This window comes from Malaclemys terrapin, chromosome 23, assembly GCF_027887155.1.
Source record: "Malaclemys terrapin pileata isolate rMalTer1 chromosome 23, rMalTer1.hap1, whole genome shotgun sequence".
Lineage (NCBI taxonomy): Eukaryota > Metazoa > Chordata > Testudines > Emydidae > Malaclemys > Malaclemys terrapin.
This window is the reverse complement of record NC_071527.1, coordinates 3,896,539-4,015,608: the sequence shown is the minus strand read 5'-3', so window position 1 is coordinate 4,015,608 and position 119,070 is coordinate 3,896,539. Positions and strand designations below refer to the sequence as shown.

At 60.3% G+C, this 119,070-nt stretch overlaps 4 protein-coding genes across 8 annotated transcripts; 2 read left to right on the top strand and 2 right to left on the bottom strand.

The window, feature by feature from the left end:
- Positions 1-7,947: 7,947 nt before the first annotated feature.
- On the top strand, positions 7,948-16,273 carry LOC128828533 (uridylate-specific endoribonuclease D-like). The gene is made up of 7 exons (XM_054013274.1): positions 7,948-8,054; positions 10,855-11,038; positions 11,657-11,859; positions 13,458-13,574; positions 14,771-14,877; positions 15,373-15,515; positions 16,116-16,273. The coding sequence occupies exons 1-7, from the start codon at positions 7,985-7,987 to the stop codon at positions 16,228-16,230; spliced, it is 939 nt and encodes a 312-aa protein (XP_053869249.1). The 5' UTR covers positions 7,948-7,984; the 3' UTR covers positions 16,231-16,273.
- A 6,092-nt stretch (positions 16,274-22,365) lies between these two features.
- On the top strand, positions 22,366-80,507 carry AGAP2 (ArfGAP with GTPase domain, ankyrin repeat and PH domain 2). 4 transcript variants are annotated; one of them, XM_054013081.1, is made up of 19 exons: positions 22,366-22,573; positions 61,664-61,722; positions 63,341-63,428; positions 65,661-65,746; positions 65,995-66,136; positions 66,695-66,829; positions 68,973-69,094; positions 69,733-69,885; positions 70,177-70,263; positions 71,580-71,684; positions 71,952-72,114; positions 72,626-72,745; positions 73,102-73,254; positions 74,035-74,094; positions 74,723-74,874; positions 75,403-75,493; positions 75,615-75,837; positions 76,739-76,994; positions 77,424-80,507. In XM_054013081.1, exons 1-19 carry the CDS (start codon positions 22,414-22,416, stop codon positions 77,628-77,630), a joined length of 2,562 nt encoding a protein of 853 aa, XP_053869056.1. In that variant the 5' UTR covers positions 22,366-22,413; the 3' UTR covers positions 77,631-80,507. The 4 variants fall into 4 exon arrangements, with proteins under 4 accessions (XP_053869056.1, XP_053869057.1, XP_053869053.1 ...); XM_054013078.1 differs by lacking the exon at positions 22,366-22,573 and adding an exon at positions 40,872-43,390; XM_054013082.1 differs by lacking the exon at positions 74,035-74,094.
- On the bottom strand, positions 80,436-101,203 carry LOC128828411 (glycoprotein-N-acetylgalactosamine 3-beta-galactosyltransferase 1-A-like). Of its 2 annotated transcripts, none has more exons than XM_054013083.1 (4): positions 101,070-101,203; positions 99,050-99,220; positions 87,176-87,840; positions 80,436-81,826 (listed from the first exon to the last, which is right to left on the bottom strand). In XM_054013083.1, the coding sequence occupies exons 2-4, from the start codon at positions 99,198-99,200 to the stop codon at positions 81,662-81,664; spliced, it is 981 nt and encodes a 326-aa protein (XP_053869058.1). In that variant the 5' UTR covers positions 99,201-99,220; positions 101,070-101,203; the 3' UTR covers positions 80,436-81,661. The 2 variants fall into 2 exon arrangements, with proteins under 2 accessions (XP_053869058.1, XP_053869059.1); XM_054013084.1 differs by lacking the exon at positions 101,070-101,203 and adding an exon at positions 100,583-100,938.
- A 4,274-nt stretch (positions 101,204-105,477) lies between these two features.
- LOC128828421 (glycoprotein-N-acetylgalactosamine 3-beta-galactosyltransferase 1-A-like) lies at positions 105,478-118,818 on the bottom strand. The gene is made up of 4 exons (XM_054013097.1): positions 118,726-118,818; positions 114,024-114,253; positions 112,847-113,511; positions 105,478-111,985 (listed from the first exon to the last, which is right to left on the bottom strand). Exons 2-4 carry the CDS (start codon positions 114,217-114,219, stop codon positions 111,767-111,769), a joined length of 1,080 nt encoding a protein of 359 aa, XP_053869072.1. The 5' UTR covers positions 114,220-114,253; positions 118,726-118,818; the 3' UTR covers positions 105,478-111,766.
- Positions 118,819-119,070: the final 252 nt, after the last annotated feature.

The following is a 119,070-nucleotide window of genomic DNA, read 5'->3' as shown; positions in this document are numbered from 1 at the left end:
CTAAGCTCTTTTCCCCCTCAGAGCGCCTGCGCCGGGTAACGCGGGTTGATGATGCGCATGCGCGCACGCTCCAGGCCTGGCCTTAGCGTCGTCCCCCAAATACCCGGATGAGAGTGGCTCACGGGTGGACAAAGACCCGGATGGAGGGGACAACTTCCTCCTGGGGGCCCTGTTTTTTCGGGCCCCCGGCCATAGTGCTCCCTGCCCCAGTGCCTTAAAGTCCTCCAGGGCCATGTTCTGGTGCCCCCCCACCATGACTGTGCCCTGGGGTCCCCCGTGCCCTGGTGCCCCCCTCCCCCAGTGATGTCCCCACTATTGGATCTGTAACCCCTCCCCCAACCCTGCCTGCCACCCCACCCTCCTGGCCTTGTGCCTAGCTGCTCCCTTCTCCCTGTTTGTGACGAGCATCCCCAGTATGACAGCTGGCCTTACGGTGACCAGATGTCCCGATTTCATAGGGACAGTCCCAATTTGGGGGCTTTTTCTTATATAGGAACCTATTACCCCCCCCCCCGTCCCGATTTTTCACACTTGCTGCCTGGTCACCCTAGCTGGCCTTGTGCCTGGCGCCTGCCCACCCCCAGTGTGCTGCCCATAGGTGGCACGTGGTTACTGTTTACCTAGCGATGAATGAACCTTTCCCTTTCCAGAAGTCTTGGCAGCATTTCCTTTCCGGTGTTACAAGTGCAAAAGCAGAGGCAGGAGAAACTCCTAAATATTTCGTCTTGTGTTTTAACAGGCAAAGTCTCAAACAAGAAGTTGCGTCTATGATTTTGATCTCAGGTGTGCAATGCAGTGCACTCTTAGGGCAACACAAAAGGTGAACCTTTTTTTTCCCTCTTTTTTTTTTTTTTTTTTTGAGCAGTGTAGTCAGTTTTTGTTACAAGATTAGATTTCTTCAGGCTGAATTCTACCCCGAAAACAAAGTTTAATCAACAGTTATATTGCTCTGCAAAAGTTTGATTCACTGAGGACAGATCCATCAGTGGTGATTAGCCAAGATGGTCCAGGATGCAAACCCATGCTCTGGGTGTCCCTAAGCCCCTGCCTGCTAGATGCTGGGACTGGACAACAGGAGATGGATCACTTGATAATTGCCGTGTTCTGTTCATTCCCTCTGAAGCACCTGGCATTGGCCACCGTTGGAAGACAGGATACTGGGCTAGATGGATCATTGATCTGACTCAGTGTGGCCTTCTTATGTTCTAGCCTTCCCTTACTCATGTGACAAATCAGTGAAATAAAGGAGTCAAGGGACACCCTTTAAAATAAGGGATGGGGAGTCAACCTAAGGAGCAAATGAATGAAATAAGGAACTGTCCCTTGAAATAAGGGACAGGTGGTCACCCTATGTGCTGCCCTCCACCCTGGGCACTGAGGGTGCCAGTCAAAATAATACAAAATAATAACAAACGGCTGAGGGGTTTCCTGTTGAGGTGTGGGGCAAATGTGGCCAATGGAGCTGCCCTGAGGGACCAGTGTGTTAACAAAACGAAATCCTGCCCTCACGAAGTTCTTCTCTGGAGAGAGGAAGCATCCATTTGTTCCAAGGCCTTTGTGACTCCTTATTTTTCTGAAGGGCTTAGGCAGCAGGGTCAGAGATGTTAAACAGCACCTGGATAGATGGAGAGAGGAAATCAATGCAAAGCCTGAAATAGCAGTGAGGGAAGGGAGTTCAGAGAGAGAGCCTTGAAATGCAATGGCCACAGGTCGAAATGCAAATTCCACCTCTGACAATTCCCAGGTAAAGACGTCTTCCCATCGCCTCCCTCATCCCCATTGGCTTTGGAGGAAACAAGAAGGGACCACAAACCTGAATACGAATCGGCAAGAATGGAGTTTCCTTATGGCACAATTAGTTGCTATTGAGAGACCCTGGTGAGGAGTCATTGAGTGACTTTATCTATCTATCTATCTATCTATCTATCTATCTATCTATCTATCTATCCCCATATACCCTATCTATCTATCTATCTATCTATCTATCTATCTATCTATCTATCTATCTATCCCCATATACCCCCTCTATCTATCTATCTATCTATCTATCTATCTATCTATCTATCTATCCCCATATACCCCCTCTATCTATCTATCTATCTATCCCCATATACCCCCTCTATCTATCTATCTATCTATCTATCTATCCCCATATACCCCCTCTATCTATCTATCTATCTATCTATCTATCCCCATATACCCCCTCTATCTATCTATCTATCTATCTATCTATCCCCACACACCTCATCTATCTATCTATCTATCTATCTATCTCCATCAACTCTATCTATCTATCTATCTATCTATCTATCTATCTCCATCCACCCCGTCTATCTATCTATCACAATATTGCCAACTCCAAATGTTCAAGAATTGTGAATCTGGCACCAAAATAATTAATTCTTTTTACTTGCCTTCTGGTTTTTAAGCCTTTTGGGGGTTCACTGAGGTCACATTTTTGAGCTTTTCTTCACAGTCATGAAGGGCAGAAACTTATTTAAAAAAAAAAAACGGAGGCTGAGAGTCTCGTGTATTGGGATTCCCTCCAAGACCTGTTCCATTCAGCTTATCCCGAACAGCTTGTCCAGTTCTGGGAGGACACTTCATCCAGTTCTCTGGAACCCAAAACAGTCAGTCCGACTCGGTATTTTGTCACCCGGGTCCTTTATTTGGCATACAACAAAGCTATGCTGAATGATCGGACTTAGCCAGAGAGGGTGGTGGGTATAAGGCGTACCACACATCCAAAGTTACACAGACAACCTCTTCCTTTATATACATTTACACATTACATAGCAATTGTTATATATTACATCACACTATTTTTTTTTATTGGATTGGTCACTTTGCAGGAGCCAATCCCTGTACAGCATGGATATTAGGAAAAACTATTTCACTAGGAGGGTGGTGAAGCACTGGAGTGGGTTCCCTAGGGAGGTGGTGGAATCTACATCCTTAGAGGTTTTTAAGGTCAGGCTTGACAAAGCCCTGGCTGGGATGATTTAGTTGGTGCTGGTCCTACTTTGAGCAGGGGGTTGGACTAGATACCTCCTGAGGTCCCTTCCAACCCTGATAGTCTTCTATGTTTCTGTTTTCTGTCCATGTGCTGTTCACATGGAACCTGATCTTTACCTTCCAGGTTTATCTTGTCCATAGTTCCTAGCAGCAAGGTGTTGCTGCTTATCTTAAATAGCACAGACATCCTGACTCCAGCATGCTGTTTGTCAAGCCCCTATTTACAACTTAACCTTCCATTCACCTTCCCAATTATGCCCTCTAAGAAATGAGGCAAATTTCTTACGACAAGCCCGGCCTACATCATGCCATCGCCTGACTCCAGGAACTGGGGCTGTAAGTAAAAAAATCAGTTATTGGGAGACTCACAATAAAGCCATGAGAGATGGCAACGTTGTCAACATGGGAATCTGACACTGGATCTGTGAATGGGGGTACTGGTTCCCTGGGAACCCCACAGAGAGTTATTCCGTGACTGGTGCAACAGGAGAATGAGACATTCCCTGGTCAAAATACATTACTGAGCAGTTGGGAGGGGAACGGGGCAGAACTGCAGTATGTGTGTGCCCTGAACCTCTGCATGGGAAAAGGTCAGTCATGAGAAATGGGCACGCAGTGTTAAACCCTCTTCTCCCCGTGTAAGCTACTCTACACACAGGTACCGGTGGTCAGGCCAATCAGGTGCTGGGCAATGAAAATGAAGTGTGAGAGAGAGAAAGTTGCTGGATTCGTCTGGGCTCCCCATGAGCCCCTGTCAGACATCCTGTGCGGTGCCACTCTCCCATGTGGAGCACAAAGAGGCCTCTGGTGCTGCAGAAGGGCGGATTTTTTGGTGTGATCGACGCTTTCCCCTTGCTAATCGTCCTTGTGATGGAAGAGCCAGAAGAGTGATGAAACAGCCTCCTGACCGCACTGTTGCAATCCCTGCTCCAGCCTTCTAGCAACAACAAGAGACTGGCAGGTGTCCAGACAGACGAGGCGCTTTTTCAGTGTGCATGGATCACAGGGGCCTTGGCAGTCCAGAATCCTGTTAAACTGGACTCTCCAGTGTAGACTTGCTAGCACATAGCACATGCAAATTCTCCTTACCGACTCTGTGCCACAGTGCCATGTGCTAGGATCGTCCTATTGAAACAGCAGATGTCCTCTGGGAACCGGGACCAGTTGGATCCTAAGGCTGGCTGCTTGCTGGGGGTTACCGGAACTGTTCCCTGCCTCTCCCTCTCCACCCCGGGCAGGCCTGTGCCAAACAGCTAGTCGACATGGTGTTAAGGCACCATATGTTACCCTTGGGGCTGGAAGCTTTAGGAAATCACCAAAGCAAATGGCCTGTTTCTTAATATAAATGTGCAGGAACTCTAGCTGTTCCAACCACCCCGGGCCCCATGCTTTGGGGGGCCCTGTGCTTCAGGGGGACGTGGAGTCCAAGGCGGCCTGGAGGATTAGCAGGGGGTCTGGCGCCGGCAGCAGTGAGCGACCCGGCCCCAGCCCACCACACCCCGCTGGCTCCCGGCATTGCTCAGGGGGAGGGGGCTTGGGGGAAGAGGTGGAATGGGGGCAGGGAGGGGGCGCAGCAGGGGCGGGAAGAGGCGGGGTGGGCTGGGGCCAGGTCGCTCGCTGCTGCTGGCACCGGGCCCCCCACTAACCCTCCAGGCCACCCTGGACTCCGCATCCCCTTGAAGTGCAGGGCCCCCCAAAGCGTGGGGCCTGGGATGGTTGCCCCAGTCTGTCCTACAGATGGACAGCTTTGAAAATATAAGCCCAAATATTGGTGGAGCTCGGCCACCACGGACCCATATAACTTGCTGCCTATGGCCCTGAAGGAGAGGTAAGGAGAGACCAGGGTCCCCACTACTATCCCCCCCCCCCCTTACATTTCAGAGCATTCACCCAGCAAAATCCCTCTGAGACCTCAGTGGGAAAGTCTAACATAGGCAGCATTTGGTCACTTAAATATTAAACAAGCCCTTGGAGATAAAATTATCAGGTTGCGGCCTGCCTGTCGGACAGAAGGGTAATTTACCAGCTGAGTGGAATCTGCTTAATCCGGACGAGGGGCCTTGTTGGGTGTATTGGAAACCAAGAGCCTTCAAATGAGAGCGAACTACCCCAAAGGCAGAGGGGTCAGTCCTTGCACACACACAGTTCCTCTCAAGGCTGGCATGGGGTCTGAAGAGAGGCATAGCCTAGGAGTTGATTACATTAATGAATGACTCTCTAAGAATGCAGTGCACTTCCTTTCCTGGCTTCTAAGTCACACAGATTCACCCTTCCTGCATCCTTCACCTTTCCTGCATCTGGCGATCCTGCCATTCCTGTCCTGAGTGGGAACAAAACCGTCCCCTGTTTGTCCACAGCTTCTTGGCACAGCTTGCCTGCGTGCACCGGACCAGAGCGATCTGTCCTTTGGGAGGTGTGTATTGGGCTTACCCCAGCTTCCAGGGGGCGTAAGAAGTGAAGGGACCGTGTGCAGTTAAGATCGTTGGCATCTAAAGTAGTCACACACCTCATTGGAGGTGATTTCAGCTGCCCCTACCGTTAGTGCAGCAGTGGGGCGTGTAGAGGCCAACAGTGCTAGCATGCAACGTGCCATATTGATGGTGCAGGGACCGTGCTCACTGGGGCCTCCGGGACCCACTGCAATATACATATGGGATAACCTGACTTTCTGTAATGCAGGAATGCAGCATGGGCAGGCTCGGTCGAGACTGAGCCTGGTATGCTGAGATGTCTGGCACAGCCATTTGAAAGGTGAACGTGGTCAGCGCTACATTACAGAAGTCCCGGGGCTGGCTGTATTTGGACTCCGAGCCACGCTTCCTTCACCCGCGATCTGCCGGTACCGCAGAGAAGCGCCAATGAATCTCCAACTCCATCCTCAACCTCAAACAACCAAACAGTCCGTTTCTCTGTCAATAAAACACGTGCAGATGTCGTGGAACGATGAAAGTGAAAACCACGAGGGTCTGCATTCTGTATCTGAACGGCCACAGGGCTCCTCCACCTCCATGGGTTTTGGTTAAACCGCGCTTAGGCGTCTAAATACGCTTCCAACTGGAAATGTTAAATAAGTGTGTCTATCCAGCCTCCGCCTGCCAATTTGAGATGATTAACGGCTTTCAGGACTAATCCTAAAGGAGAACGGCATTAGCATATTCCGCTTGTGTCTGAGACCCCGGATATTTGATACTCCAATCCATCCCGGAAATAAAGCTGCGGTAGTTAGCTGCCGTGTAGATTTCATAGGAAGGGCATCCCTCCCCCAACCTCATGCCGTAGAGACCGTCCGGTTTCCCACCGGCCCGTTTATTCTTTTGAGGTTAGTACTTGGGAGATAATGCTGCCATTTATATAGAAATATAAAATCCAGGATAAGCGCATCTGCTCAGAGGTGGGAAATGAAGAGGAATCAAAAAAAGAATTAACTCGCGGTTTTGCCGGAGAGAGGCGATTTTATTTTTAATTTCTCTGACCCACGGGCGGTTGAGATGCTTTGACGTGTCATGTGTCCGTCCGTCCCCCCCCCCCGGCTAAGCAGCCGGATTTGGGAGCCTTGGAGCCTCCAGCCCCTAGGAGCTACCCTATCTAGCACCATGAGGGTGCTCCTCATGAGATCCGAGTGCCTGAGTGAGCCGTTCCCTGGGGAGCCTGATTCTTGCTACCAGGCAACACAACCAGTCCTAACGCACGTCCCAGTTACCCCGTGGGAAGCCGCTCCTTGAGCACGCTGGCTGGGGGTCGCCGTCACGAGTTTGAATCCCATCACTGCTTGTGTGTGGTTTGGCTGATTGTGCCCATCCCACTGCTGATTTGTGTGTAAATGTGGCTTGCGTTGTTTTCATTCCATACGGCTTCATTTACACAGGAGCCAGGCAGAGAGCTGCCTTCCCTTCTGTCTGGGAGAAAACCTGTTTCTCCCTTTGTTCGGTCACAGACTTTAAAGCATAATATCAGTGAGTATCCATGACTCCTCATATAGCGTTAACACATTTCACAATGATATTGTTAGAATAAAGGCCAAATACTTGCCTATTATCCCAGCTGTTTTTCCCATATATAAAGGTATAGCAAGACAATCAATCAAAGAGGCCCAACAGCAAGGAGGCCCAGCGGATGTATCCCATTACCCCTACCCCTGGACCCTGGAAAGGCAATCAATCAAGGGGACCCAGACAGATGTATCCTATTTACCCCTAGAAAGGAATTTAAGATTCCATAGGTCAGCAGAATGTATGCACGTTAAGTCATTTGTTACTGGGTATAAAAAGGCTTGCTCTACGCTTGTAAGGTGTGTTCCTCCCTCTGGCATGAGTCGAGGGGGACACCCGCTCAGCTGACTGATCAATAAAGAACTTGAAGCCGTCTTCTAGACTCCCGTGCCTCCTTGGGGTAATTGGGCAGCTCCAGGGGGAAACGAGCCCATTTGGCTAACAATTTTGATCACCAGCGTGTCACCGGCTTTCACAAAAGACCTTCCTCGATATACTTTTCTGCTGCAGTAATACCGTATACAGTCTCTTACTCTTTGGGGTTCAGACCCCCTGTTGTCGCCCTGGGGTGTCTAGACCTTGGCGGTCACACTGACTGCACAAGGGCCTTGTGTGTCCCACATCGCTCCATAGAACCAGTGGGGAAACTGACACCTAGTGGAGACTTCTCAGATCCTGAGAACTCCAGCAGCTGTTCTGCATTGGACTCCTGACTGTCTTTCAATACCTGAATTCTCTGGTCTTGCATATCACCCAACCTGCTCCCACCTATCCCTGGCTTATCTCTCTGTGCGACAGCTGTGTCTGACTTTGTCTAGTTCTGCTCACAAACTTAGCATGTGTTCATTATCCCTGGGCTTTGAGCTGCTGCTCCAAACTTAGCGCGGTTTAATATTTCTCTAGCGTTATCTAAGTGATACAGCAACTGATATAAACGCTCCGTGCTGCTCCGGTGTCAGGTAGGTTGCAGCCCATCCAAGATGAAGGGCATTCTTGTGCTGGTCTGCTTCCTGCCCTGTTTAACATCTGGGACCCAGCTCTCCTTTCCGGGTAAGAGCAGATTTTTAAAATATTTTTAAAACTAAAGTGTATCCCGTTTGGATTTATGTGACGATAACAAAAAGGTGATTCAGGGTGAGATTTCTCTCCTGCCCCATAGCCTGGCAAAAATGATGGGTTATAACGAGCCATTTTTGCGTGAACGCAGATGCCCAAAGCTCTGATTTTGCAAAAGCGAAATACAGCCCTGTTCAGGCCGGAGCAATGTCTAAGGCAGGGGTAGGCAACCTATGGCATGCGTGCCGAAGGCGGCATGCGAGCTGATTTTCAGTGGCACTCACACTGCCCAGGTCCTGGCCACCGGTCCGGGGGGCTCTGCATTTGAATTTAATTTTAAATGAAGCTTCTTAAACATTTTAAAAACCTTATTTACTTTCTATACAACAATAGTTTAGTTCTATATTATAGACTTATAGAAAGAGACCTTCTAAAAACATTAAAATGTATTACCGGCACGCAAAACCTTAAATGAGAGTGAATAAATGAAGACTCGGCACACCACTTCTGAAAGGTTGCCGACCCCTGGTCTAAGCATTGCTTACTTTTCACTTCTTAAGTGGTTCAGAAGGCCCCATGTTGGCCTCTTGCATAGGAGTGAATTTTACCCTTGTAGAATAATTTACCAACCAAGGGATGTGGTGCAGTCTCCATCCCTTGACAGCTTTAAATCAAGATTGGATGGCTTTCTAAAATACATGCGGTAGCTCGGCCACAAGGCATGGGCTGGATGCAGGACTCATTGAGTGATATTCCCGGGCTTGTGTTACGCAGGAAGTCAGACTGCTCCTAATGGTCGCTTCTGGGCTTCACATCCACGACTCTCTGAAAAAAATAGACAAAAATCTGTTCCGTGAAAAGCTGCCGTTGGCCATCATCGGGGACAAATTTGGGCAAAACCACCCACCTCTTTGCTCACACTTCAGGCCACCTTTTAAAAGTGCTCCGCACCCAGAATCGGCCCCCAGTTTTTAAACGGATTCTGCTGCCATTATACGTGCCACCGCCAGACTTCCCGAGTGTCTGTTCCCACTTCAGTGCTGGATGGTCTAGTTCTAAAGCGCGGCAGCAAAATCGACACTTGGGGCGCTTCTCCAGTTGGGTCTGTACTCTGTGTTCTGGGAGCGCTTTGTGTTTTGCTGCAGGAGTAGCTTGCAATCACTCTTTGCTTAACACGTTACTAGCCTGGGGTATGTTCACCATCGACGACAGCTGCTCTTCCCCCCTGCAGGTTACTTTGTGCAAATAATCACCGTGTCGCGTGCACTTGATCAAACCCGTGAAATCAAGTCGTAGCCACCTATGCACGAGCGCTTCAGAAATCCTACTTCAAGGAAGCCGACAGGCGGTTTCCCACTGATTTCAAGGGGGGCAGGATTTCACCCATGTTGTTTTCCATCTGGTTTCGTGGTCGGCTGCTTGCTTGTTTGTGCCGAGAACTTGTCCGTGGAGTTTCCGGCAAAGGCAGAAATAACGCTTCCCTGTTTCCCTTGTGTACTCGCGTAGAGCAAATGCGTAGCAAAGAGTGAAAGCCGGGATCCCAAGAACCTTCATGAATAATTAAGGTCAGATTTGTAGTTCTAACTTGAAAGGCGAAGGCTTGGCTGCCATATCTACAGACGGGAGCAGATTCTCCCCCGAGCTCCCAGAGATACGGGCATTTAGGGCTCATTAAAAATCCATGGATAGCGCTCTTGGCGGCAAAGCCTCCGATGGGATTTCAGCTCCGGCATGATTTGCTCTCAAGGCAGTTGAGTGTTGCTGTGCGCTGGGCAGGTGATATGGGGCAGTCAGGGCCAGCTGCCTCCAGGATGGGGAGCTGCTTCGGCGCATCTCTGCTTGCACGCACCCCAAGGACGGCGTTGGGGCGCGAAAGAGAGAGAAGCAACATCTCCTGCTTCCCAGCTATATTACATTAACAGTGTCATTTCCCCTTCTTGTCGCCAAGGGTCTGCCTTGGGTCAGTATCCACCTCACCATTGGATAGAGGAGCAAAGCTGAGGCACGTAGAAAAATGCTCTGCCCGAGGTCTTCTAGTGAGTCAGTGGCGGAGCTGGATAAAAGGACCCAGGAGTCCTGGTTCCCGATCCACTGTGTAAAGCAGGCCCCCGTCGATCAATCCTTCCGGAGAGGGAGTCCTGGGGCTGTTCTGTACAGCTGTGGAATCAAGCAGAGAGGGAAAGTTTAAGAAACCCCCAGAAAGGTGAAAGTGATTGGAAGCGGGTCTGTGTCGATGGGCTTCGTCCATATCTGGAATGGAAAATCGAGGAAACGCAGCTTCATCCTGCAATCAGCAGGTAGTGTGAAATAGCCGCAGTGGGAGAGGATAGCATAGAGGCCAAGCCGAGGTGTGAAAGGAAAAAGAGGGTAGACGGAGCTCATTCCAGATGGTCGGAGCTGGGTTCTCTCACACACATGAGAGGAAGTAGGCCCTACTCAGACACAGGGAGAATGGTGTGTATAGACAGTTGGGTATTAGGAATGGAGCACATGGAAGAGGGAAGCTGGAGTCTCCTCTTTGGCTATATTGCCTGCACAGCGTTCCTTGGGAGTAATTATTCCATAACAATGATGGCTTACTGACTATTCCAATCAGCACATTAGCTGGATGAACTGAATAAACCAGCCATCATGCCTTCAGTGAGCCAGCTACCCCTTTGAGCTGGGTAAGAGGGGAGTTGGGGACTTGTGCTGTACGTGCTCCTCTGTCCATGTTTCTAGCCCATGACCCTAGTATCTGGCCATGGGGGCGAGGCCATAGTGAACTCTGGTCCGTCTCTCTTTGCCATCCCAGGAGAAGGTGAGCCGCGGGAGGTCCCCTCGTTCTACTCTGTCTCCGACAGTGAGATCAAGAGTGTCTCTGAGACGCTGTACTCTGCCGACGTGAACAAGGCCACCAGCCACGAGATCGTCCTCAACCTGCAGCACAAGATCTCCTCTGACCAGACCGGGGCAGGCCAAGACTACGCCAGCCAGAAGTGAGGGCCTGGGGATGGGGTGCTGGGAAACCCACGTGTGTGGGATGTACAGATCAGGGGGGAGGGTGCATTGAGGTTACACCAGATCCTTGCATGGGCAGAACCTTCCACAGCCACGTAGACATTCCCGCAGGGCAGACAGAGAGGAGTGCTGCGAGGTAGCACGCACATGCGGCAAACGGGTCTGGTCAGGGTATGGGGGTGCACAAAGGGGGATGGAAGTGGTACCTAGGCCTCGTTCTAACTCTCTGGTAGGGGTGCCTCCTTCTGCAGATCCCATTTATAACTATCCGAGAGGGACTAGTTAGTCTCTGGTCAGAGAGGAAGGATGGTCCAGTGGTTAGGGTACCAGCCTGAGACTTGGGTGACTGGGGTTCTATCCCTTGCTCCGCCACAGACTTCTTGGTGTGACCTGGGGCAAGTCACTTAGTCTCTCTGCCTCAGTTTGCCCTAGAGGGGTGGTGAGGATAAATGCATTAAAGATTGTGAGGCCCTCTGATGCTCTGGTGATGAGGCCCAGATAAGTACCTAAGGCAGAGCTATCTGTCCTCCGATTCTCCGGCTGGGTCTGTGACCAGGAGCAGTATCCCTAAACCCCTCTCTCTGCTCTCCTGCCAGGCTCTTCAGCTACGTGGACGAGGATGCCCTCTTCTCCAAGCCCACCTTTGCCAGGCTCTTGGCTCTGCTGAATAACTACGAACGCATGACGGGCAAGGAGGAGGTGGTGACCACCTCCGAGAGCCAGGAGGTGGACGCTTTCCTGGATGAAATCTTCCAGACCCAGGTGATGGAGAAGCTGACCCAGTTCTTTCTTTCTAAAGGTAAAGCGACGACTGTGCAGGTGGTGCACAGCTGGGTGATGACATGGGTTGTGTCTGCCGCCAGGCGCTAGAGGGACCATAGAGGGGCCTAGGCTCAGTGCAGGATCCTGGAGCTCTGCCAGGTGCCATGGAGACAGGCTGAGCCGTCAGGAGTCCAAGCAAGGAATTGCCTCCCCTCGCTGAGCCGATTTGTACTGGGTTCTGCTCTGTGTGGAGGAGCTGACTGTCCACCCCAACGTGAGGCCGCTGGGCGGGAGTTTTGGCTCTCTGCAGAATGCCTGTCCCTCTAGCTCAGCTCCCACCCGAGCCGAACGCAGCTCCCGGCACCTGCTGGCCGCCAGCGCCGGCAAGCAGGACTGCCTGTTCTCACCACAGCCGGCGCTCGCCTGTGAAGCTCACTGAGCGCATCAGTTGGAGAAGGAACATGTGTTTCTTGGTGTATTTCCCAATGCACCGTCTGCTAAATACCAAGCACGGCGCTCAAAAGCGGACTGTGAGAGCCGGCATCCGCAGCGCTCCGGTTGTCCCTCCCCGCTCAGCTGCTCGCCGCGAGCAGTTGTCACAAATAGCACATTGCGTCCTGGTGCTTGGCTTCTGAGGCAGGAATGGGAAGATTCAGGCCACTAAAGACAAGGCTGCTGTTAAAACGAAGGCACACGGGGAACTCGCTGCTTGCCAGTGGGGGGCGTGTGTGACACAGAGTAGCTGGCACCTGCCCCCGACGGGAGTCTGCCAGCTGGGAGTGACAAAGGAGGAGGGAAATGTGCAGCCGAGGGGCAGTTTGCATGTTCAGAGAGGAGAGGGCGTGGGATTGGAGGGGAGGCAGCCTCCGTCTGGGGAGAAGGGCCTGTGTCCCGGCTACGAGGGTCTGATGTTCTCAATAGCAAGGAGGAACATCCGATCGCTCTGGGCCTCACCAGTTTTTACAAGTGAAGAGTAACAGGGGGTCCTGTGGCACCTTTGAGACTAACAGAAGTATTGGGAGCATAAGCTTTTGTGGGTAAGAACCTCACTTCTTCAGATGCAAGACCAGTCCCTGCACCCCCGGCTTCCTGCGATTCACCATGACTCTCAGCCAGCCAGTAAAACAAAAGGTTTATTTTGACGACAGGAACACAGTCCAAAACAGGTCTTGCCGATACAGACAACAGGACCCCCTTTAGTTAGGTCCATCTGGGGGCCCCAGGGAAGCCACAGCCCTGTTGGTCGGGGCACCCCTCTTTATTTCCCAGCCAGCTCCAAACCTGAAACTCCCTTCCGCAGTCTCCTTTCTGCCCTTTCCCCGGCTCCTCTCCCAGCCTTTGTCCTTTGTCCAGTTTCCCGGGGCAGAGGTGTCACCTGGCCTCCAACCCCCCTTCTGGGTTCTCATGTTACACGCTCAGGTATGCTCCCTTCCCCAATGCAGGCAGTCCCAGCAAAACTCCCCTGCAACCTTTCCAGGTTAATACTCCCCACTCAGCATTCAAATAACACATCAAGAACATTCCCACTTCGCACAGCTGGGCTATGGAAGAGCTCCCCAGCTCAGTCCCCGGGGAGCTAGCTGCATTGCCCTGCTGGAGACCCGCTCTGACACCCGCTCTCTCTCCCCGGGCCAGGTATCTATTTGTCGGAGAATGACTTCAAGGCAGACCTGAAGAAGATGTGGTTCGGGCTCTACTCGCGCTCGAAGGGAGCGGCCATGGACTCCTCTGGCTTCGAACACGTCTTCCACGGTACAGCGCTGCTCGCGGGGCGGCGAGGGGAGAGCTCCGATGAGGGCACAACACAAATCCACAGCTCCGGGGGCTGTCGGAAACATGAACAAACCCGAGGCTCTGGCACGCCCACTTGCAGAGCCCCTTCTGCTGGAGGGAACCCCCCTCCAAACACTAGAACCAGAAACGTCAAATGCGGGGGGGGGGCTAAAATCTGGCCCCTAATATTCGGGTTCCTGAGCAAGCAGCCTCATCTGCAGAGGGGCTGACCTGCTGAAAACCGGCCCCAGGTCAGCCTCTGTGAAAATCAGGCCACATGTTTAAGAAGAAGCAGCCCGAGCTCTGGGGACAGCCCTTTGGATCCACAGATCTCCAAGCGTGTTCCAAAGGAGGCTGGTATCATTAGCCCCCTTTTACAGATGGGAAACTGAGGCACAGACAGGGATGCGCCTGGCCCACGTTCGCCCACCAGGCCAGTGGCAGAGGTCGCTGGGAACAATCTTGGGGATGTAATTTCTGCCAATCATACAAGCGTGAAGGGGGATCGGGGGGAGGTCAATCATTGGGAATATGCCAAGGGGCCAGTTTGACGTGAAAGCTGAAATGGAACAGACTAGATGTGCCGGTCTGATAAGTGGTATAGCCAAGCCTAGGGTGGGATTTCCTGAGGATAACCCCCTTGTACTGAGTCCCGGGGTGGTGTTGGTGGCCTGCAATACACACATCACTCCGGATGATCTGGTGGACCCTCCTGGCCATAAGCTGCATGGCTCTGAGTTTAACGCTGGGTCTTTTCGGGCCGGCTTTTACCTTGGACAGCATTTCTCAGGTCAGGACACTTAGTTATTCTCAGCCACTCAACAGGATATTAATTCACCCCGACCCACATTAGCACGTAACCCACGGTGTCGAGACGACAGATGTTCTAGGTCCCTGCTGAACAGACAGATACAGCCCCGCGAGCGATTGTCCTAAAGTGCCTTGCGGTCAAGCAGTTGTACCGGAGAACTTCACGGATCCCCGCGTATGCTCAGAATCCCCGGGGGGATGGGGACTCAGGGGAAAGTGATGAGAGGCTGGAAGAAGCTGAGGGGCCCGTTGGGAAGGGCACAGGGACTGCGGGAAGCCGTCGGTGACGCTGCCTGCTCTGGGGCAGGATGGGAAATGAGCCAGAAACAGGCCGGGACTCCAGCTCTGCTTCCTCTCGCCTGCAGGTGAAATCAAGAGCGGGAAAATCTCAGGTTTTCACAACTGGGTCCATTACTACGAGCTGGAGAAGAACGGACAGATCAATTACCTGAGCTACAGCTACGATGGACCTGTGAGTGCTGGGGGGAGGGCGTCCACTGGGCCTACCTCGGCACGACTCCTACCTGCCCGATCCAGGGGGAGGCGGCTCCCAGCCCGGCCCAGCTCAGCATGGCTCCTAGACCGGAGGGAGGATCCCTTTCTGCTCACCTGCTCGACCTGCTGCCTCCTGGCCCCACGAGGGGTCTGGGATCAAGTCTCAGTCCCAGTGGCGAGGTGAGGGGGGCTTGGTGAGTCCCTTTGCAGGCCCAGCACAGACGGGGGGACAAAGTCTCCTCCCATGGAGTCCTGAGCCATCGCAGTCCAGCTGTCGGCTGGCGAGCGGGCTGCCCGGCGTCCCTGCCCGGCGTCCCTGCCCGGTGTCCCTGCCCGGCGCTGGCTCATTGGATAGCGAACCGGTGCCGTCCTTTATCCCATGCACCCTCTTGAGATAGTTTCCAACCGGAGACAGCCCAGAGTACCCCCTGCCAGGGGCACCCACCTCTTGCGTCCCCTTGTCTGGTTGCAGTGGACTGGCTACCCTGACATCATGGCCTTCCAGTACCGCTGGACGGGTTATCTGAAGAGCGTCGGCTCCTTCTTCATCGGCTCCAGCCCCGAGTTTGAGCTGGCCGTGTACACGCTGTGCTACAAAACCAGACCCAACAAGCTGTGAGTATCAGAGACAGTACCAGGTAGGCCGGGCCCCAGTGGGGGTGTTGTCCCCAAAGAGGCACCGGCTCAGGGGGACGGACTTTCAGGTCATTTCTGGTAGCAATTGTTGTACTTTTAAAAAACTCTTCGTTGTGCGTAAAACCCTTTGAGAAGCTTGCTAATGTCTCCTTCCCCACAGGCTTTTGTGGCAAAGGTGATCATAGAGCAGGGGGAGCCGGCAGTCCGGACTCCTGGGGAGTGGGGTGTAGTGGTTAGAGGGGCTGGAGTCAGGACTCCTGGGTTCTCTCCCAGCTCTGGGAGGGAAGTGGGGTCTAGTGGTTAGAGCAGGGGAGGATGGGAGTCAGGACTCCTGGGTTCTCTCCCAGTTCTGGGAGGGGAGTGGGGCCTAGTGGTTAGAGCAGGGGGTTTGGGATCAGGATTCCAGCCTTCTCAGCATTGCCAACCCCAAGTGTTCAAAACACAGGATTGGCTTAAACACTGTGAGGCTTCTAAGAGATACCACACGTGGGGACACGTTTGTATCGTCCTGCGGGGCGCACTCAGGGCGACGTGGTTCTGGACGGCCTCCCCAGCGGCCTCACGTCCATCTCCTTGCAGGTGCACGCTCAGCCTCAGCGGGAAATCGGCTCAGATTCAAACTTACTCCTGGACCAACTCGGAGTACGGCGCAGGCAAGCGGTACCTCGCCTCCTCGTACCCCAACTCCCCCTGACCCTCCCCCCCAGCACCTCGACAATAAACCTTTGCCTCGCTCAGCCACTCCCTCTTGCCTTTTGTTTTCAGGGTCCCAAGTGGGGGACTTCCCCCGCCTGCAAGCGTGGTGCCTGCTGCTAGTTTCTTGCAGCGCTTGTTGTTCGGGGAGGGTGCATACGTGGCCTGTTATGTGACACTAGGTAATAACTGTGTCCAGTTTTGGGCCCCACACTACAAGAAGGATGTGGAAAAATTGGAAGGAGTCCAGAGGAGGGCAACAAAAATGATTAGGGGCTGGAGCACATGACTTATGAGGAGAGGCTGAGGGAACTGGGATTGTTTAGTCTGCAGAAGAGAAGAGTGAGGAGGGATTTGATAGCAGCCTTCAACTACCTGAAAGGGGGCTCCAAAGAGGATGGAGCTCGGCTGTTCTCAGTGGTGGCAGATGACAGAACAAGGAGCGATGGTCTCAAGTTGCAGGGGGGGAGGTCTAGCTGGATATTAGGTGTAGCGGGGTGATCACCCACTCCTGCCCTGAGGGGCTTAAAACAGCCCTGGGAGAGGGCTGTGGCAGGGACAGCAGCTGCAGCCGGGCCACGCCCCAATCAGGCCTCAGCTGGCCCTATATAAGAGGCTGGGAGCCAGGCACTCAGCAGTCTCTCTCCAGCTGTAGAGGGCGAGGGACCTGAGCAGAGTACCCGAGTGGAGCAGGGCTGGGGAAAGGCAGAGGAGCTGGGGAGCTCCAGTCTGGAAAGCCCCAGGCTGCGGCCTAGCAGAAGCCCCGTGGGTTCTGGGGGTTGCGGAGGGCAGCCCAGGGGTAGGCAAAGACTGCAGGTCCAAACCCAACCTTGCCGGTGTTGAGTAGGCTGATCTGTGGTCTGCCCCAGGGCGTGGGGGCTCGACAATGACTGGCAGTGGCCTTAGACTGAGTAGAGGTGGGGATAGGAGGTGGGGGTTCCCCTGAGAGTGAGGGGTTACTGCCAGGGGGCAGCACTCCAGATAACGGGGCACCGGAGTCCAGGGAGGGACGCGGGGGCCCAGCGGCAGTGGGGCACCGGCCTGCAGGGGGCGCTCTGGAGGCTGGATGAGCTAATTCCCGAGGCGACCAGCGGGAGGCGCTGCAGCGGTGAATCTCACATCGCTACATTAGGAAACACTATTTCACTAGGAGGGTGGTGAAGCACTGGAATGGGTTCCCTAGGGAGGTGGTGGAATCTCCATCCTTAGAGGTTTTTAAGGCCCAGCTTGACAAAGCCCTGGCTGGGATGATTGAGTTGGGGTTGGTCCTGCTTTGAGCAGGGGGTTGGACTAGATACCTCCTGAGGTCCCTTCCAACCCTGATATTCTCTGATTCTATGAACCTCGGGCAAGTGCAGAGCTAATTTAGTCCCCAGCAGGCCCCAGGGTTAATGCGCCGTGCACGCATTGTCCGGCTCCATTTGGATCTTGGAACGGGGGTGGTGGTGGTGGTGGTCATGAGCGAGCTTCTGCCTTGTGGTTTGTGCTGCACTCCGAGCTGCCCTGGCTGGGATCCCCTGGAAGCAGCTGGCCACTGAGCTCTCCCTGGTAAAGCAGCCCGGCTAATGGCCTGCCCCATTGTCGCTGTCCATGGTGACGGCAGTGAGGTCTCCAGGTGGAGTTTAGCTGGGAAAACATCCCTTATTGCTGCACACGGGCCTGAGAGCTCCTGACTAGGCAGCAAACAGGCACAGATGCCCTAGAAAAGCCGGGCTTCCTCCCCGTCCTGCAGCTGTCCTAACCGTTCCCAGTCTCCAGGGGGCAGGCAGGTGTCAGGGAATCTGTCCGGCCATGGTAGCGCTCCTGAGAGATGCAGACCCCTCTCCGGCATACACACCCATCCCCTGCTCCCGAGAAGGGGCATTTTCCTCGCCCTCATCAAGCAGGCAGCCCCGGGGAGTGCAGGGCCTGGCCCTTCGGCTCCAGCGCCCCCCACAACCAGAGACTTCCCAAATCACTTCTTCTGTCTGGGCTCCAACGCCGTCTCTCTTTCCCCGCCTTGCTGTGCCGTGCCGCGACGTGCGGCCAGACCCTGCTGTGCTGCGTGGGATTTCCCTGGCAGTGCCTCCGAAAGACCCCTGCAAAGCGAGACGCTGCTGGGGATTTACGGCTTTCGAAGTCAATGCTGCCTGATATCTTCATGGCTCCCGGTCACTGGTGCTTGGTGAATGGGGAGGTTGTGGCTTGGCTTAGCAGCCTGCAAACTGGCACCGTTTGCTCACCGCCAGCTGCGTCTTCACGGGCCGTTTTAGACTCGTAATTCCCCCTGGCAATAGCCCCAGTGGGAAGTGCAGCGTAGCCTGGGTTCGGGCGTTAATATTGTCGCCCCTCTGCCAAGTGGGAGCCGATTTTGAGGCCTCCCCATGGGAAGAGAAGTCAGCGCGGTGGACTCTGGGTCTTTTCTTAGTGTCACTTGTAAGCATTGAACTAGTTAGAGCTGAAGGCAGAGAGCAAACTCGCCCGCTGCTTGCAACTGCTGGCCCCCGACGAACGTGCATCACAAAACGAACAACAATGCAGCGTTGCTTCAAAGACTGAACTCTGCTTGCATGCGACGCAAAAGGCAGCAGCTCCATTGGGTGTCTCCTGCTCTAACAGGGTACACAGGGCCGGACTTGAGTCCTGGCAGAGTCAGGAGACCAGAGGATCAGAGACTGTAATGCCATAACCAGCCCCACCCAAATTCACCGTCACTAGCGCGCTTCAAACCACGCCCCAGACTGCAAAGCTCACGTGATGAGAACCAGGGTGGGTCAGAGGGCCACCAGGTGGCGCTCGAAGGCGCCAGATTTGCAAAAGTGCTCAGCCCCCAGCAGCTCCCATAAGGTGGGAGAGGTGGTGATGGGGGGGGCAAATACGCCATTGTTCCCCGTGGGGAAAGGGATCCTCCATGGCTCTGGGAGGGAGCCGCTGGGTGCCAGATGCTTTTGAAAAGCTGGCGGCTTCCGCTCGCTGCTTAGCCGGGAGCTGAGTAAAACTGAAAACCCAGGTCCGCTTAGCAAGCTGCTGTGTGGATTGAAACGTCATCTCGTCAAGAGGAAGCCAGCGGAGGTAGGAGGCTGGCACTTCCTACCTCTCTGCGGTGCACTCTGACGACGGCCTGCACCTTTCCCCCGCCAGGGTTGTGCAACTGCCAAAATCCCCCCCCACGGGAGGAAAAGGCTGAGGGGGCGGGTTCCCAGAACGTGGATTCCTGGGACGGGAGAGACACCCATTCAGCATTTCCTGCACCACAGGTGAGAGCGTTGTGTTCACCAGCATCCAGTCGACTCATGGACTGCCTGTAAGCATGGCGGGCAGACAGCCTTCCTCCCCTTCGCTGGGACCAGCTCTGCATCACGGATGGGGACGGCACAGGAACGCTCAGCATCCCGGTGCTGTACAAAACACAAACGCTGCTCTGGAGACCCTCGCTGCTTCCTGCAAAGGGAGGTGAAATGCAAGCTCAACCCAGAGCTGGATCTAGACCCCTGGAGTCCTGACTCCCAGATCGCCGCTGAAGTCAGGGCCCCTTACGGTTGTGAATAAAACCTTCCGAACGTGGAAGTCTGCAGACAGCCTGAGATGACAGCCCAGAGAGGGGTGTAAAGGGTTGTTGTTCACCTCAATGGGTGTTTACTCTGAAACCTAACAATGGCAGTAATTTGAGCAGAAACATCCAGCTCACATGATTCTCCCACAATATCCCCCCTCCCCGCCCCCTCCCAATGTTAAAAACTCCAGCTCTGGATCCCTTACAACAGGGCCAGATGCACCCTGACACCCAGCCGCCAGCTCTAACCACTAGACCCCACTTCTGGCTTGAGAATTTATGATGCAGGGGTCACCGTGGATAAACAACTCAGCATGAGCGCCCAGTGCGATGCCATGGCAGAAAGGGCTAAACGGGAGTACTGAACGGGAAGTGGGAGGTGATTTTGCTCAGTCTATGGGGTTGGTGAAACCAGTCCTGGACTCCTGCATCCGGGTCTGGGGTCCCCATTTTAAAAAGGCTGTTGGGTAATTGTCACGGGGGCAGAAAAGAGCCACAAAACCGATTTGCAAGCCCGAGAAAATGCCAGACAGTGAGAGACTCAAAGAACTTGTCAAAAAGGAGATTGGGAGGGGACCGGATTACAGCATCTAAGTACTTTCACGGGGAGAAAACCCTGGGTCCCGCAGGCAGGGCCACCCAGAGGATTCAGGGGGCCTGGGGCAAAGCGGTGGAGCTTCGAGTCGGCAGCAGCATTTCAGCGGTGGGGGGCCCTTCATTCGCTCCCCATCTTCGGCAGCACTGAAGGGGGTCCCTCCACTGCCGAAGACCAGGAGCGACTGAAGGGCCCCCTGCCACCGAAATGCCGCCGAAGACCCTGACCGCCGCAGGGTGAGGAAAGGGATTCTCGGCCAGGGCTCACAGGGCCCCTGCGGGGCCTGGGGCAAATTGCCCCACTTGCCCCCCCTTCTGGGCGGCCCTGTCCGCAGGGCTCTTTGTCCTAGCAGAGAAAGGCAGGACGTGAACCATTGGCTGGAACTGAAGCCAGACACATTCCAGTTAGAAATAAGGCCCCAACTTTTAACAGTGTGGGCGATTAAGCGCTGGAACAAACCACCAAGGAAATCGGGAGAGTCGCGATCGCCTGTTGCCTTCAGCTCAAGCCTGGAGGCCTGGCAAGAAGAGAGACGTTCGGACCAGACAAAAGTTACCGAGTCCAATGCAGGCATAACTGGGTAAATGTACACGGAGTGTCAGCCGACAGGAACTGATGGTCCCTTCTGGCTTTTAAACTAGGAATCTAGGAATTAGCAAGGCCCTGCAATACTATAGTGATGGTCACCCTGGAAATAAGTGAGATAGATAGAGGGGGTGCATGGGGATAGATAGATAGATAGATCCTACGGCTGCCGAGAGCGGGTTCGGGCCCCGGTGAAAAAAAATTTTGGGGTCCCCCAGCAAGGCCAAACCGGCTAAACAGGGACGAGACAAGAGTGGGGGGAAGCCGGGCCCCCTTCCAGACCGCCGGGCCGTGGTAATTTGTATCAGCTTTCCCCCCGCCTCGTCAGCCCTGGGTAGAGGGGGAGCATGGGGATAGATAGATAACAGGGTGTATGGGCCTGGATAGATAGGTAGAGGGGGTACATAGGATCGATAGATTAGATGAGATGAGATGGATCTGAGTGGATGAGATATATGCGTATGGCTAGGGATGTACAATGTTTGTGCACATGGGTGGCTGCATATACGTGTGTGTGTGCGCGCGCGTGCATTGTTGGGCCTGTATGTGTGTTCATGGGTGGGTGCACGGTTACATTAGGGTGCCTGTGTACATGCAGGGGGCTGTTTATGGATCGCTAGCGAGGTGTGTGCGGATGAATGTGTGCACGTGGAATGTGCGAGCATGGATGACCATATGTGTTTGTGTGTGGATGGCTGATACCTGTGTGCAAGGACAGGTGTGTGTGGGTGTGTGTGTGGAATGCATGCCTGCAGGGTGCACAGAAAACGTGTTTGTGTGGTGGACATATTTGTGTGGATGGATGTGCACACTGGTATGTTCACGGACAGCTTGTCCGTCTAGATGGACGGGTGTTAGCGTGCGTGCATGGGCTGGTGCGTGCACCTGTGTGCACGGCGAGGCGTGTGCACGGATGGGTGCGAGTGTGCGGCTGGCACGTTTGGATGGATGTCTGCATGCATGTGGGGTGGGTGGGTGCATGCACACAGGTGTGCGCGGAGAGGGTGTGTGCAGGGATAGGTGTGTTCGGCTGGGTGTGTCCCTGCGTAGCCATATCTGGGTGCCGCCAAGATGAATGAAATAATTACACGTTGCGGGGAGCCAATGTTCCTAACACTGGCAATGAAGTAGCCCGACGAGCTGCTCCACCCGCTGTGGGAGTTCCCTGCTCCTCCTGGGAACCTGCGGGGTGTTTTCACAGGCCCCAGTCCTCGCCGAGCGACACCCTGTGCGTGCTGTCAGAATCAGGTAGAGCAACAGAGGCTGGTTTGGGTGACGCGCGACTCAGGAAGTGGAGCTGAGACAGAGATAGACAGAGCCACAGACCGAGCCGGATGGGCCGGGGCCCCTTTCGTTTTTAAGGAGGATCTGGGTACTTTTGGTCTCGGGGGGCCCTGGGGGCTGAGCCATGGGCAGAAGTTCCAGACGCAGCCCTGCCAGGAATTAGCAGACGGGGCGAAGGGCCTGGGACCATGAACGTGCAGAAGCAGTTGATGACTGCAGCCATCCGCCTGGAGGCAAAGAGGCACGAGGGGGTCAAACTGCATCTGAACAAAGTTTTCCGCCTGGTGGAACGGGTGAGCGACCAGCAACTGAAGAACAGCATCAAGGCCTCGCTGAGCGTCGTCCGAGGTAAGCAGCGGGCGCGCTCTGGGCTGGCTCCTCTGCCCCACGGAGGGGCTGGTGCGCGGGCGACCACAAGAGACTCTGCTTTCCCAGGGCAAAGGCACGCGGCGGCTGGGTCGCTGAGTCTGGGGAGGCGCTGGTGGGAAGCTGTCCAAATGGCTCATCCCAGCCCGGCGCTGAAATGCACAACGCTCGGCGGCTCGCAGAGAGCTGGGACGCGGGGCATAGAGCGCAGAGCGACCTGTTCTTCCCCAGACGTCCCTCGTCAGTGTCACGCAGCTGCAGGGCTCCTGCGTTCTCAGGGCAAGTCCCTGCAGCTCTCTTTAGGAGGTGGCATTTCGGCTTGGGTGGCAGGGGACGGGGAGGGTCCGGGCGGGCGAGGGCTGTGCAGGGGGATGCAGGGGGCAATCGGAGCAGGCCCAGGCAGTGGCTGGTGGCGGGGATGAGGTTAGGCTCGCGCTGGAGGAGACAGTAAGCGATTCGCTCTGCGCAGCGTCAGGTCCATGCTGTCGGGATCAGGCTGGCGCTGGCAGGGACACACTGGCTTTCCCTCCTCCCTTTCGTGCTTCTGGCTGCTGTATAAAGAGGCAGGCGATCCCGCAAACGGCTGGGGAGGTGGGGGAGAGGGGAGAGAGTGGTGGCGTAGAGACGCGTCGGTTAGGCTGTTTCCTGTGGGTTTCTGGAGCCTCCTGCGATCGGTGGGGGAGGGCAGCTGGGGTAGGCATCCGTCACGCGGGCCTCCTCTGCCCCAAACAACCTGCCCCAGGCTGGTGTCCCGGGCACGCAGGACGCTCCCTAGATGGGGATGGTCTCTAGATGCAGATGCCGGAGGGCTGGCCAGAGCAGGGCTCCCTCCAGAGCCCGCCTAGTTGGCTGGAGGGGACTCTGCCCCCCTGCCCACCCCGGCAGCAGCCATCAAACCCCAGCCCCTTCTGGCAATGCCCGAGGATACAGGGCTGGTAGCAGCAGCATCTAGGCCCTGGATCTCCCCCTGTGGCAAGAACTGCGCTAGGCCCCGGGGCTGGCGTTGGGAGCGGGGCCAGGGCCAGGAGCCTGTTGCCCCCCTGTTCTCGGTGGGTACAGTGCAGCAGCCCCGGGGCACTGCCCGCCAGCGGAACGGGGGAGGGAGGCAGGTGTCACGGACTCACAGGTCGTGCCCACTCTTGGCCCTGTGCGGGCTGTGTGTGTGTGTGGGGGTGCCCCTTTCAGGGAGACAGCCCTTCTCGGGGGTCCACTCTCTCCCGGGGTTAGGCCCCTCCACCTCTCTGAGCCTCAGGGAGTCCCCTCGCTCTGGACCCCCGGGGCCTCCACTCCCAGAGGGAATAATGCAACCCTGATCTCTAGCCCGGAGCGACTCTCGGCCAGCGTAACACAGGAGGGGTTATTGAGAGTTGAACACAGCACAGGAAACTCTCAGGGCCTCAGGCCTGGCCTCCCTCAGCACAGCACAGCACATCCAAGTCTCCCCTGCATCCAGGTGGGCTCTGCCTGCTCCCCCTCTCCAGCCCAGAGCCCCCTTGCTCCCAGCTGGGCCTCTCAGATCACCGGCTCCAGGCCCCGCCTCTGCCCATTGTCTTCTCTCCAGGTAACCAGGGTCGCCTGGGCCTCCTCTCCCGTCTTCTGTCCTCTGTCCCCCTCTGGCTGGAACTGGCTGGTCAGGTCACTCCCTGCAGCCCATTGTCCTCCCACTGGCCGGAACCGGCTGCGACTCCTGAGCTGGGCCTCCAGGTCGCCAGTCGCTGGGGTGTTCATTCTCCAGGCCATCGGCCGGGGTCCCAAGTTCCCTCTCCGGTCCTCTACAACAACAAACTCCCTCTCCCCTCACCTCGTTAAACCAGTAACACCCAGGGAAACTGAGTCCCACCCCCTCTGCATGCAAACCATTGGAAAAACCAAGAACCCCCCCCACTTCATCACATCTCTCCCCCCTTTGAGTCTGAACTGAGCGGGGTCACTTAGCCAGTGACCTGGGGAAGTTCAGGGTCCCCGCCCCGTGATAAAGCATCAGCTATAACATTGGCCCTCCCCCTCACATGGGCCACCTCCATGTCATACCCCTGGAGGAGCAGGGCCCACCTCAGCAGCTTGGCATTGGCCCCTTTCATTTGGTGCAGCCACGTCAGGGGCGAATGGTTGGTGTACCCGGTGAAGCGCCGCCCAAGTAGATACAGCTGCAGTTTTGAAAGGGCCCACTCCATGGCCAGGCGTTCCTTCTCTATGGCCGGCTCAGCAGGGGACACCAGCCACCCCGGGGACATCCCGCTCCCTGTGCCCCGGAGCCGCCAAGCGAAAGGCGCATCCCTTCCCAGGGAGAGCGTGCCGCGGCGTTTGACCCTCAGCAGCTTGCCAGCTCTCTCGCAAGCAGCCGCTGCGGCAGCTGGCTGACATGCTCAGCCCCTTCCCAAGGCTCCCGTCGTCAGCTCTGTCCCACTTGGCCATCCAGAGACGTTCCTTTCACGTTGGCAACAGCCGGTCCTGACAGCTGGAAAGTTCCCTCCGCCCCAGCCTCTGCACCGAGCTCCTTCCTGCAGGGAGTGGCTCCTCCCCTCTGCACACGCGTGTGCACACACATGTGCTTGTGTGCAGTCACGCCTGCCCTCGCTCACACCCACGTGCAGGCACGCGCTCCTACGTGTGTGCAGCCCCCTGTGTGTTAACGCAGACAGGCACACAACACTGGACACACGCCAGTGTTCAACCACACCTGCGTTCACACACATGGGCACACACACAGAGCTGCACCCTCGGATTAAACACCCACACGCATCCACACACGCCACACACATTTGCCTGCAGCCGCCCACCTCTTAACCGGCCCACAGCCGTGCATGCGCACACGTATGCACGCAGGCTGGCGCACACGTGTGTACACGCGCACACACACCAGTCGTGCCAGGGGCTGGCCACCCTGGGGATTCGGAAGCCCAGCCTCCACGTGGCTGGCTGCCCTCCCGCCCCACTAGCCGGCTCCTTGCTTGGCAGCATTAGTGCCGCCCCATTAAGCCATTAGCCGGCGATGACAGCCGCGCTCTCTGAGCAGCAGGGAGGTTTCTGTGGTAACAGGCCCCTGTGCGCCTTCCGGCGGGAGTTTGCCTCCGAGTTTCCTGGGGCGCCTGCTCCCCCTTGTGTGGGACTGGGAGGGGGGAGCTGAGGCTGTAGCAGAGGGGGTGCACCGTGCTGAGGGGGGCTGCACAGTGTGGGGGTGGGGGGCTGGGCTGATGCTGTAACAGAGGGGGTGCACCATGCTGGGGAGGGAGGGGAGGTGCACCATGCAGGGGGGTGGAGCTGCACCATGCGGGGGGGGATTGGCTGGGCTGATTCTGTAGCAAAAGGGAGTGCACCATGCTGGGGGGGAGGAGAGCTGCACTGTGCTGGGGGGAGGGGACTTGCACCATGTATGGGGGGCTCTGCACCATGCTGGGGAGGGGCGGGCTGATTGTGTAACGGAGGGGGGGTGTGCCATGCTGGGGGGGAGGGGAGTTGCACTGGGCTGGGGGGGAGCCGGGCTGATCCCCCGCCCCCCGGACGGTGCCTGGGCTGAGGGCAGGTGGCGGGGAGAACAGATCTGAGAACAACGGTGCCCAGTGCTCGCCTTGGCTGTTGGGGTCTGAGCCCCCTGTGGGCACCGAGCCCCCACGGGTACCATCGCTCCCGGCCTTGTGCGGAGGGAAGCCTGGGGTCACAGGCAGCAGCCATCTGGGGCTCATCAGTGGATGGTCCCACGCCAGGCCCTTTCCGGCCCCGCCACCGGCGTTTAGTGCTGCGGTTTTCCTGTGCAACAGGACACCTGACTCCTGTGGTCGGTGGCGCCGCCTCGTTCTCCGCTGCCGCCTGCCGGGAGCCTGGACGGGGCTGCCTCTCGCCGGCGCCAGAGCCCGGTTCGGTGCCAGCGCCCGGCTCTTTGGGTGGCTTCTGTTCGCCGGGCTCTGACGCAGAGGTGGATCCCGGGTGCCGGAGCTGTTGCCATGGCGAGAAAGGAGACGTGGGCGCCGGTGCTGTTTGGCACACGCAGCGCGGTGCCTTTATAGGGACCGAGGGGAGGGGGTGTTTGTGAAGGGCTGGGACCCACCCCGTCGCCGACTGGTTGCATCAGGGGCATCTATATTCAAGGGGCTGGCTGGGGTCAGGGGAGGGGGGCTATGGAATGAGCAGGGCCAGGCTGGGGGCCAGTGGAGTACTGGTTGTGGGGTGAGCAGAGGGCTGGCTATGGGGTGAGGGGGGCAGTGGAGCGACGTAGGGACTGGTCCTCATCTCCCTGCCCCACGTCGGTGGCTGCTGCTCCAGCGGGGTTATGGGCCGGGATGCTGGGGCTGAGGGAGGTCTCCACGAGATAGTCCAAAAGCCCTTGCTGTCCGTCCCCCCCAACCCGGGGCAGGGGCCCTGTCGCCCAAATCTTGCAGTGCGCAGTGCCCCTTGCCACTGGCATCTCGAAGGCGCCGCCCCCGGCTGTCTGCCCGGCTGGTGGCTGACACGCAGGCTGGCATTTCCGCCCGAGCCAAGAGCTCACTGGGCCGCTCTCGCCAGGTGGCATCTGGGGCCCAGGTGCGGTGCCAGTGGAGGCCCTGTGGAGCTGCTGTGCCGTCGGCTTTGCCCGTCCTGCGCCGGCACCGCCTGCTTCTCTCGTGCCTCCCCCTGCCCTCCCTGCCGCCGGCACCGGGCGCTTGCCGGCCCCATCGACCTGGCCTCTCCCACCCCCTTCCTTTCGACAATGGCTGCCCAATCCCACATAGCAACCCGCTGTGCTGCTGTCATGACAACGGGGAGGAGGTCCGGTTGCCACGGTGCAGCTGGCCACCTCTGGAAAGGCAGGTGGATGTGCCCTGGGCACAGGGCATCGAGCCGGAGAGCACCGGAGATGGAGAACGCTTCTCTCTTGGCGCTGCCCTGGTTTCCACCCCCTGCCCTCGGGCGCTGGCGGCATTGCTGACTCAGGCCAGCTGTGGGCAGGTGGTGAATTCCAGCAGCCAGGCGCCACCCCAGCAGGTAACTAAGGGAGAGAGACAACACGGCTTGTTTGGCTTCCCTCCGCCCAGCCTGCCAGGTCTGGGAGGTTTCCCAGGCATCACCGTGCCATGCGCTCAGCCCTCGGCTTTCTCTGCTGAGCCAGCAGCGCCGGCCCCGCTGTCTCGCCGCCCCGATCCTGTGCGGGGGGGGAGGCGGAGTGGGGAGAGATGACACAGTCAAGCCATCTGCCCCAGTGGGACGTGCCACTCACCACCCAGGGAGGCCCGTGCTGGGGACACAGTCCGGATGCCCACGGTTTGCGGGCAGGGGCTGTGGAGGGGAGCGTGTGCCCGAGGCCGCCCCCTAGAGGTGATGCGGGAGGGGGTCCGGAGAGGAACCAGCCCCGCCCACTGGCTGCAGTTGGGGCTCCGAGCGCAAGCGAGCAGCGGGCTCGGCTGGGGGCATCTTCCTGTCGCAGTCACGTGCGCTGGGCTGGCCAGATGGAGCGGCAGTGCTGGCTGCCTGGCTGCGTCCCGGGACCCGCTGTGTGGGCTGCCGCGATTCGTCTTCTGCTTCCCTGCAACAGGAAAGCAAAGCCCCCGCGCCAGCCAGCAGCGAGAAAAACCCGCAGCCGGGGCTATTAGCCAAGCTGGTCAGGGCTGCGACCCTGGGCGTCCCTAGCCTCTGACGGCCAGGAGCTGGGGCTGGACGAGAGGGGATGGATCACTCCGTTCGTTCCCTCCGAAGCACCCGGCATCGGTCACTGTCAGCAGCCAGATACGGGGCTAGATGGACCATTGTGCTGACCCTGGATGGCCGTTCTCATGCTGGTTCCAGGGAGCAGCAGCACCACCAGAGCCTGGGGTGTGTGTGTGTGTGTCAGGACCAGCAGGTGACCCCTCAATGATCCATCCTCTCTTTGGCATTCACCGTCAGGACCATCAAAGGAGGAGATCCTGTTGTGTATTACCATAGGGCCTAGTGAGAACAGACACAGCCCCTGCCTCAAGGAGCATATAGCCTACACAGACGAGGAGTAGGAGGGGCGGTGACTTGACCAAGGGCACCCAGGGAATCAGTGGCGGAGCTGAGATTAGACCCCAGGGCTCACGAGTGCTCTAGCCCGTCCGAGAGAGGATGGGGACAGGCCGATGCCCTGCCGAGGGGTTCCCTGTGCTGAGCTTTGCGGTAGCGAGACGTCTCTGAGGAGGGAAAGCAAACCTCGCCGGTAGGCAGGAGGTGCTGCTCAGAGTGGCGCCTCGGCGCTGTAGCAGCCTTCCCCAGAGTTGGGGAGATGATGGTCCCCGGGCTCAGTCCTGCTCTAAGTAAGCCGGGGAATGGTCCCGCTATTGTGGGGAACTTTCCTGGCTTATACACGACCCCGGTGAAATTGGTTAGTGAGAGGATCTGAGCTCCCACTCCCTTTACCCAGAAGCCTGCCTGACCTCGAGGGCTCCCCTTCTGCTCTCCAGTGTGGCTGAGTCCTCGTAACTGTGACAAGGCTGGGCCCAGGATTCCTGGGGGGCTCCACCCCCAACCTTGTCGTGCTCACTCCAGGCAGGGGCTAGGGTGTCCCCACTCTGGGGGGCTCTCTCTGCTCTGGACGCTTCCCTGACCCACTGATCATAACACACAGTTCAAAGCAAATACAATTTATTAAACAGCAACCAATTAAAAAAAAATGGGAAAGGTGAAAGGAAAACCCGTCACCCCGCTCTGTGGCACGGGGACATCACAAGCAGCGTCTCTGGGATGTCAGGGAAGTTCATTCTGTTACTCACATGTCCCAGGCCCCTGCCCCGGCCCTGGCTGTTCTGCAGGGATGCTGCGGGCCGGATACGTGCTCTGGCGGTGGCCACACGCCCTCAGGCTCTAGGTGGCAGGACCCTTCTTCCCAGCGTCGCCCCCGCCCCATCGGGGTTACGATCCCCCTCCAAGTCTGGCCTGCCAGGCCTCTTGGGTGGGGGCGTCTCCCAGCGCTGGGCCCGCTGCCCAGGGTCCCTCCTCGCTCTCCCCAGCGGCTCACCGCATCCGGCTCCGGACGGCCCCAGCCCCAGCTCCACTCTGCCTCAGCACGGCTGCTTCTCTAGCCCCTCGGGCTGGCCCGGCTCTGCTCCCCAGCTCAGCTCAGGCCCCTGCTCTCTCCTTAGCTCTGCCCCCCGCTGACTGCCCCAGGCAATTCCATCTCATATGGAGGAGAGGACATTTCCCGCCCCACACCCCCCACCTCTTGACTCCCTGATTAGCCCGCCCTGTCAATCAAGCTGACTCGGAGCATTGGCCTCTCCCCTTTGCCCCTGGGGACTGTCAGTGTCAGGGTCCTGATTTCCCGTCGACCCTCCCCTTTTTTCGGGATTGGGAGCTAGCCAACCAACCCCCCTGCCCCACTGAGATTTAGTAAGGGGACCAGAGTCCCCTTACATATAGATGGGCCCGAGCCCCCTGCCCGGACCCTAAACGTAACCATCCCACCAGCCCGGGCCAGAGGCAGCCGATGGCAGACAGAGGTCTGAGCTCCAGACCGGTCCATCCCCCAGACTCCGCTTCTGCCTCCATCCTGCCGACCGCCTGGCATGTGCTGGGTGACATCACGGCTGGTTGCCGCGACAACGGCGGTGATGTCCCGAGCAGAGGGGGCATCTCACATCAGTCGGGGAACCCGGCCCGTCGCTGAGCCGGCCCAGCCCTTCGTGGCATGTTCAGCCCTCCCGCTCCCGCCTCATTTCCTGCCGCCCCCCACCTCCGCGACGTGTCCCAGATCTCCGGCCCATGCCATGGCCCAAAGGATCCTGCCAGGTGGCCGTGCCGCTGTGTGCATTGACGCGGGGCGGGCTCTCAGCCTGTCTGCTTTCCAAGTGCCTGGGCGGCTGCCCGCTCTGCCTGGCCCAGGCCCGCCCCTCTCTGCCAAGCCGGGCCCTGAATCCCAGGCCAGGGGTTGAAACTGCCTCGACCCAGCCCAAGGGTGAGCCCCGGGAGGTCCTGCCAGCTGCTCCGCCCATGGCAGGGTCCGCTCTAGCTCGGCCGTGGGCTGGAGCGGGCAGAGGGCGCTTCTTGCCTCTGACGCTGTGGTGCTGCGGCGGGCCTGGCAGATGCCCAGTGCCATGGGGGGGGGCGTCTCCATGGGCAGCCCGGCCCCGGGATGCCTGGGTCACAGTCCCGGCTGCACTGGGGCATGCTGGAGACGGGGGGTGAACTCACCCACCCCCCCCCGAGCTGAGATTCAGCAGCAGCACATGCCGTGGGTGGGTCGCCATGGCGATGCGAGCAGCTCTGTCACGAGCCAGGGGGGGGGCTGCTCCTGGCTCCCCAGAGTCTCCTGGAGGTGGGGGGGGCACCCTGTGCTTTACCGCACATGGCCGGGCTGCCGCTGCGAGCCGGGGCGCTGGTCCGCCGCCCCCCCTTCCCCTCCGAGGCAGAGCCTGGCCTGTAGCACCCTGGCATAGTGGGGCCACGCCGGGCAGCTTTGGGGGGGCATACCCCAGTTTGCACCGGGACACACACACGCTTCCTGCACTTCAGCTGGGCAGGGCAGGGGTTCAGGGTGGGGGTAACTGCCCCCCGTCATGCCAGGACTCAGCGCAGTGGGGGGAGTGTGGAATCAGGGTGGGGGGGGTCATGCCCCACTCTTCCCCAGGCCTTGGATGCAGTGGGATGGGGGGATGGGTTTGGGGGGATCTGGGGGCACCATGCCCCATTCTCCCCCAGCCCTTGGTGCAGCGGGGAGGAGACTGGCGCAGCGGGGAGCAGGTGGGCCCGGTCGGGTCACCTCTGCTGCAAACACCCTGCTGGGAAGCCAATGTCTTGTCTCCGCTTCCCCCGTGTAACTGGCCCTGCCTCCCCGAAAGCTGCCTACAGCCGAGCTTATTATAGCCCTGCCGGGGCGGGGGGGGGGACCCCCCACTGCGGGAGCCGCAGCTCTGCTGCCTGGCTGGGTTAGCGGAGTACAAGGCATGGGGGGTGGGGGCTGGCAGACCGAATGGGGGGCAGGTGGGTGAGTGGGGCTAGCAGTGGGGGTGTTGACACTGTGGGGCTGAAGGAGGAAGTGGGGTGTTGGTGGGGCTAGTGGAGGTGGCAGCGGGACAGTGGATGAAGCTGCCCCCCCATTTTGCCCCCGTCACTCCCCACGACCCATTGGGATGAATGGAGAATCCCGGCTGATCTCACACCAGCGCGTGCTGAGCTTGTGCCCACCTGGTGCCGCCCTGGGGCGGGCGATGGGGTCCCATCGTCACAGCTGGGTGAACCCCATGAGAGTTGGCACCGCACGCTGCTGGCGGAGATCAGTGCCTCTAGGTTTCCCCCCCTAGACGCCCCCTCCCCAGGGTCCCGCCTGCTGCCTTTGCAGCTGGGAAGGGGCTTCGGGCCCAGCCCTGCCCAGGCAGCAGCTCTGGGTGACGTGCTGACCCAGCCGCTGCCACCTCCAGAGCCGCCCCATCAGCACCCGCACGTCAGTTCTGGAGCCTCCTCTGTGCTCGGCTCCAAGGTCAGGTTGAGTCACCATCGCCAGGCAGGCAGGGGCTGCGTCAGGGAGGGCTGGGAAGAGGCGGGCATGGGGGAAGGGGACCCCCACAGGGCTCACGATCCCCCAACCCCTCCCCTGCATGCCCGGCACCCCTGGCTGGTAACTGGGCGTTCTCTGCAACGGACCAAGCCCTGCGCAGTAGTAACGGCTCCTCGCCAGCGTTCGCGGCTCAGGCAGGAGGTGCCAGGCGGTTGCCTGTGCCAGGCTGGCACCGCTCCCTGGGGGCCCCTTGCTGCTCCAGGCGCTAGGTGTGAGTGGCGGAGTCGCGGTCCCAGTCGCTGGGAGGTGGCTCACGCCACAGCGGTCGCTGCGCGGACGTGTTGCAGGCATGACCGGGGCTTTGTGCTTTAATTAACAAAATGGGATAATGTCTAGTGTGTAACAGGGAGAGCTGCTGCATGTGCCCAGCCCGGCGGGAGGGGAGGGGGGCAAGTTGTTCCCCACGCTGCTCTGCCGATGCCCCTCACTCTGGACCCGCAGCCTCCGGCTGTCCCACGCATGGCTCCCCGTCCCCCAGCTCTGCCGATGCCCCTCACTCTGGACCCGCAGCCTCCGGCTGTCCCACGCATGGCTCCCCGTCCCCCAGCTCTGCCGATGCCCCTCAATCCGAACCCGCAGCCCCCGGCTGTCCCACGCATGGCTCCCCGCCCCCCAGCTCTGCTGATGCCCCTCAATCCCGACCTGCAGCCCCCGGCTGTCCCACGCATGGCTCTCCACCCCCCAGCTCTGCCGATGCCCCTCAATCCTGACCCGCTGTGCCATGCATGGCTCCCTGCCCCCCAGCTCTGCCAATGTCCCTCAATCCCGACCCGCAGCCCCTGACTGTCCCAGCCCTGAGCTCACCCCCCGCAGCCGGGAGCCCCCCAGCTATTGCTGGCCTAGGCCTGTCTACGGTGAATTGCCGGGCTACAGCTTTGATGAGGCCCCTCTGTCTCCAGACTGTGGGTTTAAGAACAAGCAGCCCCATGGTCGGCGGCTGGGCTCTCTCTGCCCAGGGCCTGCTCCATGCTGGCGGTTTGGTCCGGGCTGCTGGGGCAGGTGGGGCAGCTGAAACTCATTCAGATCCCGGGGCGACTCTTGCCCAGAGCTGTTCCCAGCCCCGGGTGGGTTGTGGGGTGCAGGGCTGGGCTCTCCCGCCGGCCTGCTGGCAGCAGAACCCTGGCCCTTTAAGGGGAGCCGGTGTCCTGCGAGATTGCGATGCCTCCCCGCAGGGCCTGGCTGCGCCAGCCGGGCACGGGAGGCTGCTGCTATAAATAGCGCCCCGAGAAGGAACAAACCGGCTCCTTAGGAGGGGGGGTCCGTGCAGAGTCAAAGGCAGAGCTGGGCCCTTCCCTGTAACAGGGACTCGGGTCATTCTCGTCTCCAGGGGTGGGCTAGCAGGGGCTGCGGGTCGGGGGTGAGGGGCACCGGCAGAGCTGGGGGTGGGGAGCCCATGGCTGGGCTAGCAGGGGCTGTGGGTCTCGGGAGTGAGGGGCACCGGCAGAGCTGGGGGGAGCCCAGGGCTGGGCTAACAGGGGCTGCGGGTCGGGAGTGAGGGGCACTGGCAGAGCTGGGTGGGGGGAGCCCAGGGCTGGGCTAGCAGGGGGCTGCGGGTCGGGAGTGAGGGGCACTGGCAGAGCTGGGGGGGAGCCCAGCTGCTCGTGGGACAGGCACCCGTGGCTGGCCCTGACTGGAGCCTTGTCAGCTGCCTTAGTGGGGTGTGGGCTGGGGGATGTTTTGAGGCCCCAGCCTGGGTGGGGTGGAAGAATGCTGCTGGGGGTGTGTGAGCGGCTAGCCGTGCACCTCCCGGGGCTGGGCCTGCTCTGGAGTTTCACAGCGGCCTCAGCTCCCGGGCCCTGACGCTGTCCCCGTCACCCCGGGACAAATTCACAGGCAGCGATTTGCAAAGGGGAAAAAAACCCTCTTCTGCCCCGCAGCAAACAGCTGACAGCAAACAGCACGGGCTGTATGTGGAGCCCCCTGCCCCCTCCCCCGCCAGGAGCCACAGGGACGTGCTGGCCACTTCTGGGAGCAGCGCGGGGCCAGGGCAGGGGAGCCTGCCTTAGCCCTGCTGCAGTGCCAACCAGGAGCCGCCGGAGGTAAGCGCCGTCTGGCTGGAGCCTGCACCCCGCCCCACCCTGCACCCAAATTCCCTCCCAGAGCTCGCACCCCTCACCCCAATCTCCTGCCCCAACCCCTCACCCCCTCCCGCACCCACGCTCCCTCCCAGAGCTTGCACCCCGCACCCCAACCCCCTGCCCCAGCCCAGTGAAAGTGAGTGAGGGTGGGGGAGAGCGTGTGACAGAGGGAGGGGGTGAGCAGGGGTGGGGCCTTGGAGAAGGGCTGGGGCGGGGCCTCAGGGAAGGGGGCAGGGCAAGGGTGTTTGGTTTTGTGCAATTCGACAGTTGGCAATCCTACTTGCCCCAGGGGCGAGTGCTCCCCCCCACCGCAAGGCACAGGGGAGCGTGCCCCAGGGGCCTAAGGGGGGTTTAAGTGCTAATGTGACAGAGAGGTACCACGCTGCGGGGCTCGGAGAGAATAACTCCCGCTTTGAGTGAGGAGCGGCTGTTTGCGTCCGGAGCAATGGTGATAGCAGAGCAGTGCGGGCGGGGACATGGGGGGATTGTGAAGTCACAGACGGGATTATATGACCTCAGATGTGGGGGGCAGGTGGGATGGGGCTTTGGGCCATCTTGGTACTCCCCGTGTTTCAGTGGCAATTACAGCCACCCCGAGGCTGCTCTGCGTTATGCTCTGCTCCCCGCGGGCTCCAGGAGGTGCGGCGCGCCCTCTGGGGAGGGCAGAAGGGGGGCGCAGAGTCTCCCAGGCAAAGCCGTGTGTGGAGGGGGCTGCGCAGGGCCAGAGCTCGGGGGTTGGCAACAGAGCTCGTGTCCTAAGGGTCCTCTGCTTGATCCCGCCTGGGCCGCTGCCCTGATCAGCTGTTTGCCCCTTAACACTCCCCGCCCCAGGGAAAGCAGGGGGGTGAGGCACTGTGAGATGGCCCTGCCCCCACCCACCCACCCAGTACGGAGCCCAGGGGGTCACACACCCAGCAAGTAAAATCCCTACCACTGGAGCAGTGTCTCTGAGGGAGTGGGTGCACATTGCAGCCTTGCCTGGGGGGGGGGGTAACCCCCTTGATTGGCTGTTTTCCCCATGGCTCCCCCTCCTGGGGTGTAAGCAGCCAATCAGAGCTCTCCCCCCCCACCAGGAGCCCTGTTCTCACAGGAGGGGAGGGGGAGCAGAAAGAGCCCAGCTGATCAGGGTGACTCCACCCCCTCTTCCCCCCTCCCCTCCTATGAGCAATGGGGCAGCTCTTGTGCTTCTCTCCCCCTCCCCACAATAACCTGCTGGGAAGGGGGAGAGGGGACCTGGCTGCAGCCCCCCCAGGCCTGGTTGAGGGGGTGATGAACTCCGGGAGCTAAAGCAGGAGCAGAGATGAGACTGGCGGGTGGGGGCAGAATTCATGGGGGGGGGGATTGATGGGGGCAGGGGCCCAGGCATAAAAGCAGGGACCCACCCCCCTCCATGCACTTTATCCAGTCCCCTTCCAGCACTGACCCCGTGCCCTGAGCTCCCGCTGGCCTGTTCCCCGGGGGGGGGGGCGGGGGGACACTGCACCCTGCATCTGCAGCTGATGCCAACTGTCCTGCCTTTGAGAGCGCAGCGGAGAGGGTCAGGCCAGGGTCCTTTCTGCAGCCCATCGGGCCTGGTGGAGGAAATGCCATGCGGGGGCCTGGCAGGCCAAGGAAGGAGGCTGGGGCAGGTGGAGGGGGTAGACGGAGCTCACCCCGTACCCTGCCAGACCGGGTGCCAGGCGGGGGCCACACGGCGGCCTGGAGAGAGCTGACGGAAGGGGTGTGAGCAGCAATGCTGCAGTTAAAGCAACGACCGCAGGCTCTTCGGGAAAGGGAGTGGCTCTTTGGCTTGCGTTTGTACAGCGCCTAGCGCCAGGCGGGCCGGCTCCACGACCGATAGCACGGCCCAACGGCGGGTGCCGATCGACACCAGGATCCTCCCCCTCCCCGGGCAGAAAGCTGGGCCAAGCGAAAGCCAAGAGCTAGAGAGAGGGATGTTGCGTCCAGCATCTCAGGCCCTGGGTTTGTCTCTGTGGCAGGATGTGGAGGGCCGGGGGCAGCGTGGCTACCGGGACCGGGCCGGGTGCAGCCAGCGGAGACTGCGTGCCCAATCCAGCCTCACTATGCCGCCTGGTTTTCCCTTTGCTTCCTGCTCCCCCCTCTCTCCGCCACACCCACTCGCTCATTTCCCTGCTCCCCCCCCCCCGAGATGTCTTTCTTGAGGGGCTTTTTAACCGTTCCCCTGATCGCTGATTTCCCCCCACTTAGGTTAATTACGCCTGCTGTTTTTGCTGCATTTTCAGGGCTTCCGTTGCCATAACAACCAAATGCAGATTTTTTTTTATATCTATATTTTTTTAAATCTAGGAAATTTTGTTGTCAGCTCTTCTGACTCAGAGAGGCAGACGGATTGGATTGGATCCTTTTATAGATCTATTCTTGTAGGCTCGGGGGGTGGGGGGGGAGGAAGCATCCAGAACCAAGCAGCGGTGGAGGGGATGTTATTTCCTAGCTAAAACTGGGCTTTTCAATAAGAATCGGGGTCTGTATTCGGCGGCTTTCTCTCCAGCCGTCTATTCTCTCTCTCCTGATCCGGCGGAGCAATGGAGCCATTGATTATACTCTCCGGCTGGGGCTAGGAACCGAGCTGGCAGTTGGTCTGTGCTAACAGAGCCGGGATTTCTCTTCGCCGGCCCATTTGTCTCATCCACCTGTTAGGCAGGGGAAGGGATAGCTCAGTGGTTCGACCATTGGCCTGCTAAACCCAGGGTTGTGAGTTCAATCCTTGAGGGGGTCACTTAGGGATCTAGGGCAAAATCAGTACTTGGTCCTGCTAGTGAAGGCAGGGGGCTGGACTCGATGACACTTCAGGGTCCCTTCCAGTTCTCTGAGAGAGGTATATCTCCATATATTATAGGCTTAACCCAGGGCACCAGGGGGCAACTCACAGAGTGGGAAATGAAGCCTGTAGGAACACAGAAATTAGTCCCTCTAGTCCAAGGTCCAGCACTAGATGCATCAGAGGAAGAGGGTCCCACCATGGGTGGGATAAGCTTTCCCTCCCCCACAAGTATTAGATCTCCCCCGATCTCTAATAGAGTGGCTTGAAGCGTGAGGATTAACATCCCTTCCAACCAGTGAGGAAGGACGGTCCAGTGTTTAGGGGGCTAGGACTTGGGAGACCGGCACTTAGCCTCTCTGTGCCTCGGTTCCCCCTTTGGCAAAATGGGGGTAAGGAATATCCCTACCTCGCAGGGGTGTTATGAGGAGAAACAGGGTTTCTCCAGGGTTTTGGCCGCCACAAACAAAAAAGCCGCAATCGTGATCTGCGGCGGCAATTCGGCGGGAGGTCCTTCGCTCCGAGCAGGAGCGAGAGACCGTCCGCCGAACAGCTGGACGTGCTGCCCCTCTCTGAAGTGGCTGCCCCAAGCACCTGCTGGTGCCTGGAGCCGGCCCTTAGGAGAAATACGGTAAAGGTGGCACAGCGCTTTGTGATCCACTGATGCAAAGTGGTGTGTAGAAGTTAGGTGTTTCCACTCTGGAGCTGTATAAATATCCAGGCTTTTTTTGACATCATGTGGCAGGAAGTTCCACGGGTTCATTACCCTGCTTGCAAAAGTGTTCCCTTGTGTTGGCTTGCCACCTTTCAATTTCATCCAACGTCCCCTTGCTCTTGTGCCACAAGGCCAGGAGAATGGAAGCGCCTGATCTCCCTTCTCTGGACCACTCAATATTTTATAGGTTTCTATCATGTCCCTGCTTATGCCTCTCCCAAGGGAAGCAACCCTGATCTTTTCAATCTCTCTCCACGGGAGAGTTTTTCCAGGCCCTGGACACAGCCCCATGCTCGGGACAACCCTAAATCTCTGAGTGCCGGAAGCCAGGAGGGGAAGACGGGTGGATTTCTCAATAAATGCAACAGAATGAAGACGGTGGCTCTTCTGGGAACCTCCCGAATCTTTAAAAATATGAACAGTGGTACCAGTCTCTCATCTGCAGGAGATAAGCGCAATGGGGGTGTGCGTGGGCGCTCGCTCTGCGTGAAGATCATACGGGAAGGAAGCTGGGGTTTTGTATTCAGCTCTGATCGTGCCAAGGCCTGAGGTCCCTTATCTCTTGTGGCAGAGAGTTCCACAGGTCTGGGTCCTCGGACAGCTCTGTCTCTCACTCGGGCCCCTCCCCCCCCCTCCGCTGTTGGCTGACAGTTTCAGCATCCAGATGAGATGGGAACATGGGGATAATTAAAAAGAATAATTAACTTGTCGTCAGTAGCTCTCCAAGCACTGTGCAAAGGAAGCCAGGATCCGTAGCCCCATTTGGCAGCTGGGGAAACCAAGGCATGAGGCATGAAAATGACTTGCCCAAAGTCATCCAGCAGGCCAATGGTAGAGCCCAGATCTCTTCAGTCCTGGTCGGGAGCTCTGGCCACTAGGCCGCACTGTCAGATTTCACAGTCACGAGGGGCTCAGCTGGCCTTTAGGCTCAGTGGAGAGCCAGTGCAGAGATCCAGGCACTGGGGTGGCATGTTCCCAGCGAGCCACATTCTGCCCCAGCTAGGACACCCTAGATACAATGAGATGCACTAGGTACACCGGGAAAGGGGCCACCGTGGCCAGGACTGTGTCCAACGGGGCTGGGGGGGACGTCTTCCAGCCAGCAGGAGGTGGGAGTGGGTGGGAGCCAGCAGGGCTGGAGAGGGAGTTAGCCAGTGACAGCATCGGTCCAGGGGATGCTAGGGGGTCCGTGAGCTCCCACTTCCTACTGACCAGGGCTCGGATCCCTGGGGGGTGCTGCAGCTGACATTGGAAGCCAAAAAGGGGCGAGTGGGGCATTGTCAGAAAGCCAGAAGCCATTTGTGAAACACGCTCTGAGCCTTGGCTGAACCCAGGGCTAGTCACTTCCCTGCTCTGTGCCTCGGTTTCCCCATCTGTAACACGGGGCTAACGATCGCTGGGTGGTGGTATTCTGTGACTGCAGAGTGTGTTGTTATTATCGGGAATACAAAAGACCTCATTCCGTCCCTGGATCCGCTAATAACAGGGCCTCGGCGATTGCTAGGCCCCTGCCCGGGTGCTTTCCCCAGTGACCGTGCGGGTGTGTGGGGGGAACACTGGTACCGCTCATATAAGGGCAGGGCAGGGTTAGATCTACCCCAGCCCCACCCCGTTAAGGATTGACAGTCACAGGGGGTGGCTCGGAGTGGGGGCGAGGCTGCCCGTTGGCAGGAGCCAGCGTTGGAAAGGAAGCGGGAGGTGGGTGATGGAGCTCGCTGGGGCTGAATGTGAATTGTTTTTAATGCCCCCCCCCCTCAGTGGGGATATTCAGGTGCAATTAGCATTAATTAGCCCCTGTCACCGGCAGTCTCTGTGGAGAAGGCTGTGGGGGCTGTGGGGACTGAAAAGGGTGTGTGGGTGGGTGTGTGGGTGCCTTTACCCCCTCCTGTTCTGTGCCTGTGCCCAGAATAGAGAGAGGCCCCCTCCCTGTGCTGTCAATCACCCCCCCCTTAGGCCGCTTAACTGTAGGGAGAGGTTTCCCCTCACTTAAAAATTGCAATTCCTCTGCTCCCCCAATTCCAAATCCTCTGCCCCCCCCCAATTCCAATTCCTCTGCCCCCCCAAAATCCCCTGTGATCTCAGGCTGGGTCAAGTCCCTGGTCCAGCTGATTTGGCGAAGGGATTTGAACCAGCCTTTCCACCCCCCGCATCTGGCTGCACAATCAGAATCTGTCCTGCCCCAGCGGTTCCATTGGGTATAAAGCGTTCAGTGGCCCTCAGGCCGGCGCTCTCGCCCCGGGAGGCGGGAGACCCAGCTGCACAGCCCTGAGCTAGGCTGGAAGCCAGGTCTCTTGCGCCACGTCTGGCAGAGTGGGGATTTGAACCTGGGTCTCCCAGCTGAACATTTCGGGTTTCCAAACTTCCTGCCCAGCTCTGATCTCAGGGGAGCCGCATGTGGGGGGAGTCAGGGAGCTGGGGCATCTGGGGCAGGGGCGGGTAGGCCCTACTCGAGGGTCACGCTGGAGATGAGGGCCGCGCAGGGCGGTGGAGAGAGGGAGGCAGGTGTATGGGGACAGACAGATCAGTGAGCGCTTTAGAGACTTAAAACAAGTCGGGTGTAAGGATTCATTAGGTTCTGTTCGTACAGCGCCTGGCACAATGGGAGCCATTACCGTAATACACCTAGTAGTGCACAGCGCCTGGCACAATAGGAGCCATTACCGTAATACACCTAGTAGTGCACAGCGCCCGGCAGAGTGGGGCCCTGGTCCCTGACTGGGGCTCCTGGGAGCTACTGTAATACACCTACTAAATGATGTACAGCCCCTAGCACAGCGGGGCCCTGGTCCATTGGCTACGGTAATCGAAATAAACCATAGCAATAAGAAGAGCTCGGCGGGCGGGATAGCCAGATCCAGAGATGGGTACGCAGAGGGACGGGTGGCTGTTCAACAGGCCGGCTTCCGATCGGCTATGGCCGCTCCCCTGGGTGCTACATCCTGCCCCAGAGGTTTCCCTTCAGCCCCCGCCCCCCATGGGGAGCCCCTCCACCTACTCCTCTGAGCTTGGCCCAGCGGTGTCAGCTAATGGGTCAGCACCCGGGGCCATCTGCCCCCCCACAGGGGTGCCCTTTTTGCCAGGGTATCACATAGGCGCCCCCCCCCCCCGCACTATCTCTTTGGGCGGGCGGGGAAGTGGGCCAGGGATTCCCGAGCCGGGGAATCCAGCCCAGGTTTTCCCCGCGCCTATGCAGCCAGCAGCCTCACGCCTTGGCTGTTGGATTTTCCAAGGTGCCAACTCTCAGATGCTCATTCGCTTCCCCCGGGCCCCCATCGGCGGCTGGCGGCTCCCTCGGCGGGGAGAGGGGGGGCTTGAGTCTCCGGACCGTCGACCAGCCAGGGGGCGACTGCCCCGCTCCGCCCGGGGGCCCCCTCCGATCGCCCTGCGGTTCTGCGGACACCCCGCGGCGCCCGCCCCCGCCGCCTGCTCCACGCCGCTGGGGACGCGGAATTGGCCCCGCTAAAGCGAGCCCCGCGGGCTGCGGCGGGAGGTGTCCCGGCTTCGGAGCCTGGCCGCCGGCATGGCCGGTTCCTGACGGGTGGCACCTGCCGGAGGAAGAGGACGCATGGGGGAGGCCGTGCGCCACGGGGCCCGGAGCTGTGCCAGAGCCAGGAGCCCCCCGCGGGGTCGGCCGCTCCGAGGCTGCCTGGGCGCCGCTCAGCGGGGGCTGCTCTGAGCCCTGCGCCCTGCGCTCTGCGCTGCGCGGCGAGCCGGGCCTCCAGTGGCGGCGGCCGGAGGGGGATGCCCGGACTTGCGCGCCTTTCCTGCGCTCGCCGCCTCCCAGCTGCCCGGGCTGCGCGGAGCGGCCGGGCCGGGGAATCGACGCCCCGCTAGGGGCTCTCGCCGCAGCCGGCCCGGTGGGCGCGAAGGGGAGGCGCGCCGGGCGCAGATGCGGGGCGCTGCGGCCGGCGCGGTCCGCTCCCCCGGGCACTCATGAGCAGAGGGGCCAGTCTGCAGCGGAGAACCACCTACCTGATCTCCCTGACCCTGGTCAAGCTCGAGTCCGTGCAGCCGCCGGAGGAGCAGGCCAAGGCGGGGGCGGAAGATGGAGCCCCCCAGCCCGGCTCCAGCCCGGCCACCCCCGGCCTCTCCGGGGTGAGGGCGCGCCGGGAGGGCGAGGGGTCCCGGGCGGAGGAAAGCGCCAAGAGCAAGCGCCAGGAGCGGAGCTTCCACCGGCAGGATGCGTTATGGATCAGCACCAGCAGCTCCGGCCCGGGGGACTATTTCCTGCAGCTGTCGCCCAGCAGCCCCCGGACCCCGGTGCCCTCGCCCTCCCCGTCCCCGGAGAGCGCCGGCCGGCTGCTCGCCCTCTGGGCCGGCCCGGGGCTGCCCTCGCCCAGTGCCAGCACCCCCGGCCCGGGGGCCCCGGCTGAAGACCCCAGAGCTCCGGATCCCAAAGCGGACGCTCCTCTGACCCTGACGCCGCCGGCGGTGCCCCCCAAGCCGGGCACTGCTCTGCACCCGGCAGCCCCAGCTGTGCCCCCCAAGCCGGACACTGCACTGCATCCAGCTGTGCCCCCCAAGCCGGACACTGCACTGCATCCAGCTGTGCCCCCCAAGCCGGACACTGCACTGCATCCAGCTGTGCCCCCCAAGCCAGGCATTGCACTGCATCCAGCTGTGCCCCCTAAACCGGACACTGCAGTGCATCCAGCTGTGCCCCCTAAACCGGACACTGCAGTGCATCCAGCTGTGCCCCCCAAGCCGGACACTGCACTGCACCCAGCAGTTCCCCCTAAGCCGGACACTGCACTGCACCCAGCGGTGCCCCCTAAGCCGGACACTGCACTGCACCCAGCTGTGCCCCCTAAGCCGGACACTGCACTGCACCCAGCGGTGCCCCCTAAGCTGGATGCCGCACTGCACCCAGCTGTGCCCCCCAAGCCGGACGCCGCACTGCTCCCAGCTCTGCCCCCCAAGCCGGACGCCGCACTGCTCCCAGCTGCCCCACTTGTGCCCCCAAAGCCAGAAGCCATTGTGGCCCCAGCGGCTCCGGGGGTGAATGAGACCCTGGAGGTGCCAGGCGAGCGGAGCCAGACCCCCAGGGAAGGTTTGCCGCCCCTCACCACCAGCTGCTCCTCCAGTGCGGCGGCTCCAGGCCGGAGGCTGCTGCTAAGCCATGCCAGCTGGGGCTGCCCCGACGTGCGGGAGCCCGGAGCACCGGAGGGCGGCGGTGCCGGCCGAGCCGGGGGCTCCTCGTTCTCCTCCCCTCTGGGCCCTGGCGCCTCCTCGCCTCACCCAGCGGCCGGGAGCCGGCGCCTCCGGCTGGCCAGCAACAAGCCTTTCAAAACAGTGACCACCAGCGGCGTCAAGATGGGCTCCGAGCCCAAGGCGGGCAAAGGCGCCCACAAGGGGGGCCCAGGCAACCGGCTGTCGTGGCCGGAAAGCGAGGTGAAGGGCCGCATGAAAGGGGGCCCCAAAGGCAGCGGGGAGGCGGCCCCCCGGGCCACCGCCAGGGCGAAGCTGTCGCCGCGCAAAGGCAAGAGCAAGACCCTGGACAACAGCGACCTGCTCCTGGACGCCGAGGGCCCGGCGGCCTCGGCCTTCTGCCCCTCGGAGGCCGGCGTGGGGCTGAAGCGGGGCCGCGAGGGCGGCCGGGCCTCCACCCGGGACCGCAAGATGCTCAAATTCATCAGCGGCATCTTCACGAAGAGCCCGGCCTCCACCCCCACCCACCCCGGGCCCGGGTGGGGCCTGGGCAACCGGGAGCTGCTGAGCCCCGAGCGAGCCAAGGGGTCCTCACCCAGTAAGTGCGGCGGCAGGCCTGGGGAGGGGGCTAGGGTGAGGAGTTTTGGGGGGGGATCCCTTAAAAGCCAAGGAGGGGGGAATGGATCGGGGGGGTTGGATTATTTCTGCAGTGATGGGGGCGGGGGTTGGAAGCCAGGACACCTGAATTCTATTCCTAGCTCTGGGAGTGGAGCGGGGGGTGTGTCCAGTGGTTAGAGCAGGTGGGGCTGGAAAGCCAGAGATGAGCGCGGGTGAGGCACATCCCTCCATGGTTCCTCAGTTTCCCTTTTGGTAAAATGGGGGTGACAGTCCCCACTTGGGGAAGTGCCACTGATGAGGGATCAGCGCTCGGAGGCCCGTGGCGAAAGAGGCTCTTGATGGGCAAAGTCAAACCACAGCTCCCCCGAGAATGACGCAGACCCGTCCCTGCCCCATCCCTTAGGCATGGGCGGGGGCTACTGGAAAATCTGCGTTACGGGTCCAGTCCCAAGTGTGAGCTTGGGCACGGATCCCCCAGCAGCTCCGCTCTGGGGTGTGACGGAGCCCAGAGCCTCCACTGCGTGTGTATGTCGGTCATGGAGATGGGGGTTTCTGGTTAAGGTTAGAAAGCCTGGTCCTCCGGGGGAATCTGCCTAGAAGCGGAGGACGCTTTGACCAGTACCATGCAGGCGGGTTTCTGAGACCGTGGAAATCCAAGAGGCGCTGCGTTAGGTGTCTCGGGGTCACCGAGCGGGGACATGAACTCAGAAACTGCCGCGCAGGGGGGCATTTGGTCTCAAGACACCGCTGCTAAAGGGTTAATAAAGGCCAATGGGAGGCGAGTCTTGCAGCGGCGAGACCAGGGCCCCGCTGTGCAGGGTGCTGCACAAACACATGGCAAAGAACCGGTCCCTACGTGGTTAGCGTGAGCAGCGCGGGTTAGGAGCGGATTCTCGGTGAGGCTTTGACCCAGTGGACTCTCCAACAATGGATTAGCCATTTATTGAAACGTCTGCTCAGCATTTATTAATCCTTGATTAATGGAACCATCCCAGACAGTGGGACCTACTGCTCTTTGGCGAATATGTGACACTCCTCCCCCCCCCCCGAGGGTTTTAGCCTGTGGTTGTGTTGTCCCCTGGTTGCATTGCTCTGGTGCTAGGATTGAGGGGTATGGAACAGCTTCCGTATGAGAAGAGATTAATAAGACTGGGACTTTTCAGCTTGGAAAAGAAACGACTCAGGGGGGATATGCTAGAGGTCTATAAAATCATGACTGGTGTGGAGAAGGCAAATAAGGACTCCTTCTCATAACACAAGAACAAGGGGCCACCCAATGAAATGAATAGGTAGCCGGTTTAAAACAAACACAAGAAAGTATTTTTTCACGCAACGCACTGTCAACCTGTGGAACTCCTTGCCAGAGGGTGTTGTGAAGGCCAAGACTATCACGGGTTCAAAAGGGAGTTAGCTAGATTCATGGAGGATAGGTCCATCAATGGCTATTAGCCAGGATGGGCAGGGATGGTGTCCCTAGCCTCTGTTTGTCAGAAGCTGGGAATGGGCGAGTGGGGATGGATCACTTGATGATTCCCTGTTCTGTTCATTCCCTCTGGGGCACCTGGCATTGGCCATTGTCAGAGGTCCGGATACTGGGCTTGATGGACCTTTGGTCTGACCCAGTCTGGCCGTTCTTATGATTTTGCAGCTTTGATTGCTTGGAGATGCTTCTCAAAGCCAGGAGCGTTCTCCCCTCATCCTCCACCCCCCTCCTTCCCGCCCCCGTCCGTGTTTGGCACTGAAAGTTTCCACGGTGAAATGACGAGGGATCACCTAGGAAACGCTCTGTCGGCAGGGAGGTGGGTACCGAGCATCGGTTCCCCCTGCTGGGCGTCTCCCGTGGGAAAGGGACGCAGAATCGGCTCCCAGGAGCAAGGTGGGAATTGCAAGGGGCAGCCTGGATTGACCCTCTGAACAACTGTGATGGGAGCCAAGCTGGTTCCTAGCCCGGCCTGTATTACACGGGAGCGGGTGCTCTGGGATATGGCCGGGGCCAGAGGGCAGGAAAAGGACTTCCCAGTGGCGAGACAGGGCTGCGCTTGTAACGATCCTTTTGCAACATGAAGGATGAATCAGCCCTAGAAGCTGATGGGTGGGTGCGTTTTAGCAACCAGGAATGATGGGCCGCCCCGTTGCTCTGCCGAGCGAGCCCAAGGCCACACCTGCTGCCTCGGGGTTAGAATGCTACAGAGCCGCAGGGCGTTGGGGTAGCACAAAGGGTTAATCAACACGCAACCGTTTCTCTGTCGTGGGGGCGCAAAGGATTAATACACACACACACGCAAAACCTTCCTCTGTTGTGCAGGTGCAATGGGTTAATACGCACACACACACACACGCAAAACCTTCCTCTGTTGTGCAGGTGCAAAGGGTTAATACGCACACACACACACACACACACAACCATTCCCTTGTTGTGGAGGTGCAAAGGGTTAATATACACACACACACACACACACAACCATTCCCTTGTTGTGGAGGTGCAAAGGGTTAATATACACACACACACACACACACAACCATTCCCTTGTTGTGGAGGTGCAAAGGGTTAATACATACACATTCCCTTATTGTGGAGGCACAAACGGTTAATACACACACACAAAACCATTCCCTTGTTGTGGAGGTGCAAAGGGTTCATACACACACACAACACACAACCATTCCCTTGTTATGGATGTGCAAAAGGGTTAATACACACACACACACACACACACACATCCTCCAGGCAACAACCCAGCTCGCTGCAGGTAGCTCCAGCGGCTCGGGGATGCGGCGTGTCCGTGTGGGCCTCCTTGCCAGACTTTAATTTCACAACCCAACCCTGCATCCGTAAAGGAAAATCCCCTCGTGCAATTCCAGCGCGGGGCAGCATTGATCCAGAGCTTGTGTTGTGCTTAGTTCCTTTCCTCTGATGATGCCGCTCCCCACCCCTGAATCTCTGACCACTAGGCCCCACTCCCCTCCCAGAGCTAGGGACAGAACCCAGGTGTCCTGACTCCCAGTCCCTTGGACAGCCTGCCTGAAACACTGAAAAAAAACCCCATAAAGCAGCTTTATAAAAAGTGTATTTGCAAATTTTATTTTTCAAATATTTCAAGAGCCTTTATTGGTGGGGTAGAGAGAGGGGCCTGGCTGGGAAGAACCGCGGAGTGGAAGGGGAAGGGAAAAGCCTGTTTTCCAGTACAGCGAGTTGGGATATAGAAGGGGGGGGCAGGATGCGAAGCAGAAATGTAATTGGATTAAAATATTCCCTGTGTCTGTGGTGCTGGTGCGATAAAGGAGGCCCCTTGTCAGACTCAGAGGCCAGAGTGATGGGCCTGGCGTACGAACCGAATAGAATGCTTTGCAATTATTATGAGCTTCTGAAGTGGAGCACTTACTCCAGATTCAAGCCACTTTCGAGGGTTCGGCCGGCAGAGTTAGAGTCACCAGTTGCTCCTGGTAGACAAGCCCTGAGTCTTTCTGGCTGAGATCCTGAAAGGTGGGAGAACTCCATGCCTTAGAGAGAGATCTAGAACTGATCCCCAGGCTCTGGTGTGTAACAGAAGGGCGCTCGGATAGGAAATGACCGAGCTGCTGGTGCCCGGGAGAAGGAGTTGCATGAACAGACGCTGGCAGGAGCGGGCCCCGGACATCTCCATTTTTCCCTCCGGCTGCAATGACTGAATCAGCCGGCTCAGCTGGGGCCAGATCCCTGCTCTGGGGAGCTGCCAGGAAGACATGTTCATCTTCTGGAATTGCAAAGCCGTTCCCAAAGGATTGGACATCTGGCAGTGGGCTGCCCAGAGCAGAGGATGCCCTCCCCTCTGAGGACTGGAGGGGCTGTGGTGCTCAGCCAAATGCCAAGTGCCATGTCAAGGCTGATGCATCCTGCCTCCTCCGTGCCATCGGGCAGGCTGGGAGGTGAGCCAGGCTGGGACGTGGGCCTGTTCTAGTCCGGCTGGAGAGCATATTCCGTGGATCGGGGTGTGTGCGGGAGGGTGTCCCCGAAGGCAGCAGCAGGCACCACGCTAGGTAGCTGCAAAGCTGTCTTGGCTGGCAGCCAGGCTCTGAGCAAATGTGCTCCGAGCCGGGACTAGGAGCCGTACAGTGGGATGCTGGTGTAACGCTGGTTTTTCCGCACGCGCCCCCCTGGCTGTACCGGGGTTCAGCACCTTCTCACTCCCTTTGTTCCCCGTTTCCCTGGATCCCCCAACATGGCCCCCTCCTTCGCCGCATCCGCTGGGCGATTAGCAGAAGTGGGAGGTGGGCACGGGGCCAGTGGAGCCATCTCGCAATTTGCTGAGCCCCTCGTGTGCCTCAGACCAGGGTTCGAATCCTAGCTGGGGGCAGCCGGACTGCTCCCTGCAGAGCATCCCAAGGGACCAGGGAAATACCAAAAGCTGAAATGGGCATAAGACGAGATAGTTTCTTCCTCCTCCCAAGGTGACACCGTGGAGAGGCGGCCGCGATCCGGCAGGTGGGTTGGGAATTTTCCAATGAAACGTCTTTCCAGCAGAAAATGCCCTTGTGGAGTCCCAGATTCTAAGGCCTCCTGGAAGCCACAGGCCACGGCCCATCCCTAGAAGAATTCCTAAAGCCAATATTATACTTGGTTCCTGTCCGCCGATGATACAGCTCCGCTACCCCTGGATCTCTGACCACTAGGCCCCACTCCCCTCCCAGAGCTGGGGACAGAACCCAGGCATCCTGACTCCCTGTCCCTTGGACAGTCTGCCCGAAACACTGAACACCCCCCCATAAAACAGCTTTATAAAAAGCGTATTTGCAAATTTGCAAAGACATCACGCATTGGTTTAAAAAATGGCCCCTGACGGCAAATCCACCAGGAGCGCCCTTTGGTGAATTGTTCCAACGGTTATTTACCCTCCCTCTTCGAAAGGGATGCGTTCCCGCCCACCTGAGTTTGGCTCGTGACGGCTTCCGAGCAGAACGGCCGGTGGCGAAACGTTGCACGGAAACGTGTCGATTTCGTTGGCGGGGGAGGAAAGGGCAAACCAGCAGTTTGACGAGCTCGGAACATTTTGTTTCGACGTTTTTCGGACGGGCGGGTTGGAATTTTCCCTTCCAAATGGTTGTGTGTCGTGGAGAGATTTCCTTGGCGCTGTAAACATTTGAGCAGGAAGTGTGTCCTTGATGATGTTGAAATGAAACATTTTGATTCGAGTGGAACGTTTTGCTCGGCCCAAAACACAGGTTTTTTGGGGGGGTTGGTGTTTTGGGATTGTCTTGCAGAGGGAATTTCTGAATGGTTTTGCTTTCCCAGAGTGGAATTCCCCCCCCCCCCAAGCCGTGGAATTTAATTCAACCCCTTGGCGATTTCTCCCTGCCCCCTGGGGCGGTGTCCACCGCTCTGGAGTGTCGAAGACAGCTGAGTTCTGTCCTGTGTCCCGGGCTCAGGCTGTTTGCAGCAACAGGAGCTGTGGGTGGCTGTAGCCCCCTCAGATGTGGGGACCCCCTCCTGGCCCTTAGCTGGGACCCGTAGCCGAGTTGTCGGACCAGAGACCAGGCTCTTTGGGGAAGCTTTGATGGCAGCCGGAAGAGCCGTGGCCTGCCTCAATCCAGCATCTCTGACAGCTGCCTTGCCTGGGCACCAGCTGAAGCCGGGGAACCCGCCGCTGAGCCGCTTATGTAACGTGCGACGTGCCCGGGGGCATTTTCCATGGGAGTCGCGGGCTCTTGAAGAGGCTGGCATGGCAGCTAACGGGAGCTGAGCCAAGCTCTTGGCCTGAAAGCTGGAACCAGACAAAACTGGGCACCGTTTGCGGGGGGACCCGGGGGGTGGCGCACCTCAATTGCAGGGGGAACCGGGGACAGCGTGCCCCGATGGCAGGGGAGAGCCCAAGGTGGCACACCACTATTGCAGGAGGAACCCGCCTTTTTGCAAGGGGGGATACAGGGTGCGACATGCCCTGATTGCGGGGTGTACCCAGGGGATGGCACACCCCAATTTTCAGGGGGAGCCTGGGGCCGGCACACCCCAATTTTCAGGGGGTGGGATCTGGCCTATTGACCTCAATGGTGTGATGTCGGTTTACCCCAGCCGGGATCTGGCCCGTAGAAGTCAGGTCTGGAAAGTCCCTGTAGTTCCCATTCACTCCGTCTCCTGGGACCCTCCCCAGATTGCCCCTACAGGGCGTTCCCCGGGGTTTGGCCTGGTTTGGGTCACTGCCCCTTCCCTGGCCTTTACCTCCCACCCGGAGATGGTTTGCTGCTAGGAAGCTTTGCCTGAAATTCAGTTTCCCCTCTCGCTGGCTACCCCCAGTATCTGTCCATGATGCCCAGCAGGGCTGGAGCAGCCTTGGGGCGGGGGGCAGTTGAGGGGCGGGCGTGGGCAGCAGCTGAGTGGGGCGGGTGGGGTCGGCCGGCCTAGGGGTGGGAACTCTGCTAGGGGAGTAACGTTCCCAGGCAGTGAAATGACCCGCGATTAACCTTGATCTCCCCCGGCCGTGCGTTCTGGGGCCGCAGGGACAGGCAGCGGGATGGGGGAGCCCAGGGAGGTGAAGGGGAAGACTTAGAACTGCCCCAGCCTCTGCAGTGAAATAACACCAAGGCCTGGGTTCTGGTGCTGTCCTGGGCACGTCCTTCCCAACCCCCCTCGTGCCTCAGTTTCCCCTCCCACCCCTTTGTGGTTGTTTTCCTTGTCGTGAGCAGCAGGCCAGACCCCCCCAGTGGCAGGGACGCCTGCTCCTGTTCCCAGAGCTGTCGTGGGCGTCCTCGGGCTCCGCTTCGATTTGTTCCTTCACAGTTTGGGGTTTGAGTCTAATTTAACGTGATGCCAGTTGGTTTCTTTCTCCCCGTCAGAAAGTATAATGGCTTGTGAAAGGCTCCACGCCTGGCTAGGGGGTGCTGCTGTCCTACCCGCTGCGCCCGGGCACCGGGCCAGTCGGCACCCCGCTGGTGACCCAGTGCGGGGAGTGGGGAGGCGGAGCAGGAAGGGTGTGGAGAGTGGAGGGGGAGCCGTGATCTGGGGGTGAGTCAGTGAGGACTCAAGGACGCGGGGGGGGGGCACCATTCACTCCCCTCGCTGGAGGATGATGGCTTTCCTTAGGGCTCCAAAGACCCAGCCACGTGATGGGAACAGGGGGTGGGGGGCGGCAGCCCAGATGCCACGGTGAAGGGCCGAAAGAACAAGCAGGCGGCATGCCCACAACCTCACCCCACCTAAGCTCGCTGTGGGGCAGCGTGGAATCCTGCTCCCTGTTGTTCAGCCCCTGAACCTCACCCCCACCCCCGAGGGGATCCCCCGGAGCCGCTGGCAACAGAGCCGGGCACGCCCTGGGCAGGGATGGCGGGGGCTGGGCTGCCACTGTCATGGAGTATTGGGGGACTCAGGGCCCTGCACCCCCGGCTTCCTGCGATTCACCATGACTCTCAGCCAGCCAGTAAAGCAGAAGGTTTATTTGGATGACAGGAATACAGTCCAAGACAGGTCTTGCAGGCACAGACAACAGGGCCCCCCTCAGTTAGGTCCAGGTTGGGGTCCCAGGGCATCCCAGCCCACCCCCCTTTGGGGGGTCAGAGCCATCTCTGCCTCCCAGCCATCTCTCCAGCCCGCTTCCAGCACTCTGCCTTCAGCGACCCCTCCCACAGCCTTTGTTCAGTTTCCCGGGCCAAGGTGTCCCCTGGCCTCCAACCCCTCCCTGGGCTCTCATGCCACACGCTCAGGTATGCGCCCTCGGGCAGACTCCCATCCCCCAATGCAGACTATCCCAGCCACACTCCCCTGTCAGCATTCACAGACCACAGTAAGAACAGGCCCAGTTCGTCACAGCCACCCTGCGCCCCGGCTCCCCTTTGTCGGAAGGAGGAGCGCTCGCTTCCCTGCTGCCGGGCCGTGTCAGGCGGCAGCTCCGTCCCCGGGCACCGTGCTCCGCCCCCAGCTGAGCTGAGTCTAGGGGCTGGGAGATTTTGGGGGCCAGTGGGTCTGAGTCATTACCAGGCCTGCGGGCACACGGACCCCCTCCTGGGCAAGCCCGGGCTGCAGTAGGCAACATGGAGGTGTGGCCGGACGAGGGAAAGGAGCGGGCAAAGCACCCTGCACCACAGCTCATCTGCAGCCATGCGCGGCCCCAGAGAGGCCACAAAAGCAAGGCAGGAGTTTTGATCTGTTTTGCCCTGTGCCAGGGGCCCCCCTGGTCTGCCATGCCCGCCGTCTCGCCACTAGCCAGGAATCAGCCTCAGCCCCTGCGAGGGGTGTCCATGGTGCCAGCCTGGCTTGAGTTGTCAGGGTCCCCCGTGATGGGAACCTTGGTGCTGGTGCCCGTCAGATAAACTCAGGGGGCGAGGGAAGGGAGTAGATTTGTGCCCCTTGGGGAGGGTGTTGCTTCCTTGGCCAGGTTCACACTCACTCTGGTAACGAGGCTGTAATTAGCGACGCCAGCCTTGGGTACAGGCGCCGTCGTTCCCGCCCACGCACCGCCCGACCTGGGGCCTCGCTGTGGGCTCGGATAACGCACGTGCCCCCTGCTGTGAGAGACAGTCCCAGCCCTAAAGTGCTCCTGGTCTGAATAGACAAGGTGTGGGAAGGGAAACTGAGGCACAAGGTGGGCTAGCGGGGGGCTGCGGGTCGGGATTGAGGGGCACTGGTAGAGCTGGGGCTGTGGGGAGCCCAGGAGTGATGCCCCTTGGCAGAGCTGTGGGTGGGAAGCTTGCAAGTTACCTGCCTATGCCAGCCCTGCTCTCAGCCTTCCCTCTCCTGAGACCTTTCTTCAAAGGCCCTGAATCGCCCAGGTCCTGTGCTGCTACCTGGTGCATTACGGTAGCCCTTAGATGCCCCAAACCAAGATTAGGGGCCCCATTGATCAGGGCTGCACAGACATAGGGTGAGAGGCAGCCCCTCCCCTGCAGAGCTCACAGTCTAAATAGATGAAGGGTGGGAGGGGAAACTGAGGCACTGAGCCAGGAAGGGACTTGCCCCAGGTCACCCAGGAAGGGCAAACTGGGACTTACAGAACCCAGGAGTCCTGAGTCCTTGCCCGGTGCTGTATTTACCGGACCAGGCTGTTTTTCCAGTTGCCTTTCTCGACAGCGTTCCTAGGGCCCAAGCACCCGTTTACGGGGTGTCTCCTTTTTCAATGAGTTCCTAACGCCCAGGGCCGGGAGCCAGTGCTGGGAACCACCTCCGACCTCAGTCAGCAATCGGGCGCGTTCGTGGGCTCTCCGCTTGGCAGATCCCGGCGTCTTCGTGAGCCGCCCGGCGGGTGATTCGGCTTGGGAAGCCGGTCGTTATTTCTCAGCTCTGAAATGAGCCAGCATCACCTGGCTTTGGGTCTCTGAAGCGCCTTTCTCCGCCCAGAGACAGGCAGTTTCTGCAGCCTGTTCACAAACATCCCCCTACACACACGCCTGAGCTGGATGGTGAAACCTCGCCCCACAATCCCATTGAGAAATTGGGGACTGGGGAGCCAGACTTTTACCCCATTTGCCCCTATAGAGCAGGGCCTTAGCCTACAAGCCGGGCCACTGAAATCCGCGAGGCTCCGAAGTGCTGATCTCTCTGGGCCCGGGGATCAGAGCCCAGCTGCGTGCTGCACCCCTGCCTTGCCTTTACAGCGCGTATGATGGTAGCACCCAAAGGTCCCACCCGAGAGCAGGGCCCCTCTCGTGACAATCCGAGCCCTGAAGAGCTCACAGTCTGAACAGACAAGAAACTGCGACAGGGAAGCGCCTGGCCCCAGGTCACCCAGCAGGGGAGTGGCAGGGCCGGGAATGGAACTTACTGTTGTGTTAGGACGGAGGTTGTGACGTTTCGCTGCCCAAAACCCAAGAGCTCTGGCTCAAGGCGTGGGGGAGGGTTAGAACGGGCTGCCCCCTGCAGCCAGCCACGCCATTGGTGCCCGGGCTGCCCACGTTGGAGGGTTTTCTATAAGGCCTGTCCCTGCCATACCCCAGTGCCAGCCCCCCCCGGGCATTGCCAGCAGCGCGTGCTCTGTCTGGGCATGGAGGTGCTGCAGAGCTAGTGATCCTGCCGCATGCCACCCCCGGGCCAGGGCTGCGCCAGCCCCCATCACGCGCTCTCTCCAGCGGGTGCTTGGCACAGCCGGCTCCTCTCATCCCTGGCGTGGCTCCGATGCCCCCAGCTGGTGGGGAGCGGGGGGGGCGAACTGAGCACCCTCCAAACTCGGCTCAGGTGTGGGGCCGAGTCCCGGCCTCACTGAGCTAACGGGACTCTTCCCTCTCCAGCCCCGTCTGCAGGGAGGCTGGTCCCTGAGCCGTGATCGGAGCAACTAATTAGTAATGACAGAGAACTCGTGGTGTTTATTAAACACCTTCCCATCAGCCCTCTGGCCATCCTGTGCTGCGCGGTCCCTGAATTCCTGACCATGGGGGTTATTGTCGGTGGCTTTCCGCAGTCCATTCTCCAGCACAGCAGCCTCCGTGGGGCGGGCTGCAAGGGGCTGTAGAGGCAGTGCGGGCTAGAGGCTAGAGCAGCGGACTGGGAGTTGGGGGCTCTGTCCCCCCACACCCTTCGTGAGACCTGGGATGAGGCAATTGGGCTCACCTGCGAAGCGGGACTAGCAGCATTAGCCCTTTGGCCTGAGCAGTGCAGTCGATTGCCAGGCCTGGCCGGGCGGGCTGGCCGATGCTCCGAGTCAGGACAGAGTCCCCTATCCCTGAACGCAGCGGGACAAACGACAGCAAGCCGTTTCCTTGCTCAGAAATCCCCAGGTCTGCCCTCTGGCAGGCTCTGTGCCCAAGGAGCGCCGTCCCTCTGCGACTTGCTCATGTTGTATTTAAAGTACTGCACATGATCTTTTCAGGGGGAATAAGGCAGAACGCCACATTTATTAGTAATACATGTATTCATTAACACTGTATTATATGCATATAATATATTACACTTACACACACACACACACAAACACACTCCGTCTTGTTGTTACCAATTAGTTGCTCCTCTTAACTTCACTGGCCAGGTGAGTTAGATGGGGGAGGGGGTGGAGCCGGGCTTCTGCCGATCCGGATCGATGCTCCCATGTTGACAAGACAAGACCCGGGGTCCTCTGCAAGACACCTCACTTTTATAGCAGCTTTCCTCTTATGCAAATCTAGACCAGATTCAAACTCTGTGTCTGTGTCCATTGGTTCTTTGTGCTGCTTTCTTTTGAGTGTTGTCCCAATGCTGCAAAGAGGGTGTTTCCAAAAGAAGGTGCTTGCTTCTAACCCCCGATCAGTATGTCTGCTTGTCTTTAATGAGCCCACTTGACACGTTTTATTGTCCTTGGGTCTGGCTCCCAGCCCCTCTCCAACAGTTGAGGCTGTCTGGAGGTGCTGCCTTCCATGCCTTGCTCATCCACACCTCATTCATTCAACAGGGCAATTGATTAAGGGGGGGGGGGAGCTCTTGTTCTACTGCTAGCAAAAAGAAATTTTTCTTGTATCTTATTCTATCCTTAGGGGCTATAATATTATACCAAGGGCAATGCAAAGTTTCTAAATGAGGCTTTGATACAAAGTCCCATGAAAACAGAGGTCACACGTGGGTAGACCCACCACAAGGTTATATGAAGAGGCACAATGTAGAGTCATGTGAAAATTATCAGAGATTTATCTACACTCACAACTCCTGCTCCTGGCTTCCTTTGCCTCCAGCGCTCACAGGCTGCTGTATCTCCCTTGCCCCACGGAGACCCTTCAGTCCACATGGCTCTGCTGTGACCTGCCATGTGGCTACAGCCTTGGCCATAACGGCTCCTTCTCAAGACCCTCAAGGAGAGCGCTTGGCCGCCCTTCGGCTTTAATGAGGCCTGTGATTGGCTTTAGATCTAAGGTGACTCACCCGAGGGCGGCTTCTAAGCGCGTCCCAGCACCACGGTGATAAACGGGGAGCACCTGGGCTGGAAGGATCCAAGGTGTGGTTTAGGGCTAAAGAAGGCCACCCTCCCCGCCCGTGACGAGCAAACGCAGGAAAAGTCGGGGGCAGCTCAGCTGGGCTTTTTGGTGAAAACGCCTGAACCTGGGAGTGCTCCTCTAGTGTTATTTAGATGTGTTACGGTAACAGCTAGTGTCGGGGTAGGGGTGGGGGCGAGCATTGTGCTAGGTGCTGTACAAACACAGAGTGAGAGACATTCCCTGCCCCCAAGAGCTCATGGCTTAGATGGCTAAGAGTGGGAGGGGAAACTGAGGCACAGAGAGGATTTTTTTGGGGGGGAGGATACAGCACTTTTCATCCATCGCTCTCAGAGCACTTTACAAAAGAGCTAAATAGCATTATCCCCATAGTACAGGCAGGTAAACTGAGGCACGGAGTGGCGTTGTGACTTGCCCAAGGGCAGCGGCAGGGCTGGGAACAGAACCCAGGTCTCCTTAGTCCCTGGGGAGATCCCCTACCCACTAGACCTCGCTGCCCCTTGGCTCCCTGCAGTGACGGGTTCATAAGACATACAGTGCCCCCGCCAGCCAAGACGGGTCGTGTCAGTAGCCGTCCGCCCGGCCCCGGGAACTGCTCCTGAGGCAGGGGAACGAGAGGTAACCAGAAGCACAGAAGCATGAGGCGGGTGAACTGGCTGGATGAACAAGGTGGCAGAGCAGTGCCAGGCCTCGGAAGGCTTCCTGCAGTGCAACCTACCTGCTGGCAGAGGGGGACAATGGCCTGTCTGGAAGGCAGGGAGCCAGGGAGTTCATGCCACGTCCCAGTGAGCACACAGCATGCGGCTACAGGGACCTGGCCATCCCTGCCCGGCAGATCCAGTGTATAGACACAAACACCCAGGCATCTGAGCGCCGGTCCCTTTGATGCCCTGCGTCTGCTCCCCCTCCGCACAGCGGGGGTGTTAATCAGGGGCGTCGTCCCCGTGGAGCGCCGGTTTTGTACCAGCCAGGCTTGCCTTTGATCTCCGCTGACTGGCATTTCAAACGCCGCAGCCTGGGAGAAGCCACCTGCGGGAGGCCTAGACAGATGGAGCGCCCGGCGGGAAGGGATTAAAAATGTGTTTTGTCTGGGCGCTGTGGCTGTCGGCACCGAGGGAGCTGTCGGCTTCCATCGCCCGCGGAGCCGCACGCCCATTGCGTGGCGGTGCCCCCTCCTCCGCCTGGCGCAGGGGTGTAACGGGGTGCTAGCTGCCTGCCCGTGGGGGCACAGGGGGGTGATGCATAACCGGTCAGGGGCTGCCGGGCTCATTTCCTTGTTTCGTCCGTCTCAGCACCGTGCGTCTGCTGGAACGTGGGCTCTGGGAGGGGCTAGGTAGAGCTGGGATTTTGGAAATCTCTGGCTGTTGGAGCCAAGGGGTGTCAGCAGGTGCCCGACCTGCTTTTGGAGCGTCTCAGCCTGGGTCGGAACATGTTCTAGCTCACCCACCGGATATGGGCTGGATGTAGGAATCCCAGGGGAAGAGCCTCTGGATGTTCACCCTGGTTTCTTCTGGTCTCAACTTGATGCCAGCCTGGCCACCGTGGAGAGCCAAAGCTCTCTCTGTATTGTGGTCGTGCCAGGAGACCCAGTCGGGGATTGGGGCCCTGTTACCCGGGGTGCAGTGCGGTCCCTTCCCCTAAGAGACGGCAGGCGGGCCCGACAGAAGGAGAGAGCCCAAGCCGGTACCGTTGGCACGGATCATCCTCCAGCCACAGCCAGCCAGGGCGGCGTCTCCCCAGCCCTGCCCGTGGTCGGTGGTTCTGTGCCCTCGTGCCAGTCCCCTGCTCTCCGTCCCAAGAGGGGTAGATTGCGAGCGGCTAAGACAGCGCTAACCTCCGCACCCATCCCTCGCTAGCCGGCACTTGTGTAGCCGGGGAGCTGCATTTCAAGGCTCTCTGAGCCGGCGTTGTTTATGGTCTCGTTTGGCTGTTTAATTGACAGGACCTGCCCTCGGCCGGGGGGATGGAAACCAGCAACTCCTCTCCTGTTGGCCGTCAGGGTCTCTGAGGCAGCTAGAGACATTTCCTTCCCTCCCGGCTATACCAGAGCAATAGAGATGAAGGCCTAAATCCTCAGTGGTAGGTAAGCGCCCAACTCCTATTGGTTTCAATGGGAGTTAGGTGCCTAAATTCCATGGCCGTATCTCAGGCTTTAGCATCCTCCGGAGAGCAAGAGCCCTGCTTTGCTCTCAGCCTTGTCGCTGCAGCAAAATCACCTCGACTCCCGCGACCACTGCTCTGAATCCCTCCTTAGGACTGTCACAGGGTTAGCTGGCCCTTTAAGGGGAGGCGGGCTCAGCCACACCTGGGCCAGGTGGCGCCTGATCCCTGCTGGCCCTATGGCCCTAAACGGACTGACTTGAGCCCCTCCCCTCACTTGGGAAGGGGACTAAACCCCGCTCCCCTTAAAGGGCCAGCTCGCCCTGTGATGAGGACCTGGAGCTGGGGGGAGGCTTTCAAAGCCAGCTCGCTAATTGGTTTCCTGCTAATCAGATTTGTCTTGCAGCCCTGACAGCTGGGGCTGGGGGCAGTCAGATCTCACGTTCCAGGGCCTAGCTGATCTCTCACCCCGGGGTCAGGAAGGAATCCCGGCCCCCAGCCCACTGGCCAGGTGCATTCTGGGCTTTTCTTCCCACCACGCAGCAGATATCGGCTGCTGCTGGGGGCAAGATGCCGAACCTGACGGGCCAATCACAGCGGCTGAGTTTGTCCCAATCTTGGTAGCTGATTTGCTGCTTGAGTGGTTCCGCACCAATCAGGCTGGGGGAGGGGTGATGTCATAGCCGGGAAGGGTTGTTACTGGTGCCGAGACAGGATTTGCCCAGCAATACAGTGGCCGAGTGTTGCACCAATAGGCCCACCGGGTGCTGGGGGGAAGCAGCAGCCCCATTGATCACCATTGTGGATAAAGGTGCACAGGCATCTGTGCACGACTTTGAAGTGCTGCACGGGCACTTTGCACGCCCCGTACGTGCACGCCCGGCTTCCAGAGGGGGACCCCGCTCGAGCATCCTTCAGGGCAAAGGGAGACCGAATCCACAGGGCAGAGATTTGCAGCGACCGGGTGCAAGGCCCGGGGCAAAGGAGAATTAGGTCCAGTCTGGCTGAAGCGGGTCCAGGCGGTGGCATGACACTGAGCCAAAGGGATCCATCAGGCTGTGACGTAGTTCTCCAGCACTTGATCTGGGGCCAGGCTGTCAAAAGAGCTCAGGTCCTTTTGAAGCACCTGAATAACCCGGGGTGACCCCCACAGCTGGATTATCGGAAGAGCTCGCAGGGGAAGCTGTGCTCTAGGACAAATGTTGGGTGCTGCTCTCTGGCCCTTCATCCCGGGGGTTGGGGAGGGGCGGTTGAGACAAGGGAGCAAGGGGACGGTGGCTGAAGTGGTGAAAAAGGAAGAGGGTTTTGTAGCTTTCCAACCCAAAGTGACGTACAGCCCCCGGCAGCCTGCCCGGCACTGGTTTCCTCCGGCCCCCAGTAAAGCTGCATGGCAGAAACCTCGAAGGACCTTCACTGGGCTGTGGCCCGTTGTCTTGCTCTAATTGGTGCTGGGATTCTCCTTCGTTAACACTAAAGTTGTGTCAGGGGAACGCTCGGTGACGCTCGTCAGGCGCCCAGCCAACCACGACCAAGCCAGTGGGTGCCTGCAGGTGCCAGACTGTGGCTTCTCCCAGCCTGCTTGATGCTGTCACCCGAGGGCCGTGTGCCAAGGTGGGGGGGGCTGCCAGGCTCCCCCCGCCCTTCCCCCCCACACACCTGCAAACCTGGCATTGTGTTTGCCATCTGGGCACGGCCGCGGGGCAGCATCCGAGGCTCGGTCCCGAGCTCCCTGCTCCTCCGAGGGTGACCCCTTCTGCTGCCGCGGCCCGGTCCTCATCGCAGGCCGCAATCCCTTGCATGTGACTGTGTCCCCAGCAGGGGGCAGCGTCTCCAAGGTGGCAGGGTGTAGTGGGACTTGTCGCACGTGGCAACGGGGTGTTTCGCCCGGCCCTCTCCGGGGCTGCTACGGCCGCTGGCGCAGAGCCGGCGCGACGTGCCCGTAGGGAGCAGCGTGGGTCTGAGTGGGGGGCATCAGGAACTACCCAAGAGCACGATTTCTTTGTGGATTGGCCTGGCCGTGTCCCAGGATCCAGGGCCCCCGTCCCGCCCCTGACCGAGAGGACGGGGCATCTGCCTCGTTCGGGGCTGGTGGCTCCCGAATACTCCGAACCCAGGGGTTCCCCACAGCTGTTCTGAACCCCAGTCGCTTCCCAGCTTCAGGGCAGGCCACGAACCATCCAGATTTTGCCTCCTTGCCAGCGTGGGGCGTGCAAGGGGGCCCACGCCGGTCGTGTCCGCTCCTCTCTGTCATGGGCTGGAGTCCTGTGATCGCCGAGGCCAGAGGGCCATGCCAAGTGACAGCAGAGCTTACATAACAACCCGAGATGACGGCGCCAGCCTGGGGCAGAGAGAGTCGAGCCTGTCGCTGCGACTCACAGCGCCGGGCAATCACTGAGTCAAGGCGGCCGCGGGGGAGGAGGAGGGTGGATTGCAGACACAGCCTCGCTGGATTCTTCGGCTAACCCGGCCCCTCGCCCCTGCTTTTTACTGTCTCCCGCCTGAGACTGAAGGGGGGGGCAGTTTACTGGTCTCCTGCCCCCCGCCTCATCTGTCCCTGTGTCCCTGCAGCACTGGGATAGTCAGAGGTGCCTAAGGGAGTTAGGCACACAACTGGCTTTCACTGGGGCTTGGGCTGCTCTTCCCACTGAGGGCCTTTGAAAAAGTCCTTCCTGGAGAAGACAGCCAGCCCTGTGGCGAGGGCACTTCGGAGAGACAGATTCGATGCCCTTTGCTTTACCACCTCGGACAAGTCACTTAGCTACTCTGTGCCTCAGTTTCCCCATCTTTCAAATGGGGATAACACGGGGGGGGGGGAGGTTGAAGAGCATGAGGTGCTCATAGGATGGTGCTGGGAACAATACGGGAACCCAAGGTAGCCACGGATGTGCCTGACCAGGATGTTAGGAAGGTCGGGTAGCATCCCCCGTCGGGGGCCAGGGCATGAGAGAGAGACGCCCCTAGGTGGGGGCGATGGAGCTATCAGCTGGCGGGAGTGGGGTGGCACCAGCTGGAAGCCGTCCACCGTGGGACCAGCGGCCAGGGTGGCTGCATGGAAGGTGGCACCGGCGGGTACCTGGCTGCCAGGAAACAACCTCAGCTCCAGGACTCCAGAGCCAATGGGGCTGTAGCCTGGGCCCTTGTCTCTCCAGGTCGCTCAGCAACGCGCCGGGCACTGTTGCTTAGCTACTGTTCCATGGTAACCCAGAGAGAAGGAATGAGTTCCGCTGTGCGGAGCCCAGCTGGACGAAGCCCATGGCAGGGCCTGTCCTGCCGGCGGCAGCCTGGGCCCAGAGTTGCCCCAGAGCCCAGACCCTGGGCCAGGGCAAACCAGCAGAGAAAGGACATTAACCAGCCCCCCCCCGGCTCTCTGCTTCGCGGGCGAGACCCCATCACTGGGAGCGAAATCCAGCCAGACGCAGCACCGGGTGGATGCTGCCCTCGCTTTCCACAGGGGCCAGTATATACCGTGTGGTGGACCCGCGGTATCCGTGCCAGTCTATATGGGAAGGGGTGGCGTATATATGGGGCTAGTATATATAGTGAAACTGGGTCCTGGATCCATGCTGGGCTATACGGGGCAGCGGGGTATATATGGGGCTGGGATCTATAGTGTTCGTGGTGTGCAGTGGAGAGTATATGGGGCAGTACGTACAGTATAGCCCAGAACTACGTCCGTGCTGTTGCGTCCGGAGCCGGGGTGGTCTGCGTGGTGCTGTGGGGCGGTGCCGTGCCCCCCCCCCCCCCCCCCCCCGTGTAAATGCCTCGATGGAGTTTTGCTCCGGTCGCTTTCCCGCGGCGCTCTCCAGCCGCTGGTCGGTGCCTCTGGCATCCAGGGCTCAATAACCCAGTGTCTGCCCGAGCGGCCAGGCCTGGCTGTAAGTAGCCTCTCTGTGCTGTGTCGCCGCGTCCGGGCGCCCCCTGGCTCCATTCAGCTTCCAGCGTAAAGACCCAGGCTCCAGGCCCTGCCGTCCCCAGGCTGGCCCCACGCCCGCCTCCACTTCGCCCCCGGGGGCAGGGGGAGCTGCTCCCTTAGCAGAGCGCCGGGCCCCCTTGGCCAGCCCAGCACCCGGGTACACACCGAGGGGGCCTGATCCGGAGCCCGGACGCCTGCCTCAAGGCCCCTTCGCACCAGTCGGTGTGAAGAGGCCAGAGCCCCAAATTCCCTGGTGGTTCAGAGCTGGGTCCGTCCCTTCGGGTTGGGGCTTTGTCGCCGGGGGGAGCGGGTGCCAGCACTGAGCTGCCTGGCCCACCAGGGCCATCTCCGTGGGCCTCATGCCCCCTTTCTTTCTCTCCTCAGAGGCCATAGCAAACAGCCAGGAATGGACCCTCAGCCGCACCATCCCGGAGCTCAGACTGGTAGGTGTCTCGTTGCCCCCCCGTCGGCCCCCCTCCAGCCACCAAGCGGGCAGGACGTACGGAAACATGGGGTTTATGGCAGTGAGACCCGACCCCCAGGCCTGGGTCGTCCCCCCCCCCGCACCGTTCTGCCCCTCAATCCCGACCGCAGCCCTGGGGTCCCCCCACAGCTCTGCTGGTGCCCCTCAATCCCGACCTGCAGCCCCCAGTCCTGGGCTCCCACCCCCCAACCTCTGCGATGCCCCTTTATCCTGACCCACAGCCCCCTGCCCTGGGCTCCCCCCCCCCCACAGCTCTGCCGGTGCCCCTTAATCCTGACCCGCAGCCCCCTGCCCTGGGCTCCCCCCCCACAGCTCTGCCGGTGCCCCTTAATCCTGACCCGCAGCCCCCTGCCCTGGGCTCCCCCCCCACAGCTCTGCCGGTGCCCCTTAATCCCGACCCGCAGCCCCCTGCCCTGGGCTCCCCCCCCACAGCTCTGCCGGTGCCCCTCAATCCCGACCCGCAGCCCCCTGCCCTGGGCTCCCCCCCCACAGCTCTGCCGGTGCCCCTCAATCCCGACCCGCAGCCCCCTGCCCTGGGCTCCCCCCCCACAGCTCTGCCGTTGCCCCTCAATCCTGACCCGCAGCCCCCTGCCCTGGGCTCCCCCCCCACAGCTCTGCCGGTGCCCCTTAATCCTGACCCGCAGCCCCCTGCCCTGGGCTCCCCCCCCACAGCTCTGCCGGTGCCCCTTAATCCTGACCCGCAGCCCCCTGCCCTGGGCTCCCCCCCCACAGCTCTGCCGGTGCCCCTTAATCCTGACCCGCAGCCCCCTGCCCTGGGCTCCCCCCCCACAGCTCTGCCGGTGCCCCTTAATCCTGACCCGCAGCCCCCTGCCCTGGGCTCCCCCCCCACAGCTCTGCCGGTGCCCCTTAATCCTGACCCGCAGCCCCCTGCCCTGGGCTCCCCCCCCACAGCTCTGCCGGTGCCCCTCAATCCTGACCCGCAGCCCCCTGCCCTGGGCTCCCCCCCCACAGCTCTGCCGGTGCCCCTCAATCCTGACCCGCAGCCCCCTGCCCTGGGCTCCCCCCCCCACAGCTCTGCCGGTGCCCCTCAATCCCGACCCGCAGCCCCCTGCCCTGGGCTCCCCCCCCCACAGCTCTGCCGGTGCCCCTCAATCCCGACCCGCAGCCCCTGCTAGCCCATGGCTCCGAGCCTGGCAGCGGACACATGGCATCGGTTCAGACGCCCGAGCTCAGAGGCCCTGTGACTCGTGCCGCGGGATGCGCCCGGGGGGGCTGTGGAGACGGACGCCGCCCCAGGCCTGCTCCAGGACACGTGGAGCTCCCAGCCCAGTCACAGGGGGCAGCAGAGAACTCCGGGGGGCCCCCCAATGGGGGATGGGGGAGGGATTGGGGGTGCACAGGGCTCCTGGACACAAGGGAGTTCCTTCCCTCCTGCCTCACGCAAGGGAGAGCCGGTCCCCTTGCCCCTTGGCCAGTGACCCCTGGGGGGCCAGGCTGGGGGCGGGGGGCGCTGGTGTGACTGGAGTGGAAGAGCCAGGTGGGGGTGGGGTGGGGGGACACTGTCTAGCACAGGACGGAGCGTGACCTGCCATGACCTCTGCCCTTTGGCCTCCCAGGGCGTCCTGGGGAGCATCAAGAGCGGGAAGTCGGCCCTCGTCCATCGCTTCCTCACCGGCTCCTACCTGGGCCTGGAGCCAGCCGAGAGTGAGTGCCGGGGGGCGGGCGGGGCGGGCGCGGAGCCGTGTGCTGGGCTGGGGCCCCACCCTGGCCTGGCCCTGCCTTGGGCTGCTCCTCTCCTTCTGGGCCCTGCAGAGAGCAGCAGGGGTGTGTCGGGTGTGGGCATCCAGGCCAGCAGAGCGGAGAATGTGCCGGTTCCGTGGCCGGACTTTGCCAGTTCCATGGCCAGGTCCTGCCGGTTCCGTGGCTAAACCGTGCCGGTTCCGTGGCCAGGTCCTGCCGGATCCGTGGCTAAATCATGCCGGTAACAGTTCCATGGCCTGGTCCTGCCGGTTCCGTGGCTAAACCGTGCCAGTTCCGTGGCCAGGTCCTGCTGGTTCCGTGGCTAAACCATGCCGGTTCCATAGCCAGATCCTGCCGGTTCCGTGGCCAGACCCTGCCAGTTCTGTGGAGAGATCCTGCCGGTTTCATGGCTAAACCATGCCAATTCCATGACCAGGTCCTGCTGGATCCATGGCTAAACTGTGCCTGTTCCATGGCCAGATTCTGCCGGTTCCGTGGCTAAACCGTGCCGGTTCCGTGCCCAGGTCCTGCCGGTTCCGTGGCCAGAACGTGCCCGTTCTGGGTCCTGAATGTGCCCCTCAGCCTCATTTTTGCCATACCTGGATTTTCTCCTAACTGGGCATTTCCCAGCAGGGCACCTTGACCTCTCCCCTCCTCCCTTGCCCCCGCTAGCCCCACGTAGGACAGCCCCATCGGGTGCATTGTGGGGAGCACCCTGCGTTGGCTCTGTCCTAGCTGGGCCCCCCTGCCTGGCTCTATGGATCGCCATCTCCCACCCCTCCGTTCTCCTAATGGGCAGCTGCTGCCCGGGGGTGGGTGCGGGGCACTGGCCAGCTGCTGGCACCGAGGGAGCTGCAGACAATGGCCCTGATTGAGTCCCGCGCAGCTGACGGGCTGGGCACAAAGAGCTGGCGGCAGCTTCCCCCCGGCCATTGTCCAGAGCCCGAATGGGCCCAGATTAGACAGAGGGGCTAAGTCACCAGGGCCAGCAACCGGCCAGTCGCAGCCATTAGCCCCCAGCCCGTCCGCACACGGGCCCTGTGCCCAGGGGCGTCGGCCTCCAATGTCCTCTTTGCTTCTGTAGTCCACAGGCCTGGCCCCGCAGGGGAGTGCGTGGCACTGGCGCCCCTCACCCCCGACCCGCAGCCCCTGCTAGCCCAGCCCTGGGCTCCCCCAGCTCTGCCGGTGCCCCTCACTCCCGACCCACAGCCCCTGCTAGCCCAGCCCTGGGCTCCCCACCCCCAGCTCTGCCGGTGCCCCTCACCCCCGACCCGCAGCCCCTGCTAGCCCAGCCCTGGGCTCCCTCCAGCTCTGCCGGTGCCCCTCACTCCCGACCCACAGCCCCTGCTAGCCCAGCCCTGGGCTCCCCCCCACAGTCCTGCCAGTGCCCCTCACTCCGACCCGCAGCCCCCTGCTAGCCCAGCCCTGGGCTCCCCCCCACAGTCCTGCCAGTGCCCCTCACTCCCGACCACAGCCCCTGGTAGCCCAGCCCTGGGCTCCCCCCCACAGCTCTGCCAGTGCCCCTCACTCCCGACCCACAGCCCCTGCTAGCCCAGCCCTGAGCTCGCCCACACAGTCCTGCCAGTGCCCCTCACTCCGACCCGCAGCCCCTGGTAGCCCAGCCCTGGGCTCCCCCCCACAGCTCTGCCGGTGCCCCTCACTCCCGACCCACAGCCCCTGCTAGCCCAGCCCTGGGCTCCCCCCCACAGCTCTGCCAGTGCCCCTCACTCCCGACCCACAGCCCCTGCTAGCCCAGCCCTGGGCTCGCCCCCACAGTCCTGCCAGTGCCCCTCACTCCGACCCGCAGCCCCTGGTAGCCCAGCCCTGGGCTCCCCCCAGCTCTGCCGGTCCCCCTCACTCCTGACCCGCAGCCCCTGCTAGCCCAGCCCTGGGCTCCCCACCCCCAGCTCTGCCGGTGCCCCTCACTCCCGACCCGCAGCCCCTGCTAGCCCAGCCCTGGGCTCCCCCCACAGCTCTGCCAGTGCCCCTCACTCCCGACCTGCTGCCCCCTGCTAGGACTTTTGAGCAGAGGCCAGTAACTTGAGCTTTGCGTCATCTCACGGGCTGATTTTGTGACCCCAACAAACGCCTCCCCCGAGCTCTGGGACGAGGCTGAGCCCGGCGTGGGCAGGCAGGGGCTGTCGGGCACAGGGGCCCTGCTCAGCACCTGCTCTCTCCCCCTCTCTGTGGATCCAGGCGGACAGTTCAAGAAGGAAGTGGTGTTGGACGGGCAGAGTCACCTGTTACTGATCCGAGAGGAAGGGGGTGCCCCGGACCTCAAGGTAAGCGCTGGGGGAGGGCTGAGGAGGGGGAGCAGCCGCAACCGGGGGTGGGGTGGGGTGGTGAATCTCAGGGCACTGGATGCTCCGGCAGCTGATCCCTGGCTCCTGGTGTCTCCACTCCGGAGATGCCCCCGCAGCTCTGGCCTCAAGGCCGGGGGGGGGGGTTCCCTGGTTGTGTGTTGGGGACCCCTCCCCCCGGCACAGAGAACCAACCCCCCTTCCCGCTCTCTCCCACCCCACACACACAGTTTGCCAGCTGGGTGGATGCCGTGGTCTTTGTGTTCAGCCTGGAGAACGAAGACAGCTTCCAGGAGGTCTCCCAGTACTACAACCTCCTGAGCAGCTACCGCAACCCCTCGGAGGTGGCTGTGGCCCTGGTGGGCACGCAGGGTGAGTGGGGCGTGGGCAGGGCTGGGGCCCTGAGCAGGGGCAGGGAAGATGGCACGCCCAAAGTGCGTGCTCGCTGCAGGCCATCACGATGTAGGTGGTGGATATCTGAGGCAATCCCAGGGGGGTCAGCAGGGGGCGCTGTACACAGGGAGTGGGGCAGAGGGTCACTAGGGGGCGCTGTGCTGCAGGGAGCGGGGCAGGGGGTCACTAGGGGGCGCTGTGCTGCAGGGAGCGGGGCAGGGGGTCACTAGGGGGCGCTATCCCCTCGCAGTAAGCACTGGCCCCCATGATCCAGAGGCGAGAGCTGTATCTGGTGCATTGGGTGTTAACCCTTTGCATGCCGTCGTGCTGGAGCGTCTTTCCCCCTCCCTGGTCGAATACCCGGCTCGTGACTTGGTCCCCACCCCGAGGACCCTCGCGGGGGGCGGCGCCCGGCCGCCAGAGGGGGGCGGTGGTGTGGAGCTGGGACCCCCCCGAGGGACAGGTGGTGCCTGTCCACCCCATCCGTCCGTCCGTCCGTCCGAGTGAGACGGGGCCGTTCTTTCTCCCACCCCCCAGACAAGATCAGCTCCACCAACCCCCGGGTGATCGAGGACCCGCAGGCCCGGGCGCTCTGCAGCGACATGAAACGCTGCCTCTACTACGAGACCTGCGCCACCTACGGCCTCAACGTCGACCGGGTCTTCAGTGAAGGTGACTGCCGGCCGGGGGCCCTGAGCTGCTCCTTCCCTGTCTGCCACGGGCTGGGCCTGGCTCCTGTGGGGCCAGCTCTACGCAGCTGGGGCTGGCGTGGTTTGTTCCCCCATGGATCCCTGTGGCCGTGGCAGGGGTGGTTTGTTCCCCCTAGGGGTCCCCATGGCCGTGGCTGGGGTGGACTCTCCCCCAGGGAGTCCCAGTGGCTGTGGCTGGGACGGTCTGTCTCCCTGGGGGTCCCTGTGGCTGGGGCAGGCTCTCCCACGGGAGGGGGGGTCCCTGTGGCCGTGGCTAGGGTGGGCTTTCCCCCTGAGGGGTCCCTCTAACCGTGGCTGGGGCGGGATCTCCCACGGGGGGGGGTCTGTGTTGCCGTGGCTGGGGGGGCGGCTCTCCCTCCGGAGGGTCCGCGTGGCCGTGGCTGGGGGGGCTCTCCCTCGGGGGGGTCCGCGTGGCCGTGGCTGGGGGGGCTCTCCCTCGGGGGGGTCTGCGTGGCCGTGGCTGGGGGGCTCTCCCTCCGGGGGGGTCTGCGTGGCCGTGGCTGTGGGGGCTCTCCCTCCGGGGGGTCCGCGTGGCCGTGGCAGGCTCTCCCTCGGGGCGGTCCGCGTGGCCGTGGCTGGGGGGGCTCTCCCTCGGGGGGGTCCACGTGGCCGTGGCTGGGGGGGCTCTCCCTCGGGGGGGTCCGCGTGGCCATGGCTGGGGGGGCTCTCCCTCGGGGGGGTCCGCGTGGCCGTGGCAGACTCTCCCTCGGGGGGGGTCCGCGTGGCCGTGGCTGGGGGGAGGCTCTCCCTCGCGGGGGTCTGCGTGGCCTTGGCAGGCTCTCCCTCAGGGGGGTCCACGTGGCCTTGGCAGGCTCTCCCTCGGGGGGGTCCACATGGCCATGGCTGGGGGGCTCTCCCTCCGGAGGGTCCGCGTGGCCGTGGCTGGGGGGGCTCTCCCTCGGGGGGGTCCGCGTGGCCATGGCTGGGGGGGCTCTCCCTCGGGGGGGTCCGCGTGGCCGTGGCAGACTCTCCCTCGGGGGGGGTCCGCGTGGCCGTGGCTGGGGGGAGGCTCTCCCTCGCGGGGGTCTGCGTGGCCTTGGCAGGCTCTCCCTCAGGGGGGTCCGCGTGGCCTTGGCAGGCTCTCCCTCAGGGGGGTCCACATGGCCATGGCTGGGGGGCTCTCCCTCCGGAGGGTCCGCGTGGCTGTGGCTGGGGGGGCTCTCCCTCGGGGGGGTCCACGTGGCCGTGGCTGCGAGGGCTCTCCCTCGGGGGGGTCCGCGTGGCCGTGGCTGCGAGGGCTCTCCCTCGGGGGGGTCCGCGTGGCCGTGGCTGGGGGGGCTCTCCCTCCGGGGGGTCCGCGTGGCCGTGGCTTGGGGGGGGCTCACCCTCAGGGGGGTCCGCATGGCCGTGGCAGGCTCTCCCTTGGGGGGGTCCGCGTGGCCGTGGCAGGCTCTCCCTCCGGGGGGTCCGCGTGGCCGTGGCTTGGGGGGGGCTCTCCCTCAGGGGGGTCCGCGTGGCCGTGGCAGGCTCTCCCTTGGGGGGTCCGCGTGGCCGTGGCAGGCTCTCCCTCGGGGGGTCCGCGTGGCCGTGGCTGGGGGGGCTCTCCCTCGGGGGGGTCCGCGTGGCCGTGGCTGCGAGGGCTCTCCCTCGGGGGGGTCCGCGTGGCCGTGGCTGGGGGGGCTCTCCCTCGGGGGGGTCCGCGTGGCCGTGGCTGCGAGGGCTCTCCCTCGGGGGGGTCCGCGTGGCCGTGGCTGGGGGGGCTCTCCCTCCGGGGGTCCGCGTGGCCGTGGCTTGGGGGGGGCTCTCCCTCAGGGGGGTCCGCATGGCCGTGGCAGGCTCTCCCTTGGGGGGGTCCGCGTGGCCGTGGCAGGCTCTCCCTCCGGGGGGTCCGCGTGGCCGTGGCTTGGGGGGGGCTCTCCCTCAGGGGGGTCCGCGTGGCCGTGGCAGGCTCTCCCTCAGGGGGGTCCGCGTGGCCGTGGCAGGCTCTCCCTTGGGGGGTCCGCGTGGCCGTGGCTGGGGGGGCTCTCCCTCCGGGGGGTCCGCGTGGCCGTGGCTGGGGGGGCTCTCCCTCGGGGGGGTCCGCGTGGCCAGTGGCTGGGGGGGCTCTCCCTCGGGGGGGTCCGCGTGGCTCCCTGTCTCTCACGGAACTTTCCTTCCCCTCCCAGTCGCCCAGAAGGTCGTGACTCTGAAGAAGCAGCAGCAGCTCCTGGCCTCCTGCAAGTCCCTGCCCAGCACCCCCAGCCACTCGGCCGCCTCCACCCCCGTGGGCGGGATCCACCCTGGGCAGGTACGGCCAGCCAGCGCCTCCCTTAGCCAGCAGGGGACACCGCAGCCCCTGGGGCGCCCCCTCCCCAGCCCCAGCCCTCTCCAGGCCTGCAGCCCCCTTCACGGAGCCGGCGGCGGGACAGTTCCAGCCCCAACGGCGCTGCGATGCCCAGGCCTGCCCGATCTGCCCGCTGAACCGGGGCAACTGGGACAAGCATGGCTCTGGGGGGGTACACGAAGAGCTGGCACTGCCCTGAGCGGGGGCATAGGCAAAGCTGGCACTGCCCTGGCCCTGGGGGTGTATAGGCAGAGCTGGCACTGCCCTGAGCGGAGGCATAGGCAAAGCTGGCACTGCCCTGGCCCTGGGGGAGTGTGTGTGTCGGGGGGGGGGGTTATAGGCAGAGAATAAAACCCAGGAGTCCTAACTCCCAGCCCCTGCTGCTTTAACCACTAGGCCCTACTCCCCTCCCAGAGCTGGGGACAGACCCCAGGAGTCCTGGCTCCGCCCCCCGCCCCTCTAACCTCTAAGCCCCCACATGCTCACTGCACTCCCTGGCCCCCAGCCCATCGGGGGCATTTCCGTGGCCCAGGGGGAAAGGGGCCCTTGGGCAGCGGGTGGCTCCAGGCCGGGGGACGCTGACGCCCGGGGCTCTTTTCCAGGCCAGTAATGGAGGCCACGCGAGCGATTACTCCTCCTCCTTGCCGTCTACACCCAACATCAGCCACCGCGAGCTGCGGAGCGAAGGCTCGGTCGGGATCGGCACCCCCAGCTCTCTGCACCGCGGGGCCAAGCGCCGCACCAGCCTCTTCACGGTGAGCCCCCCCCATCTCCGGAGCTCCCGCCCGGGCACCGCTGATGGTGCCGTTCCCCGGAGCCCCGTGCCGCTGCCGGCCACACATCGCCATGGGCTGCAGCCACGCCCCACAGCCGTCGGGGATTGGGAACGCATGGGAAGGTGGGGCACGGCATGTGGGTTTGGCTCCCAGACAGCTCAGTGGCGCCCCCTGGGGCTGGGACAGGTCAGTGGTGTATCCTGGGGCCGGCTCAGTGGTGCCCCCTGGAGGCCGTGTTCCTTTTGCTGAGGGTTCCTTGTCGCGTTGCAGAACCGCCGGGGCAGCGATTCGGAGAAGAGGAGCTTGGACAGCAGAGGGGACAGCACGGGCAGCGGCCGCGCCATCCCAATCAAACAGGTGAGAGCCGCGGGCACAGCCGGGACCCGGCCACCTCGCCCCGTGGCAGCTGGCATCCCCCCCAGTGCCTGAGAGGGGCGCCCAGGATTTTCCTTTGCCACACACAGCAAATGCACACCCGCCAACACACACACACAGAGCAAACACACACACAGCAAAATACACACAGCACACACACACATAGCACAGCACACACACACATACACACACACACAGAGCACACACACACAGAAAAATACACACACAGCACACATACACACAGCACAACACACACAACAAACATGCACACACACATACACACAGAGCACAGCACACACACACACAGTAAACACACACACAGTAAACGCACACACACACACAGAGTACAGCACACACACACATACATACACACATACACACAGAGCACACACACACACACCCAGCACACACATACACACCGCCCGGCACATACATGCCCGTCCAGGAACACTCATGGGGATGCACACAGCTCTGATGGCTTCAGCCCAGCCTCCCTGGTATTCGTGCATGTCCAGCTTGGGGTCTGACCCCGACTCGGGGAGTACTCAGCCAGCCCACCGCACACGCGGGCAAACACTGTCTCCACCTCCCTGGCCCTCCCGGAGCGGCTGACTGCCCAGATGCCAGGGGGTAAGCGGCATTGGCTGTAATCCACCCACTAAGCCTGGGGACGGATTGGGGAGCGCAGGTCGCAGCTCCGCGGGGACCCGGCCGCAGCCAGCGCGCTGCGGTGACCAGGTCTGCGATCCTGCGCTGGGTGGAGGCATCCAACAACCACGGCGGGTGAGGGGTATCCGGCGAGCACGGGTGAGCTATGAATGCGGGGAACCTCCCCCGGGCAGCAGCCCCTGCCACGCTGAGGCCCGGGGCTGTGCCACACCCAGCCTGGGCCGAATGCAGGATGACCCGCAGCCCTGGTCGTGGCTGGATACCTGCTGGGGGATCCCTGAGAGGAGGCGGTGGCCTAGTGGGAATGGCACAGGGTTCGTGCTGAGGCCGGCGGGAGGAGATGGCTCGGGGCTGGGCAATCCCCCTTGCTCACCATGGGATGAGTCCCAATGTGACCCCCCAGCCCCAGAAGGCAACGGGGTCACTCCAGGGATGGTGCCGTCACCGTAGCATATGGGAGGGGGAACTGCACTCGCTTGGTCCCTGGGACACGGAGCACACCCTCCCCCCGGGGTGTGGGCTGCACCCCGAGTCACCCCGCTAGCTTCCCTTGATGTGGGCAGTAGCCTGGAGGAATCCCGCGCCCCCTCTCCCCCCCGGCCTTGGCTAACCTGCCCCACTCCCCACAGAGCTTCTTGCTGAAACGCAGCGGCAATTCCCTCAACAAGGAGTGGAAGAAGAAATACGTGACCCTATCCTGCAATGGCCTCCTCTTCTACCACCCCAGCATCAACGTAAGTGCCGGGCCGTGCCCCCCGCGCCCAAACCCCTCGCCAGGTGTGGCTCGTTCAGCGGCTCTCCTGGTTTCCCCATCTCCCCCGGCCCGCTGAGCGCCAGCACTCGGGACCAGGCACCCAGTCTGCACCATCCCGCCAGGGGAGAGGGGACACCGGACCGGGGCCGGGCCAGGCGCCTTGGGGATAGGCACGCAGGGTGGAGAGCCGGGTGGAGTTCGCTCCGCAGGGGCTTTGTGGTGACTCCCCGTCTCCCCCTCCCCCTAGGATTACATTCACAGCACCCACGGGAAGGTGATGGACCTCCTGCGCACCACCGTCAAGGTGCCCGGCAAGCGCCCCCCCAGGGCCATCTCTGCCTGCAGCCCCTCTTCCAGCATCAACGGCCTGGTGCGGGACGTGAGCGGGGGGCAGGCGCCCGAGGGTGGCGGTAAGTGACCGCAGGGCCCAGCTCGGTGCGAGGACCCGGCCTGGGCCGCCTCCCAGCCGGGGCGTCAGCACCTGGACCGTGGGTGGTGGGCAGCCTGGGGGTCTCCCTGCTGCCGCGCCAGCCTGGCACCCCCAGGGAAGTGGGGGAGGAGGGGTGCCTGATGCTCATGTGCGTAGGTGAGGCTGGCACACCGGGGCGGGGGGGGGGGGAGCTGGGAGGGCATGAGGGGGCCTGGCTCTCACTGGGGAGGGAGGCCGGGCTGGGTGCCCCAGGAGGGTCTGGCATTCTAGGGTGACTCCAGGCCCCCGCAGCCTTATCCCTATGCCCAGCTGTGTAACACAGCTCAATGGTGACACCTAGTGGCCTGGTGGATTGCTCCTTAGCCGTGCTCACCGGTGCTGGCTGGCACGCTGGGTCCATATGTCATCGTACGGGCCCAGCACGCCGTCTTGGCTGGATCCAAGGTCCTCTGCCTTGGGGAGACCCCTCAGCTCCCCTTTTCCCCCCACAGCTAGCCTCTCCCCCGCGGTGCTGACCATCCCGACAGAACAAGCGGCAAAGGCCTCGGGGAAGGCGGACCGGCCCCTCCAGCGTTGCGCTTCGGCAGCCAGCGCCAAGACCTCCAGCGGGGGTAGGTTCGGTGCTGCCCCCTGCAGCTCCCGGCGCCCCTCGCCAAAGGCCAGCGAGCAGAGCGGGGGCAGAGAAGGCCACTGGGGGGGTACGTGGCGGCCGTGGGACATGCTGGGCTCCCAGCAGGACCTCTGGTGATAGAGGCACTGACGCTTCAGGCCTGATGCTGCCCAAGGACCCCAGAGATTGAACCTGGAACCCCGATCACACCCAGGGGCCCGAGAAATCCCTCTCCAGAGCCTGACAGGGTGGCTGGCTCCCAATCCCTGAGAATGCCAGTGGGCTTCTCCGGGCACCGGGGAGGTCGGAAGATGTGGGGGCCGGGGGGTGACTTCTCCTGCCCGTGTCTCTCTGCAGAGGGGTCCCCGGCCGGAGAAGGGGTGTCCAGCCCCAGTCCCAGCCCCGGAGGCAAAGACCCGCCTCCTTCGCCCATGATTGACAGGAAGAAGCATCGCCGGAAGAAGTTGATGACCCCCTCGAAAACCGAGGGGTCAACGGGGCAGGCGGAAGGTGAGGGAGGCTGTCGCCGTGGTAATGCAGGGAGCCGCCCCTTGGCAGCCTCGTGAGCAGCACCCCTAGCCCGGGGGCCCCAGAGCACCCTGGGAACGGCCTTGAAAGTGCCCAGAGCCGAGCAGGGAGGGGCAAGGGGGGAGGGTCCGGGGGCCCTCAAGGGAGAGGACAAAGAGAGTTGGCCCGTGGGACTCCTGGACACCTTCGGTGGGCTCCCAGGGCACGAGTGGGGCTGCGTCTACACTGCAAAGCAACAGGGCTTGAACCCCGGGTCCCGGCATGACTCCGGTTCGGATCCTCCACCCCTGGGGGGTCCGGAGCCTGGATCCAAGCCCTGGGCTAGTGTGATTTGTGTGTAGACAGGAGTGGGTTTGGCTTGAGCCCGCGTTCGAACCCTGCAGTGTAGACGTACCCACGGAGACCCGCCCTGGCAGGGAAGGACTGCTACGGAGCCGGAGGGGGCAGGGCGACTCTGACCCCGAGCAGCGTGGCATGGGGTACACCCAGCCCAGAGCAGCACGCCCAGGCGATACCGGCCCATGCTGACAGCCAGACTCTGCGCCGTTTCATTCCCGCTCTGTGAATGGCTTCCCAGCACGCGCCCCCTACAGCTCTCCCCACCTCTCTTGGGTGGGGCTCACACTGCTCACAGCTTCCTCCCCCCCCACCAGCGCTTTGCCTCCCCTCCCCCCGGGTGGGATCCCCATCTTCTGGCTTTTTCTCTTGACTGTCTCCCTTTATTCTCTCCTGCCTCCCGCCGCCCCCCCGGACCCTCCGCAGCCAAGCGCAAAATGTGGAAATTAAAAACCTTTGGTAGTTTAAGAAATATTTATAAAACAGGTAACGCGCAGCGGCCGTCACGCGGTGCTGGTGTCACTCATGCATGTCGATGTGCTTCCATCGTGGGGTGCCGCCGGCCGCCTGGCTCCGGTGCCCCCCGCCGGGGCGGGGAGGAGCCCGGCCATACCTAGGGCAAGGGGCAGGGCAGACAGCTGGGTGTCGAGCTCCATGCCAATGCTAAAAGTGCTGGCTGGCACAGGATGAAGGCAGGGGCACTGCTCTGACGACTTGCCATTGGCCCCTGCCCCGCCAGCTAGCTACATGCCCGCATGCTGTCTGTACGCTCATCCCAGCCGGGTTCCCCCGCGTCACAGCCACCCTCTGGCCAGCAGGGGGCGGTAAGTGCCACTTTGCTGGCACTCCCGCCCCCGGGACCGAGCTGCCAACTCCCTCCTGACACTACCCAGCTGGCCCCAGCTCCTTTAAAGGGGTATTTTGGGTCCTCCCTACAAATAAACCTGGAAGCAGGGGGGTGCTCGGCCAGGCAGGGAGCCCCTCACACCCAGCCTTGGCGCCCCCTGTCCGGCAGACACCGCTCCCCCAGCCTGACCGTGGGTTGCTCCGGTGGGGTGCCCAGGTGGTGACGCTCACCCACCCCCGGGCTGGGGGCTCCCTTTCCCTTCTGCAGAGGAGGAGAACTTCGAGTTCATCATTGTGTCGAGCACGGGCCAGACATGGCACTTCGAGGCCGGCAGCTTCGAGGAGAGGGACGCCTGGGTCCAGGCGATCGAAAGCCAAATCCTGGCCAGCCTGCAGTGCTGCGAGAGCAGCAAAAACAAGGTATGTCGGCCCCAGCTGCTCCCCAGAGCCAGCCGCCTCTTGGGGCATTTCCCAGAGTCTTCTCTCTGCCATCCAGCCACTGAGCCACCTGGACAGTCTGGGAACTCCCTGCCCTGCCCTGCCACCTGGGCGGGGCCCTGCCTGCCACCAGTCAGTCCCTTCAGAGAGGGAAATGCATCCACTTCTGGGGGACAGCGGCCAAAGTGTACAGCTCCCGGCATAACCATGTATTGGGGGTGGAACTGGGCCAAACCCCTTTCTCTGCGGTCTTTAATGTCTGTGTAGGGAACCCTCCCACAGGGAGCGATTCACCCCTGAGCAGAGGGGGAGCCCCAGGTGGGTGCCGCTGATGTCCCACAAGGGCCTGCCAGGACTAGAACTGGGGGTGTTTCAGCTCGGATGTGGCTCCCCTTGAGTCCCATGGCCTCCGCTGGGGTACACCTCGGGGGGCTGGTCTGTGTCCTGGCTCTGGGATCTCCCAGCTCCCCGGTTGCTTGGCCAACTGCCCCCCCGCTTTGCTCCCCGCAGGCCCGGATGGACAGCCAGAGTGAAGCGGTAGCCATCCAGGCCATCCGGAACGCCAGAGGCAATTCCTTGTGTGTGGACTGCGGGGCACCGAGTAAGTCTCACTCCTGAGGGGGCAGGCGGCAGTGAGGCTGGCGCCGGGGGGGGCTCTCCCTGGCTGGCTGGGTCCCAGACCGCGACGCTGATGGGGAACTCTCCTCCCTCCCTCCCCCCAGACCCCACCTGGGCCAGCCTGAACCTGGGGGCGCTGATCTGCATCGAGTGCTCGGGCATTCACCGAAACCTGGGCACCCACCTGTCGCGGGTGCGCTCGCTGGACCTCGACGACTGGCCCCTGGAGCTCACCCTGGTGCTGACGTCCATCGGCAACGAGACGGCCAACAGCATCTGGGAGAAGAACACCCAGGGACGCCGGAAGCCCACCTGCGAGTCGTCCCGGTGAGCGCCCTCCCCCCCACCCCACGTGCCAGCCCCGTGCCCACTCCCGGGGGCTGGGCAGGAGCCACTGGGGAAAGAGGCAGAGAAGGGAGAGTGCAGCCCCCCCATGGCATTTGCCACTCGGCCGGTGTTTCCTGGGGGCGACAGCTAATAGCTCAGGAATGGGGGAGGAGGGGGTGATGCTGAAAGGCCCCTGGAAATAACAGTCCTCTCTCGCCTAGTAGGACCCTGTAGGCACCAGGCTATGGGCATTACCAGCCTGCTGGGGGGTGAAGGGGTGGAGGTTGCAGGCATCATGCCAGGCCCCTGGCGTGGGTACCCAGTTCTGGGCACTGCAGGTCCCTGCGGGATACCCGGCTCCAGACACTGCAGGCCCCTGGGGGTACCTGGCTCTGGACTTTGCCCAGGAGGGAGGGGTACCAGCTCTGGGCACTGCAGGTTCCTGGGGGTGCCTGGCTCCAGAGACTACAGATCCCAGCGGGGTACCCAGCTCCGGGCACTGCAGGTCCCTGGCGGTACCTGGTTCCAGATTTTGCCCAGGTCCCTGGAGGATACCCGGCTCTGGACACTGCAGTTTCCTGGAGGTGCCCGGCTCCAGGCACTGCAGGCCCCTGGGGGTCCCCGGCTCCAGACACTGCAGGTCCCTGGGGGTACCCGGCTCCAGACACTGCAGGCCCCTGGGGGTCCCCGGCTCCAGGCACTGCAGGTCCCTGGGGGTCCCCGGCTCCAGACACTGCAGGTCCCTGGGGGTACCCGGCTCCAGACACTGCAGGCCCCTGGGGGTACCTGGCTCCAGACACTGCAGGCCCCTGGGGGTCCCCAGCTCTGGGCTCTGCGTCTCTGCCCAGTCTGTCTGCATCGCTGGGCCCACATCACCGCCCGTGTGCGTCTCTCGCCGCAGGGAGGAGCGGGAGTCGTGGATCCGGGCCAAGTACGAGCAGCGGCTGTTCCTGGCCCCGTTCCCCAGCCCCGAGATCCCACTGGGGCAGCAGCTGTTCCGGGCCGTGCAGGAGAAGGACCTGGGCACCGTGCTGCTGCTGCTGGCGCACAGCTCCAAGGAGCTGATCAACACCTGCTCCGGGGACAAGGACCGGCGCACGGCCCTGCACTTGGCCTGCGACCTGCCCCATGTGGTCATCACCCAGCTGCTGGTCTGGGTACGTCCGGCTGCCTGGGTTTTGGGGGGCTGGGGGATCCGCTGCCCTCGCTCATAGCAAGCAGGGGCCAGCACACTGGGATCCCCCTGAGCTTGGCAGGGGCCCATGTGCCCCCTGGCACTGTGGGCTGCGGGGCCGGGGTGCCAGCTGCAAGGCGTTCCAGCCACGAGCAAGCTTATAGCCTGGGCATTGTGACATCACTGCCTGTTGCTCCGGAAAGGTCTGTGACGTCACTGGTTGTGCGGGTCCCCAGGGACCTATACGGGGTGGCCAATCCGAGCCAGCGGCACATCCGCTTGTTAGCCTGGGAGGGGCGATCCCATAGCGACGCCTGGCTCCGGGATCCCCCCGGGGGGTTGGTGTCCACTTCTGGGGCAGGCTAGCTCTGGTCCGGCGCCGCGCCCCTCATCCCCGCCTCTCTGTCCGCAGTACGGCATTGACGTGAAGGCCCGAGACGCGCTGGGCCACACGGCCCTTTTCTACGCCAGGCGAGCCGGGAGCCAGGAGTGCGCCGAGATCCTCCTGCAGCACGGCTGCCCCAGCGAGGGCCACGGCACCGTCGCCACGCCCGGCCTGCGCCGGAAAAGCAGCACCGCCAGCATGGGACGGTGTGACACTCGGACCGCCCTGGTATAGCCAGCCAGCCCCGCTGGACTGCCCCGTGCGGGGCCTCGGGGCTCAGCCCAGAGCGGGGGGAGACTGCCAACGCCTCGGCCCTCTGCAGAGCCCTCCCCAGCGGGCTGCGGCCTGCCTCGGGCCACCTGGACCGGGTGCGCCGGAGCCCGAGCCTGACGCAGGGCTGGAGGGGAAGGACGCGGGGGTGGCCAGGGGACAACTCCAGTGGCAGGCCCGTCCTGCGCGGGCCGTACCTGCCGGACGCTGAAGGGACGTTCGGCCCAACGGGCCCAGCTTTTCCGGGCACGGCTGGCGAGGCGGGTGCCCAGGTGAGGCCACCCCTGGGTGCTGGCTGGGCAGGACGCCGGGCGTCCCCATCCTCTGGCCACTGTCGGACAATTTGTATTTTTGATGCTCTATTTATTACTCAGCCCCTGCTGTGGGGCCCGTTCTGTCCCTGTCTCCTCAGGGCCCCTGCTGCCCCTCCCTACTGCGCCAGCACATCTTCCCAAGGCCTCCTGCGTGGCTGGGCAGGGGATGGGAACACGCAGGACAAAGAGAGGCAGCTTTGTCAGAGCACAGGGCCGGGAGCCAGGACTCCTGGGTTCTGTCCCTGGCTCTGGGAGGGGAGTGGGGTCTAGTGGTCGGAGCACAGGGCCGGGAGCCAGGACTCCTGGGTTCTGTTCCTGGCTCTGGGAGGGAAGTGGGGGGTCTAGTGGTCAGAGCACAGGGCCGAGAGCCAGGACTCCTGGGTTCTGTTCCCAGGTCTGTCACTGACTTGCCCTGTGACCCCCGCGGGCCGCACCCTCCCGTCCTTCCAGTGGGGTTTAAGGACACGGCCGGGGTGGGGAGGGATCCTTCGTTCCTGTCCGTAATGAGCTTTGACGGTGAAACGTGCTCAGTGTTGTGCCAAGGTGTTTGGGTTCCCAACCTGCCCCTGGATAGACAAGGCCCTGCAGCAAGGGGAGAGGGCTGACGTTAGCGGGGGTGGGGGTGATGGGCCCCCCCACCCCCAATCCAGCTGCCACAGCCCTGAACCTCCAGTCCCTGTGCGCCCCCTCCCATTCCATGAAGGGGGGGAGGGGAAGCAGTTCATCCCGTTCCCCTGCTCTCTGTCTCCACCATGGCGGGGGCGGGGGGAGGGGAACACGGCTGTGCCCCCACCCCATGCAGCTGGGGGCTCCCAACTAGGTACACTGGCCCTGCGCAGACACCAGAGGGCGACAGTCTCCTTGCTACCGTTTTGTGCGGCGTGTGGGAGTGGGGCCCTCAGCCAGCCCCTTGCGCGTGTGGGGCTGGACACCGGGGTTCCACTGGGGTTTCTGGGAGGGGAGTGGGGGTTGATGGGTTAAAGGGGTGGGGGGCTGGGAGTCAGGACCTCTGGGTTGTATCATGGCTGTGGGAGGGGAGTGAGGTCCAATGAGTAGAGCGGGGGAGTGCGGACTGGGAGCCAGGACGCCTGGGTTCTATCCCCAGCCCTGGGAGGGGCGTGGGAGCTGGTGGGGGCTGGGAGTCAGGACGCCTGGGTTCTCCCTGCTGTAGCAAAGGTGGTCCCTGGATGGCTCAGGCAGCGATGCAGAGCAGGTGTTCCCTCGTTATTTACCAGCAGGGTCACCTCCCCCCTCCCCACCCCAGATAGAGGCGCCAACCCACCCACCCCTTTGCCAGCCTGCGCCCTGTTTCATGCTCCAAATCCAGCCAGAGGCGCTGGGCTGCCCCACGCCCGCCCCTCCAAGCCAGCACCTCTCTGAAAAGCAGTATCCCTTCGCAGGCCCGGGCGAGGGAGGGGGGGCTGCCTGGCACGGGGCATTGACACCCCCCGCCCTTGGGTCATCCATCCAGGAGCTGGCACAGCGCCTCCTTAGCGCCAGGCCCAGCTTTCAATCCATTCCTGTTGTACAAAGTCCCCGTCCCCTTGCCCCACCGACCGCCCTTTCCTAGCCTCCTCTCGGGACCCTGTTTTAATTTATTTGCTTCTCCGAGCATTTGGCTCATGCCAGAAATCTCCCTCCCTCCCGCTCGCTGTCTCTTCGACGAGGCTGGGTTGGCAGCTCCCCCGGCACACTGTTTACAGGGCACGCGTGGCCCTTCGGTGTTGTGTGGCCCCGGCCGAGGCCTCCGAAAGTGGCTGTTGTGAGTGACGTGGTGTCAGGCTTTATTTCGATACGTGATCAGGGTACTACAGACCCCCGCAGACACACACATACCAATCGGCCATCCCTGCCGCTGCCTGGGGCACTGGCTGGCACGTTACCCCCCATGCTGCGTTGAAAGCCATTCCCGCTGTTTCTTGCTTTAATTTCAGGCCTGGGCGGGGGTTGATCTTCGGGGGCCGGGGGGTCCAGGCCAGTGGCTGGGCCCGACCGTGAGTTTAGAGGGCCGAGAGCTCCATTGCTCTCCGCTGGGCCCGCAATCGGCCCCCAGCTCCCCCCGGTCTTCCAAACCAGCTGAGCGGCTCAGTTCATGAATGTCTGGCTACCGTGTTGCACAAAGGAAGTCTTGCCCTCCCTCTCTGCGGTGGCCCCGGGGGGCCAGAGCCAGGCCTAGGGGGCAGGGACGCTGCCCCGTCCCTCCAACCACCAGCGCTGCCGTAGGCTCCAGGGTTCGGGGCAACCGGTCTGAACCGGGGGGAGGTCACTGACCGGCCTGCGTGGCATCGCAATGGCTTTACCCCTTGGGAGGCGGGTAGCGGACGTTGGCAGCGAAGTGGGGGTCTGGGAGGCTGGGGGAGGAAGCAGCCTGGGTCCCCCGGGCGTGGCTGGATCGGGGCGGAGGGGCGTGTGTGTGGGGGGGGTGGGGGGCATGGCCAGCCGGCACTGACACCAGTGGCCGTGTATAGCATTTTAATCTCTTGGATTGTAACTGTAAGTACGTAACAATGTCCGATTTAGAGCTGTAGCGTGTGCCTGGTTATTTCTGCCGGGCGCGACCCTTCCTGCAGAGCAAGCAGGGGCTGCGGGGGGCATCAGGCAGGGGAGATGGGGGGGGAACAGGACCCCTGTAGCTCTCTCTGCAGCAGCGGTTTGGTTGCCCACAGGGAAGTGTCCCAGCGAAGCTGTGGGAGGCGCGGACTCAGCTTCGTGCCGTGGGCTCCGTGGCCGAGCAGCAGGAACCACCCGCAGCCCCGCGTGGCCCGAGCAGAGAAAATCGGAAGGGTGGCAGGGGGGTTCTGAAGCTGCCGTGGGGTGGGGGCAGGGCTTGGGTCGCTGCCTTTCCCCCTGCTGGAACCAGGCACCGTGTCCTGAGCCTCCCCCGGTCGCTTATGGCCTTGGCGGGAGCAGCTGGGAATTCGCCGACGGGGCCCCAGAGCGGCCAGCGAGTGGATTCTCGCAGGCACCGAGGTTAGCGCACGCTGGCGCTGCCCCGGCATCCCCATGGGCAGTGGGCAGAGGGGCCTGCCAGCTCAGGCAGCAAAGGGCAGACTGGCAGGGACAGGGTGGGGGCTGACGGGAAACGGAGCCTTCCCGTTAGCAGCACCTGCTCCCTTGGGGACTGGGTCAGCAGAGAGCCCGTGGCCCGAATGGGCCCCACAGCCTGGCAGCCCCTAAGGAAGGCCACCGGGATACACGCTGCCTGTCCTGGGGATGTGTCCGCCAGCTGGCTCGATCCCCCATCGCTGAGAGGCCCACACCCGCCCCCTATGATCAGTGCAGTGGGCTCCCCCCCCCCAAGGACAAACCCTCGTTTCACCCAGCGGTAGCTAAAGAGAAGGGAGGTTTGTAATGATGATTGGACACCTTATATGTAGACAGGATCTGCCCCCCCTTAGCTGGGGGCTCCCCAAACTCCCTCAGGGGTTGTGCCCAAGAACACCCTCCCCCCAAACCCACGGAGGTGCCCTGCCTGAGAGCCCCCGCAACCCATATCTCTGCTCTGAGTTCACGCTCCAGCGCCAAATACCCCCTCCCTCCCCTCTGTTGCCTTTATATACCCCCTGGCACCGTGGGTCCAGGCACCGAGCATCTCGCATTGGTTCTAAAGCGCCGCCGGTGTAACCCGGTCCTTGGGGTTCAGCCCCTTTCGCTGGTGTCCTTCTGCAGAGCCCCTGCCAGTCACCCCTCCTTGGGCGCTGTGCGGTTCCAGGCCATTAGAGCTGGCTGGTAGCGGGGCTGGTATCCGTGCGGGCGCAGGTGTCGGCTCCAGTATTCCAACAGGTACATCTCCTCCGGGCTGACGTAGTGGAAGGAGATGGATAAATCCGAGCAGCTCTGGGCACCCTGTGGGGACGAGACCGAACCAAGCTCAGGCCAGCTGGGCCCGGGGGCTGCATTCCACCCAGAGTCAGCGGGGCGGCCTTGGACCCACCCTGGCTACACCCCAAGGGTAGCAACTGACGCTACCCTGCCCCAAGCCGCTGCCAGTCACAAGTCCGTCCCCCCCAAACCCTCATGCCCCAATGCGCAGACGTGCAGGGAGAGGCACAGCACGTGGGGAAAGGGGGTCCCTTTAGGGCCAAAGACATTACATAGAATCATAGAAGATGAGGGTTGGAAGAGACCATCTAGTCCAACCCCCTGCTCAAAGCAGGACCGACCCCAACAAAATCATCCCAGCCAGGGCTTTGTCAAGCCGGGCCTTAAACACCTCTAAGGAAGGAGATTCCACCACTCCCTAAGTAACCCATTCCAGTGCTTCACCACCCTCCTAGTGAAATAGGGTTTCCTAATATCCAACCTAGACCTCCCCACTGCAACTTGAGACCATTGCTCCTTGTTCTGTCATCTGCCACCACTGAGAACAGTCTAGATCCATCCTCTTTGGAACCCCCTTTCAGGTAGTTGAAGGCTGCTATCAAATCCCCCCTCACTCTTCTCTTCTGATGACTAAACAACCCCAGTTCCCTCAGCCTCTCCTCATAAGTCATGTGCTCCAGCCCCCTGATCATTTTCGTTGTCCTCCACTGGACTCTCTCCAATCTGTCCACATCCCTTCTGTAGTGGGGGGACCAAAACTGGACGCAATACTCCAGGTGTGGCCTCACCAGTGTCGAATAGAGGGGAATAATCACTTCCCTCGATCTGCTGGCAATGCTCCTACTAATACAGCCCGATATGCCGTTGGCCTTCTTGGCACCAAGGGCACACTGCTGACTCATATCCAGCTTCTCGTCCACTGTAATCCCCAGGTCCTTTTCTGCACAACTGCTGCTTAGCCAGTCAGTCCCCAGCCTGTAGCAGTGCCTGGGATTCTTCCGTCCTAAGTGCAGGACTCTGCACTTGTCCTTGTTGAACCTCATCAGATTACAGGTCAACCCCCCACTCCCATGTCACTTGCTAGTGTGGTCAGGGGCGGCTCTATGTATTTTGCCGCCCCAAGCATGGCAGTCAGGCAGCCTTTGGCGGCGCGCCTGCGGGAGGTCCGACGATCCCATGCCTTCGGCATACCCGCCACTGACTTGCCGCCAAAGCCGCGGAACCGGCGGACCTCCCGCAGGCATGCCACTGAAGGCAGCCCGACTGCCGCCCTCCCGGCGACCAGCAGGCCACCCCCGCGGCTTGCCGCCCCAGTGCCTGGAGTCGCCCCTGGGTGTGGTGCCTGGGAATGGGCAACAGGGGATGGATCACTTCATAGGTGTGCGCAGCCCATTTCATTAGGGTGTGCACCCACGGAGCACCACCCTGCCCTAGCCCCACCCCCATCCTGCCCCCATCCACTCCCTCCTACTTCCCACCCCGACTGCCCCCCTCAGAACCCCAACCCCCCCTACTCTTTGTCCCCTGACTACCACCTCCTGGGACCCCTGCCCTTAACTGCCCCCCAGAACCCCTCCCCCTATCTAAACCTCCCTGCTCCTTGTCCCCTGACTGCCTCCCTAGAACCCTACCCCCTACCTGTCCCCTGACTGCCCCGGCCCTTATCCACACCCCCGCCCCCAGACAGACCCCCGGGACTGCCACGCCTATCCAACCGCTCCCCACCCCCTGACAGGCCACCCCCAGAACTCCTGACCCATACAACCCCCTCTGCTCCCTGCCTCCCCTAACCCCTCTCCAACCCCTGCCTCCTGACAGCCCCCCAGAACTCCTGACTCATCCAACCCCCCCAGCTCCTTGTCCCCTGACCACCGCCTCCAAAGACCCCCCCAAATTGCCCCCCCCAAGACTTTCCTTGCTCCCTGTCCCCTGACTGCCCTGACCCCTATCTGCCCCCTGACAGACCATGGGACTCCCATGCCCCATCCAACTCCCCCTGCTCCCTGACTGCCCCCTCCAGAGACCCCCTGCCCCTAACCACCCCCCTGGGATTCCACCCCCTATCCAACCCACTCTGCTCCTTGTCCCCTGACTGCCCCCACCCCTTATCCAACCCCCCTGGCCCCCTTACCATGAGATGAGGGTCCTAGCCTTCCCGCGGAGCCAAACACTGCCCCACAGAAGCACGCAGCCCCAGCTCCACAGGTGGGATGGGAGACAGAGGGGCTCAGGCCAGCTCCACACAGAGTGGGGTCAGGGCTTTAGCCCTGCAACTTTTGCCATTAGGGTGGCTGGGGCTTCCGAGACGGGGACTTCAACCCCATATCATCTGCCCAGGGTCCAGGGCTTCTCCTCCCTGCCCCGGTGTGGCTCCTCCGCTCCCATGCAGCTCCTGCTGGGGTCCGGGCTTCTTCTCCACCCCCACTCCCTCCCCCCACGTGGCTCCAGCCCCGTCTGGGGTTTCTCTTCCCCCACCCCCGCATGACTCCTGCCGGTATCTGGAGCTTCTCCCACTGCACCCAGCCCTAGCATAGCTGGGCTCCCTTGGGTCACCTGCTGTGGCCGGAGTGGAGCCTGGCTGGCAGGGAGCAGCCATACACGTGGACGCCACGGCCCCCAGCCCAAGAGGAGCGGGACAGCCCTAGGCAAGCAGGGTCTGTGCTGCTGCTGATAGCCCCGCACTCCCGCCCACAACTAACCCTAAGGCTGTTCTGTGTGTGTGAGACTCGGCCCCCGCCGGAGCTCAGGGCATTAGGGTGTGTCACAGCACACCCGGCACACCCCGTGTGCCCGCCTATGGATTTCCTCTGGGGCACCTGGCATTGGCCACTGGCGGAAGACAAAACCATCAAGGAGTCCGGTGGCACCTTAAAGACTAACATTGATTTGGGCATAAACTTTCGTGGGTAAAACCCTCACTTCTTCGGATGCATAGAGTGAAAGTTACAGATGCAGGCATTATATACTGACACACGGAGAGCAGGGAGTTACTTCGCAAGTGGAGAACCAGTGTTGACAGGGCGGATCCGATCAGGGTGGATGTGGGCCACTCCCAATAATAGATGAGGAGGGGTCAATTCTAGGAGAGGCAAAGCTGCTTCTGTAGTGAGCCAGCCACTCCCAGTCCCTATTCAAACCCAGATTAATGGTATTAAATTTGCAAAGGAATTTCAGTTCTGCTGTTTCTCTTTGAAGTCTGTTTCTGAAGTTTTTTTGTTCAATGATAGTGACTTTTAAATCTGTAATAGAATGACCAGGGAGATTGAAGTGTTCACTTACTGGCTTATGTATGTTACCATTTCTGATGTCCGATTTGTGTCCATTTATTCTTTTGCGGAGGGACTGTCCGGTTTGGCCAATGTACATGGCAGAGGGGCATTGCTGGCACATGATGGCATATAGAACATTAGTGGATGTGCAGGTGAATGAGCCCTTGATGGTGTGGGTGATGTGGTTGGGTCCTCTGATGGTGTCACTAGAGTAGATATGGGGACAGAGTAGGCAACGAGGTTTGCTACAGGGATTGGTTCCTGGGTTGGTGTTTCTGTGGTGTGGTGTCACTTACAGACAACCCCCCAACCTGAAGCAAATGCTCACCAGCAACTACACACCACACCACCGAAACACCAACCCAGGAACCAATCCCTGTAGCAAACCTCGTTGCCTACTCTGTCCCCATATCTACTCTAGTGACACCATCAGAGGACCCAACCACATCAGCCACACCATCAAGGGCTCATTCACCTGCACATCCACTAATGTTCTATATGCCATCATGTGCCAGCAATGCCCCTCTGCCACGTACATTGGCCAAACCGGACAGTCCCTCCGCAAAAGAATAAATGGACACAAATTGGACATCAGGAATGGTAACATACAGAATTCAGTAAGTGAACACTTCAATCTCCCTGGTCATTCTATCACAGATTTAAAAGTCACTATCATTGAACAAAAAAACTTCAGAAACAGACTTCAAAGAGAAACAGCAGAACTAAAATTCCTTTGCAAATTTAACACCATTAATCTGGGTTTGAATAAGGACTGGGAGTGGCTGGCTCATTACAGAAGCAGCTTTTCCTCTCCTGGAATTGACACCTCCTCATCTATTGTTGGGAGTGGACCACATCCACCCTGATCGGATCCGCCCTGTCAACACTGGTTCTCCACTTGCGAAGTAACTCCCTGCTCTCCAGGTGTCAGTATATAATGCCTGCATCTGTAACTTTCACTCTATGCATCCGAAGAAGTGAGGTTTTTACCCACAAAAGCTTATGCCCAAATCAGTCTATTAGTCTTTAAGGTGCCACCAGACTCCTTGTTGGTTTTGTAGATACAGACTAACACAGCTACCCCCTGATACTTGTCGGAAGACAGGATACTGGGCTAGATGGGCCGTTGGTCTGACCCAGTGTGGCCGTTCTTATGTTTAATACACTCACAGCCCGGTCTGGAGAAAGCCCAGCAAGGCAGAAATGTTTTACCCTAACGAGCCGGTGACTAAGAGGGACCATTAGTCACGCTACTGGCTCTTACAGCCTATTAAGGGTCTGGCTATAAAGGATTCGTTTATGTTATAACCAAGTTCCTGCCGTGAGTGATAGGTGGTTAGAAGCGCCTCAGCGTTACGAGACGCGTGTTGGTGGTGCTAATATTGGCATCGCTATTTATTCAAAGGCCGGGTCTGCTGTTGTGAACCCTTTATCAGGGGTTTAGAAACGGCTCCGTCACACGGAGCACAGCTCAGACAACGCCCCGATGGAGAGATGGTGGCTCAGCCCTGCTAGAGAACACGACTATGTGAATTCAACCGACTGTGCTAGGAAAGAAACCTGCCCCGGGGGTCGGAGAGCTTATAAGTGGGGGAAACAGGTGATCTGGACCGCAGTAAGAGACAGAATCCTGCCCCCAAGGGCCTGCGAAGGGGTGCACACCTCAACCGCTGGATGACTTTCTCCGGCCTGGGTTAAGCAGAGGTTCAGCACGTGGCTCATGGGGGTCCCCACTGGCCTTGAAGCCGACCGGCTGGGTCATGGGGATCAAACCCAGGACCGCTTGATCTAAACGCATGAGCCAGCAGACCCAGATCTGTTGGCCAAGGCTGCAGCAGGCTCGTGTGGCCCCGCCAGCACTGGGGGGGAGTGGGAGGACAGAGCAGGGCATCGAGCCCCACAGCATCCACACAGCAGCATCAGCACCATCTGTAGTGAGTGGGCGGAGCCGGGCTGGTGGGCGGAGCCAAGAACAGTGCTGGGAATCATGGGACCATGACGGTCTGGTCTTAAGAGCTACGAGGCCCAGTATTCCTCTGACCGGGCCACCCACCTGTCGGCTGCCTCCCACTCCCGCCCTGAGCCGGGACTCCCGGACACTCACCAGCAGGATGGGGTAGAAGGAGTAGGTGGGATAATAGTGATCAAGCCGGAGATTCTCCATCAAGTGCCTCTCTGGGGGGAAGGGGTGGAAGGTCTCCTGCCCCTTGGTGTCCCGGGAGTCCCCCGCCTGCACCCCCATCTTCTCCATGCACTTGCCCAGCTCCAGGTCCTCCACCGGGCTGGTGTGAGTGCACACCTGGGTCCTGAAGCCCTCCACGAAGCGCCTCAGGGCCTCCTTGCTGAGGACGTAGCCGGCCCCGCCGCTCATGTAGCCCTGCTTGACGAAGGGCTTGAAGCGCTTCCCGAAGTAGACGGGCTCCTCAGGCGTGTGGTTGGCCAGCAGCCAGCGCAGGTTGGCCAGCACCACGAAGGTGTCATCGTCCGCCTTGAGGAACCAGTCGGCCTGCTCCAGGTGGTGCTGGTGGACGTACTGGAAGGCCCGGATGGTTTTCCAGTACAGCTGGTCCCGGCCTTCTTTGACATCCAGCCCCACGGTGGGGAAGCCGTCGTCCCGCACCGAACTCATGAACAGCACCACATTGCAGTGCCGCGCCCACGTGGCCTGGACGTGCCGGGCCTTGGTCTCCAGGTTGCTGGGGCCCGTCATGACCCAGCACAGGATCCGCACCTTGCTGAACAGCTCGGCCGCAGTCGAATTGTCCTCCACTGGGAACAGAAGGGCAACGCCTTATTTCTAGGGCCCTACCAATTTCCCAGTCAGAGGATTTTTAAAATGGTAAATGTCATGATTTCAGCTATTTAAATCTGAAATGTCACTGTACTGTAACTGTGGGGGTCCTGACCCCAAAATGGGTTGTGTGTGTGTGTGTGGGGAGGGGGGAGGGTTATTGTAGAGGGGTAGCATATTGCCACCCTTACTTCTGCGCTGCTGCTGGCGGCGGTGCTGCCTTCAGAGCTGGGCGGCCGGAGAACGGTGGCTGCTGGCCGGGAGTCCAGCTCCGAAGGCAGCGCTGCTCGGATACTCTACACCCCAGGAGAGAAAAGGGGGCATATTGGTGCACCCCGGGGATCCCATCACAGTGGCGAAGCGAGCGGGGTGAAATACACAGCTTGTTGTACTGAGCAAGATTTGCATTTCATACACGGGTGTAAAGATTGTACGGGAGGCTTTAAGGGGGGTGGCTAAGGACAGTCAGGAGGTGGCTACCGGTTTGTTATTTTCTGTTTGCTTCTTTCGGGAAAGGGAAGTAGGGACAGAAAAGCCGGAAAATGAGTGAAGGCGGTGAAGCTTTTTAGACTTTAGCTTTTTAGACTGCAGCTTTTTAGACTGCAGGTCGCAGAAAAAGAGAGAGAGAGCACCAGAGACTATTGCAACTGATTGAGTTGGGGATTGGTCCTGCTTGGAGCAGGGGGTTGGACTAGATACCTCCTGAGGTCTCTTCCAACCCTGATATTCAATGATTGACCTGAAAGAACTGTAGCTAAAGGAGAAGGAAAGAGAAAGAGAGTGAACACCTCCTGAATCTGCTAGAGAAGCAGAACCAGAACTCACCGACCCCAGCGATTCCCATCCCTCCAAAAATCCACAATTGGGACCACTTGTGTCCTGCATACAGCGAGGTAGATGATCTGGCTGAATATCTGACCACCGTGGAAAGGCCGTGAGCAGTGCATGAAATCCCTGGTGATAAGAGAGTTCCTACCCTGACTGCAAAATTAACTGGTAAAGCTCTGAATGTGTTCAGTGAAATGCCTATTGAAGATGCTTTAGACCAGGGGTAGGCAACCTATGGCCCACGTGCCAAAGGCAGCCCGTGAGCTGATTTTCAGTGGCACTCACCCTGCCCGGGTCCTGGCCACCGGTCCGGGGGGCTCTGCATTTTAATTTAATTTTAAATGAAGCTTCTTAAACATTTTAAAAACCTTATGTACTTTACAGACAACAGTAGTTTAGTTCTATATTATAGACTTATAGAAAGAGACCTTCTAAAAACGTTTAAATGTATGACTGACACGCAAAACCTTAAATTAGAGTGAATAAATAAAGACTCGGCACACCTCTTCTGAACGGTTGCCGACCCCTGCTTTAGACTATTGTAAATTCAAAAACACTGTTTTGCAAAGGTTTCTGATTCCCACTGAAATATAGTGTCAAGGTTCCCTCCCCACTCTGAACTTTAGGGTACAGATGTGGGGACCCGCATGAAAGACCCCCTAAGCTTATTTTTACCAGGTTAGGTTAAAAATACGCTGCCACCACCAAGTGTTTTAACCAAATATTTATGGAGAGCCACTTGGAACTCTGCCTTTCCCCAAATATCTCCCAAGTCCCTTGTGATGTTACGAGTGTAAAATAGTATTTCATTGAAAGGTGACAGGGCCAGAAAGAGTTAATTAACTCAGACTGACCTGACCCATGAGTGAACTGTAGAAACTGGTTAGGAAGATAGGTAAATGAACAGAGCTTTGAAATGCAAGTCTGCATTGTTAGAGGTAAAAGGGTAGATGTTTGCTCAGGGCTTGTGTTGCAAGCAAACAAGTCTTGTCTGTTGCTATAGTTTTAAATTCAAACATCAAAAAAGGAATATTAACATTTATGATGATACTTGAGTGAAATAGTATTATTGTTTATATGTCTCTTTGAAGGTCGTGGTAACCTGGATCTGAACTGTTTAATGGATAAATTACCCTGTGCTAATTGCCAGGATGTTTGGAAGGAGAGTTAAGCCTATTGTTTTCTCAGGCCGAAAGGCTGCTGGAAATGTACAAGAACTCTGGGACATGATCCTGCTGCATCTCAGATCTGCTTGGGTTTCAAGAGGGGGAAAACCTTAAGCCACAAGGATTGAGATACCCAGTCTTTGACTGGAGCCACCCTGAATATGGACATTGAACTATAACCTATGGACTATTTCTAAAAGGACTTTTGGCAACTACATGCTCCCCTCTGCTACGTATCTGAACCTCAAGAATTGAATTCTAGTCTGTATGTATATTGATCTTTTAACCAAACACTCTCTCTCTTTTCTTGCTTAATAAATTTTAGCGTAGTTAATAAGAATTGGCTATAGCGTGTATTTTGGGTAAGATCTAAGTTATAATTGGACCTGGGTGTGTGGCTGATCCTTTGGGGTTGGAAGAACCTTTTCTTTTATATGATGAGATAAGATTTTCAGTAATATCATCATATCTGACAGGTGTGTCTGGACGGAGGCCTGAGGCTGGGCACTTTAAGGGAACTGCGTTGTTTGGATTTCTGAGTAACCAGTGAGATACCGTAGAAGCTGCTTTGTGCTGGGTGGCAAATCTAAGTATTGGAACATCCACCAGCGTTTGGGGTTTGTCTACCCCGGTTTGTTTGCAGTTCACCAATTGAGTGACCTCAGCTGGCTCCCACGGGCAGCACTGTCACATCCCTAAACCCCCTTTCCTGGGCAGGCTTGAGAAGAATTTCCCCCAGACCCCTACACCCCCTTTCCTGGGAAGGTTTGAGAATATCCCCTCACCAATTAGCCCTGGTGAACACAGATCCAAACCCTTGGATCTTAAAACAATGAAAAAATCAATTAGGTTCTTAAAAGAAGAATTTTATTAAAAGAAAAGGTAAAAAATCATCTCTGTAAAATCAGGATGGAAAATAACTTTACAGGATAATCAGATTCAAAGAGCACAGAGGAACCCCGCTCTAGCCTTAGGTTCAAAGTTACAGCAAATAGAGGTAAACCTCTAGAAAAAGGAACATTTACAAGTTGAGAAAACAAAGATAAAGCTAACACGCCTTGCCTGGCTGTTACTTACAAGTTTGAAATATGAGAGACTTGTGCAGAAAGATTTGGAGAGCATGGATTGACGTCTGGTCCCTCTTAGTCCTAAGAGCGACCACCACCAAAAACAAAGAGCACACAAACAAAAGCCCTCCCCCCAAGATTTGAAAGTATCTTGTCCCCTTATTGGTCCTTTGAGTCAGGTGTCAGCCAGGTTACCTGAGCTTCTTAACCCTTTACAGGGGAAAGGATTTTGGTGCCTCTGGCCAGGAGAGATTTTATAGCATTGTACACAGGAGGGTTGTTACCCTTCCCTTTCTAGTTGGGACATATAGAGAGTTAAATTTAGGAATCTTAAGAGGGATATTGGTCTGAGTAATGGGAAATAGGAGAAAAAAATGAAAGATTTGATGGGCAAGTGGGTGAGGGGCAGAAGTTTTACAAGCTTTGAGGGGATGTTTGCTCCGGTTCCTCAAGAACATTTCCTAGGCCTGTGTCAGGCTGATGGAAAGCAGAGTCTATGGGACAAAGATGTAAAGTCTGTGGTGGAGGCGACATCTCTCGCTGATGCCTTGGAACGGACCCAGGTGTCTATTGAAAGCAAACCACCAAAAGAGGGGTTTAAACCCGGTGGGGAAGGAGGATCCCGTTTTATCTCTAGCAAAAAGGAGAGTGGCTGGGCACTGACCTCCCCAAAACCATTCCTCTAACCCTCAGCCCAAATATCCTGTAAAAACAGAAGAGCCCAAAAGGGACCAGCCGTGAAATGCCGCTGATCCCCTGAGAAATAAATGCCCTGTGCTAGGAGGAAGAAGGCAAAGAATAGCTCGTGTTAGTTCTGCCGTCCGCCACACAGAAACCCCCAGGCCATTGAAACCGATCACGCTGGTTTTGTGAGATTAGCAGAACCGGATAGGAAGCACGTTAAGGTTGTCAGAATGAATGGCGGGGAATGCTTGGGGCAGAAGGATACAGGGGCCCAGATATCTCTGGTTAAGCAGAGTGTGGTCCCAAAGGCTAGTGTATTACGGGGCCAAAGGGCAGAGATGGTGGGGGTGGGCGAAAGCAGATTCCTTGTCCCACTAGCTAATATCCATGTGGAGTGGGAAGGTTTGGAAAATGTTTTGACCGTGGGGGTAATGGAACAACTCCTAGTCAAACTGCTTCTGGATAAGGATTTTTTCCGTGTCGCTCAGGTTAAAGTATTTGCCTGAGGCAGGAGGGAGTGTTGTGCTGGGAGCCCAGAGGGAAAGGGGAAGGTCTCAGGAACTGCTGAGGGAATAGGGGAGAGTCTCTTTGACTCCTCTGCAACTGGGGGAAGCCACATGCTTCCCGGGGGGGCGGGGGGCTGGCTGAGACCAACTCCTACATTGCAGGTAGAGGCAACGCCACACCAGGAAGGGATGGGGGTGTTATGCCTGTCCCGGAGAGAACTGTTAGCTGCCAGCAGGTTGCAGATGAACCAGAGACAGACCCGGCACTAGGGGGCAGAGAGCAACGTGTCCCAGAGGGGAGCCCAGAGAAGAGACAGGGGATCTCAGAAACCACTCAGGTGAGTGAGGATTCCTGTGACTCTAACACAGGGAAGCAGGGTGCTTCCAAGTATGGGAGGGGCCGAGACTAGCTCCTTTCCAGCAGAAGGCAGCATGCCCTCAAGATCGGGAGCAGGAGAGGGGTTGTCAGTGATTAAGGAAACTATCCCAGTTGATAGCTGGCAGAGTTCTGCAGCTGAACGAGAGACAGATCCCTTCCTAGGGAGCACAGAGAGAGGTGTTTTAGAAGAGGGCCCAGAGGAGGAAACTGGGGAAGGAATAGTGGGGGTACAGGAATGACTCCTCAGTGGTCACTCGGGAGAGGATGCCCAGGACTGAATGGCTGGGTCAACATCTGTGCACCCAGGCACTCAGCCTGTGACCCAGGTATTAAGAGGGAACGGTGTAATCGACCTCCTGGAGGGGAGCAGCCACACAGCTGACTTCTCAGGGATAGAGAAAGGGGTGGCGGAGGGTTCCCCAATCCAGGTCCCAGTTTTTTGGGATGCTATTTCTGATCAGTTTTTGGAAAGTAACTGTGTCTCTTTAAATCAAGATGCAGCTCCCATGCCTGTGATAAGAGAGGAGTTAGAACCAGGAAATGGCCAGGTGGTAATTTCCCAGACTATAAATGACCCAACTGACAGAAAAGGGGAGTGTTTTGCCACAGGCTGGTGAGACACAGAGCGCAGTTATGGGAAAGCGTGAATCTGATCAAAGGGTAAACGCACCTAGCCCAGCGAGCACAGATAACAGCCCTCTGGGAAAAGGGGGTAGGGAAGGACTCAGTGCTGGGAAGGGGGGAAACACAGGTTAACTTCAAAAAGGGAGCTGGATGTTTTGCATTTGTACAGTCCTGGGGTTGGGAGACGGCTCCCCAAAGGGCAGGACCGGCGCCAGGGTTTTGGCCGCCCCAAGCAGCCAAAAAAAAAAAAAAAAAAAGCCACGATCGGGATCTGCGGCGGCAATTCGGCGGGAGGTCCTTCGCTCCGAGCGGGAGTGAGGGACCGTCCGCCGAATAGCTGGATGTGCCGCCCCTCTCTGGAGTGGCCGCCCCAAGCACCTGCTTGCCAGACTGGTGCCTGGAGCCGGCCCTGCCAAAGGGCCAACCCACGTGCAGGATCCCCCTGAATCCCTGTCTTGCCAGACCCTGAGGTACCAAAATCCAAGAAACATGCTTAAAATAAGAACCCAGGCAGAAGGGAACACTGGAGGGAGGGAAAGAAAAGCCAGGGACTGATTACATGGGAGGGAGTCAAAGGACACCATGCGTAATGAACAAACCAACCTCCAACCAGGCTCTCGGAACAGAGGCCGTGGTATCAGCCCAGCTGATATAAACATGCCGATATTAATGTTAAGTCTTGGGATAAGAATTTTGATACCAGTGTTAAACCTTGTGAGAAGATCCATTATGCACAATTTTGGGGCAGAGCCTTGGGACACGCTAGAAATGGTAATTGGGGACACCTGTAATAGCAAGACATTTTTATGAGAACGCTGCTTCTCAGTTAATACCTGTAAACAGATTTAAACCTCACCACAACAGAAAAACCATAACAAATCTGGTTTGCTGTGTGAAGGGGGAAACTGAGGCACGCCACCTCATGGCCTTGATGGCTGGATGCCAAAAGAACCATAACACAAACTGCCTTCGGGATTGTCAGTGATTAACCCTCTAAGGGGGGAGATGTGACATTCTATATCTTGGGGGAGCACCTGTAACCCCCATATTCCTCATTTATATATAATTGTGATCTTGCATATAAGGCAGGCTGTGTGAGGTAGTGGGGAAAGGTTATGATCTGCTGAAAGCCATTGCTCTAGCTAACTATTGTGACAGGGTCAGGCCAGATGGCTACAGGACAGTGATCCTATCTCCTAGAACTGGAAAGGACCTTGAAAGGTCATTGAGTCCAGCCCCCTGCCTTCACTAGCAGGACCAAGTACTGATTTTGCCACAAATCCCTAAGTGGCCCCCTCAAGGATTGAACTCACAACTCTGGGTTTAGCAGGCCAATGCTCAAAGCACTGAGCTATCGAAGGCAGATATATTAGCCTCAGATTAAGCAGGTCCCTTTTCCGTAAGGTAACAGGGGCGGTTCCAGAACAATCAGGAACTTGTTGGAACCAATTAAGGCAGGTAGGCAGGCTAATCAGGGCACCTGGAGCCAATTAAGAAGCTGATAGACTCCATTAAGGCAGGCAGGCTAATCAGGGCACCTGGTTTAAAAAGGACCTCACTTCAGTCAGTGAGGGGCCCACAAGGAGTGAGAGGGGGTGCTGCTGGGGGACTGAGGAGTACAGACACTATCAGGAGGAAGGTTCTGTGGTGAGGATAAAGAAGGTGTTGGGAGGAGGCCGTGGGGAAGTAGCCCAGGGAGTTGTAGCTGTCACACAGGTTTGATGTGATCCGCACGGCCCTGGGCTGGAACCTGGAGTAGAGGGCGGACCTGGGTTCCTCCCAACTCCCTGCTGGATACAAGAGGAATTGACCTGGACTGTGGGTCTCACCAGAAGGGAAGGTCCCTGGCCTGTCCCCTGACCCACTAGGTGGATCAGCAGAGACTGTGAGGATTGTTCTCCTTCCTAGGGCTACCATATGTCCGGATTTCCCCGGACATGTCTGGCTTTTTGGTCTATAAATAGCTGTCTGGGGGGGATTTCTAAAAATGTCCGGGATTTCCCCCCCGGTCGGCTATTTATAGATAGAAAAGCAGCGGCCAAGTGCCGCTAGGCAGCCAAAGCCCCTTCCCGGCTCCCCCCATCCCCTGCAGCCTTACCACGCTATCCAGCCCCACAGCTGTCTTCCCCCTCCTCCCCTCCCCTGAACGCTCCGCCCCCTGCTCCTCCCCCTCCCCTGCTTCCCGCCAATCAGATCTTTGCGGGAAGTGTGAAAAGAAGCAGGGGCAGGCGGGAGGCAGCCCCAGGTAAGCTGGGGCGGAGGGGCGCGAGGAGGAGAGCTCCAGGGAGGCGCGGCCTTGGCCGAGCGGCGCCCGGCGGCCCCAGCACCCCCGGCTCGGGCCCCAGCACCCCTGGCCCGGACCTGGCCTGGCTCGGGCCCCAGCACCCCTGGCTCCAGCACCCCCGGCCTGGCCCCGAGCCCCGCAACCCCGGCCGGAGCGCAGCCCGATTCCTGGGCTCTTTAAAGCTGGCCCTGGTCAGGGGACAGGGAGGGGGGGGTTGGATGGGTCGGGAGTTTGGGGGGGGCTGTCAGGGGGGCAAGGGTGTGGAGAGGGGTTGGGACAGACAGGGAGCAGGGGGGGGTAGATGGGTCTGGGGTTCTGGGGGGGCTGTCAGGGGGGCAGGGGTGTGGAGAGGGGTCGAGGCAGGCAGGTAGCAGAGGGGGTTGGATGGGTCAGGAGTTCTGGGGGCCCTATCGAGGGCAGGGAGCAGTTGGATAGGGCATGGGAGTCCCTGGGGGTCTGTCTGGGGGCAGGGGTGTGAATATGGGGAGGGAGTGTGGATAAGGGTCAGGGCAGTCAGGGGACAGGTAGGGTCGTAGGGCATTCTCAGGAGGGGGCAGTCAGGGGACAAGGAGCGGGGGGATTGGAGGTTCTGAGGGGGGCAATCAGGGGGTGGGAAGTGGGAGGGAGTGGATGGGGGTGGGGCAGGGGCAGGGCTAGAGTGGGCTCCTCCCCCCCCCCCCCCAGTGTCCTCTTTTTTGCTTGTAGAAATATGGTAACCCTACTCCTTCCTTTCCCCAGGCTGGCCAGTGATGAGGTGAGCTGAGTGAGTGGCAGGTTTGAGCCGCTGGCAAAAGTGGCCAAACGAGGGCTGCCGTCAATCTCTGAGGCGAGCAAACCCGCCAATAAGCGCAGGACCCACCTTGTCACAATATGTATCTCATTAGTGCATATGAAGTTATGCGATTGTGTTGTACGGTTGTCAGTAAGTTGGAGAATCTTTTGCTTGCCAGCAACAACCGCAAGGAAAGTAACCACCGCCCGGGCGGATGTCACACAACCATTGTCCTGCAAGGGAGCTCCAATTCAGTGACTCACCGCCATCCGCCACGCTAAGGGAATTGCTCAACCTGGCCTGGAGCCTCAGCAGCCCACCCAGACGTGCCTGGACTTGTGGTCTCCAAGCACACGGACTTAGGGGGCTTGTCTACCCCGGCACTCTCAGCCCCCCCGAGTGCTGCAAGTTTCAGCGCTGTAAAGAGCCAATGTCAACAGTGCACCAGCGCCGGGAGCTATTCCCCTCGTGGGGGTGGGGTTAACGTTGCCAGCGAAGACTTGCCCTGAGGGTATAAAACACAACACAGGGGGCCCATGCTCGGCCTTTCTCCCTCCCCCACCTGTGCTGCAAGCAACAAGGACGCTCAGACGACTGAGGACTCCAAGAGGAAAGGTTTCAGAGGAGCGGCCGTGTTAGTCCGTATCCGCAAAAACAGGAGTCCTTGTGGCACCTTAGGCTAGGTCCACACTGCCCGCCCGATTCGCTGGGTAGAGATCGATCTTCTGGGATCGATTTAGCGCGTCTCATCTGGACGCGCTAAATCGATCCCAGAAGCGCTCCCCCATCGACTGCGGACGTCCTGCTCGCCGAGAGGAGGAAGCGCTGTCGACGGGGGAGCTTGCCTGCGCCGCGTGGACCCGCAGTAAGTAAACTTAGTCCGATCTAGGAAACGTCGACTTCAGCTACGCTATTCTCGTAGCTGAAGTTGCGTTTCCTAGATCGATCCCCCGCCCCAGCGTGGACCAAGCCTTCGAGACTAACACATTTATTTGAGCATAAGCTTTCGTGGGCTAAAACTCACTTCATCAGATGCATGCAGTGGAAAATACAGAGGAGACTGGCCCAGATTTCAAGGGTGAAACCTGCGTATTATGAACTGCAATATCCAGTGGGGTGAGAGAACCTGCGTAATCCAGTGTGACAAAGTTCCTCCTCTATCTTGGTGGTTATCTTTTCTTTTGGTAACTAACTCTGACCATTTTGCTTATCACTTATAATCTATCTTCTGTAGTCAAAGTCCTTTTACTGTTTATCTTTACCAGTAGGGTTACCATATTTTGAGTGTCCAAAAAGAGGACACTCCACGGGGCCCCGGCCCCGCCCCAACTCCACCCCTTCCCCAAAGTCCCCGCCCCAACTCCGCCCCCTCCCCTGCTTCCCGCGAACATTTGATTCGCAGGAAGCCTGAAACAGGCAGCAGGTAAGCTGGGGGTGGGGTGGGGGGAGGAGGCACGGCCCAGTCTGGCCCCCCCAACCGAGCGGCTCCCGCCGGCCCCCGGGCCCCACGCCGCCAGCTCCTCCCTATTTTCCCGGACATGTTCGGCTTTTTGGGATTTCCCCCCCGGACGGGGATTTGAGGCCCAAAAAGCCGGACATGTCCGGGAAAATCCGGACGTATGGTAACCCTATTTACCAGTGAGTTTGCCTGAAGTGTTTGGTAAATCTTCTCAGGTTTGCAAAGGCTGGTGTATGTCCACTTTCCATTGATGAAGTGGTGAACCAATAAATACATTTGCACTGCTCGTCTTGGGCAGTGCAAGATGGGATATTCCTGGGGTACAGTGCTGGGAGCTGGGGGGATTTGGCTGGTGCCTTTCTCCGTGATATTCACGAGTGGCTCAGGGAGCATTTGTGCAATGTAGCTGTGGGTGGGGCTGAGTGATCACAGCACCTGGAGGGGTTTGCTGCTTGTCATTAGCAAGGCATTGTGAGAGAATTAAAGGGGCACAGCAGTCCCAGGTTTGCGCCCCGGGGATCCCGTCACAGGTGCCTCTAGCCGCAGCACAGAAGTGCGGGTGGCCTGGTATGGTGTTACCACCCTTACTTCTGTGCTGTTGCCTTCAGAGCTGGGCACTCACCCAGCAGCTGCCACTCTCCAGCCACCCGGCTCTGTAGGCAGTGCAGAAGTAAGGGTGGCCATACCGCGAATCCCTACGATAATCTTGTGACCCCCTTTTGGGTCAGGATCCCCAGTTTGAGAACCGCTGGTCTCCCCTGTGAAATCTGTATAGTGCAGGGTAAAAGCACAGAACAGATTTCACCATCTGTGGAGCAGTTTTCATGGCTGTGAATTTGGTAGGGCCCGATTTATTTCCCAGCACAGGAACTCTGCCATTTCCATCCCCCCACTCCCACGTAATGGCCGTTCGGCCAGGCTGGCTGCATTACAACCTCCTCTGTGATGGAGGCAAGTGGGACAGTCCCGGCTACAGAGCCTGGTTCACTCCCTGGTGCCCATCCCAAGGACTTTCACTTGCCGCCCCTTGCACGGCACCCCTGGGAGACTGGCAGAGATTCCTCGCCTTGCACCGGTGCCTGGCTCCTGTCCCTTTGCACACTAGGAACGCTGCCTAGCTCTTACGGAGCTCTGCCTGGTCACTGAGGGCACCAGCCTTAGCCCCATTTTGCAGATGGAGGAACCGAGGCTCAGCGAGAGGCAGGCATTTGCCCCAGGTCACCCGTCAGGCCAGTGGCAGAGATGCTGATAAAACTACTGACTCCCTGACCAGTGCTCTACCCACTGGGCTTCACTGCCTCTGTACATTCCCCAGGACCAGTGAAATCTGCCCGAACAACCCTGGGAGGGGGATTTCCCTGACCCAGGTCTGGGGGGAGGGGTCAGCTGTGGCATTAAAGACTGTGTCCATCCCTCACCTTGGCGGGGATAGGAGTTGTGGGTTCTTTGCACCACCGCTGACGTGCTCTGCTCTGTCCTGAAGGCGTAGATGAAGGTAAATCCTACGGCAAGCCCCACGGCCATGCCTAGGCAAAGCTGCAGCTCTTGTGTCCTGGGGAGGAGCTTCATGGTGAGGCGGCACGTCCGATCTGTGTGAGGTGACCCAGAATAAGCAGCCTGCCTATGACGCAGGAGTCCCCGCTAGGGCTGGCAGCGAGCAAGGGGCACGCGCAGAGCCGGCTCCTGCCCGCGCAGAGCCGGCTCCTGCCCCCACAAAGCTCTCTGCACATCCAAGGAAATACTTATTGCAGACGACATGTGGTTGGACTGTGGAACTCCTTGCCACATGACTGTCTGAGGCCAAGCATTCAAAGCAGGACTGGACATTGCAATGGGTAACAAGTGTTAGGCTAGTTAATGCTGGCAGATTCTGGAAGGGACATAAACCCACCTGCTTTAATCTCTATTAGACACCAGCGAGAGACAGAATTTGGGGCGGGGGCTGGTTTATCCCATATCAGCTGACGGGGGGGGGGGGGGGGCGGGAGTTCTTGCAAATGCCTCAGAAGCGTCTGGTGCCAGGCACTGTCAGACAGGTCCCTGGGTTCAATGGACTTCAGTTCTGAGCCAGTGTGACCATTGCTTTGTTCCTATGGATCGGTATCCGCCTGGTTCATGGAGAAGTGGGCTGCTGGGGGCCAGCGGGGAATTGGGGGGGCAACAGAACAGGTAGGTTTGGAGCTAGGCAGGAATTTTTGCCCATTCAGCAAAACCAAAATGATTTGCAGAACCACCTTGCGTTCCTTGAATTTTCAGCCAATCACAGGCAGGGCTTTGATGGCACCTGCCTGGTTTCTGGAAGGGCTGTGGGGGTCCCCGGTCTTCCAGGGTCTGTGATTGTATCCATGGCTTTCAGGCTCCCTGCTGCAGAGCTGGAGGAAAGCCAGTCCAAGCCAGGGCTTCTGGGTTCATTACTCCCGGCCAGCTGGCTTTCTGAGCCTGAGCAGCAAGCCGGCCCAGTGTCTGGAAATGCGGGGGTGCTCAGGCAGTGTGCCTGGGGGGGCTCTGGGATTGCAGATGTGAAACTGACAAGGATCATGTCAGTTTCAGGCTGCCAGGTCCCCAAGGGAACACCATTCCACTTAAATTGGTCTGGGTCCAAATCGGAACCTCACAAAACATAGAAACTCCCCTCGATCCGGGACCCTGTGTTTTGTCCACTTCTCGGAGGGTGGGCACCTGGGACACATGCTGGGTCAAGATGCTGCCTGGCTCCTGAGTCCCCAACAGCTGCTCCTCCGCTCAGCCCCGATCTCCTCCCACATCTCATCTGAGCACCCAGTCCCCGCTCCGCCCCGGCCCCTCTTTGTCTCTATCACCTGCCACCTTTTGCCTTGGCACTGATCCACCGGGACGATGCATCCCCTGTAGCAGCACGCACAGACCTCCTGCAACAATCTCACAACACCCCGACCTCAACTGAGAGCGGGCTGGATCTCTGAGTCACCCACCTGATCAGGCGTCCGCAAGGAGAGATTCATCGGAGACTTCCTCCAGCCGGGCACAACTCACAGGGAGCGACTCGGCCCCTGCAGGGACTAGGGGCCGAGTTCCTAGAATAAACACTGCCTCCGGCCCAGAACCCACCAACCACGTCTGGTGGCCATCCACAGCATTAAACCTGCACCCTCTGCCGGGCTGTAGCCCTGCAGGTGAGGGGGTCCGTCTGTCTAGGGACCGCTGATCTCACTCCCCTCTCCCTCGGCAGGGAACCACCGGCCCCTCCCCGGCCCCAGAGCTAGGTCAGGGAGTATTGGGGTCCCTGGATGCTGCTTGGCTCTGTGATCCCCGTGGAAGGGGGGAATATTGGCTACCCCTGGTGCTGCCATATCACCGGGGCCTGGGCCAGCATGAAAGCAGCCGAATGTGTCTGTCCTCCTCACCTCCTGCAAAGGGCAGACTTGGGCTCTGGGTGCTCCACCCTCGTCCTTTGCTCACCTTTATCCTCCTGCACCTCAGCAAAAGGGACCGGCTCCTCCTGCTTGGGCTGCAGCTCCGGCTCCTGCTCTCATTCTTCCCAAGGGCTAGGCTGCCTTGCCCGAGGCCAGCCACCACTCCCTGGAGGCGGCAGCTTTGCCTCCCTGGGGAGCAGCAAAGAGTCTGACCTTGCGCTGGAAGTGTGCGCACAGGAGATCCGCACGTCATGGCAACTAAACCCAAGCCCCACCCCGGAGTCCCTCCCATGTACTGTGGCACTGGGGCCTGGCACCAAACACCTGCCCCGGAGGCCATGGGACCCCAAGAGCAGAGGGACAAGGCCAGGGACTGCTGTGGCTCCGCTCCGGGGGCAAACACGGATCCACTGGGATCTTCGCTCTCAGCTGGATGTGCTGAGGGGTGGGGTCCCATCTAGGGGGACCCGAAGCTGGTGCCCTTGTGGCGCAAACACGTGGCACAGGGCGGTGGGCAGCAGCTGTCTGCATCGGGGGGGGGGGCTAACCCCCAGGATCCCTAGGGGCATCTGTTTGAGGAGACAGTAGCTGGGCGGGAGGTGGTGTGACAGGCCGTGGGGGAGGAAGAGGGGGCTGGGTGGAGCAGGAGAGGAAGCAAGTGGGACTGGGTGATGGGGAGGGGGTGGGGAAGTCTGAGGGGTCAGGCAATGGGGGAGGGGAAGGGAGTGCGGGGCAGGGCAGATGTCAGAGGCTCCCATGTCTGGCTGGAAGGGGCGGGAAGAGGTCCCACCTGTTCTTGAAAACCGCCCTAGGCCGCCTGTTCCAGAGCGTCGCTGCCCGGCGAGGTAGCAAGTTTTCCCTAACATCGCACCTAAATCCCCCCACGCTGCAGATCAAGCCCGTTACCTCTTCCCCTAGTTTCAGCGGACACGGAGACCACTTGATCCCTGGCCGCTTTCCAGCAGCCCTCAGCAGCTCTTCCCAGGTCCCCTCTCCGCCGTCTAAACACACCCCGGTCTTTCCACCTTTCCAGGGGGCTCCAGGTCTTTCCACCTTGCATCGGTTTTTGTTGCTCTCCTCTGGCCTCTCTCCGATTTGCGGGGTGCCCAGAACCGGGTCTGAGACACGACATTGCTGTTAATACACCCCACAATGGCACTGGCCTTTCTGGTCCAGTCTGTGGGGCGGGAGCTGCCCCCGGGCACCGGGCCACTTTGCTGTGCGAGGGGCGGCATTGATTGGGCGTGTGGGGATTGTGGCCAAGCCGAGCCCCGTGCTGGTGCTCGCTGCCACTAGGGTGACCAGATCACAGCACTAAAATATCGGGACACATTGGGGTGCTGTCAGCCCCGCCCACAGTCCACCCCCGCTCCTCCCAGGCTCCGCCCCCACTCTGCCCCAGGTCCCGTCCCCTCCCTGCTTGGGCCCCCCCAACTGTGCCCTTCCTCATCCCTCCAGCCCCCTGCTGGCTTGCTGCATCCCTCCTCAGTCCCCCACCCGCCGCTCACTTGCCTCTTCACCCTCGCCGCCCACCACTCGCCCCTACAGCACCAACTTCCCTTCTGCCGGGTGGGTGCTCGCCCACCCCCCGCCTCTTCCCACCCCTGCACTGCCCTCGCTCTGCCCCCATCCTCCAAGTCCCCACCCCTGCCCTGCCTCTTCTCTGCCTCCTCTCCTGAGCGCGCCGTATCCCTGCTCCTTCCCCCTCCCTCCTGGAAAGCGCTAAGTGCCGCCAAACAGCTAGAGGCGAGGAGGGGGGAGCTTGGCTACAATTTTGCCCCATGGGTGCTCCAACCCTGGGGCACCCACGGACTCAGCACCTCCCTCCCGCTCGCCTCCTTACCTGAATATCGGGACAAATGGCGTCCTGAGCGTACATTGATCAGGCAGCGGGACAAAGGGTTAAATATTGGGGCAGTGTATCTGGTCACCCTAACTCCCACGATGAAGCCACCCAGCTGAGCTCGGAGCAGCAAATGAGAGACCCTGCCAGGCTGCTAGGGAGCTGCCCCTTTCCCCCCCAGACCTGGCACAAATCCTGCCTTGACCCCGTCTCTCTGGGGAGGGAGGAGATCACTCACATGCCTTCCACTCTCTGGGCATCTGGCAGATTGTCCCGGAGTCCCCGGGCGATGCTCTGGAACTGTTCCCTACGAAGCCGGTCAGGACTCCGGGGGAGCCTCCTCTCCCGGAGCAGACTGTCTCCAGGACAAGACGCTTCCACAGCTTCCACCTTTCCGGGTCTGACCTCGGAGCATTCAGCATCCCCGTCCCCCCGTGCGCTTCCCGCAGCGAGTGCGCCCGGGCGGGGTCCTGGGGAAGCCAGAGGGTCCTGCACCCCAACTCCGCAGTCAGACGTCACTCTCAGCCAGCCAAACAGAAGGGTTATTCATAGACAGGAACACAACGTAGAACAGAACTTGTTATAATGGACATCAGTGACTTTCAGCCAAGTCATCTTGGGAATCCTGGGCCAGACGCCCTGGATTCCCCCTCTTCCAATCGCCCCAACGCAGACTGCCAGCCTCCAGCCACCGACCTCCGACACCCCCTTCATGTCCTTCCTTCTTCTCTTTGTCTAGCTTCCCAGGCCAAAGGTGTCACCTGGTTGCACTCCCCTCCTCGGTCTCAGGTTTCATAGCTACAAACAGCTGGGCAGTCTCACCTGCCCCGAGGGCCTCAGCAAAATCACACCCCCAATTCCCACCACCTACGTATCAGAGTGGTAGCCGTGTTAGTCTGTATCAGTAAACAGAGCGAGGAGTCCTTGTGGCCATCCTGATTATCACTACAAAAGGTTTTTTTCTCCCGCTGATAATAGCCCACCTTAATCGATTAGTCTCATTAGAGTTGCTACGGCAACCCCCATTTTCTCATGTTCTCTGTGTATATATCGCTTCCTACTGTATTTTCCGCTGCATGTATCTGATGAAATGGGCTTTAGCCCACGAAAGCCGAAGGCAGGGGTAGGCAACCTATGGCAAGCGGTCTGAAGGCGGCATGCGAGTTGATTTTCAGTGGCACTCACACTGCTCGGGTCCTGGCCACCGGTCTGGGGGGCTCTGCATTTTCATTTAATTTTAAACGAAGCTTCTTAAACATTTTAAAAAACCTTATTTACTTTACAGACAATAGTTTCGTTCTATATTATAGACTTAGAGGGAGAGACCTCCTACAAACGTTAAAATGTATGACTGACACGCGAAACCTTAAATCAGAGTGAATAAATGAAGACTCGGCCGACCCCTGCTCTAAGGTGCCACAAGGACTCCTCGTTCTTTGTACAATATTAGTGTGGAACAGTAAGACTCACATGCAACATAGCAAGACGAATAACCCGCCCCCTCCCCCGCCCCCCCGCGTCATCACACAGATGCACACCGGGTCAGAGCAAATTCAGAGCCTGGGGGAGCAGCCCCCCCGCAGCAGCACCTCTCTAGGCAAGCTCGCTAGCTTGTCCTGGTTGGGCCGTGGTTATCTCTGCAGGGATGGGGAGGGTTGAGCAAAGTGCCAGCCGCTCCCTCCCCCTGAGCCGTGGCACCTGTCCTTACCCAGCCGTTCCCTCGCTGAACCTTGCAGCGGGCACAGCCACAGTTAACTCCGAACCACCACCCCTTCCCCTCCAGCCGGCAGCACAGCTCTCACCTCCTAGTGTCCCTTTGCCTCCCGGCCCTGCTGTGCAGCTGCTGCACTCCACCCCAGAGCCAGCTGTGTGATGGGTTCGGTCACAGAGATCCCCGGGACTGTCACCTGATGGGCTGAAATTACCTCGGAGCCTAATTTTCCCTGCCAGTTTGGGACTCCCGAACCCTGCCTTGTTGAGCCGGACACGTTAGCCTACCGCCAGGGCCGTCCCTTGCTATTCTGGGGCCCTACGCAGCCCCCCTGCAGGGGTGGGGGCCCAGGCCTCTGTGGGGGGGCGGGGCTGCCTTGGGGAAACCACCCCCCAGCTCTCACCGATAGCATGGCTGGGGCCAGGTCTGCACTTGCCGCTGCCGGTGAGTGCAGGCCCAGCCAGGCTGCAGAGCTCAAGGGAGTGGGGGCGGGGCTTTGGGGAAGGGGTGCAGTGGGGAGGGCTGAGGGTGGGAAGAGCAGGGGCAGGGACCCTGGGGAAGAGCCGGAGCAGGGGCTGGAGCAGCACGCAGCTGCGCAGGGCACCAGGAAATTTGGTGCCCCACGCAGCTGCATACTTTGCTTATGGGTAAGAACGGCCCTGCCTACCGTGACACAGACTCAGGGTCTGGGCCATGCCCCCAAAGCTGCAGACTTGAACCAAACACAGCTCAGCAGGTTACCTCTCCGGCACCCAGTTCCCAGTGGGATCCAAACGCCAAATACATTTGTTTTACTCTGTATAAAGTTTATACGGGGTAAATTCATAAATTGTCCCCCTTCTATAACACTGATAGATGCACAGCTGTTTGCTCCCCCAGGTATTAATCACTTACTCTGGGTTCATTAATAAACAAAAGTGATTTTATTAAGTATAGAAAGTAGGATTTAAGTGGTTTCACGTAATAACAGACAGAACAAAGTAAATCACCAAGCAAAATAAGGCAAAAACATCCAAGTCTAAGCCTAATACATTAAGAAACTGATTATAGGTAATATCTCACGCTTAGAGATGTTCCAATAAGCTTCTTTCACAGACTAGACTCCCTCCTCATCTGGGCCCAATCCTTTCCCCGGTTCAGTCCTTGTTAGTTCCAGCAGACATCTCCGGTGGTAAGCAGGGGTTTTCTCAGGACTGGCCTCCTTTGCTCTGCTCCACCCCCTTTTATAGTTTTGGCATAAGGCGGGAATCTCTTGGTCCCCACCCTTCCTTCTAAATGGTAAAGTACCAGATTTATGATGGTGTGACGGGTTGGATCACAGAAACCCCCTTGGGAGCTGTCACCCGATGTGCAAAGACTACCCCTGTTCCTGTTTTCCCTGCCAGCTCAGGACTCCAGCACCCCGTCTTGCTGAGCCAGACACTCCCGTCTGCCCCAACACAGACCCAGGGTCTGAATCACTTCTCCCAAAGCTGCAAGTTTACCTGAAAACAGCTGACAGAAGTGTGCTTGTCTTTAGCACTCAGATGCCCAACTCCCAATGGGGTCTAAACCCAGATAAATCCGTTTTACCCTGCATAAAGCTTATGCAGGGCAAATTCATAAATTGTTCGCCCTCTATAACACTGATAGCGAGATATGCACAGCTGTTTGCTCCCCCAGGTATTAATACATACTCTGAGTAAATTACTAAATAAAAAGTGATTTTATTAAATACAGAAAATAGGATTTAAGTGGTTCCAAGTAGTAACAGACAGAACAAAGTAAGTCACCAAGTAAAATAAAATAAAATGCGCAAATCTATGCCTAATCAAACTGAATACAGATAATCTCACCCTCAGAGATGCTTCAGTAAGTTTTTTCTCAGACTGGACCCCTTCCAGGCTTGGGCACAATTCTTTCCCCTGGTACAGCTAAGGTGATAGCTAGGGGATTCTTCATGATGGCTCCTCTCTCTCCTTTGTTCTCTTCCACCCCTTTATATATCTTTTGCATAAGGCGGGAACCCTTTGTCCCTCTGGGTTTCCACCCCCCCTCACTGGAAAAGCACCAGGTTAAAGATGGATTCCAGTTCAGGTGACATGATCACATGTCACTGCAAGACTTCATTACTCACTTGCCAGCACACACATATACAGGAAGACTCACAGGTAAACACAGCCATCTGCAGACAATGGGAGTCCTCAAGATTGCAAACCATCATTAATGGCCCACACTTTACATAATTACAATAGGCCCTCAGAGTTATGTTTTATATTTCCAGTTTTAGATACAAGAGTGGTACATTTCTACAAATCGGATGATCACACTCAGTAGATTATAAGCTTTGTAATGATACCTTACAAGAGACCTTCTGCGTGAAGCACATCCCAGTTACGTTATAGTCACTTTTTACCAAATTTTTCTAAAACTATCCCAGTTACATTATATTCACTTATGTTTTTATAAAACCATATAGACTGCACAACATCACAGATGGATTTTAGTATCATGTGACATGGTCACATGTCCTGAGACCCCACAGTTCCTGGGCTGACCCACACATACACAGGAAGGTTTGCAAGTAAACAGGGCTATTTATAGAAGCACCCTTAATGGCTTCCACTTAATACGTTTACATCAGTAATACAAGTTTATATCTTCTTCTTCTAAGCTGGGACGTAGTGACAAAGTGGGGGATTTTCTTGTTTTCCAATGGTTTGCACGCAGTGGGCGTGGGACTCAGTTTCCCTGGGTGTTACTGGTTTAACGATGTGATGGGAGAGGGAGTTTGTTGTTACAGAGGACCAGCGAGGGAACTTGGGATCCCTGGAGAATGGAGACCCCAGCGACTGGTGATCAGGAGGCCCAGCCGGTTCTGGCCAGTGGGAGGACAATGGGCTGCGGGGAGAGGACCCCGGTGACCTGACCAGAGGACAGAAGAGGGGAGAGGAGGCCCAGGTGACCCTGTTTACCTGGAGAGAAGCCAATGAACAGAGGCGGGGCTTGGGGCCAGTGATATCATGCCCAGCTGGGAAGCAGGGGGGGTTGGGGCTGGAGAGGGGGAGCAGGTAGAGCCCACCTGGATGCTGGGGAGACTGGGATGTGCTGGGCTGAGGACCAGCTCTGAGGCCCAAGCCTGAGAGTTTCCTGTGCTGTGTTCAGCCGCTCAATAACCCCTCCTGTTTTATGCCGGCTGAGTGTGTCACGGAGTTTTGGGGGACTCAGGGCCCTGCACCCCCGGCTTCCTGCGATTCACCATGACTCTCAGCCAGCCAGTAAAGCAGAAGGTTTATTTGGATGACAGGAACACAGTCCAAGACAGGTCTTGCAGGCACAGACAACAGGGCCCCCCTCAGTTAGGTCCAGCTTGGGGTCCCAGGGCATCCCAGCCCACCCCCCCTTTGGGGGGTCAGAGCCATCTCTGCCTCCCAGCCATCTCTCCAGCCTGCTTCCAGCACACTCCTTTCAGCGACCCCTCCCACAGCCTTTGTTCAGTTTCCCAGGCCCCGGAGTCACCTGGCCTCCAACCCCCTCCTGGGTTCTCATGTTACAAGCTCAGGTATGTTCCCTTGGGCACACTCCCATCCCCCGATGCAGACCATCCTAGTCACACTCCCCTGTCAGCATTCACACACCCCAGCAAGAACAGTCCCAGTTCGTCACATCGTGTCACTCCAGTCTAGAGAACAGGGGGAATTATTCCCTCTGGGAGTGGAGGTCCCAGGGGTCCAGAGCAAGTGGGCTGTCTCACTGAAGGGGGTTCCCCCCCCCCCATGGACCGCACAGAGCCAAGAGCGGGCACATCCTGTGAGTCCGTGACACAAGCTTTGTAACGATACCTTACAAGAGACCTTTTGCATAAAGCATATTCCAGTTATATCATATTCACACTCATAAGCGTATTTTCATAAAGCCGACAGAGAGCAACGTCACACAGAGCCAGCTGCATTTGGGCCATGACGTCATCCCCGCATTGCAAAGCGCAGGTGGACTCAACTCTGGGAGGCAAGGGGTTAATGTCGCCACATCCCTGGCGCGAACGCTGCCCTGCGAAGGCTGGGATCCAGCGCCAGGCCCCTGGCTATCCAGCTCAGACCCTGCTGTGCAAACACCTCAGCCCGGTGTGGGGGAGCCCGAGCAAGCACCCGGAGCCGCAGCCTGGTGTCACGGAGTGTGGGGGGACACAAGGCCCTGCACCCCCGGCTTCCTGCGATTCACCATGACTCTCAGCCAGCCAGTAAAGCAGAAGGTTTATTTAGACGAACAGGAACACAGTCCAAGACAGGTCTTGCAGGCATAGACAACAGGATCCCCCCAGTTAGGTGCATCTTGAGGTCCCAGGGCACCACAGCCCCTTGGGGGGGTCAGAACCCCGTCTGCCTCCCAGCCATGTCACCAGCCAGCTCTGAACTCTCCCCAGTGACCCCTCCCACAGCCTTTGTTCAGTTTCCCAGGCCAAGGTGTCACCTGGCCTCTAACCCCTTCCTGGGTTCTCATGTTACATGCTCAGGTATTCTCCATCGGTCAGTCTCTCATCCCCCAATGCAGACTATCCTAGCCACACTCCCCTGTCAGCATTCAAAGACCACAGTAAGAACAGTCCCAGTTTGTCACACCTGGATTCTGACCCCAGCCACAAAGTGGGTGCAGGAAACCTGTCCCGCCTGGCGCTGATCAGCCTCAGGGCCCCTGCCCGCACCCCGGCCAAGTCCCCCTGCCCTGTATGCAGCCCCACCCCCACCAAGATGCCAGCAGCCGCCTGTTCTGACCCTGCCTGTGACAGGTTTGGGACTTGCCTCCGGCTGGTTGTCTCCAGGAATTAGCTCAGTCCAGTGGAGCGCCCTCTCCTAGTGGTGTCCCACCCGTTGTCTCGCCCTTGGTTGGCGTTTGAGCCCATGTCACTCTCCAGCTCGCGGTGTCCTCTTCAGGACCACTGCCCTCCGGCTATGCCCTTAGTCCATCCACACCCCCTTCTGGGCGGGGGGGAATCAGTAGTCTCTCTATGCCCCAGCCACCATGTCCAATCACACACCCCAAAGTCTAATCCCTCGTCAGGGATCTGGTGTTGTCTATGATGGCTGCTCCCTACGGCCGATGGCTTGGTGTACTGCAAGGGGGGGGGGACCCAGGCCCGCCCTCTACTCTGGGTCCCAGCCCAGAGACCCTCTGGTGGCAGCCTCGCCGTCCTCCTCCTCCCCCCTCCTCTGTCCGCTTCCTTGGGCCGCTTCCCCTACAGCCCCTTGCACCCACTAGGCCCTTCCCTTCAGGGCCTGCAGCCTGGTAGGCTACGGGCTAGAGCTCCCTTCTGCTCCCCAAGACTGGCCAGCACTGCGCTGTGCAGGTACTAGTCTCCCAGCTCTGGAGACTGACCTTCCCCTGTCAAAGGCCTGGGACCGACTGCTTGCTGGTTGTCTGGGCAGCCTTTATATAGGGCCAAGCTGAGCCCTGATTGGCTCTCAGCGAGCCCTTTCTTGATTGGCTGAAGGCCTGCACAGCCTCTCTGACCTACTCTAGCCCCCTCTCGCATGGGGATGGGGCAGGCGCCCCACCCCACTGCCACGCCGAGGAGTCAGCGCTGACTGGCGAGTGCAGGTGCCCCCAGGCTGGGCTCAACCCACCCATTGGGGCTGGGCGTACTGGGCCCTGTGGGCACCGCGGTCAGCACCCGCTCAGCCCTGGGCGCTGCTACGTAGCCAGAGCCCAGACCCAGCCGCAGGGCCCCGGCGCAGGGAAGCTAAAACCAGGCCATTTCTTTACAAAAACCAAAGCAGGGTTTATTCACCCCAAAGCCCAATTGGCCCCTTGCTTCTCCCAGGAGGACAGTGATGAGACCCCCTGCTCCAGTGCACCACGTGGGGGGGGAGGGGGCTGCCACGGGCATTTCACAAGCCACAAGTGAGCTGTGAAGTGGTGCCATCTGCTGCGGGGTTCCTGCTCACCCCAAAGTGGTACGATCCTTGGCCCCATCACCCAACCATGGTACAATCTATTGCCGAGCTCCTGCTTGCCGTGCAGTGGTATGATCCGTGGCAGGGCTCCAGCTCAGCCTGTGGCCCCCTAACCCTGCAGTGGTCTGATCCCTGGCAGCACTCCAGCTTAGCTGGCAGTGGTATCGGCCATAGCCCCCTCACCATGCAGTGGTATGATCCATGGCCTGCTCACCCATAGTGGTACGATCTGTGGCAGGGCTCCAGCTCAGCCTGTGGTGGTATTGCCCATGGCCCCCTCACCATGCAGTGGACTGATCCGTGGCAGGGCTCCAGCCAAACCTGGAGGCGGTGGTATCACCCTTGGCCCCCTCGCCATTTAGTGGTATTGACCGTGGCTTGCCACGGGGTTTTTCTCCACCCACAATTTGCGATTGGTTGGGCGCCGTGCACCTCTAGCCAAGGGCAGCGCTTCTGCCTCTCGCATGCCCGCCCGCCCCTTCGTCCCCACTGCCAAGGATCTCTCTCCAGCCCAGCCAGACCCTGCTCCCAGAACTCCTTGCCGCCACCATCACATGCCACCCCATGTGCCCCTCATCATGGCGTCCCAGCTCCTCCCCCCACAATGGGAAACCTACCCGCTTCCTTTCCCCCATGTGCCTTCCTCAGACCTCACACCCTTCAGGCCCCCCTGGGCAGTGGGGGGGGAGGGAAGATGGCTGCTACCCCCATTATAAAGCCTTCCATGGACTGAGCCAGACTCACCCCCTCCTGGAAGGGCCCATCAGACAGAGCCCGAAAGGTCCCTCAGTGGCCTGGGCTACCTGCCTCATCTTCCCTGTGCCTTGTGACCCTGCCCTATTGACTGTGGGGGGAGGGGAGGGTGCGAGGACCCTCCCTCACCACCAAATGTAGCTCCAGCCTCCCCTTCCCCAAGTCACCATTGGTTGGGCTCCGGGCATCTCCTAGGGATCGGGTCTGTTGGATGGGGCCAGGGCAGGAGCATGGCATCAGAGACACGGGCCAGGAGGCTGAACCCCTCACCCCAGGCCTGCCCCTGCCCTAGAGAGGACCCTCTATGGGGGGTCCCTCTGCCCCTCTACCAGCAAGGGGGGCAGTTAGTGCCAACTGGGATGGCAGCTAGCCCGAGACAGCCCCCTCCATCATCCAGTTCCGGGGCTGCCACGTGGCCGTGGCTCCTGGCCACGGCTCGCCCAGGACGCCAGCCCCACATCAGGCACAGAGCCCGATCCCGGACCGACCGCCTCCTCCCAGCCCCACTACAGTTTCTTGGTGCCCTGCACCAGCAGCGTAGCGTTGGCCGCCTTCGGCCAGCCCTGGCGCTGCAGCAGGCGAGCGGCGTTCTCCGGCAGGGGCGGCTGGTAGCGGTAGCGGTAACCATAGGCCCGCAGGTGGTAGGTCAGGAACTCCAGGGTATACATAAGCTCGGGGTTCACGTAGTGGAAGGAGATGGCCAGGTCGGAGCAGCACTGGGGGCCCTGCGGAGCGCGGGAGGGCAAGGGTTAATGGGAGAGGCCCCGAGCCACGCAAAAGGGGTGTGAATGGGGCAGGAGGAGCAGCCCCAATGGAGATCCCCCCTTCCCACCCCTCCACCCCCCGGTGCAAGCAGCTCCACGGGCTCCCGCAGCAGCAGCTCAGTGGTAGCTAAGCACCAATTATTCGAATCCCCGATGCTGGCAGATGCCCCGGCTCCGCTGCTCCCCCAGTGCAGCCACGGGATCATCCCGCCAGGGGCCTCCAACGAACAGCAAATAGGCAGCATGCTGGATCTCCCCCCCATGCCCCCAATCCCATGCCTGCTCCCCTGGGGGCAGAAGGGGCATCGGCTCTGGCCCAGGATCCGGCCCCCCTCGGGGCGGCACCGCTGGCTGGCTAATGCTATTAACTCTGCCCGCTTCTCCGCTGGCTTCCACGGGGCACCGTGATCACCCAACACTTTGTAAGCTGCCCGTCCACAGGAGTCCGGGCATGGAAAACTACCAGAGGCCCCAGGGACCGAGCCAACGTTGGGCTGAGACCCACCCCTTCCACGGGAGGCCACCACAGGGACCCAGACAGCTACCTGGGGTCCACGTGCTGCCAGGGTGTCTTAGAGGCCTGCGGGCACCTGGCACTCCAGCCTTAACCACGGAACCACCTCCCCTGGCCATGGAGAAGCCAAAACAGCAGGGCCTGTCCTCAATTCAGCCTGGGCACCGACGCCAGGAGGATGCCACGGGGGGTGGGGGTGATAAATGCAGCCCAGGAACCCAGGCCCAGGGGAGGGGAAGGGAACGCAGCCACTGGCACCCATGCCCAGAAGATACCATGGGAGGGGGGGCAGGCAGGCGGTCACGTACCTCCACGATGGGATAGTAGCAGTACTTCCAGTACCAGAAGCTCTTGGAGAACTTCCCGGTGAGGTGGGATTCGGGCCCAAAGGGGTGGAAAGTCTCCCGCCCAGCGGCGTCCCGGGAGTCCCCCGCCCGCACCCCCATCTTCTCCATGCACTGGCCCAAGGCCAGGTCCTCCACCGAGGTGGTGTGGCTGCACACCTGGGTCCTGAAGCCCTCCACGAAGCGCCTCAGGGCCTCCTTGCTGAGGACGTAGCCGGCCCCGCCGCTCATGTAGCCCTGCTTGGCGTAGGGCTTGAAGCGCTTCCCGAAGTAGACGGGCTCCTCAGGCGTGTGGTTGGCCAGCAGCCAGCGCAGGTTGTCCAGCACCACAAAGGTGTCGTCGTCTGCCTTGAGGAACCAGTCGGCCTGCTCCAGGTGGTGCTGGTGGACGTACTGGAAGGCCCGGATAGTTTTCCAGTACAGCTGGTCCCGGCCTTCCTTAGTGTCCAGCCCCACGGCGGGGAAGCCGTCGTCCTGCACCGAACTCATGAACAGCACCACATTGCAGTGCCGCGCCCACGTGGCCTGGACGTGCCGGGCCTTGGTCTCCAGGTTGCTGGGGCCCGTCATGACCCAGCACAGGATCCGCACCTTGCTGAACAGCTCGGCCGCAGTCGTGCTGACCTCCCCTGGGCGCGGAAAGAGCATTAGGGGCACAGGGGCGACGTCCCCACCTCCCCAATCACCCCAAGACTGAGCCGGCCCCTGGCATAGCTGCGGGCACCGGTGCCAGGGCCTCCCGGAGCCCATCCAACCTGGTGTACACGCTGAACTGGGCAAGGACAATGGGAGGTGAGGTGGGCGGGGAGGCCGGGCCTCTCTCATTTACTTGAGAGTGCAATAAATCTAGGCCAGCGTGAAACTGCTTGGACGGGACCATTCTCCAGTTCCCCCTGCCACCCACCTCCTGGGGGTGATTCCTGCCTTGGGGCCCAGCGCACCCTCTGTACAGCCCCACAACCCAGTGGGGATGCTACATCAGGAGTTCCCTGCCCCGGCGCCAGGATTCCCTCTGTCTCTACCTTGGCTGCCCCACTCCCTACCCCAGCCTCTGCACCATCAATCCCCAGCCCCCACGCCCTGCAGAGACACCGCGCTCCACGGCTCTTGTGGGATCCCTCCACGCCCCAGTCCCGCCCACCTGAGAGGTGCGGGTGGCCAGCACTGAGGAGCGCCGGGTGCTGGACGACCCAGGCATCAGGGTGGGGCGTCTGGCTCTCGGGGTCCGGGGGTTGCGGCCAGAGCAGGCCATTGAGCAAGTAGAAGGTGCTGATGAAGCCGGTCACGATGCCCACGTGGAAGGCCAGCCAGGAGCCCTTGAAGCCTCCCAGTGCCATGCGGCCCGGCTGCCCAGGGAGGGCTTCACACAGCCTAGGGGGAAAAGAGCAGATCAGGCTGCTGGGGGGGAGGGGGGGCTGGGTGGAGCCACCAGAAGGGGCAACTCTTCCCCCCACCTTGCGGCTTAATAATTAATTACCAGTCAGGCTCAGACGGGACAAGAGCAGAGTCCAAAGCTAAACCCATAAAGGGGCAGAGACAGAGCTGGGAACCGCCCAGCTGGCTCCGGTTCCGGCTCCCACGCCCTGCCAGGGTCCTGGGGGGGGCAGGATCTGCCCCAGCTGTTCCCTCCCCCGAGCCAGGATTTCTGCTCCTTCAGGACACTATCCCCCCTCCCCAGTTCCTTCTCCAACATTCGTAGCCCTGAGCGAGCTGGGATGGGGCTCGAGCCCCAGTTACCCCCCCCCCATCCACAGCCCCCGGGGCCGTGGCAGAGAGGGGGCACCAGTGACGCCAGCCAGAAGCACGTTTGCCAGGAGTGTCCCCGTCCCAGACCCTGGGCTGGGAAAGTGCCCCGCGCAGCAGCCAGGATTCGGGATCGCACTGAGTGCCCACCACGGGACCCAAGCAGCACAGGGAGGGGCCCGCGGGCAGCGAGCCTGCGGCAGGGCCGTGCGTCCAGCGGGCACCGCCCTGACCGAGTCCATGCAGCAGCAGCCCAGACCCACGAGCGTGGCCCCATCACCTTCCCCAGCAGGGCAGAGTCAAAGTTCTATGGAGGTGGCAGATAAATGGAGGGGGCACAACTCCCCCTGCAAAACCCAGCAATGCGGTGGCGGGGGGGGGTGTCAGGGGCTGCAGTGGCCATAAACAAAAACCCAGCATTTACGGGGGGGGGGGGGGGATTGGGGGAACCTAGGGACACAGCCACAGACTGGGGGAGGGGGAAAGGGATAAGCCCAAGGGGGGAGGAAGAGGTAGATGTAGAGATGAGCCCCAGGGTGGGGGGTGTGGGACGAACCTCGGGGTGGGGGTGCAGCCCAGATGTTCCCAAGCCGGGAAGATCCTGGGCTAGAAATGGGCACCTGAGCTGCAGAACCCAGCCCAGCCCCCTCGCGTGCCTTCCATTATTAATCAGAGCTAAGTGGCAGCTGCTGTTAATTAATCACCAGGTCCCAGGGGGGCAAGAGAACAAACAGTCCGGGAGGGGGGCTGAGAAGGGGTCCCAGGACGGGACTTTGGTGCAGAAGCAGCCACCAGAGGTGGGGTGGGGGGCAGAGGCTGGGAACCGAAGAGTGAGATAAATATTAGCAGGTGGGGGGGGGGACACGATGTGCCATGGGGCATGGCCCCCCCCCAGAACAGTGAGATGAGAGGCTTTGATCTCTGCTGCCCCTCTGACTGCGAGAGCCCCACGAGCTCAGCCCCAAGGGAGATCAATGGGTCACCGATCAGGGCACAGACAGGGAGGGTCCTGGGGCCGTTCCCCTGCATCACACGACTTGGGAGCGCTCAGTAGGTTGGCGAACATGCCAGGAGGAGAATGGGGGGGGGGGGTCATCCCCATGACCTGACCTGCGGGGAGGGGGGAGGCAGCAAAGGGGGGGCATCTTTCTTCAGAGGGGACCCTAACCTGAGCTCCCACCCCAGGGGGATGCTAACGACTCCACGGGGACCCAGCCAACGGGTCTGCCTGGGCGACGGCTAGCAGACGCAGGATGTTGGCAGAGGCTATTCCACCCCCACCACCCCTCCTGTGCCCGTGTCTCTCCCGACTGGGCAGATCCTGCCCTTCTGCTCTGGGGACCCTGGCCTCCTTCCAGGCTCAGAGCTGGGTCCGAAATGAGGTGGAAGTGACCCCAAACCCCCAGAGAGCTGGAGGGGGAAGAGTCGGGGGTGGGGGTGGGCGGGAGGGGAGCAGAGGCAGATGACCAGAGAGCAACAGTCAGGTCGAAACTAGGTCAATCCATCCCAATGGGTGATGCCAGGACGTTCAGGGAGTCTATGGGGCTGGGCAGACCCCCCCTCCACCAGTTCAAGCCTCCCCACCGCATGATGGGCCGTGTCTCCCCCACCCAGCCCCTTTGCCATCCCTGCCCCCATGCATCTGGGGGGAGCCGCTCCCCGTCACTCACCAGGAGAGCGTAGCCCCCAGGCAGCCGGCAGCTCCCCAGAGACGCCAACAGGCAGTCGGGATCCGATGAGCATCCCAACCCCCGTCCCCCCTTTGCTCTCCCCCCAGGCTGCTGGGGAGGGCTGGCGGCCACAGCAAACCAGAGCTGGCTGATGAGCACTGAGAGATGGGGAGGGGGTTTCCATAGCAACGGGGGGGGGAGCTCTCTGCCCAGCCAGACCCCGCTAGAGGGAGGGGATGGATGGACAGAGGGACAGAACCACCCAGCGCCCTTCACATGTCCCCTCTGGGTCTCCTCCCCACCTAGGCCTCCATCCACCCAGTGCCCTCCATGCCCCCCAATGTCCCCCAAGTGCCCTCCATGCCCCCTTGTGCCACCCCATGCAGTGCCCTCCACCACCACACCCAAGTGCAGCCAGTATCTTCGCCCTTAAGAGACCCTCCATATGCCCTAGGTTGCCACCCCAGCATCCAAGGGGACCCCCAGCCAGCACCCCCCATCTCCTGCCCCCCTCCACCCAGAACACCCTCTGATTCAAGTGATCCAGACAGCCCAGGTCCTTGGGCCGCTACAGCCGGGCTGGTCTCCTCTCCCTAAGTGGGACCGGTCCCGATGGGACTCAGGCCCAGAATTAAATTAACCCCACAGCCCCGGTTCTTCTTCTCTTTGCAGTAGGGGGTGATCCCCTCCCCCCTGGGGTTGGGCTAGCAGAGTCAATGGGGCCTCCTGGACGAGAGCCGGCTCAGGAAACTGTCACCACCACCATGCGGGGGTGCAGGTCAGCCCGATGTGCCCCCTGCCCGCTCCCACGCACTGGCTCTGCCGTCTGTACCCCAGCGCCTGAAGGAACAACCCTGCCCTGCCAAGGGGCCCCTCCCAGCTCTGCTCCCTGGGAAATCCAGCCATGAGGGGGTTGGGGATGGTCCAGGGGCCCTGGAATGGGAGCCCTGATGGGGGTCACCTTCCTGTCCGAGTGGAGTGCGGGGACCAGCGGATTAAGGGACAGGAGCAGAGAAAGACAGAGGGAGCCCCCTACCAAAGGAGCTCACAAGGGGTGCAGCGGGGGGAGGGGTCCTAGCCCCCCCCAAGAGGGGGAACACTGGGGGGGCACAAGGGGGAGAACAGAGAAACCCTGGGGGTGGGGACACCAGTAGATGGAGGGGGTAAGAGGGGGAGTGGGCAGTGCCAGGGAAGGGAAGGAGCATCCGGGGGCAGAGGGAAGGTGGGGGGCCCTAGGGCAAGTGGGGTGCTGGGAGGATGGGGGGCACTGGGGGAACTCCAGAGGACATGGGAGGGAGAGGGAAGGTGGCACACTAAGGGAGACAGAGTGGCAGGGGGATGGTGCAGATGGGGGGACCCCAGGGGAGACGGGGTGATGAGGGGATGGGGCAGACGGGGGGGACCCCAGGGGAGACGGGGTGATGAGGGGATGGGGCAGACGGGGGGGGGGATCCCAGAGGAGACGGGGTGGGGAGGGGATGGGGCAGATGGGGGGGGACCCCGGGGGAGACGGGATGGTGAGGGGGATGGGGCAGACGGGGGGGACCCCAGGGGAGACGGGGTGATGAGGGGATGGGGCAGACGGGGGGGGGATCCCAGAGGAGACGGGGTGGGGAGGGGATGGGGCAGTCGGGAGGGGACCCCGGGGGAGACGGGATGGTGAGGGGATGGGGCAGACGGGGGGGGACCCCGGGGGAGACGGGATGGTGAGGGGGATGGGGCAGACGGGGGGGACCCCAGGGGAGACGGGGTGATGAGGGGATGGGGCAGACGGGGAGGGGATCCCAGAGGAGACGGGGTGGGGAGGGGATGGGGCAGACGGGGGGGGACCCCGGGGGAGAGGGGATGGTGAGGGGATAGGGCAGACGGGGGGGGACCCCGGGGGAGACGGGATGGTGAGGGGGATGGGGCAGACGGGGGGGACCCCAGGGGAGACGGGGTGATGAGGGGATGGGGCAGACGGGGAGGGGATCCCAGAGGAGACGGGGTGGGGAGGGGATGGGGCAGACGGGGGGGGACCCCGGGGGAGAGGGGATGGTGAGGGGATGGGGCAGACGGGGGGGGAACCCTGGGGAGACGGGGTGATGAGGGGATGGGGCAGACGGGGGGGACCCCAGGGGAGACGGGGTGATGAGGGGATGGGGCAGACGGGGGGGACCCCAGGGGAGACGGGGTGATGAGGGGATGGGGCAGACGGGGAGGGGATCCCAGAGGAGACGGGGTGGGGAGGGGATGGGGCAGACGGGGGGGGACCCCGGGGGAGACGGGGTGGGGAGGGGATGGGGCAGACGGGGGGGGACCCCGGGGGAGACGGGATGGTGAGGGGGATGGGGCAGACGGGGGGGAGTGGGGAGAGGTAGGGGGTGGGGCCGCTCTGATTTAAATCCCCCCAGATCTGGGGGGGTGTCAAGGGACCCGCGGCACCGTTACCTTCCCAGGACCGCGGGAGCAGAGCGGGGAGCGGCCGGACTCGCCCCGGGACCCCCGGCCCAGGCGCCCCACGGCGGCCGCCTCCGCAGCGGACTCCCGCAGCGCTACATTGTATCCAACTCGGAGATAAGGCCCCGCCCCTCCCTGCGCCCATTGGCCGCCGAGCTGCCAGCCCGCTCCTGATTGGCTCAAGGACCCCCCAGATGGGAAGAGGGGGCGCTGGGGCTGGGACTCCTTGCCCCCCCCCCAGATTGGGGAGGGGGACAAAGAAGGGGGAGGGGTAGTCACAAGGGAGGAGGACCCAGTCCCAGCTGCTCCCCCCCTTCAGCAAATAGGGGAGGGGAA

Coding starts and splice junctions, on each gene's coding strand:
- LOC128828533 (XM_054013274.1), top strand. CDS start 7,985: ATGAAGGGCATTCTTGTGCTGGTCTGCTTCCTGCCCTGTTTAACATCT. Junction 13,575..14,770: donor CTTCGAACACGTCTTCCACG/GTACAGCGCTGC, acceptor TCTCGCCTGCAG/GTGAAATCAAGAGCGGGAAA. Junction 14,878..15,372: donor GCTACAGCTACGATGGACCT/GTGAGTGCTGGG, acceptor GTCTGGTTGCAG/TGGACTGGCTACCCTGACAT.
- AGAP2 (XM_054013078.1), top strand. CDS start 41,578: ATGAGCAGAGGGGCCAGTCTGCAGCGGAGAACCACCTACCTGATCTCC. Junction 72,115..72,625: donor GCAGGCGCCCGAGGGTGGCG/GTAAGTGACCGC, acceptor TTCCCCCCACAG/CTAGCCTCTCCCCCGCGGTG. Junction 75,494..75,614: donor TGTGGACTGCGGGGCACCGA/GTAAGTCTCACT, acceptor CCCTCCCCCCAG/ACCCCACCTGGGCCAGCCTG.
- LOC128828411 (XM_054013083.1), bottom strand. CDS start 99,200: ATGAAGCTCCTCCCCAGGACACAAGAGCTGCAGCTTTGCCTAGGCATG. Junction 87,841..99,049: donor CAACTCCTATCCCCGCCAAG/GTGAGGGATGGA, acceptor TTCTGTTCCCAG/TGGAGGACAATTCGACTGCG. Junction 81,827..87,175: donor CCTTCTACCCCATCCTGCTG/GTGAGTGTCCGG, acceptor TCGTCCCCACAG/GGTGCCCAGAGCTGCTCGGA.
- LOC128828421 (XM_054013097.1), bottom strand. CDS start 114,219: ATGGCACTGGGAGGCTTCAAGGGCTCCTGGCTGGCCTTCCACGTGGGC. Junction 113,512..114,023: donor TGGCCACCCGCACCTCTCAG/GTGGGCGGGACT, acceptor TTCCGCGCCCAG/GGGAGGTCAGCACGACTGCG. Junction 111,986..112,846: donor GCTACTATCCCATCGTGGAG/GTACGTGACCGC, acceptor CGCGCTCCGCAG/GGCCCCCAGTGCTGCTCCGA.